At 52.6% G+C, this 117,655-nt stretch overlaps 1 protein-coding gene and 1 pseudogene across 1 annotated transcript; one reads left to right on the plus strand and one right to left on the minus strand.

Moving 5' to 3' along the window:
- The first annotated feature begins 21,801 nt into the window (after positions 1–21,801).
- Positions 21,802–23,908, plus strand: LOC125965572 (guanine nucleotide exchange factor subunit RIC1-like; annotated as a pseudogene).
- An 897-nt stretch (positions 23,909–24,805) lies between these two features.
- On the minus strand, positions 24,806–92,577 carry WNT7A (Wnt family member 7A). Its single transcript, XM_004284322.2, has 4 exons — positions 92,206–92,577; positions 87,289–87,515; positions 69,734–70,005; positions 24,806–27,201 (listed from the first exon to the last, which is right to left on the minus strand). Exons 1-4 carry the CDS (start codon positions 92,274–92,276, stop codon positions 26,722–26,724), a joined length of 1,050 nt encoding a protein of 349 aa, XP_004284370.1. The 5' UTR covers positions 92,277–92,577; the 3' UTR covers positions 24,806–26,721.
- Between the last annotated feature and the right edge of the window lie 25,078 nt (positions 92,578–117,655).

The following is a 117,655-nucleotide window of genomic DNA, read 5'->3' on the forward strand; positions in this document are numbered from 1 at the left end:
TCAGCTGACCACCTGTGTCCCGTTTTCCTTCACACGAGGGCAGCTAACAATGGCTGACAGTCCTCACGGGGGGCCCGGCCCCCCCAGGGAGAGGCCCCTGCGAGCTATCGGGCCACACGATCTCGCCCCTTAGAAGGCCAGCCCTCCCTGCTGACACGGTGCACAAACGGGGCCTTCACCGGCTGCCAGCGCCCGGGGAGCAGCCGGAACCCGGGCCCCCGTGCCAGCCGGGCCCGCACGGCGGCCTCTTCCCCTCCATGTGAACCTGCCTCTCCACACACCTGACCATTCTTCTCCCCTCAGCATGGATTACACCCCGTGAAAGCCCTTTGTTCCCGGCCCTGGACGAAACAGGGCCCGGCCCGGCGAGGGCCCGCCCTGCCTCTGCCCATGGAGCCTCCTGCCCCCCGCGGCCCTCGGGCTGTGACCGGCTTGGTGGGACACCAGTCCCAGTCCCAGGAGGCAGGTCGGGGGGTGGGGGTGGTGAGGCAGGGTGCTGCGGTCGCCTCAGGTGGCCCTGACTTTGTCTCTTTCCTGCCCCCAAGATGCTGGGCTCCTTTGCCCGAGGAATTTCTCCGCAGCAGCACCTGGGAGACTGGGATTTGTGGTCCAGCGGGGCCAAGCTCTCCTGGATGAATGGGGGAATCCTCCGGCCCTCGTTGAACCTTCTCTTCTTCACCTGCAGGTCGGTGATGATAACGGCTGCCTGCCTCATTGCTGCAGGCCTGCCTGTTCACGCCAGCGCACAGTAGGCCCTCAGCTCACACTGGCAGCGGTGGCGACAGGCCTGGCAGCCGCACAGTCAGGTGTGAGGGTGTTCACACGGGGCAGTGAGAAGGCCAAGCAGCTCCAAGCACTGGGCTTGAGACCTTCAAAGCCGCACCTTTCAGGGCAGTGGGGAGGGCGGCCTGAAGAGGCCCAGTTTCAGGCCAGGACTGGCGTTTCTTGAGAGAATTCAGCCTAAGCGGTGGCCTGTCCCCGAAACAGGCTCTGAGTCTGTGGGAGCGCCAGGTCCTGGGAGAGCCAGACCATCCAATGCAGGAGCTGCTTGTCACGTGCGGCTACTCACATTTAAGAAAGATAAAATAAAAACTAGTTGCTCACTCGCACTGGCCGCATTGCAAGAGCTCAGTAGCCAGGCATGGTTGTCGCCGGCACCCTGGGCACTACGGAACATTCTCTGCGGTGGCGCTGCTTTAGAGCCTGCGGAGAGTGAACCAGCACACAGTGGCTGGGCACCTGCCGTGTGCCAGGCCCCAGCCAGGCTGTCCGTGAGCTGGCCGGTTACAGGCGCCCTCCAGCCTCACTGCTGCTCTTCCCACGCGCGTGTGTGGGGCACGCACTGTGCTAGCACCGGAGGGAGGGGATGCCAGCTGGGCCCTGGGCAGGCTCGCAGCAGGCAGCGGATGCATGTGGGGTAACATGGCCCTGGGGTGTGATGATCCCTGAGGGAGGTGCCGGCCGAGGGCTGGGGACCTGGTGAGGAGGAGTCACCCCCACTGGGGCAAGGGATGCTTCAGTTTCTCTATCCCAAAATGTGCAGGATGGGCTGAGAGTGAGTTCCGAGGTTTCAGGTCTGAGCTAAGCACCCATGACTCCCACCACCAGGGTTCTGAGTGGGCTTAAGATGTGCTTCCATACCTCCGGGGACGGGGAGATCACTACCTTTACTTTGCCAAGACACAGCCCAACCTGGCTGTGGGAGACAGGTTAACAGTCCCCCAAAGATGCCTGGGTCCCAATACCTGGAACCTGAATATGTTACTTTGTATGGCAAAAGGACTTTGAATATGTGAACAGATTAAGGGTCTTGAGGTGGTGGGGGGGGGTTGATCCTCAATTGCACAGGTGGGCCTGATGTCATCTTAATGGCTTTCTGAGGAAGGCAGGGAGTGATGTGCTCTGAAGACAGAGGAAGGAGCCAGGAGCCACGAAATGCAAGCGGCCACTAGAAGCTGAAAGAGCAAGGGAACGGATTCTCTTCTCAGAACCTCCAGAAGGAAGCAGCCCAGCTGACACCTTGCCTTCAGCCCAGTAAAAGTGATTCCAGACTTCTGACCTCCAGAGCTGTAAGGGGGTAAGTCTGTGTTGCTTTAAACCGCTACGTTTGTGGTCATTTGTTAACAGCGAGAGGAAACTAATACACTAGCATAGTGCTCAGCATCATGGGTTTTGGCACTGGAAACAGGTTTGAAATACAGCTACTACCTCTCCTTTTTGCTTTTTTTAAAATATTTGTTTATTTATTTGGCTGCACCGGGTCTTCGTTGCGGCACGCGGGATCTTCGTTGCGGCATGTGAGATCTTTAGTTGCAGTACGTGGGATCTAGTTCCCTGACCAGGGATCGAACCCCAGCCCCCTGCATTGGGAGCATGGAATCTTAACGGCTGGACCTCCAGGGAAGTCCCCCACCTACTACTTTTTCTAAGTGGATACTCTTGGGCAAGTGGCTCCATTTCTCTGTGCCTCAGTTTACTGTAGCTGGAAAATGGGTCTCATAATGATACCCACCTAATAGGGTACCGTGCAAGCAGACTATTCAGAAAATGTCCCCTGTTGGCATCATTCTTATTATCTCTTGAAAGGCAATATGTGGTTTCCTGAGCGTGTAGTGCCCAGAACTGGACCATCTGGGCTGTAAAATTACTCATAAGGATTTCTTTATCTGTAAAATTACAGTGGTGATGGGATGTTATTAAGATTAAATGAGGGACTTCCCTGGTGGCACAGTGGTTAGGAATCCACCTGCCAACGTGGGGGACACGGGTCCGATCCATGGTCTGGGAAGATCCCAGATGCCGCGGAGCAACTAAGCCCGTGTGCCACAACTACTGAGCCCACGTGCCACAACTACTGAAGCCCATGCGCCTAGAGCCCATGCTCCGCAACAAGAGAAGCCACCGCAATGAGAAGCCCGCACACCGCAATGAAGAGGAGCGCCCACTCGCCGCAACTAGAGAAAGCCCGCGCGCAGCAACGAAGACCCAATGCAGCCAAAAGTAAATAAATAAAAATAAATAAACTAAAAAAAAAGATTAAATGAAATATACTGCATGCCTCACTAAGAATAGTGCCTGGCCCCTGGTAAGCATTAAATCAATGCTAATTATTATTATTGATGTTATTGTATTCCCAGCCCCAGCACCCCATCCTGGGGGCCCCGTGGGCGTAGCTGAGCGTGTGGCCAGGAAGGCTGCTGGGCAGTGCCCTGCCCGGGGGACGGGCAGGATGAGGGTCTGGCCGGGCCTGGCTGTCTGCATTCTCTTGCTTGCTCTGCCCCGCGCCCCTCAAGCTGTCCAAACACGGGCCGGGCGCCCGAGGAGGACTCCCAAGGAGCAGCCCTGGGAAAGGCTGGCTGTCCACAGTGCACGGCTGGAGGAAGTGGCCCTTGTTTGCTTTCCTGCAGCCCCGGGAGCTTCCTTCCCTCTGCGTGTTTGCTTTACTTCCCAGCAGCTGTCTGCTGTGGAGGGCTGGCCACCCAGTGGACCCGGGCCCTGGAGCCCCTGATGCTTCCAGAGCGGCAGAGGCCGCTCAGAACAGCTCAGCCCCGGTCTCAGCTCCCAGACTCGGCTGGATTCCTGGCCATTGAGCTGAGTTGTAAAGCAGCTGAAGCCAGCATTGCTGAGCGCCCACTGTGTGCCAGGCCCCCTTTGCAGCAGTCCACGTGGGTGAGCTCCTTGAACCCTCCCTGGGACACTTTGAGCTGGTACCTTCTGTCCCCATCGACAAGCCAGGAAGCCGAGGCGCAGAGCCACCAGGCAGAGCACCCAAGTTCTCAGCACTCTTGGGAGCTGGATGTGATCTCCAAAGCCGCCTGCTCTGTGCGGCCCGCCCTGGAGCTTTAACATACAATCAGAGGCTCAGAATGACGTTATCGGAGCATTTTAAAGCAGAGTCGTAAGATACAGGAATCCGATGATGGGAATTCTCAATGGTATTACAAGACCTTGTAGTAAAATCGGAGATCCTTATTCACAGCCTCCTTACATCTCACTACCGGGAGCCCCTGAATGTCCTGCGGTCCCCCTCCTGCTCAGTCCCTCCTAGGACGCATTTTCTCGCACTGCCCCACTGTGAGGCTCTCCCACCTCCCCAGCCCGCATGTCCTCCTAGCAGCCTCCCTCCCATCTCCCCTTCCTACTTGCCTGCATAAATTAGCACTCCTGCCTCTGAACATCTGGTGACAAACAGTGGCACTGATTCTACAAGTGCCACTGCATTTCTTGTGTGTATTTCACAGGGCATTCCCGGGGGGAGGATGGGGGGGTGTCATCCCGAGGCTGAGGCTGCTCTAGTTCCCTCAGCAGACCCCACCCCCCCTTCAGATCATGGCTGTGAAGGAACCTCATGCAGGTCTCAGCCAGGATCAGCCTGCAGTAGGTTTGTACCAAAATAAAAGCTGCGAGTGGGGACAAATGCAAGGTCGTCCAGGGCAGCTCAGACATTGAGGGAGGAGCCCCTGTCTGCGGCACCCTGTCGAGTGGTGCTTTAAAAATCCCTTGAATTCCTCCAGCAAAGGAAAGCTCACTACCTCAGGGCTGATCCAGGGTCATCCTAGGGGACGATCAACCCCCTTCCTGGGAGGTCCATCAAAATGTAAAAGCCACCATTTGACCCAGAAACCCCACTTCTAGGAGGCAGCCTCACGGCAAGGCTCACACCAGCGTAGAAAGGTAAACGTTCAGGGGTCTTTGTTACCGTGTTGTCTGTGATGGTGGAAAAGTGCACAGAGCCCTTTCCTGTGTCCGTCATCAGGAGGCTGATGAAATCATTTGGGTCCCTCCGTGCCATGAGATACTCTACGGCTGGTAAAAAGAAGGAGGTAAGTCTACGTACATGGATGGTGAAGTTAGCGGAACAGCCTGGGAAACAGGCCCGGGGCGGGGTGGAGATGAGAATGTGCATGTCCCTGTTCACAGAGACACAGTGCGGTCCTGGGGCTTCCCTCCCGGGAGTAGCATTTTGGAGGAGACATGCGTATTTCTACCTTTTACTTTAGACACTTCTGTGTGTTTTTAAACCAGGGAACAAGTATTAACTTTTGTTATTGAAGATATAAAGAAAGAGGGCGTCCCTCCTGTGCCCGGAGCGAGCACAGGAGAAGGAAGGGCTGCTCGATTCATCCCGTCTGTCAGCGCTGTCACCAGACTTAGGGCCGGGCCAAGCTGATGAGATGGACACGGCCCCAGGCCCGCTGTTCCAGCTGGTCGTTCCTGCTGCTCTAATAGCGAAACCTCGGCATCTCGGTGGCTTCATGCAGTCCAGGCCAGCCCCTTGCTTTTCCTAAGTCTGCAGAGGGCACATGTTGGGGTGGGTGGGGGTCGCCTCTGGGAACAGGGGCCTGCCTGGAGGGGAGGACGGGCAGAGTCCCCAGAGTGGGGATGAGCGTGGCAGGTCAAACCCAGCCCGGAATCGCCGGCTCAGGCCGCCAGCAGGCCGTTCAGGAGAGGTGGGCTGCCGCAGGAGCCAGGTCCCGGGGCCCCTTCGGCCACGGTAAGGAGTTTGAATTTATTCCAGTTGTGACGGGAAACCAGTGGATGAATGAACGAGGCAAAAGAGCAGACAGGGGTGAGAATGCAGCGTGGTCTGTCCCCGGCAGGGAGAGGCCAAGCGCAGGGCACCCCCCGAGTCCAGAAGCCCCCCAGACATAAGGAGACGACGCCGGGGAGCAGGGAGCTCGGCCAGCCAGGGAGCTCGGGAAGGTTTTCTCAGGTAGTGGCCCTGGTGGGAAACGAGGCCCAGGGTTGTAAGCAAAGCCATTCACAGCAGAGGAGACAGAAAAGGCCCCAAAGCACGTGCAGAGATGGGCAAACTCGCCAGTCTCACTTTCATCCACTAGACTGGGAAGGACAGGGCTGGGTGCTGCCAGGTGCGGGCATGGGTGTGGGCGTGGAGGACCCCTGGTGCCCTGCGCGGGAACAGCAGCTGCTGGAGCCAATCACGAGAGCCACCTCTGGGGCTCATGCAAATGAAGTGCCCCCGTCCTGGGACTCAGCAATTCTGCTCCTGGACACTTGTCCCAAGACTCCCTCACAGGTCCCTATGGCGCCCTGGGGTGCTGTCTGGGGCAGCGGGCATTGCAGGCACCTGGGTGCCCATCACTTGTGACTTGCAGGCACTGTGCCATGCACTTGACCTCATGATTCCACTGCAGAAAGAATCTCTCTTGTGCCCATTGTACTGCCGAGGAGACTGAGGCTCAGCAGGTGGGACCCCTGGCCCAAGGCTGAGTGTCCAGAGCTAAGGTCTGACTCAGAGTCAGCTGTCCTGGTGGCTTCAGCTCCTGACCCCACTCCCCGTCACAGGGGCAGCTTCTGCAGGGATGGTGGCTGTGAGGCTGCACAGGAGGTGGTCTTGCGCCCTGGCCATCGTCAGGAACCTGGTGTGAGTCGTGGCCCTGCTACTCAGCAGCCCCACAACTTCAGAAAAGTTGTCCCTTTGCTGGGCATCCTCAGGCTTCCCACCTGTGAGGTGGGCACAGGGGGACCCACCTCAGAGGCCTTAGTGGGTTTCTTTTTTTTTTTTTTAAACTTATTTATTTTGACTTATTTTGTTTTGGCTGTGTTGGGTCTTCGTTGCTGCGCACGGGCTTTCTGTAGTTGTGGGGAGCGGGGGCTACTCTTCGTTGTGGTGTGCGGGCTTCTCACTGTGGTGGCTTCTCTTGTTGCGGAGCACAGGCTCTAGGCGCGCGGGCTCAGTAGTTGTGGTGCATGGGTTCTAGAGCACAGGCTCAGTAGTTGTGGCCCGTGGGCTTAGTGCTCCACCACATGTGGGATCTTCCCGGACCAGGAGTTGAACCGAACCCGTGTTCCCTGCATTGGCAGATGGATTCTTAACCACTGTGCCACCAGGGAAGTCCCCTTAGTGGGTTTCTTATATCCAGCCCCTGACACAACTGATGTGTCTTCCCCTTCTCCCCAACTCCCCATGCACACGGGGGAACTCTCCCATCACCACCCCAAATTTCAATAAGAAAGGCTTCTCAGCCGGGGAATCATAGAAACTGGTTTTGCAGAAGTTGAATCCAGGCTGACTCAGTTGTGAGGCCTTCGCTCTCGGGCCTCCGTCCGCACCAGCGTTAGGCCAGATGGTCCAGGGGAGCTGACACTCTGACCCAAGCAATGCTTTCTGTTGGGGGCCAGGAGCTCTGGGTGCTCTTGATGAAAGAGCCCGGGGTTGGGGGGGAAAGGGAGACTCCCCAAGGGAGTGTGGACTAACCTGCACACCAACGTGGGGGCACGTGGAGGGGTTCACAGCAGCCAGAGGCCCCAGCCCTTTTCTCACCAGCAGAGCCTCACCCACATAACTGCCTTAGCAAAGACCCTTGGACCTGACACCCATTGCACTCCGCCCGGGCCCGAACAGAACAGAGAGGCCAGACACTGAGCTGCCGGCCTTCCTCGGGGGACAAGCTGGCCACCGGGCTGGGGTGGCTGGAACCTTCAGACCGTCAGGGAAGAAACAGGAACCAGCGGAGGGTGGCTTACGGTGAAGAGTCCAGGCACTGGGGCCAGACGGCCTGGTTCGCGGCCCGCCCACCTCCCACGGCTCCCTGGGCACGTGTGTCGCCTGCCTGTGCCACCACAGGGACAGCAGCGGGGCCTAGTCACGGGGTTGCTGTGCCCACGCAGCAGGGCGGTTGTTACGTTAGGCACACGACACAGGTGAGCCACTGTCGTTGTGATTCTTGCACGTCCCCCAAGGCCTCTGGGGGACACGTGGGCCACGGCATCCCATTCATCAGGACTGTCAGTCAGGAGAGGCGAAGTTATGCTACGGTAACAAAAGCCCAAATCCCGGGGGCTTAACACAACAAAAGTTTATTTTTCACTCTTTCAGCACGCCCCAAATGGCTCAGCTGTGGCTTTGCGCTGTCATCGAGTCAGGCTGATGGGGCAGCCAGTGTCAGGAACACTGCCAATTGCTGCGGCAGAGAGGAGGGAGCAGGGCTTGCTACTGGCTCTTAGAGTGTCTGCCTGGACGTGAGACACATCACTTCTCCTTGGAACTGACCAGTGCAGGTCACGTGGCCAGTCCCAAGGGAGGAGCACGGCCCTGGATGCACCTGGAGGATGGAGAGGCACCTTATGTATGAGCCGCGCCAGTGACTGCCTGCCCAGCCAGCCTCCTTCATCACCATCATCACTATTCATTATTCTAAACGCTGGGCTCAGAGGGACCGAGGAGGCGGCCCCAGGCCACAGGGCAGTCACCGGCAGAACAAGAGCCATTCCCTTGGTTGACGATTGTTTATTGAACAGCTACTATGTGCTAGACCCTGTCTTAGGCATTGGAGAAATCACACAGAACGGAGCCAAAAAGCTCTGTGTTTAAAACAAACTTTATTTTTTTCTGGTGGTCACGGGAACAGAGACATAAGCAGTCAACATAATAAATGAGTGAGGGATAGCCTCAGTGAGAAGGTGGAAACAAGAGTCAGGGAGGGGAGGTTGCCATCCCGGATGGAAGGAGGCCCTTCAGTTTTAAGTAGGGTGGTCAGGCCTCATTGAGAAGGTGACATTTGAGCAAAGACTGAAGAAGGTGCGGGGGTGATCCATGGGGATGTCTGGGAAGAGCATTCCAGACGCTGGGAGCAGTACGTGCAAAGGCCCGTTCTGTCACTCAGTCGACAAGCACTCATTAGGCCCTACTCGGGCTGGGCAAGTGCTGAGAGCACGGCACACAGAGCCAGATGAAATAATCCCTAACTCTGAAGACTTCAGAGCCCAGTGGGGAAGAAAGGAAAGGCCTGGTCATTAATGAATTAATCATCCATCCATCCACTAAGCATTTATTTCGTGCCCACAGAGTACCCTGCTCTGCGTGGGGTACGGGGGCTTTGGCACAGGTGTCTGTGCCAGCCTGGTGGGGAAGGCAGTTGCCATCCAGTGTGAGAGAGAAGCACAGAGGTCAGAGCTGCCCAGAGAGGGGCCCGGGGCTTGGAGAGCTCTGAGACCTGGGCCACAGTCCCAGGGAAAGATGACGAAGGCTGACTGTAACAGTGGGGCTGGAGGGGAGGGATTTAGGAGGTGGGATCAGCAGGACCTGGTGACTGATTGGATTTGGAGGCTGGGAGAAGGGATAACCCAGGGTGACTTTGGGGGTCCCACCTGGGGTAACTGGGAAGCTTGAGAAGGGAAGATTAAGAACGTGGGAGGCAAGATGAACAACACAGTCCTGCCGGACAGCGCAGGGAACTGTGTTCAATATCCTGTGATAGACCACAATGGAAAAGAAAAAAAAAGAAGTTGGGATGCAGAAACATCTTGGCACAAAATGATGAGTATAGGCTTGACCACATGGTGTCTGGTGGGACGTCGTGCTGTTTCATTGGAGGCCTGTGGGGTTCGAACCTGGGTCTGCCCTTGCCTGGCTGCACGGTCTGGGACAAGTCAGAGGCCAGTCCTTCTCTGAGCCTTATTTTGTCACTTGTAACCTGGGAATGAATATTATGTACTTTGCAAAGTTCTGGCATGGTTGGGGGCGGTTAACTGATGTCACCTATGTGCCGCATCGGTGGCCCTCAGCCTCAGCTGCTCACAAGAATACCAGGGAGCTCTGAGAGAACCCCACGCCCCAGCGGCTCCCCAGCCCCACTCAATCGCAGGGCGGGGGCGAGGCATTGTCCTTCCAGAGCTTGGCGGATGAGGCCAAGTGCAGCCAAAGTTGGGGACCACTGCGCCACCTGCTCTGCCTGGCGCACTGGGGAGCTTTTCGTTTTCAGGTTCGATGCTGTTATTTTCTGTACCACTATCTAAGTGGCAATATCGAGAAGGCAGCTGGAGAGCTAACTCTGGACGGAGGTCCAACCTGGTGCTGCAGACCCTGGTCTCCGGCCACGTGGGTCAGAACACTTCCCAGTGGGAGTCGCTGCCTTGGGCCTTCCTGAAAAGGGAACCCTGTGGGGATCGACTTCAAAAAATGGATAAGAAAGGAAGCAGATTGTGAAAACAGTTCCCACCCGTCAGTGTAACCGGGAGCTTTATTCCTCTCAAAGTAATTGAAAGTTTTTACACCAAATCGGAATAAAGGACAATTACAAAACACAGATAAGGAAAAAGAACACAAAATGCCTAAGTCCACCACCCGGGGGAAAATCACTGTGAATAACCTTACAGGCAAATCTCAGGTAAATATATTAATTATACACTTATAGATTCATATATATGTATGTATATACAAGTATTCGTAACTATAATACTTTTATTTCCACCAAAAATAAAACCAAACCCTTAAGCTTCAAGCAGACCTGGATTCACACCTGCCTTCACCTGTTAGGCAGGTAACTTAACCTTTCTCTGCCACGTGCTCCTCGTCTAAATGATAACTCCCACAATAGATGCGTCGCTGCTTGTGTTTAGACAGTCAGTTATTTTGAAAGACATTTAAATACTGCAGAATATCATCTTTTACATTTCCCCATGGAGTCGCCATTTCCAGTGCAATCTGTTCCTTTGTGTAAATCCAAGTTTCCATCTGGTGTCATTTTCCTTCCTCCGAAAAGACTAAATGCTAATTCCTTAGCATTTCTTGTAGTGTTTGTTTGCTGGTGATGAAATAGTTTAGTTTTTGTGTGTTTGAAAAAGTAACATTTTTTTCCCTCTGGCTTCTTTTAAGATTTTCTCTTTATCGCTGCTTTGAGCAATTTGATACGATGTGCCTTTACTGTGATTGTCCTCGTGTTTCCTAAGCTTGGGGTTGGTTGGGTTCTTAGACCTATTGGTTTATAAATTTTCATGACATTTGGAAAGTTTTCAACCATTACTTCTTCAAGTATTTTTTCTGCCTCCCTCCCCGCCTTCTCCTTCCCAGACTCCAATGACTTGTATGTTAGGGGGCTGAAAGTCGTCTCACAGCTCACAGATGCACTTTTCAGTTTTTTTAATTTTTTCTCTGTGTCTCTCGTATCAGATAGTTTCTGTTGCTGTGTCTTCAAGTTGCTACTATTTTCTTCTGCAGCGTCTCATCTGCCTTTATCCCTGTCTAGTATATTTCTTCATCTCATAGTTCTTATCTTGAGAAGGTGTTTTTAATCTTCCACATTTAAAATTCTTGAGCTCGTGGCAGCCAGTCACAGGAACTATTTTAACATCCTTCTCTGCTAATTCTGGTGGCTACGTCCGCTCTGGTTTGGTTTCGATCTGGTGGATTTTTTTTCTCTTCATCGTGGTTGTGTTTTCCTGCTTCTTTGCCCCCTGGTGATCTTTGGATGCCAGACATTGGGAATTTGACCTGGTTGGGTGCTAGTATTTTTGTGTCCTATGAATCTTCTTGAACTTTATTCAGAGACGCAGTCAAGTCACTTGGAAATGGTTTGGTTCTTTCAGGTGTTGCTTTTATGACCTGGTCGGTGGGTCTGGAGCAAGGCTCAGTCTATGGCTAGTCATCCCCGGCTCCTGAGGCCAGGCCTTCCTGAGTGCACTGCTCACCGCCCTGTGAAATGGGAGGCTTTTGGTCTGGCTGGAGGACACAGGCACCATTCCCTGTCCTGTGTGATACCAGGCCACCGTCTCTCTGATCCTTTCAGCTGGCTCTTCCCCGGCCTCAGATAGCATCCTCGCACACCTGCACAGGTTACCTGCTGGTGCTCAAGAGGGCCCCTCCTTGGATCAGCAGGTTCTCCCTCTGGGCACTCTCTCCTCCTGTGCTCTGCCCTTGAACCATGGCTGCTGTAGTCTCCGTGTACCCCAGGAGTTCTCTGAGCCCTGTGAGCTCCCCTTCCCCACAACCCAGCCTGAAAGCTCTCAAGGCAACAAGGTGGGTAATCATACGAGCTCACTGTGGGGGCTTCCCTGGTGGTGCAGTGGTTGAGAGTCCGCCTGCCGACGCAGGGGACACGGGTTCGTGCCCCGGTCCGGGAAGATGCCACATGCCGCGGAGCGGCTGGGCCCGTGAGCCATGGCCGCTGAGCCTGCGCGTCCGGAGCCTGTGCTCCGCGACGGGAGAGGCCACAGCAGTGGGAGGCCCGCGTACGGCAAAAAAGGTCCTTTGTGGCCTGAAGCCAGTGTCTTGATAATCGCTGAGTCATGTACTTTATCTGTTTGGTTGGTTTGTTTCAGGTACTAAATCGGTCCCTGTGACGCCATCTTGGCCAGAGCAGACAACCCCCAGTGATTCTGGGCCTCTGCACCTGACTTAAACTTGTTTCTCCTCTCTCCTCCCTCTGCCAGCCAAGGCTGATGTGCACCCTGGGTCAGGCCTCCTGCCACGCCTGAGGGAGGCCACATGGAGGCCCAGAGAGCCTTGGGTCTGGAGAGGTCCCAGCGCCTGGGGAGAAGGAGGGGTCACAGTCAGCACGGTCCAGGCACCTGGCAACACGTGTCACCCACCCCGCCGTTCACAGGTGAGAAAGCTGAGGCCCAGAGAGGTGGAGCCCCCCCAAGGTCACACAGCACGAGAAGTCAGGGCAGGATCTGAACCCAGGCCTGGCAGACCGTAGTATTAATAGCTAACGTGTTCAGTACTTACTCTGTGCCAGGCACCGATCGAAATGCTTTCTGCAGCACAGCCCTGTCAGGCAGGAGTGGTTGGCTCAGTATTGAACCAGCACTGCTGCTGAGGGTTCGAGAGAGCGAGCGCCTCTGGGACCTGAGTGTGAATCCTGCTTCTAGCTCTTAAAGCATGTGTGCTCTTGGACCAGTCACTTAAACTCAGCCTCAGTTGTCTCACCTATAACTAAGTGTTAGAGGTTGAATTTTCCCCCCACATTCATATGTTGGAGTCCTAGCCCCCAGAACTTCAGAATGTGACCTTATTTGGAATGAGGATCAATGAAGATGTAATTAAACTGGGATGAAGCCATTAGGGCGGGCCCTTATAAAAAGAGGACATTTGGGCGCAGAGGCACGCATTGAAGGCAGACAGTGTGCAGATACTCGGGTTGAAGAGTGTCACGTACCAGCCAAGGAGAGAGGCCTGGAACAGATGCTCCCTCACAGCCCTCACAGGGAACCAGCCTGCTGATGCCTTCATTTTGGATTTCCAGCCTCCAGAACTGTGAGGAAAGAAGTTTCTGTTGTTTAAGCCACCCAGTCTCTGGTACTATGTTACAGCAGCCTTGGTAAACCCATATGTCAAGGCTGATAACAGTACCTGTCTCACATGGAGAGGATTACACGAGAGCAGATGTGTGAAAGTGCTTAGAAAAGGGCCTGGCCCACACCAACACACAATAATTGATGAGGCAGCTTAGGCCCAGAGAGGTTAAGCAATTTGCCCAGGATCACACAGCTCCTGTGCTCCTGATCTCTTGATCACCCTACTGAACTCCAATCTAAGTTCTCTCCAAGTGCGCTTTGTGGGGTTCCTGCCACCCTGGGCCTTCTTCGCCTGTAGTTGGTGCTTAACCACATCAATCGATCATGCTTTCAGAGGTCAAAGGAAAAAACTGAAACAGCAGAGAAGGGGGCCAGGCTGGCAGAAGAAGGATCTTACTCAAGGAAGTAATTATATATTAAGTGGAAAAGTCCACCAGTGTGTTCAGTGATTCAGCACTGCCACATCCTTGTCAGATGTGCAGCCCTGGCTGCCTTCCAGTGGCTAGAGCTGTGTCAGAGTGTCTGCTGTAAGTCACCTCTCTGCCACCATCCAGGTCTGCCGGCTTGTGGGGGCTGGAAGGTGGGCTGGAGGCTGCTCTGGGCAGAAGACGTTCCCGTGGAGAGGAGGGCGTGGCGTTTCAGGATGCAGCGGCCTGGCCCCTAATTAAGTGCTAAATCACAGGCCCTGGGAGCCGAGCCTCAGTTTCCTTGTCTGTAAAATGGGTGTCACTGTGATGGGGAAGCCCCAGGACCTGTGGACGTTCAAGAGCCTGTTGCCGGGTGGCACCTCCCCAGCCGTGCCCTGCTGGAGGCCAGAGAGAGTCAAAGCAAGGCTGCAGAGGACACAGTCCTTCCCAGTCATCCAGGGCTGGGGAGAGGGTGGGAGAGCAGATTGCAGCAGCTGTGGGACAACCTCTCCAAGTAGACCTGAGTGGCTATAGCGTGTGGGGTACAGGGGCGGGTGTGTAGGGTGGGTGAGTGGATGTTGTGGACACTGAATTTTAGGGAAAATGTTACTAGAATGAAATGTGCCCACAATCACCACAACTCTGCTCCTGCCACCCCCTCATCTCTGCTCTGGGGAGAGGGACTATAATGCAGATCAGAGAGGTGGAGGGACTGCCCCTGGGGTGCACAGCCAGAAAGTGGTCAGGTCATGCTGCTGAGGACAGATGTCCAGAAGGCAAGGGCCCTGAGCACCCAGAGCAGGCCTGGCACAGCTGGGGTCACCAGATTTAGCAAATAAAAATAGAGGACACCAGTTAAATTTGAATTTCAGATAAACAGTGCATTAGTATAAGTATGTCCCATGTAATGCTTAATATATAGAAGAAGGTGGGGTTTCGGGCGGGAGACTCTCAAGCCAGACCGCCTGAGTTTCAGTCCTGACTCTGCCACTTACTGGGCCCATGGTCAGTCCCCTCAGGTTACTGGAAGCTCACCCTGGGTTTCCTCCTCGTCTTCAGATCACCTTCTTCATAGGACTGGAGTGAGGATTCCCTGAGATGACCCTTCTAAAGCCCTCAGATGGGGCCTGGGCACAGTAAGGACTCAATACATGCTCCCTATCATTCACTAAATTGGGGTGCACAGAGGAACTATAATCAACCGTTAGCCATGTGTCTAAGGCAGCAGGTCTCAAACACTGGGGGTCTCAGGACCCCTTAGCTTTTAAAAAAATTATTGCAGACCCAGAGCTGTTGTGTATGTGTATATCTATCAGTATTTACAGTGATAGAAATTAAAGCTGAGAAAAATATAAATACTTATGCATTCATTTTAAATGACAATGAACCCACTGTGTTTACAGAAATAATACATTTTTAATGAAAAATAGCTCTTTTAAAACCAATGAAATACAATGAAACTTAGCGAAAAGCGTGGCACTGTTTTTCACTTTTGCAAATCTCTTGAACGTGTGGTTAATAGAAGTCAGCTGGATTCTCACACCAGCCACCACTTTCCACCTCTCGCGATATCACACCTCACGTAGCCTCTAGAAAACGCCACAGAACGCCCGTGAGCGTGTGTGAAAAATGCAAGTATCCCAGTTATTACCATGAAAATACTTTGACCTTTCGATCTCCTGATCCTCTGAGAGAGGCGCCAGGACCTCGCTTTGAGAATCATTGTCTGAGGCTCGTTTGGGGCAAAGCCACCCCCCCGCCCCCCCGCCGCCGGCCCGCACGGCCCGTGAACCCACCCGGCCACAATGGCAGTGGGGCTGACCCGGACCTGCGGTGTCGAGGTGGTCCGGGCGCTGCTGCTGACTGCGCTGCTAGCAACAGGGAGCCCCGCCTGGCATCATCCGTGTACCCCATCTCTCCAGGTAAGAGGGAGCGAGCTGTGGTTGGAACCCTGCGTCTGGGGCTGAGGGCGGGGGCTTGGTGGGGGGCACACTGCTCTGTGGGGCAGGGCTCAGCCTCAGGGCTTGTCTGTCTTTACACACACGTTCACACGCTCGCTGCGGGCCTGCCGCAGAGCAGGTCCCAGGGACCACAGGTGAATGGCGAGGTCAGGCCGTGGCCTCGCAGGTGATTCAGGTTGCTTAGTCCGTGTCTCGCCTCTGGGTGGGCGTGCATCTTGTGAGTGACTCTGTGCGCCTTGGGGAGGCCTGTGCGCGTCTCAGGGCCTCTTGCGGGGGTCTGTCTGGGGCTCTGGTCAGGGCGGATGTGTGTCTGCCCTTCTCGTGGGTGTCTGGCCTCTCCGTGGGCGTGAGGCCCTCCGGGTGTGTGCAGGCCCTCCGGGTGTCTTGTTCAGTCCGCCTGTGACCGTGGGTCCGTGTGTGCTTGCACATGAGCATGTGGTGTGACACTTACTCTGGGTCAGAGGTGGCTTGCCGTCTTGGAGGCTAAGCTGGGGGTGGCTGCAGAGTTCTCCCGTTGTCTTCAACACATTCTTCTGGGGCCAGGAGCGTCGTCATGGCAACCAGTGGCCACCTTGTCAATGGAACAGATGTGCCTGTGACCACATCCAGGGGGCTTGAGCTGTCTCTACAGTCCTAGCCACTCCCTGAGCAGGCAGACAACCCTCAGGACAGGCCACCTCTTGTCCCCCAGCTCCTGGGCTCCAGAAGCCTGCCTAAGCCCACTGTCCCCCAGCCTGGATCGGGGCAGGGGCCGGGCTAGTCTGGGAACAGATCCAGGTCTTCATTCTTTCTTTTTTTTCCCTGTTTTTATTTTTATTAAAAATTTCTTTTTTATTGAGATAAAGCTAATGTACAATATTATATAAGTTACAGATGTACAACGTGGTGATTCACAATTTTTAAAGGTTGTAGTCCACTTACAGTTATTATAAAATACTGGCCATATTCCTTGTGTTTATAGTATCGCCTTGTAGCTCATTTATTTTCTACACAATAGTCTGTACCTCTTAATCTGCAACTGCTGTCTTGCCCCTCCCCACTTCCCTCTCCCCACTAGTAACCACTAGTTTGTTCTCTGTATCTGTGAGTCTGTTTCCTTTTTGTTATATTCACTAGTTTGTTTTATTTTTTAGATTCCACATGTTAAGTGATATCATACAGTATTTGTTTTTCTCTGACTTACTTCACTTAGCATAATGCCCTCCAATTCCATCCATGTTGTTGCAAATGGCAAAATTTCATTCCTTTTTATGGCTGAGTAGTATTCCAGTTTGTGTGTGTGTGTGTGTGTGTGTGTGTGTGTGTGTGTGTACACCGTACCTTCTTTATCCATTCATCTATTGATGGACACTTAGGTTGCTTCCATATCTTGGCAATTGTAAATAGTGCTGCTATGAACATGGGAGTGCATGTATCTTTTCAAATTAGTGTTTTCATTTTTTTAGATATACACCCAGGAGTGATTGCTAGGTCATATGGTAGTTCTGTATTTAGTGTTTTGAGAAAACACCATACTGTTTTCCACGGTGGCTGCACAAGCTTACATTCCCACCAATAGTGTACAAGGGTTCCATTCTCTCTGAGGTAAATAGCTCATTGTGATTTTTGCATTTCTCTGATGATTAATGATGTTGAGCATCTTTTTATGTGCCTGTTGGCTATCTGTACGTCTTCATTGGAAAAATGTCTCTTCAGGTCTTCTGCCTATTTTTTTAATTGGGTTGTTTGGTTTTTTTGATGTTGAGTTGTATGAGCTGTTTATATATTTTGGATATTAACCCCTTATTGGTCATATCATTTGCAAATGTTTTCTCCTATTCAGTAGGTTGTTTTTTCATTTTGTTTCCTTTGCTGTACAAAAGCTTTTTTTTTGTTTGTTTGTTTGGTTGGTTTTTGAGGTACACGGGCCTCTCACTGCCACGGCCTCTCCCATTGTGGAGCACAGGCTCCAGACGCGCAGGCCCAGTGGCCATGGCCCACGGGCCCAGCCGCTCCGTGGCATGCGGGACCCTCCCGGACCGGGCCACGAACCCGCGTCCCCTGCATCGGCAGGTGGACTCCCAACCACTGCGCCACCGGGGAAGCCCAGCTTTACTTCTTAATGGAGCCTTTTAATTAATTTATTTATTTTCTTCTCTGATTACTGTGTCTAGGACTTCCAAAACTATGTTAAATAAAAGTGGCAAGAGTGGGCATCCTTGTCTTGTCCCTGGTCTTAGAGGAAATGCTTTTAGCTTTTCACCATTGAGTATGATGTTGGCTGTGGATTTGTCATATATGGCCTTTATTATGTTGAGGTATGCTCCCTCTGAAGAGTGTTTATCGTAAATGGATGTTGAATTTTGTCAAAAGCTTTTTCCGCATCTATTCAGATGATCATATGATTTTTATTCTTCAATTTGTTAATGTGATGAACGCATTGATTGGTTTACAGCTATTGAAAAAGCCTTGCATTCCTAGGATAAATCCTACTTAATAATGGTGTATGATCCTTTTAATGTATTGTTGGATTTGGTCAATATTTTGTTGAGGATTTTTGCGTCTATGTTCATCAGTGATTTTGGCCTGTAATTTTCTTTTTTGCAATATCTTTGTCTGGTTTTGGTATCAGGGTGATGCTGGCCTCCTAGAATGAGTTTGGAAGTGTTCCTTCCTCTGCAATTTTTGGGAATAGTTTGAGATGGATAGGTGTTACTCTTCTCTGAATGTTTGGTAGAATTCACCTTGAAGCTGTCTGGTCCTGTAATTTTGTTTGTCGGGAGTGTTAAAATTACTGATTCAGTTTCATTACTGGTAATTTGTCTGCTCATAGTTTCTATTGCTTCCTGGTTCAGTCTTGGGAGATTGTACATTTCTAGAAATTTATCCATTTCTTCTAGGTTGTCTCTTTTATTGTCATTCATTCTTAGTCAACCAATATTAAACCCCAGCTGTGTGCTGGGCACTGGAGACCCAGTGGCTGCAAAGAGAAACAAAGTCCTGCCCCCAGGAAATTTAGTAAACATGTTAATTAAACCTCACACTTCCTCAGTTCTTGTAGTGTACTAGGCACTGTGTTTTGCCATTTACATGTGTTAGTTCATTTAATCACTGTGATAATTCTATTACTGCTCCCATTTTACAAATAGGGACATGCTGACACAGAGAGGTTATGTTACTTGCCCTAAAACCACACAGCAATAAATAGCAGAGGCAGACTTGAACATAAGAGTATCTGGCTCCAGAGTGCATGCTCTTAACCACCTATACTGCACAACCTTTAGTAAATGAGAGATAACATTTCAGATAGTGGTAAATGCCACAGAGAGACAAAAATAGTGGATGAGGGGTGCTGGAAGCCAGGGTGCTAGAGGTATATACTTGAAGTGTTGGCATTTGAGCTGAGTCTCATCAACCAGAAAGAGCCAGCCATGCAGAGGTCAGAGGGGATAGCACATGCAAAGGCCCAGGGGCAGGGTGGAACTTGGCATGTTGGAAGAACAGGAGGAAGGCCTCTGAGGCTGGAGCCTAGTGAGGGAGGGGCTCTGTGCTGTCACAGATGAACTCCAGAATCTCAGTGGCTCCCCACAACAGACGTGTTTTTCTTGCCCTTGGGTGTTCCTGATCAGCAGGTGGCTCTCCTCCAGGTGGCCATTCAGGGACGCAGGGCTCTTCCTTCTGGGGCTCCACTGCCCACACCTCATGGCCCGTTGTGTCAAGCTAGTGGAAGGGAAAGAGTGTGGGGGGTGCTGATGGGCTCAGAAGTGGAGCACACCACCCCTACTTCACGGTCCAGAACCTAGTCCCATGACCACTTCCAAGTGCAAGGGAGATGGGAAGCGTGGTCCAGCAGTGTCACCTGGAGGAAGAGGACCTGTGTGGCGGGAATTCAGCCAGATCCAACCACACCAGTGGATGGTGGGTTTGCAGACAGAGAGTGGTCCCGTGGGATTTGCTGATGGCTGGGGGAGCGGAGGAAGACAAAACCCAAGACTGACTCTAGGACCAAGCAGCTGGTGGAGGTGGCTGAGGCTCTGGGGTGGGAGTGGGGGTCCATCAAACAGAGTGGCTGTGTCCCTGCCACATGGTCAGTGCTAACACTGTCTTCTGCTCAGGACAGCATGTGCCAGTGTCTTCACAGGGGTCCTGTCTCAAGTCCCCTCCTGGTGCCACACCCATTGTTGTGTGGCTGGGCAGCAGCTCCCATTAAGAGACAGTCTCCTTCCCAATTCCTGGAACCTGGGCTGGCCCTGTGGCTTGCTTTGGCGCTTAGCATGTAGCGGAATTAACGTAGTGCCGGTGCTGGGCCTGGCCTCAAGGAGCCTGGCCCCTTCTGCTCCTATTTCTGGAATCCTTCTTCTCTGGTGTGAATGAGGCCTGCTGGAGGATGAGATCATGTGGGAAAAGACCCAGCCATCCTAGCTAAAGTTGTTCTAGATCAGCCTATAGCCGCCAAGTCTGAAATACAGATTCTCACCTGTATGTGGGAGTGATCAGCCTCCTAGGGGCTCAGGAAACATGTCACGGACTGGCTTGAAGCTGGCAGGGGACGGCTGTACCTCAGGTGGAGAAAACTTTGTCCCAGGACTCTTCTGACCCGGGTCTTGCTGAGGGAGTCCCTTGAGTGGAGGGGCATGGGGCAGGGAGCGTGGGAAGATTGGGGGGTGGTCCCAGGCCTTCTGCCGGGGCACAGCCCATCCCTGCGGGGCCGTGGGAAGGCTCAGCTCCCTCCCTGGGGAGCCTTGAGCTGATTTTAAACTTTAGTCCAGGGGGCACGTGAGAGTGTGCACACGCACGCGTACTCACATATGTATGTCTGAACAACACATTAGCCTTGGTCATCCCTCTACTGTGCTTGCTGTGTGGTCTGGGGTAGAATCCTGCCTCTCTCTGGGCCTCAGTTTCTCTGTCTCTGAAACAAGAGATTTGGTCCGAGTTCGAGGCTGCACGCCGCCGACACAAATGCCAAGTTCAGCTTGCAGTCATGTTTTGCGCCATCCTCGTGGTGTTTGTCAACATACAGAAAAAGTAGATTTTACTTTAGAAACCTAAATGTTCAGCCCTTCTTGAAAAACCAGAAGATCTGGCCACCGGGTGGCCCACGTTCCTATGTGGCCGCAACGGGCCTGTGCTGAGCGGCTCACTTCCCACAGTTTTGTTACACCTGGGCCCCGGCATCTGAGTGTTCAGCACACAGTCCTGGGGCTTTCTAATTTTTGATTCAGCCTCTTATGATTTGGGCCTTTTTAAAGTCAGTTTTCTGGAAAAGCCACTTTAGGAATAAACCAAAGAGGGGGAAAACACCTTTGCCCACCACAGAGCCAAATATTTATTACCATAAGCCATGTTTGAAGAATCTCATCATTATGGGAAGAATATAGTAATAGTAGTAGTGATAATTAATAATACTAATATTTAGCATTGATCCATTGCTCTGCCACTCAAAGGGCCGTGCAGTCATTACCGGGAGGGAGGACGTTCACAACAGCCCTGTGAGGGAGGGATTATTCTCCCCCTTTACAGATGGAGAAGCTGAGTCTCAGAGCACAGCTGAGCTGGGCACCTCGAGAGAAAAGGCAGGCCCCAGGCTTGGGAACTAACAGTATTCTAAGGGGCCACGGGAAGCCTGGCAGCCGACCTGGTCATTCTTCTCAAAGGCCTGGTTGCCCTCATGCCACGCCCGCTCCTCACCTGGATTGAAGGGGAATCATGGGGTGATTTCTGATATCATGTTATGTGATTAGCATTAAATGGTCATCTGGGGAGTCTGGTCAGAAACGCCCCCATTCTCAGGGGCCATGAGACCAGGAGCAGAGGGACCACAGGATTGGGAAGTCTCTGCTCATGGTAGACACTGTAGGTTTTCCAAGGCAGAGATAAACTGAGACATGGGGTGGGGGGCTTCAAGAAACTTCTGTATATTTTCTCCTCCCTTATCAGTCCACCCATCCATCTACCCATCTACTGACCCACCCACCTACACACCCATCCTTTATCCATCCATCTATCCATCAACTTGTCCATCCACCCATCAACTCATCCATCCATCCACCTACCCATTCATCCATCCACCCATCCATCCACTTATCCACCAACCCACCCACCTACCCACCCATCCATTATCCATCCATCCACTTATCTATCCATCCATCCATCCACCCACCCATCCATCCATCCACCCACACACTCATCCATCCATCCATCTACCCATCCACCAACCCACCCACTTACCCACCCATCCATTATCCATCCATCCATCCACTCACCCATCCATCCACCCACCCATCCATCCATCCATCCATCTACCCATCCACCAACCCACCCACTTACCCACCCATCCATTATCCATCCATCCATCCATCCATCCATCCATCCATCCATCCATCCATCCATCCATTCATCCCTCTACCCACCCATTCATCCATCCGTCCATCCATCCACCCACCCACCCACCCACCCATTCATCCATCCATCCATCTACCCATCCACCAACCCACCCACTTACCCATCCATCCATTATTCATCCATCCATCCATCCATCCATCCATCCATCCATCCATTCATCCCTCTACCCACCCATTCATCCATCCGTCCATCCATCCACCCACCCATTCATCCATCCATCCATCCATCCATCCATCCATCTACCCACCCACCTACCCACCCACTTACCCACCCATCCATGATCCCTCCATCTATCCATCCACTTAGCTGTCCACCCATCCACTCACTTATCCATCCATCCATCCATCCATCCATCCATCCATCCATCCATCCATCTACCCATCCACTGACCCACCCACTTACCCACCCATCCATTATCCATCCATCTACCCACCCATTCATCCATCCATCTACCCATCCACTGACCCACCCACCTACCCACCCATCCATTATCCATCCATCTACTCATCCACTGACCCACCCACCGATTATCCATCCATCCACCCATCCACTGACCCATCCACTTACCCACCCATTCATTATCCATCCATCCACCCATTCTTCCATCCATCCATCTACCCAACCACTGACCCACCCACCTATTATCCATCCATCCACTCATCCACTGACACACCCACCTACCCACCCATCCTTTATCCATCAAATTATCCATCCACCCATCAACTCATCCATCCATCCACCTACCCTTTCATCCATCCACACATCCATCTACCCATCTACCAACCCACCCACTTACCCATCCATCCATTATCCAACCATCTATCCACTTATCCATCCATGCTCTCATCCATGTATCTGTCCATCCATCCACCCACCCACCTACCCATTCATCCACCCACCCATCCACTCACTCACCCATACACCTACCCATCTACTGACCCACCCACCTACCCACCCACCCATTATCCATCCACTTATCCATCCACCCATCCACTCACTCATGCATCCATCTACCCACCGATTCATCCATCCATCCATCTATCTACCATCCACTGACCCACCCACTTACCCACTCATGCATTATCCCTCCGTCTATCCAACCATCCATCCACTAACTCATCCATCCATCTACCTATCCATTCATCCATCAACCCATCCACTTTCCCACCCATTCATTATCCATCCATTCATCCATCCACTGTCCATCCACCATCCACTCACTCATCCATCCATCCATCTACCCACCCACCCACCCATCCATGCATCCACCATCCACTGACCCACCCACTTACCCACTATCCATCCATCCATCCATCCACTTATCTATCCACCCATCCACTTATCTATCCACCCATCCACTTATCTATCCACCCATCCACTCACTCATCCATCCATCCATCTATCCATCTATCCATCTATCCATCCATCTACCCACCCATTCATCCATCCATCCATCCATCTACCCATCCACCAACCCACCCACCTACCCACCCATCCATTATCCATCCACCCATCCATCTACCCATCCAGCAACCCATCCACTTACCCACCCATTCATTATCTATCCATCCATTCACCCACCCATTCATCCATCCATCCATCCATCTACCCAACCACCAACCTACCCACCTACCCACCCATCCTTTATCCATCAACTCATCCATCCACCCATCAACTCATCCATCCACCCATCAACTCATCCATCCATCCACCTACCCATTCATCCATCCACACATCCATCTACCCATCTGCCAACCCACCCACTTACCCATCCATCCATTATCCAACCATCTATCTATCCACTTATCCATCCATCCATCTACCATCCACTGACCCACGCATTAACCCCCTCATGCATTATCCATCCATCTATCCAACCACCCATCCACTAACTCATCCATCCACCTATCCATTCATCCATCAACCCATCCACTTGCGCACCCATTCATTATCCATCCATCCATCCACCCACCCATTCATCCATCCACCCATCCACCCATCCATCCACTGACCCACACACCTACCTACCCATCCATTATCCATCCACCATCTACTCACTCATCCATCCATCCATCTACCCACGTACCCATCCATCCATCCATCTACCCATCCACTTACCCACCCATTCATTATCCATCCATCCATCCACTGACCCACCCACCTACCCACCCATCCATTATCCATCCATCCACCCATCCATCTACCCATCCACTTACCCACCCATTCATTATCTATCCATCCATTCACCCACCCATTCATCTATCCATCCATCTACCCAACCACCAACCCACCCACCTACCCACCCATCCTTTATCCATCAAATTATCCATCCACCCATCAACTCACCCATCTATCCACCTACCCATTCATCCATCCACACATCCATCTACCCATCTACCAACCCACCCACTTACCCATCCATCCATTATCCAACCATCTATCTATCCACTTATCCATCCACACTCTCATCCATGTATCCATCCATCCATCCATCCATCTACCATCCACTGACCCACGCATTTACCCCCTCATGCATTATCCATCCATCTATCCAACCACCCATCCACTAACTCATCCATCCATCTACCTATCCATTCATCCATCAACCCATTCACTTGCCCACCCATTCATTATCCATCCATCCATCCACCCACCCATTCATCCATCCACCCATCCATCCACTGACCCACACACCTACCTACCCATCCATTATCCATCCACCATCTACTCACTCATCCATCCATCCATCTACCCACGCACCCATCCATCTACCCATCCATTTACCCACCCATTCATTATCCATCCATCCATCCACTGACCCACACACCTACCCACCCATCCATTATCCATCCACTCATCTGTCCACTCATCCATTCATCCATCCACCGACCCACCCATCATTATCCATCCATCCATCCACTCACTCATTCATCCATCCACTCATCCCTTTACATGCCTACCCATCCTGACACCCACGTAAAGAAGAAAAAAATGGTCCAAGGGAAGAAGTCAACCAACTGTCCAGCCATTTTATTTGTCCATGCTGTGATCCAGGCCCAGTGCTAACATTGGGGAGTCCAACACAGCTTAGACACTGAGGGGCTCCCAGGGTGTGGGGCCATGGGGCTGTGGTCTCAGAGGTATCTGAGTTTCATCAGTGTCTATGGGCACGTAGTTCAGAGGTGCCATCTCTTGGTGGCTCAACACAATCACCAAAGGTCCTCGCTGTCTGCTTCACACCACGAGCTGTCAACCGCAAGCAGAGACAACCCGGGACCAGCAGATGCACGGGCACACAGCAACCTGAATCTCCCAGGCACATGGAGAGAGATACACAGATAGCTGTGTACATGCAGAAGCACACAAGACGTACACACATCAGCACCTGGGAGGTGCTCGAGGGTGCCGTCACATGGCAACCCCGAGCATCCGTAAAGTCTCTCTCTCTCTCTCTCTCTCTCTCTCTCTCTCTCTCTCTCTCACACACACACATACACACACACACACACACACACTCACAGGGAAATGCAAATGGACACACATTAGGACACCACACACTTCTGGAGGAGAGCTTTCCAGATTGAGAGGCACTCGATGTAGTTGGACCCAGTGTAGAGAGACCTCATCCACACCTCTCTCTGCCCTGGGTCTGTGACACCAACCAGCCATCCACTAACTCACTGCTGCTCGTGGGACCCCTCACCCCAGCTCTGCTGCCCCATAACTGAGGATACACGGCAACGGCAGGGCATCCTGGTGAGGAGCGGGCTCCCTTAGCTGGCTTCTGCTGAATGACGATGACCTGTCCCTGTGATGGTCATGTGATGCCGAGGGCAGGAGCCTGCCCACTACATGGCTCAACTCGAGGTCACTGCTCAGGGACCCTGCTCAAAAGGCCTGAGCTCAACAGGCTGTGGCCAGAGACCTGCTTCCTTCCTAGGGATACCGATGACACTGCAGCCCAGGCATCTGGGGCCACTTCTGCCCACAGAACTTGAGAACCCAGCCATGTGAAGGTCCCCGTGGGGCTGACCCCATACCCAGGCCTCGCCCCTCCTCACCCCAAAGGGAGTACTGGAATTAAGAAGAAGCACAAGCCATGGAATGATACAGGCAGACTCAATATAAATAAAATATTCATATAAAAATAGTCTCTTACAAAATATTCTCTCTTATCCAGTGGCTCACTTTCCAAAAGATGGAAACTGCTGGGAGTTTTAGTATTACCTTTCCTCTCTCTATATATTCCAAACTGGACTTTTCTAATGGTGACGTTTGAGCTGGGGAGGACTACAGGATGGGAAACGTATCCTGGAAAACGTCTCCATTTCTGGACCAGCTTAAATCTCTGGAGAATTAGCAGCAAACAGCAAAAAAATATAAGTGTGTGTGTGTATATGTCTACATAGGTATACAGGATGTCTGCCCTTGCACTTAAACATCTAGTGCGGCAAGGGGGTACTTGCGAAATCAACTAGTAGAAGTATCTGCAGAAAGAATCATTATGTACAGTGCTACTCAGCTCCTTGTCCTAGCGACAGAATTATCCCACAGGAAAGCAAGCGGTCCACTTTGATTGCAGAAAACGGATCCCGACGAGGTGGAAGGGTTCTTTTTAATTAAATAAATTAATATTATTTTTTATCAGAATAAATTGTTAAATATTGCTCTCTTGAGGCCCCGGAGTCCAGAGTTTCTGGTGCGAAGGCTCTGCTCCGGCCAAGGAGGCCCCAGGCAGCGTCTGGGGCCGAGGGAGCGGCGCTGGGTGTGGCGTGGACAACTCGGGGCCCTGGAGGGGTCCCCCGCAGGGGACCCCACAGCAGACAAGACAAGCTCAGCGCGGCTGCAGAGGTCTGGGCCGTGCCCGCGGCGTGGAGAGCGTCCGGTCCTCACCACCCCGCATGCGGCCAGTGGGGCCGCCGCCCCACCGCTCACTTGCACGTGTAGACCTCGGTGCGCTCGCTGCACGTGTTGCACTTGACGTAGCAGCACCAGTGGAACTTGCAGTTGCACTGCCACACGCGGGCGTACTGGTGGGTGTTGTAGCCGCGGCCGCAGCACATGAGGTCACAGCCGCTGGCCTGGGGGGCCGTCTTGTTGCAGGCACGGCCCTGCGTGCCCACGCTGCCCGTCACCGGGTCCTCCTCGCAGTAGTTGGGCGACTTCTCAATGTACACCAGGTCGGTGTCCATGGGCTTGCGGTAGGAGAGTGGCTTCTTGATCTTCAGGAAGGTGGGCCGCTTGTTGCGGCTGGCGCGCACGGGCTCCACGTGAACAGCCTCGTTGTACTTGTCCTTGAGCACGTAGCCCAGCTCGCGGAACTGCGGCAGCGTGGTCCAGCAGGTCTTGGTGGTGCATGAGCCCGACACGCCGTGGCACTTACACTCCAGCTTCATGTTCTCCTCCAGGATCTGCGGGGGTGGCAGGGAGAGCACAGCGCGTCACTGCGTGGCCGGCCGAGTGGGGCCCCTGCCCCGCCCGCCCCCTGCCCCGCCTGGCTGGGCTTGGCGTGTGTTTTTCTTTCTGGCGCAGGAAGCTGAGACCTGGATTCGAACCACTCTCACCTGCAGCCTTTGTGCTGTGCCTTCCCCAGGACTCGCCTCCCCTCCCTGCCAGCCCACCCTGAGTGGTCCTCATGCCGGCGCTTAGATCAGTTCAGGCCAGTCCAGACCACACATAGGTTCTCTCGGGGCTGCACAGGCTCAAAATCATTTTTGAACCAACATTTAAAAACCAGGAGACTTTCAAAGACAGACTGCCAGGTTTGTTGGCAAACAGAAAGCGCATCTGGCAACTCTGGAGTGATACTCAAATTATTTCATAACCAGTGCAGCTGGGCACTGACCTGCTGGCCACAGAGGCCAGCACGGCAGTCCTGCTGCATCTGGCTCCCCTCAGCCAGCATCATCGCATGGCATGATACCTGGAGTTCTATCAGCACCTGCCTCCCTCACGGGTCGGCATCCCTCAACTCGCCACAGTCCTTCCCACTCCCTATTGCTTCCCTGACCACAAGCTATGCTTTTTCAGAGGTCATCTGCTTTGATCACTTGTGGCAGCTTCTTTGATCACTTGTGGCAGCAACCTGAATCTCCCAGGCACACGGAGAGAGATACACAGATAGCTGTGTACATGCAGGAGCACACAAGACGTACACACATCAGCACCCGGGAGGTGCTCGAGGGTGCCGTCACATGGCAACCCCGAGCATCCTTAAAGTCTCTCTCTCTCTCTCTCTCTCTCTCTCTCTCTCTCTCTCTGTCTCTCTCACACACACACACACACACACACACACCCCACACACAGGGAAATGCAAATGGACACACATTAGGACACCATACCCTTCTGGAGGAGAACTTTCCAGATTGAGAGGCACTGGATGTAGTTGGACCCAGTGTAGAGAGATGTCCACACTGTTATGGACATCTGAGTCTGGGAACCCTGACTCTGATTTCACCTTCCCTGACTCCCAGCCTGGATGATGTTTTCCTTCTTCTGAGTTCCCAGCACCTCTCAGGCATCATCACAGCATGAGGGGCAGCATTGTACAGGGAGTGAAAAGCAGAGATTTGGACCCTGGGTTTAAATCCCAGATCTAACATGAACCTGCTGTGTGCCCTCAGGCAACTTGCTTCAGCGCAGCTGCAGTTTCCCCACGTGCAGAATGGGGAGGATGATAGTACTTCATTATAATCGTACAATGAGATGCTGGACAGAAATGAGGATGAACTTCTAACACACACAAGAAGCTCAGGTCTCTAAGATGTAATGTTGCATGAAAGAAGTTGGATGCAAAAGAGAATATACTGTGTGATTCCGCTGATAGGAAGTTCAAGGGCAGGCAAAGCTAACGACTGGTTTTCACTTAATCTTTATTTACATGTATAGGCAGTGGGCCAGAGATGGTCCACGTGCTGGATTTTGCTGAGCCCTGCTTTGGAATATCCCAGCAATAAAAGAAGACACCATTTACCAAACCCCCCATCGTATAAGATATTTATATTGCTTTCAGGGTTGGTTTGTTTGTTTTCCAATTTTTCTCCTCCCTCCTTTCTTTCTGTTTTTTTACAAACTGTATGTAATGTGTAAGGAGGTGTTTTTGGAACTAAAGCTTCTCCTACTTCCCCTCATCTTCAGCCTGATTTCATCCTAACGGACACTTGCTGTTGTGTGCCAGGCAGTGGGATGGGGATGTATTAGTGAACGTGGTTTCTGGGTCACTTTCCTGCTTCTTCATCCAGACTGCCAAATTGCCTTTGCCTGTTATATAGTGAAAGAGTAAGTGAATGAATGAGTAAGTGACTAGACATCTATTTGTCACCTGTGCACACCACACACTGGGCCCGTGCTTTTCTACGTGGCGTCTTATTTAACTCCATGGAGTTAGCGTGACTCCATTGAACAAGGCAAAAACCGAGGCTCGGCTGACTCCCGGAGCGGGTCTGTGAGGTGTTCAGGAACGAGGGTCTTACTGCCAAGGGGTGCGAATCGAGTGCTTGGTGGCTGCACGCTTGCTCTGTGACCTTGGGATTGTCACATCCCCTTCTGCGGGCCTCAGTTGCCTTCAGTGAACATGGAGTGAAGGCAATTCCATCTTTTCTGACAAAAGTTAGAGGGCTGGAACGAAATCAGATATCCCAAAATAGCCATTAGTTCTGCCTCTGGGTCTGGGCCTGTGCTGGTGCTGGGGACACAGAGGTGACAAGATAAGATTCCCGTCTCCAAGGATGGGCCCATGTCCAGGGTCCTCCCAACCCTAGATGCTCAGCTTCCAGGAGGAGGTGACCAGTGCTGGTCAGTATACTCAACAGAAGGGGAGGCCACGGTGTCTGCACTCAAGCCAGCGAGGCCGGGGCATCCGGAGTGTTTGGGGACAGGGATGGATTGCGGTCAGCTGAATGCCTGGTTCCAGGACACCTAGAGTGACAGAGCACATACTGTCCTGCAGCCTCCACACACGTGCAGCTGGTGGTGGGTGAGCAGCCCCCCCAGATCACACAGATGTCCCTTTTGGTCATCAGTGAGGAGATAGTTCCCAAATGTGACCATTCCGTGTTGGCCTAAAAAGCGTGGGGAAGAGCGAGGGGCAGAGGTGTGATGTGTGCCGGGGGCAGAGCTGGGCAGGCATTTCTGAGGCCGCACGGCCTGGCTGGTGGATCTTAGTGTGTCAGAGACTCCAACACGGGTGCCTGGGGGCAGGGGGCATTGAGAACAGATTCTGACGCTGAGTGTGGGTGAGGCCACACAGCACCTGGAAAGCTGAGATGCACAGAGCTGTGACTCAGAAGTGTCCCTTCCAGGATGTGTGCCCTAGAGAATCATATGCTTGTGCGCACAGGAAACAGGTTCAAGAATGTTCAGAGCATCAGCGTTCATTGTGGCTCCAAACTGGGCGGGACCTGATGTCCATCCACGGTTAAATGGATAAGCGGAGGCGTGTGGGCTCAGCGGGACACTCGAGGGCAGTGACCATGACCCGCTACGGCAGCAGAGGTCAACCTCAGAAATACAGTGGGGAGGGAAAGAGGCAATCGTGGATGATTTCCACAGAATGATTTCATGTGTATCAAGTTCAAAGGCGGCATAACTGGACTGTGTTGTTTAGGGGCACATACAGAGGCGGTGAGTGCAATGGAGAGGAAAGAAATGAGGGTCATAAATATCAAGGCAGTGGTTGTCCGTCGGGTAGGAGGTGAGGGGCTGTGGCGGGTGAGGATCACCCAGGGGGCGCCTGGGGTCCTGGCAATATTCTGTTCCTTGATATGAGTGCTTTAAAATTATTCTTTTAAATCCACGTGGATGATCTGAGTGCTTTTCTGCGTGTAAGCTGTACTTGCAATTTATAAAAATGCAGTGGGCACAGTAGCCCACAAGCACAAGAAAATACGCTCAGCATCATTCGCTCCAGGGAAATGCACATCAGCAGCACAGTGAGACACCAGTTCGCACCCACTGGGATGGCTACAAGAGGAAACACAGGTAGAACAGTTGTTGGCGAGGATGCGGAGAAAAGGGAACGAACCCTCAAACACTGCTGGTGGGAATGTGAAATGGTGCAGCCCCTGTGGCAGTGGCCCGGCAGTTCCTCAAAGTGTTGAACATACAGTTACCAAGTGACCCAGGGTTATGGTCGCAATGTCTGGGTCTCGCCCTCCCCACCCCTCAACTCATACGTTGAAATCCTAACCCCCAAAGTGATGGTATTTGGTGGGGCCTTAGGGAGGTTCTTAAATCATCAGGGTGAAGCCCTCGTGAATGGGATTAGCACCTCATAAAAGAGGCTCCAGAGAGACCCCAGCCCCTTCCAACTCGTGAGGACCCAGTGAGAAGGCCCCAGTTATGAGCCGGCAAGTGTGTCCTCATCAGGACTCAACCCTCATCTCGGGCTCCCAGCCTCCAGGACTGGGAGAAATCAATTTCTGTTGTTTCTCTGCCGCCCAGTCTGGGGCATTTTGTTGTAGCCACTCAGGCACACTAAGACACCCAGCAGTTCCACTCCTGGGCATATACCCAGGGGAAATGAAAACACACATCCACATAAAAAACTGATAAAACAAAGTTTATAGCAGCATTCTTTAAAATAGCCCCAAAGTGGAAACAACCCATATGACCACTGATGAACAGATAAATGAACCCAACTGATGAATAGATAAATGAAGTCCATCCGTTCAGCAGAATATTATTCAGCCCTAAAAAGGGGTGAAGTGCCGACACCTGCTACACCATGGATGGACCTTGAAAACGTGATGCTCAGTGAAAGAACCAGACGCACAAGACCACGTACTGCATAGCTGCGTTTATAGGCAATGCCCAGAAGAGGCAACTCTGTGGAGACAGACGGTAGACTAGTGGGCTGGGAGGAGGTTGGGGAAATGGGGAGAGACGGCTGAAGAGGGTGTAGGTCTCTTTTTGAGGTAAATTGATTGTGGTGATGGTTGCGCGTATCTGTGAATATATTAGTGTTGACCTGTACGCTTTGAGTGAGGGCATGGTACAGTATATGAATTAGACTAATTAAGTTGGCTTTTTAAGAAAAAGTCCCTGGTAGGATGTCGTGAAGAAGCATTGGGTTGTATTTGTGCGTCTGTGACACTGAATGTGTCCTCGGTGGTGGCCCCTGAGCAACGAGCCCCAGAGCCAGGGCCAGGCGCCCAGGCTGGGCAGGCAGCTGCCTTCCTCTTCTTCTGTGGCCGCCATGACCTGAGGCCGTGGCGGCATTTGTGTGGGCCCCTAATCAGATGACACGCGGCCCCTTCATGCCGCAAACTCTGCATCTTGAGAGCCTCAGTGATCACATTATGTCCGCATTAAGCTGGGCATAATCACAGCCGCCCTGGCCAGGGCTGGTCACCCAGGTGGGCACCGAGCCCTTTGCCCAAAGCAGGGGACAACAGCAGAGGAAGTGGGTGGGACAGAGCCACGCTGTGCTCCCACCGTGAGGCCAGCTGGCTCCCAGCTTCCAAGCTGCCCAGGGGGACTTCCGGGGCACCCCCCCTTACACCTGAAGACCTTGGGACACGCCGAGCACCTGCTGTGTGCCGGCACCATGCAAGGACTGCGGTCTCGGTAAAGTTAAGGCCATGAAGCTGCCGCCCTTGTAAAGAAGACATGCTGTGGGGAGAGGGGAGCAGGCACCCACTTCAGATAATAGAATAAGTGAGACGGAGAAGGTGGGAGAGGATCGGGGCTGGAGAGCGCGGGAGGAGGCAGGGGCGGCTACGTGACACTGACGGTAGGGGGACACCCGAGCAGAGGGCAGCACAGACCTGTCCCCTCGTTTCATCTCCACTTGAAAGACCGACTGAGGCAGGGCAAAGGGCCCGAGGCTTCTGCACAGTAGGGCCAAGGCCTTGCGGTGACCGGGCTACAGTGCAGGTGCCCAGGTGGCACAGGTAGGGGGGCCCATCCCAGAGGCTCTACCAACCATGTTAAGGAGGTGCGACTTTTTTTTATTATTCAGTGTTTTTTTGTTGAACTTTTAAGTTTTATATTTACGGAAAAATTGTGAAAATAGTACAGAGGATTCCCATACGTCCTGTATCCGGTTTTGCCTATGACTAACATCTGACATTAGTGTGGTAAACGTAAACTTATTAGTGTGGTAAATTAATTAATTAGCTAATATTAATTTACTATTATGAACTGAAGTCCATACTTTATTCAGATTCCCTTGGTTGATATGGTATGTCCCTTTCTGTTCCAGGATCCCATCCAGGCCACCGCACGGCATTTAGTCATCCTGTCTCCTTGGGCCGGGAGGTGGGGTTTTATTGTGTGTGGACAGGGCAGCCAGTGCTGCCAGGAGCAGGATTTACGATTTTATAAAGACCTCACGTTGTCTGTAACAAACCCACCACTCACGCTGGTGCTGGGGGACTGTGTGTGTGTGTGTGTGTTTGGGGGTGGAGGGTAATATGGGAAAGCTCTGTACCTTCTCCTCCGTTTTGCTGTGAACCTAAAACTTTTCTGAAAAAAGTCTATTTAAAAAAAAAAAAATCCCAGGAGAGAAGGAGGGAGTTTTTCTGGAGTCAAGATTTGGTTGTTTCTGCAGCTGACCGGCTGGATGTCCTCACTGGGCCTGGGTTTCCCCATTTTGAACTCAAGGGTTTGAAGTAAATGATTTACGAGGCTGCTTCTGACTCTGAGAATCCTGACCTCATATCCACACTGCTTTTTAACCCAGACCAAGCGTTTTCAGAGCTCTGACGGCATCTGGTAGTCTGACACCTGCTGAGAGATGGGCATATCCATCCCATTTCACAGGTGAGGAAACTGAGTCTCAGAGAAAGGAGGGGACTTAAGACCGCAGAGCAGGCTGGATCTCCTCCATACGTCTCTCCAGAGCACTCCCCACCCTTCCCCAGGAGGCTGGACCAGAGGGTGGCACCCCTGAGCTTGATCTAGTTCCCTGATGGCTATCGGTGAGTGGCCTGGCCCAGGGCACACCGGCCGAATGCAGCCGCGCCCCTTCCAGGTGGGTCTGGCCAGTGGAAGGCACTGGAGGGAGCCCTGAGGGCAGAGCAAAGTCCTGGTTAGTAGTCCTCCCGCTCCCCCCTGCTGGCCCACAGGGTGGCTGTGTTCCTCTAGCAGAGGTCATGGCTCCCACATCCTCTCTGTGAGTCCCCCTGGGTTCTAGCAGCCCGACCACCCTAAGGAGTAATGGGACCCCTGGCGCCAGCCCCAGGGTGCTGCACCATCCCCCTTGGTTCCTTTAACTTTGTCCTTTGTTTTATTAGCAACCTCTCCTTTACAAAACAGCTCTGTTGCAATATAATTCACATACCATACGATTCACTGTATTAAAGTACACGATTCAGTGGTTTTTAGTATATGCAGAGCTGTGCAACCATCACCACTAAGTTTAGAACATTTTCATCACCCCAGAAGAAACCCCATGGCCATCAGTAGTCGCTCCTGTTTCTCCCTTCCTCTCAGTCCCTGGCAACCACTGATCTACTTTCTGTCTTTATAGCTTTGCCTGTTCCGGACATATAAATGGACTCATACACTATGTGGCCTGTTGTGTGTCCAGTTTCCTTCACTCAGCATAATGCTTTCAAAGTTCATCCATGGTGTAGCAGGTGTCAGCACTTCATTCCTTTTTATGGCTGAATAATATTCCATTGTAGGGGTATGCCGCACTCTATCCACCCATTCATCAGTTGTTGGCCTGCAGTCTCTGTTTAAAACTCTCCCGAATTTCCTAGTCTGAATGTGCCTGTTGCATGGGCCCTGACCCCGGCGCTGCACACCATTCCTCATGGCAGAGCCAGGCACGAGCCCACCCTGGGACTCCCAGCCTGTCCTCTTTCCCCTTCGTCCACCTCTGGGCTCTGCACCTGCCGGCCCTTATCTGGAAGGCCAATCTTTACTGCCATTATAGAGGCTCAAACCAACAATTCCACCACAGAATATGTACCCTCCGGGGAGGCTCATGCATGTGTAAAATGACAGCCTCAGAGAGGCATTATCTGAAATATCAGAAGGCCGAAAGGATCTAAAGATCACCAATGGGGACTGGTTCTACAAATCGTGGTGCACGGAGAGACTGGAATGTCCTGCAGCTGCCGGAGAGAATGAGGCAGCCCTGCACTTTCTAGTGAGGTACACAGTGGAGAGAACGGAGGTGCAGGAAAGTATGCAGAGCAGGAGCTGTTTGTACGAGACAGAAAAGACCTGTGCGTGCGTGTTCCTAAGAACACAGAATAACATCCCTGGAGGAATACGTGAGACACTGGTAGGAGTAGCTGCCTCCGGGGAGGATACCAGGTATCAGGGGCCTTACTTTTCATAGGATTGTTCTTTGTACCATTTGAATATTCTACACTGTCAGAAAAAAAGTCACCTCCTCCACAAAGCCTTCCCTGATTGCCAGGGCAGTCGTTCACTCCCTCATGGTTTCCATAACTGTCCTGGGCTGTTGGGTAATTTTCACTTTGTCCCTGTGGTGACTGTCTACCTGTTAGCTTCCCCCATCAGGCCAGCAGCCCTCTGTGGTGGACATGGAGATATACCACCCAAACCCCCTTCGAGGGAGGTCTTGCTTCACAGCTACATGTAGAGATGTGCTGGTGAACAGACCCTCAAAAAAAAAAAAAAAAATGCCCTGTTTTGTAGTGTTTGCCAATTCCTGTGGGATACATCCTCCCACCATGGCCAATTTTAAGCTACTGGTGGTTTCCCAATCAGCTTGCAAATCTCTAATATTTATTTAATACTGCATCTTACGAGTGATAAGCCCTGGCACCAGCACACCATGGGACAGGGAAGGCTCCAGCTGTCAGATCCTGCAGGGTCTGTCCCAGCTCCAGATCCCTTCAGCCCTCTCTGGGGACAGAGAGAGGCAGGGGTCCCAAGGTCCGGCCACTCCCACCGCAGCTCCAGAGCACCCACCGTGGCTTTGCAGGCCAGCATCACGACTGCACTTCTGCCCTGTCCTGCTCCTCCCACCCTCTTCACTGACCCCTAATAAACAGCTTAGACCGAACTTCATCTCAGCCTCTCCTCCTGGAGAACCCTACCTGTGACACTCCTGGGGGGCTGGGGACATTCCCCTCCACCTCCTAGCCCCGGGCAGAGAGCCTGGCGTAGAACAGGTGCCGGCCAACTGCGAGGGGAAAGAAGGACCTACTGTGTGTCTGCTCTGATGTGCATTCATTCACTTGCTCACTCATTTTGCACTGAGCACCTACTGTGTGCTGCTGGCATCACTCCTGCTGTGGAGGCCCTGGGAGGACCATGATACAAACAGATGCTGCCCCTGCCTTCTCTGAGCCTGCAGACCCACACCAGAAGCAGCCATGGAATTAATACTCCCCCCAAATCTAATTACAAGTTGGTGAGTGCTGTGAAGGAGTGACACAGAGAGCGAAGAAAACCTGACCCAGGAGGAGCTGCTCTGTTTGCAGCAAGGGCCAGATACCAGGAAGGACATATTAGAATGAGCTAAACTCAAGACCATACAATGGAGAAAAGACGGGCTCTTCAATAAACGGTGCTGGGGAAACTGGACAGCTCCATGTAAAAGAATGAATTAGAACACTCCCTAACACCATACACAGACGCAAACTCACAATGGATTAAAGATGCAAATGTAAGACTGGATACTATAAAACTCTTAGAGGAAAACATAGGCAGAACATTCTAGGACATAAATCACAGCAAGATCCTTTTTGACCCACCTCCTAGAGAAATGGAAATAAAAACAAAAATAAACAAATGGGACCTAATGAAACTCAAAAGCTCTTGCACAGCAAAGGAAACCAGAAACAAAACGAAAAGACAACCCACAGAATGGAAGAAAATATTTGCAAACGATGCGGCCGACAATGGATTAATCTCCAAAATTTACAAACAGCTTATGTGGCTCAATATCAAAAAAACAAACAACCTAATCAAAAAATGGGCAGAAGACCTAAACAGACATTTCACCAAAGAAGACATACAGATGGCCAAGAGGCACATGAAAAGATGCTCAATGTCACTAATTATTAGAGAAATGCAAATCAGAACTCCAGTGAGGTATCACCTCACACCAGTCAGAATGGGCATCATTAAAAAGTCTACAAACAAATGCTGGAGAGGGTGTGGAGAAAAGGGAACCCTCCTACACTGTTGGTGGGAATGTAAACTGGCGTAGCCACTATGGAGAACAGTATGGAGGTTCCTTAAAAAACTAAAAATAGACCTACCACATGATCCAGCAGTTCCACTCCTGGGCATATATCCGTAGAAAAACATGGTTCAAAAGGATACATGCACCCCAAAGTTCACAGCAGCACTATTTACAATAGCCACGACCTGGAAGCAACCTAAATGTCCATCGACAGAGGAACAGATAAAGAAGACGTGGTACGTATATACGATGGAATATTAGCCATAAAAATGAATGAAATAATGCCATGTGCAGCAACATGGATGGACCTGGAGATTATCATACTAAGTGAAGTAAGTCAGACAAAGACAAATACCATAAGATATCACTCATATGTGGAATCTAAGATGATACACATGAACTTACAAAACAGAAACAGATTCACAGATTAGAGAATGAATTTATGGTTACCGGGGGGAAGGACAGATTGGGAGTTTGGGACTGACATGTACACACTGCTATATTTAAAACAGATAATCAACAAGGACCTACTATACAGCACAGGGAACTCTGCTCAATATTCTGTAATAACGTAAATGGGAGAAGAATTTGAAAAAGAACAGATACATGCATATGTATAACTGAATCACTTTGCTGTACACCTGAAACTAACACAACATTGTTAATCAACTATACTCCAATATAAAATAAAAATTTTTTTTATTCAAACTTGGAATAATATTTTTTTAAAAATTTCTATGGAACCTGAGAAAAGTGAAGAAACGTAAAAATGTAAAGGAAAAGAAACTAAAATCTTTCTAAATAAATACCTGACATTAAAAAAATAAAATCAAATCGATAACCAACAAGGACCTACTGTATAGCACAGGGAACTCTGCTCAATATTCTGTAATAACCTAAGTGGGAAAAGAATTTGAAAAAGGATACATGTACATGTATACGTATAACTGAACCACTTTGCTGAAACTAATGCAACATTATTAATCAACTATACTCCAGTATAAAATAAAAATTAAAAAAAAAAAATCAGCCAGACTTAGGGGGATGGGGCAATGGCAGTTCAAACCAGGGAAGAGCACACGCCAAGGCCCAGAGGTGGGAGGGATGCAGCCCAACCCCGAGAGGAACGAAGGAGACACGGCTGGGGCCGTGTGAGAAGAGATGGAGCGGGGAGGCGGCAGGGCTGGACGCTCAGGGCAGGGATGCACCTGGAGTACCTGTGAGCCAAGGGGCTTTCGTGCAGGGAGTGATGAGGTCTGACTGACACTCTGAAAGATCGTGCCAAAGAGAGTGGAAATTAGGTCAGAGAGTCAGAGTGGCAGGATGGAGATCCAGAGGGAATGTTCCCATCACCCAGGCCAGAGATGACGGCAGCTCCGATGAAGAGGGTGCAGTGGAGGGAAGAGAAGGCAATACTCGGTGGGGGAGGATTGCGGGGCCCAGGGGTGACTCATGGGCCTCTGATGGATACGGAGGCCGTACACTGAGACGAGGGACCGGAGGAGGGGCCAGGCTTGGGGAAGGGCTTGTGTTGAGGGTGTGATGAGAAAATTTGGGGCACAGTGAGTGGCCAGGAAAAGGGGCCTCTCGGGGAGCAGAAGGGTCTTTTGGTGCCACTGAAATCTGGCCCCAGCCAGCTTGGGTGTCCACAGTGGATAATCCCAGTCAGGATTCAGTCACCTCCAAAGACTAAATGAAACGTGTGGTTGAAAACAGCCAGAAGTAGGACAAACACCTATAATTTTTGGTATTAAAAAAAAATAAAGATTGCGGAAGCACAAGATAGGAGAGACTGAGAAAGACGGAAAGCTTTAGCTGACCACCAGAGCACTATGAACTCAGAGGCTGCGAAAAAGCCAACCATCCGAAGCCGTATTAACAGAGGTCTAGCGCTCACAACACCAGAGGAGATGGTCTTGCTCTATCGTTTCCAGAACTTGGCTACGCCCCAGCAGATAGACAGAACCAGAGCACACGTGGAGGGGAAGGGACTGGAGAGCCCAGGCTAAAGGAGCTGGAGCTGTCCCGCCTCGCGAAGGCAGTGTCTGGGGTCCTGGTCACCGCCCCATACATTCTGCAGGCCTGTCCTGGGGCAGGGTGAATAGGAGGGACTGTGTCTGTTCCGAGGACAGGACTGGGACCCCAGCTGGAGGGGAGTCATAGGCAACAGATCCCAGCTCAGTGAGATGCCAGCCGTCCCCACTAGGCTGACCAGCACTGGAGGGGCCGCCAGGGGGCGGGGGGGTGCTGGTGAGCACCTGTCCTGGGAGGGTGTGGGGTCTGCAGTGGGGATTCCTGAACCAGGTGGGGCAGGGCTGCTCTCACCCTGCTTCTCTGTCCCCCAGCCCAGCCCCAAACCTGTCTGGAGCAGTAGGAAGGATTTTCTGCATCGCTGGAGGGAAGAAAATCAATCTCCTTCTGACAGGTCCCCCAGGAAGTGCCAACAATGTACCAGGTGCTGCCCAGAGCCCAGAATTACCAGGGCGGGGCTCCCACGCCTGGGAGAGGCCTCCGGAGAAACTTGGCTCCAGAAAGATTCCTGATTCATTACACCCAACAGATACCATCAAGGTTGGCCTCCTGGGCTGTCCAAACTCTCGGGGCTGCCCAGATGATCTAGGGGTGAACTTACTGGAGGAGGAGGGGTTCTCTTACAGGGGAGGGAGGTCAGACAGCGACCTCTGGCTCCCACACGTCCCCGCCACATGGTGCTCCTGGGACCAGGAGCCTCTGTCACCTGCCACAGCATTCTGAGAGGCATCTGAGTATTAAAGCCAAAAGCTGTTTGCCAGTGTTGCATTCCACCGCCTCCCTTCACCTCTCCGCCAAACTGCAGTCCCCAGGAAAAAAACAGCCCAGGAGGATTTCCACCTCAGGGCAACCGGTCCTCCTACCTGCCCTCCTCCAGGAATGCACCTCCATTCATCCCGGCATGGCCCAGTCCATCCCAGCCTTTCCAGGGCCTCGGCAAATGCCACCTCTTCCTCAGAGTGCCCTGCCCGCGCCCCGCCTAGCCCCAGGAGGACTCCTCCAGCACGGACCTCTCCCGACCTCTCCCACTCCTGACGCCCTTCTCTTTGTGCCTTGTTTTACAGCGAGCGCAGCTGGGCCTCCGAGTTCTGCAAACTCTGATTCCTCGGTGAGCCTTTCCCCAGCCGCAGATGCTAAAGCAGTCCCACAGGTCATCACCCCCAGATCCTACGGGTCATCACTCCCAGTTCCCACGGGTCACCACTCCCAGCTCCCACCGGTCATCACACCTAGATCTCCCTGGTCATCACCCCCAGATCCCACGGGTCACCACCCCCAGTTCCCATCGGTCATCACCCCCAGTTGCCACAGGTCATCACCCCCAGTTCCCACGGGTCACCACCCCCAGTTCCCACAGGTCACCACTCACAATTCCCACCGGTCATCACTCCCAGTTCCCACGGGTCACCACCCCCAGTTCCCACGGGTCACCACCCCCAGTTCCCACGGGTCACCACTCCCAGTTCCCACCGGTCATCACCCCCAGTTCCCACCAGTCATCACCCTCAGTTCCCACGGGTCATCACCCCCAGTTCATACGGCTCATCACTCAGATCCCACGGGTCATCACCCCCAGTTTCCACGGGTCACAACTCCCAGTTCCCACCGGTCATCACTCCTAGATCTCCCCGGTCATCACCCCCAGATCCCACGGGTCATCACCCCAGTTCCCACGGGTCACCACCCCCAGTTCCCACGGGTCATCACCCCAGTTCCTACGGGTCATCACTGCCAGTTCCTACGAGTCATCACTCCCAGTGCCCACCGGACATCACTCCCAGATCCCATGGGTCATCACCCCCAGTTCCTACGGGTCATCACTCCCAGATCCCACGGGTCATCACCCCCAGTTCCCACAGGTCACCACCCCCTGTTCCCACGGGTCATCACCCCCAGTTCCCACGGGTCACCACCCCCAGTTCCCACGGGTCACCACTCCCAGATCCCTCCGGTCATCACTCCCAGTTCCCATGGGTCATCACCCCCAGTTCCCACGGGTCATCACTCCCAGATCTCACTCGTCATCACCACCAGTTCCCCCCAGTCATCACCCACAGTTCCCACCGGTCATCACCCCCAGTTCCCATGGGTCATCACCCCCAGTTCCCACGGGTCATCACTCCCAGATCCCACGGGTCATCACCCCCAGTTCCTACGGGTCATCACTCCCAGATCCCACAGGTCATCACCCCTAGTCCCACTGGTCATCACCCCCAGTTCCCACCGGTCATCACTGCCAGTTCCCTCTGGTCATTGCTAGGTATGAGCTGGTGACTCAGGCAAGTCAGGACCAATCAGAGTGAGTCCTGGGGATTTGGTGTGAAGAGAAGTCAAGAACTATTGGTAATTTCCTGCCAGAAGAACAGGATGGGATACCGAGGGCAGAGCTGTGGACAGCTACGGACAGGCATCTCGCAACGATGTGGGTCTAACTAAGAAAGCAGAGCTGAGAAACAGAGAATGAGGGGTGTGTGGACTTGGTTCCTGGGAGTATCATTTGTACCCTGGATCAAGCTGGCCCTGAATCCGTTAACCCAGGACCATTTGGTTCCATGAACTAACGTATTTCCTTTGTTTTTAAGCTGGCTTGAGTTGGGTTTCTGTCCTTTATGGATTAAAATGTCCTAACTGTCCCAGAGGTCCTTTCGTCTGTGCAGTAAGATGTTTTACATAGACCCAATAGCCAGTCCTTACTTCATGGGTTTGAAGTCACAGCAGGAAGCAGATCTGAGGGCCTTGGGGAGACCAGGCCCTGAAGGTGGAGGCTGCGGGTTAGCTGGGCATCTGCTGCTCTGTCCGTCTGACCCCCCCACTGTTGGCCAGCCTGACTCTTCTGCAGGGAGAGGTCAGTTCTGGGCCGTGTGCACCCCAGCTGGTGAGCAGTGACCCAGGCAGTCAGAATCAGTCTCAACATGGCAGCACACTGTGACAAAAGGCAGCCTGAAGCAGCGGAGAAGGCACCAGTGTCAGAGCCAGGCAGCCCAAGAACCTGCTTCGAATCCCACCTCTGGCCACCACACGCTGGTGATAGCAGAACTAGCCAGAGGGAACAGGGCACACCTCCTGTCTGGCCCTCCACGGCCTAACCACAGCTTGCCTGCTGCTGACCACAGAGGCTGAAAACACAGGGAACTACCTGATAAAAAGAGACCTGAGAGAGCAACTTCTTGTTTTCCGTCTTTGTATGCTGTGGTGTGAAAGCGTGATTCTGGGAGCTTAGGCAGCCATATTGTGATGCCGAGGCAAGAGAACCAGAGGCCAACAAGGTGACAGTCTGCAGACGGGAGGATGGGAACCAGCTTGGGCCTCGAAGAGATTGTTGAACGTCTGAAAGAAACTACATCCAGATTTTCATTTTGTAAGAAAAAGCCAGCTCCTGTCAATGAAGCCACATCTGGTTAAGCATTCTGTTACTTGGCACGCAAGCCTCTTCAGTGATCTGCTCCTTGTTGTAAAGTAGGAGCAATTCTTTCCTCAGAAGAAATGGTGGGGATTAAGGAGAGAAGGGCTATCAGGGCCTGGTGTGGCGCATCTCACACTATAGGCCCCTAACCCGTGAGTTCTTCCCGTTTCCACACAACGAATGCTGGGGGTGCCGGGGTGAGCGTGGCGTGGTGCTGGAGGGGCCGGGGGCAGGGTTATGGGGTGGAAGGAGCTGGCAGGCGCTGGTTCTGCTTCTGCCTCCACATTGCTGTGTGGCTGCGGGCAAGGCCCTTTCCTTCTCTGGGCCCCAGTTTCCCCTGCCTGCACAATGAAGGCGCCGGAGGGGGATTTCCAAGAGAGAAGACAGTGACACAGAAGGACAAGGAGGGCACATTCTCCCAGACGTTGCCAGGTAGGAGTCGACCTCTGGGTAGTGCGGTAGTGCAGAGACACGAGGAAGTGACCATCCCCCCGGGGCCACCGTGAGTGGCCAGTGGGCCCCCTGAAGCAGCTCGGCCCGTCGCCCTGCCTCCTGCCTCCTCCCACACGCAGATGCCTGTCCTGTTGTGACCCGCACCCGCAGCTCCTGCGGCGCGTCTGTGCTGCTGCCACCTGCACGGGAGAGCCTCCACGGTCACCTCCTCCTCCCTCACCCCATCTGCCCCACTCCCGGCAGCATCCTTGCCCGTCCGTGTTGCCGCTGTGCCTTCTCCCGCTCTCAGCTCCCAGCCACCCTCCCCCAGCAGGAGACCTGGCTCCCGAACCTTCTCCAAACCCACTCTCCACCTGACCCAAGGCAGCCAGGCCACCTGGGAGAGGCGGCACCAGCAGGGAGAACACAGAGAGCAGGAGGCATATCTGCTGGGTGCCGAGGCCTCCTCCTCCGGGGCTGTGTGGTTTCCACAGAAGGCCCTGCCTGGGCTAGACTCAGGGGACGCGGGCAGGAGGATGGTCCCCGCGTCCCGCTACTTCCCTCTTCCAGGGCTCCAGGCCCCAGCTGCCCGTGACCCAAACCACCTGCAACAACAGAGGCCAGCACTGGTCCTTCGTCCTCTGTGTGTGACACAAGGTGTCCCTCGCTGTGCACGTGCTACGGCCATGCCCTGTGCTGGGCCCCTCATGCCATCTGCCTAAGGAGCCCCACAAGGTGGGGGCCATGCTGGAGTCAAGGCTGAGGGCCTGGATGTGCTGGGCACCTCTGTGCCCCCTTCTCCGGCCCTGGAGGCTCACCTGTGTACCCTGCGCCCACAGGCTTCCTGTGCTCCAGCGTCTGGTCAGGCCCAGCCGGCAGTGGGGAGCAGGGAGTCCTGCAAGAGACTGGACGGCAGGAGGAGAGAAGGGCAGGGACATCTCTTCCCTGGATCCCCTCTCTGTAGGGCCACGTGGTGGCCGTTACCCCGTTCCTCTACCTGGGGCCACGGCTCCCGCCAGGTGGCCCCTCTCCTCCAGCTGCTCGCCCTCCAGTCCACAGCTCCCCTCTCTGCCCCACAGGCCCCAGGCAGTACGAGCTCCCCACGGCTGCCAGCCCCAGGTGGTGCAGCACCCCTCGGAGGACAGCCTGGATGCTACGTATGCCCTGTAAGTAACCCCTTCGTTCAAGTTCCTTCCGTGATCCCAACTGTGCCACTGACCAGACCCCGGCTGGGACACTGGGTGAGTGCCACCCCTCCACTGGCCTCGGTTGTGTCTCCTTGTTCAACAGAACACATCCAGTGGTGGCAGCATCAGGACCCAGTGACAAAGGCGTGGTGCCCGGCCGGAGGAGCCCTCAGGAAGGGCAGCTGTGTCATTATGGTGGTTAGATTACTGACGGCACTGCATGAACTCCCTGTGTTCTTGGATAAGAGTAGAGACAGCTGCTCACACAGAGGCCCATGCCTGCTCCACGCCAAACTGCCCTGTGTCATAACTTCCTGTCTGCACACCCATCCCTCCCGCCAGGCTGTGAGCCCCACGAGGGCAGGAACCGTGCCCAACTCCAATAAAAGCCACTGACAGCATCAGCTGGCATTCCAAGCTCTTAACAGACAGCAACTCGCTGAATCCGCACAGTAACCCTATGAGGCAGATTTCTCCCCATCATCCCCATTTTACAGGTGAGGAAGCTGAGGCACCAGGGGCCACAGATGGGAAGTGCTGGGCTGGTATGTGAACCCAGGCAGTCTGGCTGTAGCACTACGGAATGCAGCTGAACAGAAGGAAGGCAGGTGTGCCGGGATGGCGTTGCTCCCCCAGGCCACGGTCACAGGACTGGAGAGTGCTGTGGACGCCATGGTGCCCCCCCAGGTCCTCCTCCAGGACCACGCACTCGCTGCCTGGCTGCCCGGAGTGTCAGCCGCTGACACCCTCAGCCGCATCCCTCCTGGAACCGTCCTCCCATCACGGGAGGAGCCTCACCCGCGGTCATGGCCCCTCATCAGGGCAGCCCCGGGAGTGAGTGGCCTGGCCCAGGCCACTTTGCTCTGCCCTCAGGGCTCCCTCCAGTGCCTTCCACTGGCCAGACCCACCTGGAAGGGGCACGGCTGCATTCAGCCGGTGTGCCCTGGGCCAGGTCAATCCACTGGCTGATGCTGGGGACAACTCTAAAGGGCCATTCCAGCCCAGAGCCACTCATCGGACCAGCTGAAGCCTCTGTAGCTGCTGCATCACAGCCCAGCTTTGCTCCCACTTCCTGGGAAATGCCCTGCATGCAGCGGGCCTTTCCAAGGACGTTGACCTAAGACAACGTGGAAGCCAGCGGGCAGGCAGCCGTGGACACTGCCCTCACAGAACATACACAGGAGACGCGAGGTGTGAGCGCCGCCCTGGGGGGGGGGCTGCAGGCTGGGGGCCCAGAGCTGACAGCACCGCCCCTGCTCTCCCGCTGCCCCCGCCCCTCTTCCTCCTCCACCTGCCCTCCTCCTGCACGTCCATCCATCGTGAGCAGAAAGCTACCTTTCTTTCAGCTGCAGCTGTATTCCTCTGGGCAACTCAGATGAAAGAGGGGAAAAGACAGCTTTTTTTTTTTTTTAGTAAACATTTGGAGTATTTTCTTCTTGGTCACATTCTTTGAGTCACACTGGATGCACCGACTTCAAGCAAGTATTCCTGTCTGCCTCGGGTGGGGATGGCAGGGGAAGCTGCGTTCCACAGAACAAGGCCGCTGGAATGCAGCTGGGTTAGCCCGACGGCACGGGAGGCGTGGACTCCGGCCAGGGCCTCAGGAAAAAAAGGGGTGTCAACCCCATCCCGAGGGACAAGCTTCCTGGTTTAGACTGGGACCTCCTGTAAGGAGTGTTCGCCAGATCACGGCTGCTCGAACACTGTCTCTGGCTCCCAGTCTTCCGGGGGTTGAAGCCCAGAGTCCGTGGCCTGGCTCTCGAGGCCTCCACGAACTGGCCTCTGCCACCCCCGGGGTCTAGGGGGAACCGTTTCTTGGGGACCGACACCCCTCACCCCCAGACTTGTGTCTTTCTTGACGTGACTCTCACAGTCACCACCCCCGACACAAGCTCACACACAGATTCTTGGATGGTGGAAGCCAGCAGGGGGGGTCCCCATGAGGCCCCCCAGGGCCTGGGCAGCCTCTGCTGTGCTCGCCTGTACCCGGGGCCAGCGCGGCCCACTGTCAACGTGGAACAGACAAGCCCCACGGGCAACCCTGCCCCAGCCCAGCCCTGCCACCGCGCTGGCTGCGGCTCTCTCACCTGGGGGTGGCCTCTGACGGGGTCTGCCGCCCTGGAGTGTGGACTGCGGACTGAGTGAGGCAGTCAGGGACCCCAACTATCGCCTGAGGGGCAGGGAGGCCAGCGGGAGTAGGTGGAGCTATCAAACACACGCCCCTCCCGACCTCTGACGCATCAGCGGGTTGGCCTTGGCATTCATTCATTCATTCATTGACTCACTAATTCATTTTTCTACCACATGTTAATTTAATCCCTGGCCTGGGTGGGCCTGAGGTTGGTGGCCAGGTGGCAGAAAGAGGCCAGGCCCCTGCTCTCTGGAAGCTTACGCTCTTGGGGGATAAGGCAACCATGCATCCAAATGTCACATGGGCACGAGGCCAACGCCAGCCTCCACCATCAGCGGCTCTGAAGGAAAGCGCGTACCTGCCCCTCCTGTGGTCACAGTCCCCCAGCGGTCCCCCGCTCCACAGCCCAACTGGAAAATGTTTCCAAGACAATGGAAGAATCTGAGTCAGGTGGGGTGTTACAAAGCCCTGAGGGACTGTTCACGTTGCTCCGAGTACTAACGCTGCCACTGTTATGTTCTTAAAATCCTTATTGATTAGAAATACACAGTAGGTGAAATAACATCTTGTTGGATTCGCCCCATACCGTTCCAGTTTGTGGGAGCTTGGGGGCGGAGACTAGAACAATGCTGATGGCTGCTGGCCAATGCTGGGGTTCTGTGCTGGGTCCGAGGGGTCCCGTATCCCTCTCCACCTACACCCCGTGGTCCCGTACACCGTCCTCTCTCCACCTACACCCCGTGGTCCCGTACACCGTCCTCTCTCCACCTACACCCCATGTTCCCGTACACCGTCCTCTCCACCTACACCCCATGTTCCCGTACACCGTCCTCTCTCCACCTACACCCCATGGTCCCTTACGCCGTTCTCTCTCCACCTCCACCCCGTGGTCCCTCACACCTTTCTCTCTCCACCTACACCCCGTGGTCCCATACACCGTTCTCTCTCCGCCTACACCCCATGTTCCCGTACACCGTCCTCTCCACCTACACCCCATTGTCCCATACACCGTTCTCTCTCCACCTACACCCCATGGTCCCTTACGCCGTTCTCTCTCCACCTACACCCCGTGGTCCCTCACACCATCCTCTCTCCACCTACACCCCATGGTCCCTTACACCGTTCTCTCTCCGCCTACACCCCGTTACACCATTCTCTCTCCACCTACACCCCGTGGTCCTGTACAGTGTTCTCTCTGCACCTACACCCCGTGGTCCCGTACAATGTCCTCTCTCCCACTACATGCCGTGGTCCCGTAAACCGTTCTCTCTCCACCTACACCCCGTGGTCCCGTACAGTGTTCTCTCTGCACCTACACCCCGTGGTCCCGTACAGTGTTCTCTCTCCACCTACACCCCATGGTCCCTCACACCGTCCTCTCTCCACCTACACCCCGTGGTCCCGTACACCGTCCTCTCTCCACCTACACCCGGTGGTCCCGTACACCGTCCTCTCTCCACCTACACCCCGTGGTCCCTCACACCGTTCTCTCTCCACCTACACCCCATGGTCCCTCACACTGTTCTCTCTCCACCTACACTCCACGGTCCCTTACACTGTTCTCTCTCCACCTGCACCCCCTGGTCCCTGCTACCTCTTTGGCCTCATCCCCTACACCTTTGTTCACTTCACCCTAATCGCCATGGGCTCCTTGCTGCTCCTCCAACACACCAGGCATGCTCCTGCCTCAGGGCCTTTGCACAGCTCTCCCTCTGCCTGGAACTCTTCCCCACCCTCTCCATGGCTCCCGCCCTCCTTTCCTAGGGGCCTTTGCTCAAATCTCACCTTTGCAGGGACTCTCCCTGACCCCCGCCCTGGTTCGTTTTGCTCCCCACGGGCATCGGTATCTGACATAGCACACATTTCTGTCTTCGGTTTCTCTTGTCTCCTACCAGAATGCCAACTGCCCAAGGGCAGGGCCTCGGTTTGTCTGCTCCTGCCGTGGCCCCAGCACTCTGACTGGTGTCCAGAGCACAGCCAGTGCTCAGCGAATACTTGCTGGGTGAATGGCTGAGAGCAGGAACAAAGGAGCCCGACTGGAATGAGGAGGTGAGGAAATAATCCCTGAGCTGAGACAGGACCTGAGGAGGGCCAGGCTGGACAGAAAGCAGGAAAGGGCAAGCCGGGCAGAGGGAATGGCACGGGAGAAGGGCAGTGCGGAAGGGAGCAGGGGGAGGCCAGAAACGGGAAGGAAGCCAGCCGTCGGGGGGAGGGCCGACCCGCTGCCAGACAGGACGGGGTACTTGGCACTGCAGAGGCTCCCTCAGGCAGCCACGTGGGGGACAGACCAGAGGCCCGAGCAGCTGCGGGAAGAAGTAGGACAGTGGCTCAGCCAGGCAGGACCACAGATGGGGAGCAAGGAAGCACAGAAGCCGGAGGCCCGCTCGCCGCTTTCCAGGGGCAGCCCCCGCGAACCAGCTGACGGAGGCCGAGCCAGTGTCCACGGCACCCGCTGGGCTGCAGGCTCTGGCCAGCCCCACGGGGATGCAGAGCCAGAGTGCTCAGGGCGCAGGTCCCGCCTGCGTCTGTCCAGACCCTCCTCCTCTCTTGACCCACAGACATGGCTTTTTCAGGGACAGCCCTGAAGAGGATGGACTTCAAGGATGTGTGGCACTGACCACAGCGCGGCACAACAATCAGACCAGAAACACGCGTCCAGAAACACACAAAACTTGTCCATGCGTGTTCACAGCAGCACTATTCAAACAGCCGAAAGGCGAAACAACCCAAATGTCCATCAACGGATGAACAGAGAAACTAAATGTGGTCTATCCATACAGGGGAGCGTTATTCAGCCCTAAAAAGGGGTGAAGTGCCAACACCTGCTACACCATGGATGGACCTTGAAAACGTGATGCTCAGTGAAAGAACCAGACGCCTGAAGTCATATACTGTACAATTCCGTTTACACACAATGTCCAGAATGGGTAAACCCACAGACACAGCAGATTACTGGCTGCCCAGCGCTGGGGGAAAGGGGGATGGGGAGTCACTGCTAACAGGTACGGGGGTTCCTTTTGGGGCGATGAAAAGTTCTAGAATTGCTTGTGTTGATGGCTGTGCAGCTCTGTGAATCCCTCCGTGCACACTTAATGCCAGGCCCTTCTGAACCACTCCAAGCCCCCAGGGCTTCTGCACCTGCTGTCCCTTCTGCCTGTGACACCCTTCTTCCGGTTCCTCATCTTTCTCGTTCAGGAGGCACCAAGACGAGGCTGAGATGTTCAGCAAGCATTTGCTGAATGAACGAATGAGCGAATGAATGAATCCACCCTGGCTCGGGAGCCTGGACGGCCATTTCCTTCACGGTGGGGTCTGGTACAAGAGGCCCTGGCTCAGTCCATAGAAGATCAAGCTGGAGCCCCCAGGGAGGGGCTGTGGGACAGAGGACATAGGAGCGGACGCCCCAGAGCACAGAGGCATCCGCCCTCCGGCTGACCACCCTCTGTGCCCCTGGCCACGCCCAGATGAATTGCCCTGACCTCAGCAAGGCCCTGCCCAGTGACCAGGTACCACTGAAGCCCTCTGAAGCCCCCATCCCAGAGCAGGAGCTCCTTTTGTGTGGGTGTCCAGGAGGGTGGCTGGTCTGGGCCGCAGTTCCTGCTGCCCTGCAGCCAGGCCTGAGGACACGGGCGCAGGGACACCTCCCCTGAGATAGCCTCTTTCCTGCCCCCAGTGGAGTCAGGTTTTTTTCCAGGCCAGCGACTGGGAAAAACACCCTGGGTTATCTCTATCCCAGGGCAGTTTCCAGCCGAGATGGCGGGGGCTCTCCCCCGGGCAGGGGGTGGGCATGGTGGGGGGACGAGCTGCTGCTTACTGCTCCGTGGCAACAAGGAGCTGACACAGGATCTGAGCCCCGGGGCCGCGTGGCTTCTGATGCCCACCCTCCCGGCCAGCTCCGCGGCTCCGTCAGTCCAGGTGGGCCGGCCCTGTGTGCCTGGAGGAGCTCGAGTGGGCCAGGAAGGACCTGGAGCCTCTTACAGCAGAGGGAGGAGAGGTCTCAATGTCCTTACTTGGAGCCCTAGCTCTGCCACCTCCTGGCTGGGCGATCAGGGGAACAGCATTGAAACTCCCTGACCCCGGTTCTTCAACAAGAAAGAACAACAACAACAGAGACCATCGCTGAGGCAGAGCGCGTGAGGGGCCTGCTCACAGGAGGGAGCCGGAGGGGAGGGCTTCGAGGGGCCCTCCGCATTTTTGCAAGACGGTTCTCTGCAGAGGATGCCAACCAGCTCGGGGACCCAGGGAGTGAAGCTGGCTCTTCCCAGTTGGCCTGGGGGCAAATCGCAACTAAGAGCCGGTGGGGATGGAGTGAACGTCCCAGGAGGGAGGGAGCTCCCTGTCACCAGAGGTATTCAAGCCACATTGAGATCTGTGCCATCCAAGAGGGGAGCCACCAGCCACACGAGCGCCTGAACTGTGGCTAGTCTGAACGGAGATGTGCTCTAAGTGTAAAGCAACTACCAGATTTCAAAGACTTATGGAAAAAAAAAAGAACGCAAACCATCTCAGTATTTTCATATCGATTACATAGGGAAGTGACAATATTTTGGACATATTAGATTAAATAAAAGATATTATTAAGTTTACTGTCATCCTTTTTACCTTTTTGATGTGGCTACTAGAAAATTTAAGTTACCTGTGTGGCTCGTATTAATTTCTATTGGACAGCACTGATGAAAATCCTTGAGCTCAAAGACTGGTCCCAGGGCATCACCCGGGAGCTTGTTGGAAATGCAGACTCTCAGGCCTCATCCCAGACCTGCAGAATCAGTAGCTGCGTCTTCACACTCCTCAGGTGATTCGTGTGCAAATTAAAATCTGAGATGCCCTGCAGATGCCTTGGCTGGGGGTCTGAGGGACCCCGCTTTAGGGGTCAGTGAGAGCAAACGGCCTGAAGTCCAGCCGTATTCTGTGAAATATTAAGTAATGGATACCTTCGCCCCCTGAGTCACACACTCGGTCCAGCTCGCGCTCACCAGAAAGCAGACACAAACTTTCAAGAGAAAAGGGCAGCTTAGCGGAGACTAGGCTCTCTTAGAAACGAACGATGTCCCAGAATACACCATTAGTTGGCATCCTGCAACTTTTTTAAAGTCTGGGCAATAATCTCAGAAAACAACTGAAAAATGGATCTACGTGTTAAAAAAAAAAAAAGTAACCAACTCCCCCTAAATTCCTCCTCCTTTTTCTTTCTGAAAACTTGGCCTAGAGGCATTAAACAGCACTAAATATAGAAATGGTGAGCAAGTAAATCTCTCCGAGGTGCCACCCGTGGCCCAGGGCCTGTTTCACCGCTGAGCTGTAAACCATTGAGAGCTGGGAGCTGTAATCAAAATGCTGACAGCCTCCCAGCTGTGAACAGGCCAGGAGGATGCAGGGCTGGGACCCCCACCAAGGGGAGCAGGGAAGCGGGGTTGGGGGGGGCTTTCCAAACACAAATCGGCCCAGGTTCAAAGTCTGCCATTGGTTTTCCGGGACATAACCAAACCCACACACCCTCCTTATAGGGCCCAGAAGGTGATCTGCCCATATCTCCAACCGGACCCCAGACTCCAAACACACCATGTGGGACCTCATCTCCTCTCTCCCTCACTCAGTGACACTGGCCTCCTTGCCTTGGGCTCTTACATTTGCTGTTCCCTCTGTCTCAAATGCTATTCCCCAGACGGCACACTTCCTCACTTCCTGTTCAGAACTCGCCTTCTCAAAGAGGTCTCTCCTGACTCCCTAAGATAAAATGCCCCCTCCATCACCTTTGCCCTCTCGACCTGCTTTACTTTGTCATCCTAGTATTTATTAGTCTCTGACAGCAGATTCTATATATATTTGATTATTTGTTTGTCCTCTGCTTTCTCTCTGGAATGTCAGTTCCATAAAGGCAAGTACCATCTAATACCAGAGCCTAAAATGGTACCAGACACATAAATAGGTGCTTAATAAACATTTGCTGAAAGAATGAATGGATTTCCATCCCTTTCTTTCAGCTGTTCTGGTGATCTCACTGGGATAATGTCCAACTTGCCAGCAATGAGCTCAGCTTTTTACCCATCCATTCACCCAAGCATGCTTCCAAATAACTATCCATTCATCCATCTATCTGTCCATCCATATAACCATTCATCCAACCATCCTTCCAAACACTTTCTATCTATCCACCTACCCTTCCAAATACCTATCTATACATCCATCCATCCATCCGTATATCCATTCATCCAACCATTTTCTAATATCTATCCACCTAATCATAAATTTGTTCATCCATCCATATAACCATTCATCTAACCATCCTTCAAAATACTGTCTATCATCTATTTATCCATCCAACGATCCACATATCCATCTGCCCAACCACTCAGCCATCGACCCATCCAAACCAACCCCCAGATGGTTAGACCTCCTATCCCGGGGTCCCAGAGTTCCCTACCTTCTCCTTTACCCTACTCAGCTCATGCTGCCATGATTACACGCAGTAATTCACACTTTCCCTCTGTTATTAGAATGTAAGCACCTTGAAGCAGAAACTGTGTCTTATCTCTGATTTCCAGTGCCTAACAGAGGGCTGACATTTAGTAGATGTCAGTGAATGTTGGCTGAATGAATATATTTTTCCCTTCCCCTTATTTATTTGTTTTGCATTTCCTACTAGACTGTGAGCTCCCTGATAGCAGAGACCTTTTTTTTTGAATTTTATTTTTTTTATACAGCAGGTTCTTATTAGTTATCCATTTTATACATATTAGTGTATATATGTCAATCCCAATCTCCCAATTCATCCCACCACCACCTTCCGCCACTTTCCCCTCTTGTTGTCCATGCATTTGTTCTCTACATCTGTGTCTCTATTTCCGCCCTGCAAACCGGTTCATCTGTACCATTTTTCTAGGTTCCACATATATGCGTTAATATACGATATTTGTTTTTCTCTTTCTGACTTCACTCTGTATGACAGTCTCTAGATCCATCCACGTCTCTACAAATAACCCAATTTCAGTCCTTTTTATGGCTGAGTAATATTCCATTGTATATCTGTACCACATCTTCTTTATCCATTCGTCTGTCGATGGGCATTTTGGTTGCTTCCATGACCTGGCTATTGTAAACAGTGCTGCAATGAACACTGGGGTGCATGTGTCTTTTTGAATTATGGTTTTCTCTGGGTATATGCCCAGTAGTGGGGTTGCTGGGTCATATGGTAATTCTATTTTTAGTTTTTTAAGGAACCTCCATACTGTTCTCCATAGTGGCTGTATCAATTTACATTCCTACCAACAGTGCAGGAGGATTCCCTTTTCTCCACACCCTCTCCAGCATTTGTTGTTTGTAGATTTTCTGATGATGCCCATTCTAACTGGTGTGAGATGGCAGAGACCATTTTTTAGTCATCTGCTGGTCTCTAAAATCTTGTGCCTGACACAAAGTAGATATGTTATAAATATTTAGTGAATGATTGAGTGAATGAATGCACACAAGAGAAGAACTATAGCAAGAGTAGAGACTCTGGAGCCAGACTGCCTGGATTCAGATCCTGGCTATTTTTTTAGCTGTGTGACCTTGGGTGAGTTAGTGAACCTCTCTGTGCCTCAGTGTCCTCGTTTGTAAAAGTGAGATAATACTACTTACATCATAAGTCAGAAGGAGAAAGACAAAGACCGTATGATATCACTTATATGTGGAATCTAAAATACAACACAAATGAACCTATCTACGAAACAGAAACAGACTCACAAACATAGAAAACAGACTTGTGGTTGCCAAGAGAAGGGGGGGTGGGGGAGGGAAGGATTGGGAGTTTGGGATTAGCAGATGCAAGCTATTATATATAGGATGGATAAACAACAAGGTCCTACTGTATAGCACAGGGAACTATATTCAATGTCCTGTGATAAACCATGATGGAAAAGAACATGAAATAGAATATATATATATATTTATAACTGAGTCACTTTGCTGTATGGCAGAAATTAACACAACATTGTAAATCAACCATACTTCAAAAAAATTTTTTTTGAAATAGTACTTACTTCACTAGGTTCTTATCAGAATTTTATGAGTTAATATATATGAAGTACTTAGAATAGTGCCTGGAGTAAGATAAGGGGACACAGGAATTTAAAAATAAAATCTCTATTTACTACCGACCCTCTGGAACAAATACTGAAGACATAGGTGAGAGGAAAGCTTCTGTCTGAGCCTGTACAGTTCCCACAGAAGCCTCCTACAGCACTTTTTCCCCAGCCACGCGGGGATCATTTGGCGACTTACCAATATTATGTCAGGTGGTCATAAGTGCCATGTAGAAAAAGAAAACATGACAGCGGACAGGAAGTGGTGAGGCAGATGGGGGGCAATTTCAAATAGGGTGGTCAGGAAAGGCCTCCTTAAGAAGGTGATATTTGAGCAAAGACTTGAGGAGGGGAGGGGGTGGATGTCCAGATAGCAAACGCTCCAGGCAGGGGGAACAGCAAGTGCAAAGGCCCTGAGGTAGGGACACACCCGGTGTGTTTAAGGAACAATGTAGGTGGAACAGAGTGAGTGAAGGGGAAGTAGGAGATGAGGTCAAAGGGGCCCAGGGGTCCAGGTCATGAAGAGCCTTGCTGGCCTTTGTGAAGACTTCGGCTTCTCCTCTGATTGAGTTGGGAGCCGCTGTGAGGTTATGAGCGGAGAGGAGACGATTTAACTTACATTTGAAGAGGCTGCCGGGGCCAAGGTGGAAGCAGGGAGACGGGTTAGGAGGCTGTTGTGCTACTCCAGGTGGGAGATGATGGGGGCAGGGGTGTGGGCTGTGAGACGGGGAAGGTCCTGGACAGATGTTTTAGGCAGAGCCAACATGCTGGATGTGGGGTGTGAAAGGAGTCAGGATGAAGCCAAGGTTTTGGGCCCAGACAACCGGGAGGATGGGGCTGCTGTTTCCTGAGCTGGCAGGGGATGGAAGGCAGGAGCATGGCTGTGGGAGAAGGACCTGCAGCGAGGTTTGGAACAGGTGGGTTCCGGGCCAGCAGACGTCCAGGAGCGGGGGGCGGGGGGCAGCTGGATGCACGAGGTTTGAGTTTGGAAGGAGGTCTGGGCTGGAGACTGGACTTTGCGGACAACTGTGCAGGTCCCAGAGTGTGGCACGGGCTTCGGTGGGCTCTCTCCACAGGGAGCAGCTCAGATACCCCCGAGAGACCCAGATGGACCTCACCTGTCACAAAGTGAGGAGGGCCAATGTGGTATTGCAACAGCGTTCTCCCCAGCGACCCCCTCTTTTCAGTGAAGTGACAAATCCCCATGGATTCCCAGACCTCTCCTCCCCAAGTCCTCCTAGCAGGCTACACGAATGGTACGTGGGAAACATGGAGCTTCAGAGCTAGAAAGATCCTACAGAATGGAATATGGGAATTAAAACCCAACTGTGGCTTTAAAATGACTACGGCTGCTACCACCACTAATAACAGTAATAACAATATTCATACCAATAGCTACCGTCTTCTGAGCACTCACCACCCGAGAGTGTGGGCCTCGGTACTCCCCGGGCATCATCTCATTCACTCAGCATGATGGCTCTGAGAAGTGCAGGTTATCACGGCCTTTCTGCCACTGAGGGAACCAAGGCTGGGGGAGACTACCCAAGGGCACGCAGCAAACAAATGGCAGAGTCAGGGTTTTTCTGGCCACTTTTCTCAGCCGTGTCATTCCTGCTAGGAGCCCCCGGCCTCCCCCCAACCCAGGACTCTATGCCCCGCAGAGCCCCCCACCCTGCAGGCTGAGCGGTGCCCGGCCTGAGCCTCAGGTATGTCGCCTGAAAAATGGGCACATTTACACCGCTTGCTTGGAGGAAAGCTGTGAGGCTCGGCCAAAGAAAAATGTTAGAAAAGGTTTCGCAAATTATAAAGTGTTTTTACAAACGTTGTGAGAATCGTTATTTCAAAATACGACCAATCCTTCCAGGTCTAAACTAGACACACACACACAACTGAGGGCTAAGAAGAGACCCAGAGAGGACGGGCAGCGCGTGGGCTACAGAAGCAGGATGGCTGGGAGGGAATCCTGGCTCGATGTTTTCTACTTGGGGCACCTCAGTAAACCCACTCTACCTCCACTCTCCTCATCTGTAAAATGGGACTAACCACACCTTCCCTGGGGGATCATTTATGGAGAGCACTAGGTGTGGGGCAGCACATGGTGCATCAGGCCTTGGGAGAGGCGCGCAGAGCAGCTGAGGGCTGGCCTGACCCTGCCCACCCCCAGCCGGCCCTGGGCCTGCCCCCTCCACACGACATTCTGGGGAGATCCTGAGATCAGGTGAGCCCTTCATCTGCTGCAGCGGGGGCTGCCCTGGGACGCTGCTCAAGTCACTGGCTGGACCTCAGCTGCCCATCTGTGACATGGAGTTCAGAAGGACCCCCAAGGTGGTCGGGCCAGTGAAACGGATTCACTCGTGTAGACAGAGCACGGGATTAGTGTCTGGAAGGCACACCGCAGGGTGAAGACTTGAAGAAGGCCCTGTGTCAGGTAAGGGGTCCTTTTTCGGGACATAATAGTACCTGGATTTCTCCTCAAAGGACACACAAGTGTGCAAGATTAGGGCAAGTGACGCTGCCGCCTGGGTGCCAATTCCTCCTCACCCCCCGCCCCGCCCCTGCCCACCCTCCACCACTTGGCTCCCCGTCCCCTGTCTGGGCAGATTTGATAACACCAGAGAGTCCCACTCCCCCTGCAGAGGACAAAGGCGGTAATTGTCCCTGGTGGGCGCCTTTTGACTTGGTCTCACCGTGGTGTAACCGAGCCCCCTCGGCTGCACCTCACCTGGGAGGCCTCCCGGGGCCTCGCCATGCCGCCCCCTCCCACCTCAGCCGGTTTCAAATGTGCCCCCTCTGAAGGGCCAACAGCCATGGTGGGGATTCCTTCCAAGAGAAGTGACACGGCCGCTACCGGAGACCCCGCCTTGGGCTGGCAGGGGCCCAGGGAGGTGAAAGGATTGCTCCCCCGCGCTGCTGAGACTTTTCCGGGTCCCTTTAGTAGTGACACCAAAGCCCGAGCCCAGCACCTGCCGCTCCAAGCTGGTCTGTCCACCGGACCTTCCTGCAGCAAGTCACGAGCCACGTGGCTACCCAGCACTGGACGTGAGGACTGAGGGGGTGAATGCTCAATCTTATTCATCTGTGATTAATTTAATCTAAATAGCCCCACGTGGCCTGTGGCCACCACACAGGACAGCAGAGCTGCAAGCACTTTAAATGCATTTAATCTTTGAACCCTCACAACACTCTACAAAGCGATCACTGTCCCTGCTTTACAGATGGAGAAACTGTGGCACAGAGAGGCAAGTGAACATGCCCAAGGCCACACAGCTGAGAAGCAGGGAAGCCGGGAATGGTCTCCGGAGGCCGCCTCCCACACCGGGACAAGCCATCCTCAGTCCATCCCCATCCACTGCACAGCCGTGCCCAGGAAGGCAGAGGACACGCACTCCCAACCCCCAGGCCTGCCAATCCTCTAAGTCCCCTTCTGGATGCCAGCCTCGCACTCACGTCACGCCACGTCGCTGAGAGCACCCACTGGGTGCCAGGCTCCAGGCTGGGCTCTGGGAGATGGCGAGGTGTCTCTCACGCCTGCCCGGAAGGATGAGAGGATCCAGCAGGGGGACAGGATGTGGGTCCCCCACTGCCTTCCCTAGGCTGAGCCAGCCCAGAAAACCCGTGACAGCAGGAGGTGTGCCAGGTCTCTGCACAGTGTGGGCACTCCTGGGGACCTCCTTGCCCAGCCCCTGCGCCCCCCATGGCGGTCCAGGCCCCCTCTCCTGCTGGGGAGGGGCAATGCGCAGAATCTTCTTCTCCACATGGCCAAGCTCCCTCCTGGCCTGCAAGAGGCCTCTCTCAGGCAGACGACAGTGGCCCAAGGGCTGTCCCAGGGCCGCAGCGACCAGGAGCGGGGAGCACGAACCGTGCCGGAATAATCTACAGTCCCCAAACCACCAGACACTGGGGCCTTCTGGGGGCTGGGGACCCCAGAGTCTCCAAGTTGCCCCAAACAGGGGATTGGAGAATCTTAGGACAACATTTTGGAATGGCAGGATGTGAGAACTGGGTCTGAGGATAAACATATCTGAGTCCAAGAAGCCCCAGGGCTGGTGAAACAGTTCAGAGGTTAAGAACTGGGTCTGGAGCCAGACTACTTGGATTCAGACCGTAGGGCAGCACCTGCCAGCTGTGTGGCCTTGGGCAAATTTCTTTACCTCTCTGGGCCTCCGTTTTCCCATTTGTAAAATGGAGAGAACAACGGAGAACGTCAGCCTCACAGGACTCGTGGAGGTTAAGTCAGTATGTACCCCATCGTCTACATTCTCCCATCAAACAGGCACCTGCCCTCCGGCTTATCCCATTTTTCTCATCACAGCTGCAACCTGCATCTTCCCACATTCCTCTACTCCATGGTCCTGGTCCTGCCTGCCGCCCTCCCACCGCCCCCGCCCCCAGCCCTTCACTGACTGCAGGACAGTGACAGCCCCCCGAGGTGGCCCTCTCCGGGCTGAGTTCCCGAGCCCCTCCCAGGCTGGTGTGTCCAGCCGCCCGCTCTGGGCCTGCCCCAGGCCGCCCACGCCCACCCAGACTGGGGTGGGGAGGGGGTCTCAGTAGCCCAGAGCAAAGTGGGGTGCAGAGGACCAGGCCTCACGAGGCTGGGGACCCACAGACGTTTCCCTTCTCTGTGAGAAGGGCTGTTCCTACCCCGCCCCGGCTCCCCCCACCCCGTCCCCCCCCATCTCATCCCCTCCCTTCCCCGGCACCATCCACTGCTATCATGGCAGCATCACCCACCGGACCTGGCTGGGCCCTGCCCTCGCTGTGTCATCGGAGAAAACTGGAAAAAAACCCTCATGCCTCGTGGGCGTCCTCCACCCGGGCCCGAGTTGGTTCCCCTCCAGCCCCTCCTCAGTGGCTTCCGCTCCGGACCTGTCTGACTTTTTCCTCCAGGCCTGCACATCCCGGCCTGGCCATCCCAGTGGGCATTCCCCAGTGGACACGTCAGCCCCGCCCAGCCCCACCTGCCCCGGCCAGTCATGTGGGGAGGAGGGGGCAGGAGGACCTGGGAGCCAGGCCCTGGGTGTGAATCCTGCCCCGCCCCCTTGCTGTGTGTGAATCCTGCCCCGCCCCCCTTGCTGTGTGTGGCCTTGGCAGGGCCCTCCGTGGTGGTGTCAGTCTCTCATCTATTAAATGGGCCCAAGGAAGGGAGTCTGGTTCTGAAACGATTTTTCTCAGTACTGTCTGGAGACCAGCCTCCTCCACGGGGCAGCAGGGGCTGGGCAGGGGTTGCCAGGCTGAGAACATAAACAGACAAAACGATAACCCTGACCTAATATATGCACCTTATATAAAAGTTAATTCAAAATGGATCATGGAACCTTGAAGACATTCTGCTCAGTGAAATAAACCAGCCACAAAAGGACAGACACTGTCTGATCCTACTCACATGAGGCCCTTAGAGCAGTCAGATTCATAGACACAGAAAGTGGACGGTGGCTGCCAGGGCCTGAGGAGGGCGGAGGAGAGTTAGTGGTTAATGGCGACAGTTTCAGTTTGGGAAGATGAGAAAGTTCTGGGGATGGATGGTGGTGACGGCTGCACAACAGTGTGAATGTACTTAATGCCACTGAACCAGACACTTAAAAATGGTTGGCATGGTAAGTTTTATGTTATGGGTATTTTACTATAATAAAAAATAAATACATTTTAAAAATCAATTTCAAGGGGCTTCCCTGGTGGTCCAGTGGTTATGACTCTGCACTTCCACTGCAGGGAGCATGGGTTCGATCCCTGGTGAGGAAAGTTCTGCATGCTATGAGGTGCGGCCAAAGAAAATAAGAAAAAAAAAAAAAATCAAATTTGCGAACTAAAAATTTCAATTTAAAAAAGAAACAAACCTTAGTTGGTTGATTTAAAATTAATTAATTTTAAAAAACAAAAGACTTAAATGTAAAGCTACAAAGCTTTTAGAAAAAAAACACAGGGCAAAATCTTCAGGACCCAGGGCTCAGCAAACAGTTCTTAGCACAAAAGCACTATCCGTAAAAGGAAGAACTGATAAATTGGACCTTATCAAAGTTAAAAATTTTTGCTCTGCAAAAGAGCCTATGAAGAGGAGGAAAAGACAAGTTATAAATTGGGAGGAAAAAACTGCAAACCACGTGTCTGACAGAAGACTAGGATCCAGAACATACAAAGAAATCTCAAAACTCAACAGTAAAAACCTAATCTAATTAGAAAATGGGCAAAAGACACGAACAGACATTCCACTGAAGAGGACGTACAGACGGCAAATACGCACGTGGAAAGACGGTCCACATCACTAGCTGTTAGGGAAAGTCATTAAAACCACAGTGAGATGTTGCACACACCTCTCAGAACGGCAAAACCAAAAAACAGTGGTGACCGTCAACGCTGGAGGGGATGCAGCAAAACAGGACCCCTTGCACATTTCTGGTGGTAATGTAAGACGGCACAACCACTCTGGAAAAGTTTAGCCCTTTCTTACAAGGCTAAACGTACAACTACCGTACGATCCAGCAGTTACACTCTTGGGCATCTAGCCCAGAGAAATGGAACCCTGCGTTCACACCAAAACTGTTCACAGCAGCCTATCTGTCATAGCCCCAAACTGGAAACAACCCAGGCGGCCTTTTAACAGATGAACGGTTCCATGCTGTGAAACACCACTCGGCAATAAAAAGGAACAAACTATTCATAAATGCAACAAGTTGAATGAATCTTGAGGGGCTTATGCTGAGTGAAAAAAGCCAATCCCAACAGATTACACACCGTACCATTCCATCTATATAACAATCTTGAAATGATAAAACTGCAGAAATAGAGAACAGATTAGTGGCTGCCAGGGATTAGGAGGGGATAAAGGAGGGAGGGAAGGAGATCTGGCTCCAAAAGGGTAGCACAGGAATCCTCACAGTGCAATGTTCTGTGTCGTGACTATACTGCTATCAATACCCGGTTGGGATACTATATAATTTTACGAGCTGTTGGGGAAAACCGGGCCAAGGGCACATAGGATCTTTCTGAATTCTTGCAACTGCACATGAGTTGACAATATCTCAACATAAAAATTTGAATTTAAAAGTGCAAGAAACCGGGGCTTCCCTGGTGGCGCAGTGGTTGAGAGTCCGCCTGCTGATATAGGGGACACGGGTTCGTGCCCCAGTCCAGGAAGATCCCACATGCCGCAGAGCGGCTGGGCCCGTGAGCCATGGCCGCTGAGCCTGTGCGTCCGGAGCCTGTGCTCCACCACGGGAGAGGCCACAACAGTGAGAGGCCCGCATATCACCAAAAAAAAAAAAAAAAAAAAAAGTGCAAGAAACCCATTTAAGTTTTAATTTGAGATAAATAATGAATAAAGTTTTGCTGTAAGTATGTTCCACACAATATTTGGGACATACTTGTACTAAAAAATATTTGTTATCTTAAGTTTAACTGGGAGTCCTGTTTTTTTATCTGGCAACCCTACTCCTGGGAAATTGCCCCAGGTAAGAGGAGACACCTGTCACGTCATTCATTCACTCAACAAATATTTCTTGAATACTTACTATGTGCCAGGCACTGTTCTAGGCACAGGGGATACAGCTGTAAACTCAGGCCACCCCTACCCTCGTGGTACTGACATTGTAGTGGGAGGACAGAGGGAATAAAGACGTAAAGAACTGTGCAAATAAAATCGTTTCATATGGTGTTAAGTGTTATAGAGAAAATAAAGCAAGACAGTGTACAGACAGAGCCGAGGTGGAGAAAGGGGAGGAAAGTCAGAAAGTGAGAGAGGGCTTCCCCGGGAGGGCGACATCTGAGCAGAGACCTGAAGGAACAGCAGGAACTAGTTATGCAAACATCTGAGGGAAGGGCCTTCCAGACAGGGGAAACAGCATGTGCAAAGGCCCTGAGGCAGCAACAAGCTTGGCGGACTCCAGGAGCGTGTGGCTGGAGACATAGTTGGTGTCCAGTGGTCCTAAGAACCCTGTATTCCCTACCCCCACATGTCAGAACTAGAAGACCCTTCTGAGACACGAGGTCCCACCATGGGAGAAACTGAGGCCCTGGAGGGCCGGGATCTGCCCAAGGCCACCCCTGGTCCAAGTCCCTCAAGTTCCAGCTGGAAGCCTTTGCATCTGGGAAGGGAAGAACCCACACCTGCACCAGAGCTGGAGCAGGAAGGGAGGGCACGGCGGCCTGCGGAGGCCTCCTCACAGCCCGGCCTGGTCAGCTGGCTTCAGGCCAGGCAGGGCCTGGCTCCTCGGGCCCTCAACGTGCCACCACTGACCATTCTATCCGGTCAAATATGCAAGTGGCCCTCGGGACAGCAGAGGAGAGCATAGCTGAGCAAGCCTTATCGGGGCCCCGCCCCAGCTGCCAGAGGCCAGGTCCCTGGTGTCCCCTGACTCACAGGCCTGCCTGCAGCCAGGGCAGGGTGGAAATCCAGCTCCCAGGAGCACCCAGACCAGACAGGGCAGGGCAGGAAGGGACAAGACCAGCACCCTCCGCGCGCAGAGGCTGGGCAGGGACTGGGAGGTGACTCTCGTTTGGGTGGAATTCCATCCCCCTGAGCTCACCTCCCTTGGAGCACATTCCAGCAGGGGCCAGCCCCGTCCCAGCTGGGCCCCCATCCCCAGGGCTGCCTCTCTTGGGCTCAGTCACCACGCTCCCAGGAAGGGGTTGTGGAGGCCCCCTCCCTCCCTGGGGCCCCCAGAGCTCCCAGCACACTTTGCCCTCAGTGGCCGGCAAGGCCTCGACGGCACCCCCGGCCCGGTGCAGTAGCATCACCGAGGCGCGGAGAGCCCGGACCCCCGGCCCCGCAGCCCAGCTTCCAGAGCCAGGATGCAGCAGAAGCTGGCTCTGAGCTCAGTGCTCGGGGATGCATCTACAAGGACCCACCTCCCTGTCTGCTCTTCTGTGTCCCATAGCCCTCCTGCCCCAGTGCCCATTTCCTCAGGGCTGTGGCCGGCTCTGGGCTTTCCCACTAGACTCTTCCTGCTGGCCAATCCTGCCAGATGCCAGGGCTTTGGCAACTGCCTCGCGTTGGTGGCTGCCAGGAAGTGGCTCCAACCAAGACCTCTCTCCAGGCACCAGTGGCCCCTGGGCATCTCCATGTGATGCCCACAGGCTCTCCCACTCACATGCCCAAAAGCACCCTAATAATCATCTCCCCTCAAGTCCAAACTCCACACGCCCCAGTGCCTGACCCCAGTGAGGTAGAGTGCCCACCTATCCACCCCAAGTGCAACCCAAGGCGGGTCCTGCCTCTTCTGCTCCAAAACAGCTATCCCTCCTGCCTACCCGTGGTCCCTGCTGGGTTGGGGCACCAGCTGCCACCCTGGCAGGCAAGGCCCTGCACTTGACCCCAGCCACCTCTGCAGTCTCATCACCCATCATCCCCTCTCCCCAGATGCACGCAGTCCGCCCCCACCTGATCATGCCTTTTCAGGACTTCATGCTTTTATAGATGCCGTTACTTCTCCCTGAACTGCCCTCCCCCCCCACCTGCCTTGTCCACCTGGTGGACTCCTACTTATCCTTCAAAGCCCTACTAAAGGGTCCCTTCTTCTTGCCCCAAAAGTGTCCAGACTCCTCCGAGAAGAAACCGTACCCTCCTCTGAGCTCTTACGCACCTTCTGTGTTGCATTTCTCCTGCGGTGTTTAGCCCTGAATCATCATTTTTGCTCCTCTTAAATGCCTCTGTCACCAGACAGAGCACCTTGAGGGCAAGAAGCACGGTGAGTTCATATCCTCACTGCCCCAAAGGTGGGAAAGAAACGATTCAAAGCCACAAAGATTCCACCATCCAAAGATTTCAACCTGGGGCTTCCCTGGTGGCGCAGTGGTTAAGAATCCTCCCACCAATGCAGGGGACACAGGTTCAAGCCCTGGTCCAGGAAGATCCCACATGCCACGGAGCAACTAAGCCCGTGCACCACAACTACTGAGCCTGCACTCTAGAGCCCACGAGCCACAACTACTGAGCCCGCGTGCTGCAACTACTGAAGCCCACGCATCTAGAGCCTGTGCTCCACAACAAGAGAAGCCACCGCAATGAGAAGCCCACGCACCGCAACAAAGAGTAGCCCCCGCTTGCCGCAACTAGAGAAAGCCCGCATGCAGCAACAAAGACCCAATGCAGCCAAAAATAAATACAATTTTTTAAAAAAACAAAGATTTCAAACAGCAATTTAAAGTTTTCTTATTGGCTCCTTCGCACTACCACCAACTATGAGCTATACCTTCAACCATTAATAAGAAATACAATTCAAAGTTACTCCAGTGCAAATTTCTTGTGAATCATTTTTTGTTTGTTTTTTAAATTGCAAATTTAAAATTTAGATTAACTCAAGTTAATCTAAAAAAAAATGACTTCATTAAAATGTATCTATACTTAAAAAAAAACAAAAAGATTTCAACCCACCGCTTCTGACGCCTCTCTCCCTCCCAACCAAAGATCCTGATTCCAAGCCCCCCGTGTGAGGGTGTAAACCTAACATTCTACAGTCCCAACCTGAACCGTCTGTGATTTCAACGCCAAAATACTATGGCCCTAAAATTCCAATAGAGATAGACTCTGATTCAAAAATCACGTCCCCAAAGGACCTGTTGGCTTCCCCCATTCCTGTCTTCTACCGTGACCCCTCTGATTCAACCCTGCAGACCACACAATTGCACAAGACAGTGCGGGGGGGAGGCAGGGCACAGACACCCCAGCCCTGCGGCCACATCTGCAGGTGAAACCCTGGCTCTGCCTGGGCCGGACCCAAACCGGAGACCTGTGAGGGCAGCTGCCCCCCGCGGCGTTACTCCTCTTGATCTGCCAGCTGAGTCGGGGGCACCCTGCCACCCCAAGGGCCGCCGGGAGGACAAGCCCTGAATCTCCGCTCACTCAGCGGGCCACCACCTCGGCTCTGGGACACACACCCCTTCCCCACCTCCCCCTCCCCCTTTTCTCTCGCACCAGCTGCCAACAAGCCCCAGAGCCTGTGGTCAGGTTGAGTCTTGTCTTCTCACAGCAGGAGGAGGGAGCCGGTGATAAACACATCTGTGATCCTTCCCGAGACGCTCAGCCAGGGGCGGCTGCGGGCTGGCTCCTCTCCTGCTGGTTCCAGCTCCACTGTGCATGGGGCCCACGGAAGCCTGTTGTGGGCAGAGTTTCTGGAATGGGGTCCCGTGACTTTGAATAAATGGCAGGCTGCAGGATCCTGGGGGTCTCCAGCGTGTGCCCTCGCCTGGCCCTGACTAGCACCTGGGATCCAGAACAGACCAAGGATCATAGTGCCATTTGACAGATGAGGAAACTGAGGCCCCCAGAAGGGACGGAACCCAGAGATGATACACACTGAGCCTTACCTTCCCCAGGCTAGGCGGCTGCCCTGCTCCTGGCCGCTCGGATCTGTGTCTGGGCCCTTGGGGTGCCCCACGTCTGGGAGCGAGGGGTTAGGCTGGGAGACCACCTTCCTGCCGTGCCCTGGCCAAGGGGTGTGGCCACTGCCCTGCATAGCTGAGGGCCAGTCGGGATCCTTTCTGGGCCTCTGTTTGCACCCCCAAACCACAAAGGGGCTGGACTGGTGGTTAATCAGGCCTTTCCTGTGTCCACTGGGGAGTCCCAAATTCTACCTCTTGGCTCTGGAAAACATATAGTGCCTGGCTGAACTGCCCTTCCAGGAGGTGACCCTCAAGCGTCCTCCTGAACCAGAGTGGAGCTAGGCAGCAGGGGATGGTGGGAGTGCAGGGGGCACCCTGAGCTGGGAAAACCATTCCTGCTCAGAAGTGTCAAGTGAGGCCCAACCTGCGCACCCCACCAAGGACGCCCACACCCCGTTTCTGACACCGCCCAAGGCCTCGCTCTGCTGCCCTGGAGTCAGTCTCTGAGACTTCTGACCCGCTGCTCCAGAACCATCAGTGGCTCCCCAGTGACCGTAGGGGACTCAACCATTCACTCCGTACGTACATAGAGCGCCTCTATACACCAGGCCCTGGGGTGCAGCTGTGAATGTGATGCATGAGGTCTCTGTCCTTAACAAGCTTATGATCTGGGGAGGGGAGAAGGCCTCGGAACAAGGCACTGCCCGGGGAAAGGCTAGGAAGGGGTTGAGAAGGAAGCCTCTCTGAAGAGGGGATATCGGAGCTGGAACTCAAGCCGTAAGGACAGGGCAGCCCTGAGGGGAAAACTCACGGCTCTCACTCCCTGGCCTGGAAGGTGACCTTGCAGCCCTCTGGCTGCAGCCACCCCTTCAGGGACTCACAGACCAGCCAGTCTGGGCCCCTGGACTGGCCCCAAGCCCCTCCTCTGGGCCTTTGGCCACTACCTGGGTTGCCTCTACCTCTCTTCTCTGCCAAGCCAAACCTCACTCGTTTTCTGGGGTCCACCTACTCCAAAAAGGCCCCTGAGGTTGACCTTACAACATATGATGGTCCCATCATCTGCATCACCCCAGAGCTGCCCTGAACAGCAAGCACAGCCTCAAGCCTGCTGGCGCTGGTGGCTCAGGAAACCCTCTCCCATGTGGAGAGAAGGGAACCCTCCTACTGTTGGTGGGAATGTAAATCGGTACAGCCACTATGGAGAACAGTATGGAAGGTCCTTAAAAAAAAAAAAAAAAAAAAAAAAAGAACTACCAGGGCTTCCTTGGTGGTGCAGCTGTTGAGGATCCGCCTGCCAATGCAGGGGACACGGGTTCAAGCCCTGGTCCAGGAAGAGCCCACATGCCGCGGAGCAACGAAGCCCATGCACCACAACTACTGTGCCTGTGCTCTAGAGCCCATGAGACACAACTACTGAGCCTGCGCTCTAGAGCCCACCAGCCACAGCTACTGAGCCTGAGGGCCACAGCTACTGAAGCCCAGATAGCTAGAGCCCATGTTCCACAACAAGAGAAGCCACCACAGTGAGAAGCCCGTGCACTGCAACAAAGAGTAGCCCCTGGTCACCGCAACTAGAGGAAGCCCGCGCGCAGCAACGAAGACCCAACACAGCCAAAAATAAAATAAAATAAAATAAATAAATAGAACTACCATATGACCCAGCAAGGCCACTCTTGGGCATATACCCGGAGAAAACCATAATTCAAAAAGACACATGCACCCCAATGTTCACTGCAGCACTATTTACAATAGCCAGGACATGGAAGCAACCTAAATGTCCATCAAGAGATGAATGGATAAAGAAGATGCGGTACATATATACAATGGAATATTACTCAGCCATAAAAAGGAATGAAATTGGGTCATCTGCAGAGACGTGGATGGACCTAGAGACTGTCATACAGAGTGAAGTAAGTCAGAAAGAGAAAAACAAATATCATATAATATCGCTTATACGCGGAATCTAGAAAAATGGTACAGATGAACTTATTCACAAAGCGGAAATAGACACACAGATGTAGAGAACAAATGCATGGACACCAAGGGGGGAAGGGGGGTGGGATGAACTGGGAGATTAGGATTCACATATATACACTACTATGTATAAAACAGATAACTAATGAGAACCTGCTGTACAGCACAGGGAACTCTACTCAGTGCTCTGAGGTGACCTAAATGGGAAGGAAATCCGAAAAAGAAACCCTCTTCCGCCTGATGTGCATGGAACCTTCCTTCCCCCAGCTGAGCGCTCTCTCCCTTCATTCTCACTGTGGCTGGACCAGGTAGCCACACAGGAGGAAACAGGGGGAGAGGGAAGCCACTTGTCCCTCTCCTGTCCACTCCCAGGGATGAGAGCTTCAAGGCCAGGAGGGACCCCATGACCTATGACCTCAGCCCTAGGAAGTGATCTGACTGTAGAAATCGGGAGGGATGAAGAGCTGAGAACCCTGGAGGAATGTGCCACCCTGAGCAGGAGCTTCCAGCACAGGGCAGGGCCGGCAGGGCCTTGCAATCTACCCCGGCCATCATCCTAGGACAGACCAGGTGAGCAGCCTGCTGCGTGACTCACCGTGGCCGCCTGGGAGGCTATGACACACCAGATGTGGCCGGAGACTGCAGAGGAGGGCGGGAGGGAGGGAATCCCAAGGCAGGAGGAAGGGCTGCTGGTGCCTCCCATTCGTCTGTACACGGGTGGGCAAGCCACCCCCCAACACCACTTACCAGACAGCTCCCTCCCTCGGTCTGGGGTCACACCCACCCCGTGCTGAGGACCAGCTGTGTGCTAGCCCTGGGGAAGGGCTCTCCTGCCTTCTCCCCGTGAGGACACTCCTGCCATCTCTGCTTCCTTCCCGGGAAGAAGCGAACGACAGAGCTCGGATCTGAACCCAGGCAGCCCACCGCCAGCCCGCACTGTGCAAAGGACACCAACCCGAGAACCAGACGCCAGGCTTCACACCCTGCCTTTGCTCCCGATTAGCACGTGACAATCCCCCTGTGCCTCCATCTCTTCACCTGCAAAATGGGACAATGAGGCCACCGTTCACAGGGACGCTGTGAGAAGCACAGGGAACTCAGCTTGTCCTGTTTCATGCACAGGACTGAGCGAGAGGACTGCTGGCCCACGGACATGTTCTAGCCAAACCAGGTCAGCTGGCACCCAAATGGGCAGCTCGAGGCCCACCCTTAGCCAGCATGTGTGTGTTTGAGCTCCTATAGCAATCCTCTTTCTTTTTTCCTTTTTCTACATTTTTTAAGAGTCACTGGTGAGGACCAATTTTAAATGCCAACGCGTAAAAAAAGAAGTGCTTGTGCATGAAAATCTGGGTCTAAAACCAGAGGATGAGACCACCCTGGGCCGGCATTCCCGCACAGCCTCCACGGGCTGGAGCCAAGCTGGGGGCCCCACGGACGGGGCCTGTGTTCCTTGGTCTCTACAGCCCTGGGCACGGTTTCCCCCATTCTCTTCACCGCTGCTCCTGCCTGGCCCCCCCAGTGGTGCCCACACACACCCTGTCACTGCAGTGGTCCGTCCTCCACCCCGGCGGCATGGAGCCCTCCCTCCCTGTCTGGCCTGGCCCATCAGAGCCCCTCCTTGCCCAGTACCTCCGGGGCCTGCGGGTCCTCACACAGGCAGGACCCACCCTCCTATGACAGCCCCACCCCATAGGCCCTCACTGCACTCTGCCGGCAAACCTGTCTGCTCCCTTGCCTCACGGGATAGGGTGTCCATCCCCTTTGTAAGCCAGCCACCTCCATTAGAAACATCCTGGGACAGCCTGGACTCTCTTCTAAGCTGAGCCCAGAATCTAGGAGGATCTGAGGAGGCGGTGAAGAGGGAATGGTCACCTCCATTATTTTGAGCTCCAGATCTTGGTTAAGGTGACCAAGGATACGTCACCAACCCTGGCATCCGCCCTACAGCAATGACTCCTACTGCACTCACCTCAACTCCTCCCCACAATCAGAGTTTTGTACAGCTGATTTTGTGGGCCTGAGGATGACAGTTCACATCCATCCCTCTTTCCATCTTGCTGAGTTACATCCAATGTTTAAACAGAGATTCGATTATTCAACCTTGTCGGTAACTGACAAGTGTCATGCCACACAGAAATCCTGACCAGCAGCAAATCGACAACAGATGCAAGCAGAATGAGGCTACGGGCAGAGCCCTGTGGCCCATCGCCAGACACCCAACACCAGTTGTTATGAATAAGACATTTTGCAGCATCTCTGCAAGAGCCGCCCGGCTCCCCTCCCTAGCTGCCTACCTTTCGGCCTGCCTCGTTATTGTGTAAGTTCATGAGAGTCCGGGCATTCTGCTTGATCTCCCGGGCATCCACAAAGACCTTGGCGAAGCCGATGCCGTAGCGGATGTCGGCAGAGCAGCCACCCCACTTCCAGCCCTCGTCCCGGTGGTACTGGCCTTGCTTCTCCTTGTCGCAGCCGCAGTCGCTCAGGTTGCCCTGGGTGCAGGCAGCAGTGATGGCGTGGGCCACGCCGGCTGCGATGATGGCATAGGTGAAGGCGGCCTCCCGGCTCCCTGCGGGGACAAGAGTGGAAAGGCTGGGCTCAGGTCCAGGGCGTCCTGGGATGGGAAGGGAGGCTGAGCTCACTGTCGGGGCACCACAGAGACTGACTGAGCGCCCGTTCCTCACTCCGAGAAAGCTCCGTCCCAGGCACCCCCATCACGCACATCCCCGTTGAAGCCCCAGTCACTGAACGCCCTTGGGGAGTCGACGGGGCAGCGGAGGAGAGAGGCTGGAGACCAGAAGAGGGACTCCTCTGTGGATGACCACCCACTCCCCCCAGGCTGATGTGGCCATGCCCGCTGCACACACGCACAGCACTCGTGGCACCTGGTGACAAACTGTAACGCAGCACTCTGACCACCACAGTGCACCCAGGCTCTGGAGCCAGAGGCCTAGGCTGAAACCCCAGAACATCGGTCTGTAGCTCTGTCACCCTCAGCCGCCACCACCCCCTCCCTGTGTCTCAGTCTCGTCGCTGGAAAGTGGGGACACAGCAATAGTCCCTTTCTCACGGGGATGATAAGAGAGTAGAGTTTGTCCATGTGAAGCTCTCAGCGCCCTGCCTGGCTCGTGGCACCTGCCTGACACAGCAGCTCCTGTGCTCGTGGCCTTGCTATCGCTGCTGTGTCACCTGCTGTTTCGAGGTCTGGACCCCCGTGGCCCCCTCACTCGACTGTGAGCATCTCCAGAGAAGGCTGGGACCTGCATCCTCGGGACTCCGACTGACACAGGGGACAAGGGCTGCGGGAGGGGAGAGGGACTGCTCGCGGGCAGGCAGGAGGGACAGGACAGCAAAGGGTCAGTGGGGGCCTGGGGAGCTGCTGAGGTGTCACTTCCCTGCAGGGCTTCCCAGCTACGTGGAGGTGGAGATGGCCCTGCTGGGGGGCTGGGAGCCACATGTTAAGAATTTACAAGGGCCCTGCAGGGCGGTGCTGAGCTGTTGAGTGGGGTGGAAGGGTCCTGAGTAGCTGGGGTGCAAGAGTGGGGGGCGGTCACTTAGGCCTGGTGCAGATACGCCCTGCCACCCAACCTCCCGGCCTCCCTGGGTCCCAGAGCGGCACCTCCTGCCGGGATGGAGATGAACCCAGACCCCGTGCCTAGTGTGGGCGCTCAGTGCGTTCGCTCTCGGAGCCAGGGTGGGTGGGGGTCAGGGAAGCACCCTAGAGGAAGAGGCCCCAGGGATGGAGAAGTCTCTCAGGACACCGTCACCCCGACTCAGGTGGACCTTCTCACCCGTCCCTCCTTCACTTCGCAGCCCCTCACCCAGGCTGCTAGGATGCCAGCAACCTGCACGCCGACCCCCGGCCACCGCATCCGCACCCTGCAGACACGTAGGCCTGTCCACCTGCTGGACCGACGGCTTCACTGTGCCGACGCCTGGCCCTGACATTCCACGGCGGCCCTGTTAATACAGGGGTGCTGGAGCCCATACGCCCAGATTCAATCCCAGCTCTGCCACTGACTGACCGTGACTTGGACCAGTTCCTCCTCCGCCTGAGCCTCCGTCTCCAGGCACCAGCTCACGCTACTGAGAATCAAACCCACGAGAAAAGGATACACTGGAGGAACCAGGCGACAGCGAGATTAGACCCTCACAGACATCAGAGAAAGAATCATCAGGTGCAGAGTATACAGAGAATAAGATGGGGGAGGAAATCTCTGTTCCACCACTTTCTAGCTGTGTGACCTTGGGTGAGTCACCTAACTGCTCTGTGCTCCAGTTCCTCCTCTACAAAATAGGATGACGACCGCTCACTTTAATTAGGGAGGTCGAGAGAACTAGAAAGAATTAACAAAGGTAAAGCATTTAGCAAAGGGCCTGGCATGAGACAGTGGCCCCAAATATTAGATTTATTACGATTTCTATTGACGATGGTAGTAATGGTCCCTTGTAAGAAGGCTGTGAGGTATGGAGTAGGAGTTTTCATTTGTTGAAGAAACTGAGGCCAAGAGAAAAGTCTGGTTCACCCAGGCCACCCAACTGGTGGGCAGCAGCGCTGAGCTGCAGTCGTGGCCTCTGGACACCCTGTTCAGACCAAGAACTTTCTCCAGGGAGCAAATGACTGCAAAGCACAGCGGCCCCACTGGCAGCCTCCGGCAGCTAAAGGGAAACTGTATCCCCTTTATCAGACTCAGAACAGAGCAGCAAATTGAGGAAGGGTCGGAGCCTGGCCCACCACCTGAGACTTGCCCTTCCCCCAGGCTCTTCCCTGGGGGTGGGGGTGGGGACAAGTGTGTGAGGTTCTACCACGCAGCAGGCGGAGGTCCCAGGTATCTCTGAGCCCTCTGAGCAGCGCATGCAATGCAGATGGCTTCTGCTCCTACCCAGGATCCCCCAGCACATCCCAAGGTGAGTGGGAGAAGGGCGGCTGCACCCGGCACACACACAACTCCCTTGAGTTCAAGGTGCACTCCTAGACCAGAGTGAAGTCCATCCTGGGCCATGGCCTTCCCTTCCCACCAAGCTGGCCCTCACCTCCGCAGCACCCACGGCCCCCGAGAAACAGAGGGACCGTTATTCTTAGCTTCTGAGCTCCCCGGGACCCAGGTACTGGCTGTTGCAGTCCAACGCTTCCAGATGCTAAAGGGTCACTGCTGACCCCTGCCATTGACCTTGACCTGGGCCTTGCCCACCAGTGTTAGACTAGGACTGCCCAGTCCCCATACTTCCCCCTCCTCACTGACCACCAGGAAAGCTGCCCTGGGCAGTGGGCTGGCCGTGTAACTAATGTCAGGCCTGTCAACCTGTCTAAGCCTCTGTTGCTTCCTCCATGAAATGGGCTTAGCAGCATCACGGGCTGGTGAGTGGACAGCGCCCGGCATGGGGTACGTGTTCCGTAAACACTGGCCGCTGCTGCTGTGATCACGATTACCACCAAGTCCGTTTTGCCTCGTTGAGCTCCATGATGCACTGAAGGACACGATAGCCTCACACAGAGGCCAGTGTGTGGGGCTGACCTAGACTCCGGCTGCCCAGCCAGACTTGGGGGGCCCCAAGGGAGCAGGGCCCGTGTCTGTCTGTCTCCCGTTGTTTACAGTCCCCACGACAGTGTGTGACAGATAAAGGAATGAGCAGACCTCACTGCCAACCCCACCCCGCCAGAAGCTGGGTGACCCTGGGCAAGTCACTGGGCCTCTCTGATCCTCCATTTCCGTATCTGTGAATCTCACCCAGCTGGCACCCAGCGGGTGGGGGTCCCAGGTATCTGTGAGCCCTGGGACCAGTGCATGAATAAACGATAGTGAGTATTATAATAATTACAATGGATGGAATTACAGGCCCCCTGAGAGGTACAGAGAGAAACTCCCCCGCTTCAGTTTTCTCCACGGCCCTCCTGCCATTTTAGACTTATTTGTTTGTCGTCTGTTTCTCACACCACAGCCACCACTCCTGCTGCCCCTACAGCATAATGCCCTTGAAGGCAGCGCTTTGTCATGTGCCCTTCGTGTCCCCAGGGCCTGACATGTAGGAGGTGCTCAGTACATATCTGTTAGATGAATAGATGGATAGATAAATGAATGAATGAATGAACGCTCCAAGCAGTGGCCAAAAACCAGGTGAGCTTCATTTAATGCTTATTACTGGCCAGGCTCCGCGCTAGGCGCTTTGGGAAAGTGTTCTGGTCACCTGTTTATAGGGAAACCAGCTGACTGAGGTTCAGAGAGGCTCTGACCAGGCAGGTGCAGAGCAGCGATGGGCTCCACCCGTTCAGCATGACCTCCCCCAGGGCGTCAGGACAGAGTCTGCCCAAGGCCTGGGGTTTCGGGGCTTTTCAGTGCGGGCAGAGGGTAGAAGGAAAGTAAGCTTTGTTAAGCACCTGCCAGACCCACCCTTGGGGGTGTTGCCCAACAGCCCCGTTCAGTGGCCACCATTCTCCACAGTGTTACCGATGAGGAAACCGGGGCTCTGAGGAGTAAACTGATTCACTGAGGCCGCCAACCCAGAAACCAGCCAGAACTGGGATTCCAGGCCCAAGCTGGCAGTGTCCTCCCTCAGCCCCTGCTCCAACCACCCTTCCAGCTCCTCGCTGCGTGGCAAAGCCCACGGTTGAGAGAGATTCCTTTGCCTTAAGGCAGCAACCCTGATCAAAATGCCTTTATTTCTGCCATTCAACTGTTACCAGTTAAAACATCAATAAATTTATAGGACGCATTCAAATAGGATGGCCTCCTGAGAACAGGGTTTGATGGCAGAAAGAAGGTAGACGAGCATCCCAGAATCTCACCATCGCAGATTCCTCGCGCGAGAGGCCATCTTAACCTCCATCCGTCCATGCCTCCTTCGCCCATCTCAGGTAAGCAGCAGTTCCTTACTGTATCTGTGGGCAACTGAGGCTCGAGGAGGTGACTTACAGAGGCAGAGCCAGGATGCAAACCTAGGGGTCACAGGCCTCCAACCACTGCGGAGGACACCCCCGACCCTGACCACGCTCGGAGCTCCCGGGACAACCCCACCCTCAGCCTGGGGAAGCCCCTCCAGTTGGGCAATTTCCCGAAGCTGTCTATTTGTCTCTTACTGGCTGTCTGCACGGGCAGTTCTAAGGTGTGTCTTATTGCTGCAGAAACAGAATGAGGTGATGGTCCCAATGGCACACGGTTCATAAGAAGAACAGCAAAGTCATAAAATGCTTACTATTTGCCAGTCTGTTTCCTAAGCACTCAATACAGATCAATTCGCTTCACTCTGGCGACACTATGAGGTGCGGAGCATTTTTATCTCCATTTTACAGATGTGGAAACTGAGGCCCACAGAGGCGTGTACTCTGACCAGGATTCAACCCTGGTCAGCCTGGTTCCAGAGTCTGACCCTGTCTCCTGCCTTAAGGTTACGACACCCACCCCAGTCCTACTGACTCCTGGCCCAGGCTCTTGCCCGACTCTTCCACATGGGGCCAGTAAGCAGAGGACACTGGGCTTGGCTTACTGCCCATCACTGACCATTGCCCCTCCAAGAACAGACCTAGCCCCCTCCTGCCTTGACCACCTATCTCTCCCTCCTGTGCACGAGCAGAGGAAGAACCTCCATCACACCTTGCCTCTCCTCGGCCCCCCTGACCGAGCCACGTGCCCTGTTCCTTCACTCAACAGATATTGCTTGAGCACCTACTATGTGCCAGGCACTGTGCTGGGGGCTGGGGAAACTGAGAGGAGGGATTCAAACATGGCCTTGGCTTCTGAGGGGGCAGAAAGCAAGACACATCACTCACTCAGCGGCAGCTGAGGACTCTGCAGACGCAGGACAGGGAGGTGACGGGAGCAGGGACCACCTGGGGTGGGGACTTTTGAGCCGGGAGGAGCCAGCCATGAGGCTGTCTGAGGGGAGAGGGGGCTCCCGACTGATGGGCAGACCCTGCGGTGGCCCTGACCCGGCCTGGGCAGTGGCGGGAGCAGGTAAGCCCACGGGGGTGGGAGGAAGTGAGGCTGTTGGGGCAGAGGCAGGTCCTGCAAGCCCTACCATCCTGCCCCAGCACAGGGCCCTCTGTGCCCAGAACCAGAGAAAAGTCTCCCAGAGCCACAGACATAAGGCCCATGGGTTCATCCTGGAACAAGAGAGGTTCACAGAGGCCGGGAAACGTGCCCAGGCTCATCAATGACTCAGCAGCGAGACCTGGGGGATTAGGACCAGGGTCTCCTGGCTCCCAGCGTGGAGTCCTGCCCTCACCTCCACCACAGCTTCCTTCACTCTCAATCCACCTGCATCTCCAGGTAACTTTCTACGCAGAAGCTCAGGCAGCCTCAGCTCAGAACTTGGGTAAGATGGAGCCTATTAGTCCCTCCGCCCTGCTCCTTACTCAGGGCGGGGTGACCCTGAGCAAGGATGCTGGCTCCCTGGCCTCAGCTTCCCCACCTGTGAAATGGGATCCACCAGGAGGACACGGCCAAGCTGCCCTGAAGACGAAACGAAACCTCTGTGTACAGAGAGGCCCCGTTCCCCAGAAGGTGCTTAGTAAAGACCGTTGTTATCACTGAGATGAACCCGGGGAGCCCGGCTGACGCCCTCCCCACATTCCAGCTCCATAACGACCCCGGCGGGTACAGAGGAAATAAACTGATGTCCAAGCCTGCCTGAAAGATTCCATTCCACCGCCCTGTGCAGCCACTGCAAATGGTTTGCACCGGAATATTATCTGGGTGTATTTACAGTATCTTACTGGAAACCACAAAGTGCATTGTATTTTTTTCTATTTTGCTATTTAAAGCCAATGGGTCAGAGGGTGAGCAATCTGCAGTGACACCAGCTGAAATATATGATGATTTGGAAAATACACAGACGGAAAAAGGTTGCCTTTGCCAGCCCCATGGCATGACACTCACAGCCCTTCTGGGCTCAGAACGCCACATCTGGCTGTCTTCGAGCAGAGGAACTAGGGGGCCTCTGGATGAAGAGACAGAAGAACGGGGGCTGCAGGGGGCACGTGTCTGGGCGGGGCCTGGCTGATGTAACAGGCCCACAGCGACGGACTCTGGTCTCCCAGCCCCCGCCCTTCTCTCCCACCTCCGTTCTATCCAAGCGTCTCTTCCCAGCAAGGAAGGCCAGACCGCACTGCTGCCACCCGCCAAGGGTCAACAACCAACTTACAGAAGATTATTCAAATACCTGAGTTTTTTTTAATACTTGTACAGAAGAGTAAATAGGACCATGAGTGTATTAAAATGTAAGTCAAAGTAGCCATGATTGACTGATACCATGTAAACTGTATCTTTCTTTTTCTGATTTAATAAAAAAATGTTTACAAAAAAAATGCTCAGGGCATTCCTTCCTTCCTCCAAGCCGTCCTGCCTCCAAGCCTTTCCAGACGCTGCTCCCTCAGTCGGTAAATGCCCTTCCTCTCCCACGGGCTTGGTGAAAGGCCATGTAGCTCAGTGGTTTCCGAGCAGGGCCCTGGGGGGCCAATCAAGCCAGGTTGGCAGCCTGGCTCCACTTCCCCGGGGGGAAGGATCAGGGGTGAGTTGACCGACCTCTCAAGGCCTCGGTTTCCTCCTTTGTAAAATGGGAATAATAAAGCACCTGCCTCCTAAAGTCATTAGGAAGATGAAACAAGCCAAGACCACACCTGGAAGGGATCAGTACGCAGCAGCTCTTACTAGGCGTGGCACTGGTTAACTGTCTCCATCAAGACACTGCTCGGGGCCCCCTGTCCGAGGGCCTTCCTGACATCCCCTCCTCGGCTTTCGGCTCAGCACCTTTGCCATCCTTACTCTGTGTTAAATTGAAAGATCAGTCTCTCCCCACAAGGTTGTGAGGACCCGGATTATTCATCTGCGAAGCCTCGACAGTTGAATGAATGAATGACTGTGCATGTAAAGGCGTGGGAGTGTGGGAGTGTGTGTCAACCATCAGAAAGCTGGCAAGAGAATGTTCTAACAAAAGACTCATCTCAAAGAATGGTGTCAGGAGAGCTAAAACCCAGGATGAACTGAGGCTTGCAAAAAAAAAAAAAAATGCACGCGAGACAAAAAGTCCTTTGTTAGCTGCGTTCTAAGCAAGAATAGGGAAAGAATAGGTCTTTTGCTCCGGCAAGATGGCGTATTGTTAAGAAATGGCAGAGAGAAAGTGGAGCTGGCCTGCCCCTCACTTCTGTGTCTCTCACCGGAAAGGTCTTCAAATCATCCCTCCAAGCAGTCATCAGCTCACCAGACATGTGCTCCATCCACCCACCCTGCCTGAGACAGACGAAAAGACGGAACCACTGTGCGAGGCATACGTATTCTCAGACCTGGGATCCTGGGCCCAGCCGGTCACCCGAGGGAGAGGGGCGAGCTGCTGAAGTGACCACTCGGGAAGAGAAGCGGTGAAACGGGACAGGAGCAGAAGCCCAGAAATGCATCCAAGTTCCCCGGTTGGTAGACAGAAGAGGGTGGCCCCTAGGGCCTGAATCCTAGGTCATCTGTCCCCTTCCCTGGAAAAATTCCACAGAGGAGTACCAAACAGGAGGTCGTGAGTATGTGAAAAAGAATGCAGCCGTCCCCAGGAGCACACATCAGGAAATCACCATTTCTTTGTTGATAATAATGCTAGACTCATAGCAAATTTCTATATGTGCTAAGAATTTGATCATCTTCCCACATCCTGTCTCTCCCCAGAGACAAGGGAGAGAGATTCTTCGGACAGCTCCCCTCCCAGGCAAACCCTGTGGGATGGATTTGTCTCCACTACTCTCTCCAGCCTCTTTCTGCCCTCCCTGCCCCCCAGCCTGGAGCCAGTGCCCAGATCACTCTGGATCCCCGGCTCTGGCTGGGTCACACCTGCAAGCCTGCTGCGGCTGCCCATCCCCACCACACCCTTCCTCTCCTGGGCTGTGGCGGCCCATTTTAGGTGACCCTGTAGGCAGCCTTCCACGCTCCAGTCCAGTGCCACCCGTGCCCTCTGCTCTTCTACCAGACCCCTCATTCAGCCCCGACTCTGCTGTCTGTCCCCAACAGACAGTGAGCGCCCCGAGAGCAGACCCTGTGGCCGATTCATCAGCCACTTACCACGCTGAAGATTCTAGTAAACATCTGTGGGACCAACGAATGAATGAATGAATGAATGGGTGGACATACTGTGGGTGGCAGGGGGGTGTCCCATGAGCACTTAACTTACATGAATTCAACCAAATGCACCCGGGGAAAAGTAAATTTAACATACGGTACGTGTGGGAATGTAAGTCAGTGCAGCCTTTATGGAAAAAGAATATGGAGAGTCCTCAAAAAATTAAAAATAGAATTAGCATACAGCAAGTCTACTTCTGGGTATTTAGCCAAAGAAAATGAAAATGCTAACTCAAAAATATATTTGCATCCTCGTGTTCACCACAGCACTATTCACAATAGCCAGGACATGGAAACAACCTGAGCCCATCGACAGATGAATGGAGAAAGAAGATGTGATACATACACACACACACACACACACACACACACACACACACACACACACACACACGCATATGTGTATAGATATGTATATACACACAATGGAATATTATTCACCCATAGAAAAGAAGGAAATCCTGTCATTTGTGACAACATGGATGGACCTTGAGGGCATTATGCTAAGTGAGATAAGCCAGACACAGAAAGACAAATACTGTATGATCTCATGTATACGTGGAATCTTAAAAAAAAAAAAATTGAACTAAAAAAAATAGCGTATGAGTACCTTGGATGGGGTGCGTTACCGTATATACGTTATATGCACACGTGAATGTCTTCCTACTTGTATAGAAAACTACGTATTCTGAATTTTGTGGCTGATTTCAGGGACTCTGCAGAGTGACGCTGACTCGTATAGATCTCATCGTCCACGTCCATATCAGATACTGGAACATGCCTCCGCTGTGCCCTTGCGGAAGGATGTCGGACTTGGTGGTGGATGAATATACTTTGGGTGGATTCCTGGTTAGTCCAAAAGCCACAGTACGAGCATGGCCAATCTGTGAGGGTCTCCAGAGCAGTGTTTCCTGGTGTGGGTGCCTTGGAAGAGCAGCTCCACCAGATGGCCAGTGAGTCTGAGGTCAGAGGAGTGTGGACCTCTAGGGAAGCCTCCTCTAGCTGCTCTCTCGTCTGCAGGACTTTTCAGAGCCTTTAATACACTGGCTCTCTCTCAAGCAGGGAGTATAGCATGCTGAGTTCCCAAATTTATCACCCAGGGAGCCCTCCTTTTTACCCCAGAGCAGCGGGTGGGGGTGGGGAGGGATAGAAACCAGTCCGCTGAACAGACTGGGGAACAGGTCCTCTTGAGTCACGCCATGGAGGGGGGATCTCCCCTAGGCCTTGACCTACTCAACATTTGATCCCATTTGAAGCCAACGCAAATGTGGGAGGAGAGCTAACAGGACGCTGGCCTAACATGGATCAAAATGCTCACATGCAGGAATGAACGATCAGTCTTATATTTTGGGTCAGAAATGGAAAGCATTCACTCAACAAAGAGAACAGAGCCCTTCCCATGTGTGCGGTGCACCCAGACCTGGGGCCACAAGACTAACAAGACCCTGGAGGGCTCAGAGCAGCTGGGCGTGTAGGGTAGAGAGGAGCTGGCCTGCCAGGGGGGCGAGCATCTCTCCATGTGTTTCCTGAGCATCTACTGTGTGCCAGGCCATGGGCCAGGTGCTGGGGGTCACAGAGAGAAGACGACTGACAGGTCCAGGCTCCATGGACTTCCCCACAGCCAGGGACCGATGGCAGACACACATAGTCTTGCAAAAGTATGCAAAGTCACTTCTGGAAGTGGTAAGTGCTATAAAGACAACAGCACAGCATGACCTACAGGGGAGGCTGTCTCGGCCAGATGGTCAAAGGAGGCCTCCTGGAGAAGGTGGCGTCTGGGTGGAGGCCTGCATAATGCTGGGGTATGCAGGTTACCCACCATCGCTCAGCAGTTTCTCCCCGTGGCCCTTCTGCTCTGACCTCTGCTCCAGAAGGAGCTGGGGCGGGGGTCTGCACCAGTACCTGGGGGTGCACCACATCCACTGAGCCCTTCCGGCTGGAGAGACTCAAGAATAACAGAGCTGTGATTTATGGAGCACGTCCTGGGTGCCTCGTGGGGTGTAAGTAATCTCAGCTGCCCACACCTGCAAGATGGGTATATTATCATTGCCGTTTGGTCCTGGTCCACAGCCAGGCAATGGGGAAGCTGGGAAGAGAAGCGGCAGGTAACTGCAGGGCTGAACTATAATTCTGGGCGGCACAAATGAGCAAATAAATAGAGGATGTGCCCTGGAGTAGTAAGTGATGAGGAGAAAAACATGGAAGGTGAGGGGTAGCTGGAGAATGGATGGTCTGCACTACACAGGCGGTCCTGGTGAGGGGCTGCCGTGTGAGCTGAGGGTGGAAGGATGGGAGAGCACCCAGGCAGAGAGACCAGCTGGGCCAAAGGCCCTGAGGTGGGAAGGACGTAGTCACGTGAGAGGGTGGGAGAGGGTGGCAGAGCTGGGGTGGAGAGGGGGTCGGGATGCAGGTCACGGAGGTCAGCAAAGCACCAGGGGACCTGCTGGCATTTTATTCTCAGAGCGAGAGGAAGGGTTTCACACAGGGAGACACCGTGGTCACAGCGACCGTGGGGAGACTCTTCGCTGGGTGCCAGGTGGTTGGGGGGGTACATTAGGGGGCTGATGGAGTTGGGTGACAGCTCTCTGAAGATGGAGATTTGAACAAGGAGATGATGGGGGAGGTGGTGAGAAGTGGACAGACTGGCGGACACACTTTGTAGAATCAAAATGATGAGCTCAGGTTAGAAGTGGGACCAAGAGCTTCTCCCCTTTCTACTCCACATCTCCCTGTCCTGCTGCACCAGGAATAAATCCGGAGCATCCCCAGCTCCTTGAGTTCCTCTTCAGAGGAGACAGGCACGTGGGCCTCCGGGAAGGGTGAAGGGACATCCTCTTGGGGCCCTAACCCACCAGGCGCTAGGGTCTTACGTCCTGTGAACGCTGCTGCCACCTGACAAGGTGGGCTGCGTGACTCGGATATCAGTGCTCGTGTGGCTGCCTCAGGGCCCACCAACAAAACGAGCTTGTCCAACACACGGCGGCCTCAAGAATCTCACGTGTGGCAGAACCACACAAACAAGAACCCCTCCAGCAGCAGGGAACTCACCGGCCATCTCAGTCTTGCCACAGAACACCCACGTGACTTGGTCAGCCTCCACGTGGCTCTGAGCTGAGATGTAGGTGGACATGCCTCCTTTCAGGGATGGAGAGGACCCATGAGGTGATGGACCCAGAGGAAGGGCTGCCTCTGCTCCTGGCCCTCACCCACCGATCCTCCACGAAAAGATGAAAGACAGCGGTGTGAAGCCCCATGGGACCCACCCTCCCTGGGGTCCTGCCTGATGCAGCCCTCACTCTTCTACCTGTGACACGAGCACACACAACCGGATGGAAAAACAGGCAACGAGCACGAATAGGCAACTCACAGAAGAGTCAACCTGCACGGCCAGTAAACATAGGAAGGGATTTCAACCACACGACTTCTCAGGGAAATGTAAATCAAGAGGACAGTGACGAAGCATTTTACACCCATCCCCCAGGCAAAAATGAAGACGTCTGGGCAATCCCGTGTGTGAGCGAGGCCGAAGGTCAACACTGCCGGCTGGGGGAGTGGCACGTGGCACGGTCACTGCAGAAGTCAGGCCCATCCTCATACCCTGTGACCAGCAATTCCATTCCTCAGCATACACCCCAGAGAAGCGCACACGTGGGCCCCGGGAGACGCGCACAGGAAGGCCCGCAGTGGCACTGTGACAGCAGGTGCTCAGAGACAACCCAGACGCCCCTCAACCAAGGCATGGGTGCACAGATGGGGTCTATTCACCACAGCTGAAATGAATCAACAACAGCTAAGAAGAACAACACAGATGAGCTTTGTTAATACTGAGGGGAAAGACGTAAATTCCAAAAGACTGCCTATAGTGTGATGCCTTTTCTCTGTAAAATTAAACACAACTCAAACTAAATAATGTACTTCCAGGGAATATATCAGTAGCATAACTTAGACATCAAGATTCAGGATAGAGAAAGTGTGACTTGGGAGGCGGGAGCAGGAGTTGCCTGAGGGACGTTCACAGGGGTGCAAGCTACCGGTCCTTATCCTAATTGTCATGCTGGTGGTGGATTCAAGGGGGAGTTCATTGTTTTATTTATGAAAATGAAAAACCTGGAGTGGGGTGAACACCTTTTTGGGTCCCCAAGGGCCACACTGAGCCTGGTTAGCAGTTGATAAACTTGTCGTGGGGTCACATAAGCCCTGGCATTTAAGACCCTTGAGAGCTGGCCTGTCACCTCACCTGAGGCTGCAGACCCCTGCTCGCCATGCCCTTAGCAATCACACGTCGTCTTTGTCCTGATGTTCCCTCTGCCTGGGATCCCATTCACTGACCCGTGAAATTCTTCCCACCCTTCAAGACCCAGACCAAGGCCATCTCCATTGGTCCAATCTGCTCTTTCCACCTGGGAATCTCACCTCCGAGCACCCACCACACCCCATATGCTTTTCCCCAAAGCGCAGACCAGGCTGCTCTCAGGCTGCTTGTTATGGGCTGAATTGTGTCCCCCCCCGCAGAATTCATATGCCCAGCCCTAACCCTCAGTAGCTCAGAATGTGTCTGTATCTGGAGATATGACCTTTAAAGAGGTGATTAAGTTAAAATGAGGCCATTCAGGTGAGCCCTCTTCCAACCTGACTGGTGTCGTTAGAAGAGGAGATTAGGACACACAGAGACATGAGGGCACATGCACAAAGGAAAGACCAAATGAAGACACAGGAAGAAGGCGACCCTCTACACACCAAGCGTAGGGGCCTCAGAAGAAGCCAACCTTGCCAGCACCTTGATCTTGGACTTCAGCCCCCAGGACTGTGTGTGGAAGTCGCCCCGCCTGCGGTCGGTCCTCATTCCGGCCGCCCGAGCTGCCTGAAAGCCCCACAAACAGTCCCCCTCCCTGGGAGATGGTGCAGGTGTGGCTCCCAGGCCTGGACAACAACAGCCCTATTGTCAGTGGTCCCTGTGATGGTTTGGGATGGACACACGCCCAGAAGTCAGGCCCCAGATCCAATCAGAGTGAGCTCCAGGGCTCTTGCAGGTGCTGCCACAGAAAGGTCAGGCTCTTTCCTGCAGGACCTGAGCCTGGAGGTTGACCCTCTGACAGACACCCTTCTGCCCCAGAGGAAGCTGATGCCAGTTCACATCCCAGGGCTCCCCAAGTCGGCACCCCGACCTTCAGTTCCCGAGGATGCACAATTCCCCTTCCCGCCTGAGGCAGCCTGAATTGGGTTTCGGTTTCCAGCATCCCCGAGGGCCTTGCCTGGTCCTGCCCTGGGGCCCTCTCCTCAGATCTAAGCAGTAAAATCCAGAACACTCAGGAGGGGAGACAGAAACATAGGCAGAGTGGGGACCGGACTGGGCGTGAGGAGGTGGAGAACGGTGAGCCTTTGGGTCTCAGCACGGGATGCAGAACCCGTGAAGGGCTCCTGCCCCCCAGCAATGTCAATCTCCTCCTTCCTGCTCCGTCACAGACCCTTAGCTTATCTCACAGCCGCTCAGAATTAAAAGAAAAAAAAAGACTACATTTCCCAGCTTCCCTTGCAGCTAGGTGTGTCATGTGACTAGGTCCTGGCCAATGGGAAGTAGGCAGAAGTGTGGGGTGGAGCTTCTGGGAAGTCTCTGCAAAGGCCAGTGATGTGTTCTGCGTCCAGAGTGTGGACTTGATGGCCAGAGTGCCCAAAGACTACAATCCTGATCCCTCACCCCTACAAGGCAGCCCCAGCTGGCTGGTCATTCCCAGAAAGAGGCAATCCCATGAGGGCAGAGCAGTGTTGAAGAGCCTGGAAAGCGTAAATCTGAGGCTTCTTCTTGCTGTCCTGGAGCAGGTTGCCTGTTTACACACGCGGAAGCCAAGGCTCAGAGGGGAAGTGACTCCTCAGACTCGCAGGGGTCTCATCTTGACCTCCCCTTCCTCTGCTCCCACTGCCACCACCTGAGAAACCCAGGCCAGGGGAACTCCTTCCTAACCAGCCTCCAGATTGTCAGTCTCGCTCTATCCTGGCAGCTCACGGCCAAAACGGGTCTCCACTGCTACCACTTTGCCACCTCCTGCCTGGAAGACTGGACCAGACTCCTCACTCCCACACTTGCCCCTCCACTCACCAGAGGAAAATCCAAACCCCGGACTTGGCCTGACAGGTGCCACAATGTCTGCCTCCTGGCTCCTTCTCTGACCTCTGAGTCTCTGTACTCCAGCCACGCCAGCCTCCGTGCTGTTTGTCAAACCACCAAGCACATTCCTGCCTCAGGGCCTTTGCACCTGCCGTCCCCTTTGCCTTCCCCCAGACACCTCCCTCACAAATCCAGAGGCCTTCCCTGACCACAGAGGCTGAAAGGGCAGCCTCCAGCCACAGAGAGCACTCAAGAAATTTTTGGTGAACGCATGAGTGAGTGAATGAATGAATTCTGTACCCACTCTTTAATGACTCTTCCAGAATTCCCATTGGACTGAATCACATAATGTTGTTATTTTTGTGGGCCTGAAACCACTGACTTGTGGCCATTTCATATAGTGCAACCTTACTTTGGCAGTCATGCCCCTGCTCAAAGTTCCCCGTTATCTCCTACCACCTAGAAATAGAAACTGCGAGCCGTGACCCCACACACCTCCAGGCTCTGGCTCCCATTCCCCTCCAGGTCCCGCAGGCCTGCTGTCCAGCATCGCAATCCCAGGGGTTTTCTTGGCGCCTCTGTTTGCTTAAATCCCCTGAGGCCATCCTACCCAAGTCCTCCTCTCAAAGAATGCTCCTTGCCCCAGGCCTCTGCTCCTGCTCAGTGTATACTGGTATTATAAACTGGTGGGGGCTTCCCTGTGGGCGCAGTGGTTAAGAATCTGCCTGCCAATGCAGGGGACATGGGTTCGAGCCCTGGTCTGGGAAGATCCCACGTGCCGTGGAGCAGCTAAGCCCGAGTGCCACAACTACTGAGCCTGCACTCTAGAGCCTGCGAGCCACAACTACTGAGCCCATGAGCCACAACTACTGAAGCCCACGTGCCTAGAGCCCATGCTCTGCAACAAGAGAAGCCACGACGAGAAGTCCACGCACTGAAACGACAAGTAGCCCCCACTCGCCGCAACTAGAAAAAGACCACGCACAGCAACAAAGACCCAACGCAGCCAAAAATAAATTAAAATTTAAAAAAAATTTTAATAAATAAATAAATAAACTGGTGGTGCATACTGGCGGTATTCCCCCGCCTCAGCCTGCAACGGATCCCTCAATCCTACAACTCTGGGCAGCTGGGGGCTTCTGGACAGCAGGGACTCCTTCATCCCAGGACTCCCTGCACTGGAGCCCTCCTGTTGCACCCTGGCAGGCATTATCACAATGCCACCAACAAGCTAGCTACTCCAGGACTGCGAGTGACACTGGCATCAGCCCAGTCCTAGGAGACCCTGCCACTCACTTTTTGCTGACCTTGGGCAAGTCCCCCTGAGCCTCAGTTTCCCCATATGTAACATCTCATATGTCAACAAAGACACAGCTCAAAATAACGCCAGAGCCCAGGTCTGGGTCCCAGAAACAGGGGGCATGGGTGTGAGCAGGAGAAGGCAGGAAAACCATAGCAACCACAAGGGAAGGTGCACAGGATGGTGGGAGATGATACCAGGCAGAAGGAATGCGTGGAGCCGAGGCCCCCAAGCAGGACCCAAACAGTGCCGTGTGCTTGGGAAACAGCATGAGGCTGGGTGGGCAAGGGGGACAGGAAGATGGGAGCGGATGAGGACAGAGGGCAGCGGTGGACCAGTGAGAAGTTGGGATTTCATTCTGAGGCCAGGGGGAGCCTCCCAAGGAGGTTAAGCAGGGAAATGACAGGATCTGATTTCCACTTACAAAGGACAACCCTGCCCGCAGGAGGGTCTGCAGGATGGCCGGAGGCTGGGAGGTGCCACCTGCGTGACCCGAGGGGGAGCGAGGGAGGGCACGGAGCAGTGGCCAGACTTGGGGTGGATCTTTTCAACATGAACTGGATTTGCTGATGTTGGGGCTGAAGGAGACAGAGAACCCAGGGGTGCCCTGTGAGCAGTCGAGCAGGCTGGGTGAACCACTGCAGCCGAGGGACCTGAGGCTGACCCAACTTTCAGGGAAGTTCACTGCTCGATTCAGCAGTGAGGCTGCAGGCTTTCCGGCCCCCCAGTCCAGACGCATACAAGCGAGAAGACATACAACATGGCCTTCCCCACATCGACTGGGGCCTCCTGGTAACCAACATTGTTCCCGCGCCCTTTCCACCAGGCTTTTACACCATTCCCATAAAACAGGGGTTGGAAATTCAAATGCCCACAGTGGCCAGGCAAGGCAATGCAGAAGGGTGGGGACTGTGGCAGTGAATGGGCTGCCCAGGTTCCACCTAAAGGGCGCTGTGTTCTCAGCTGCAGCCCATTAGTAACTAAGTGGACACAGGTGTAAGCTATCCGTATATCTGCCAATTTTTCAAAAGAAGCCAGAAGTCCGTATTTTTAGGCGAAACAGATAGTTTCTAAATTTGGGCTTCAATTTAAAAAACAGTATCAGTGCTGTATCAGCCAGTTAGCATTTAGGCCACTGGCTGCTGGTGTGCAACTCTACTGGGAACGGCTGGTGGTGGATTCCAATCGGAGAGCTGACCCTCGTCAGCAGACCTAAATTCAAGTTGTGGCACCTGCAGGATTCCTTAGCTAGGGCGTTCCAGGCTGCAGCAGAGAAGGGGGTCCCAGAGCACTCCCGAGGCAATTTGGTCTCCCCACTGTTTATAAGACCCCGCTTGGGGTGTCTGGGTGAGCACATACCCACTTTGAGCTCCTTTCCGAAGACGGTGCGCTCCCCCAGCGCCGAGCAGTTCCAGCGGCCATTGCGGAACTGAAACTGACACTCGTCCAGGCCCATTTGCGAGCCTTCTCCTATGACGATGATGGCGTCGGGCCGGCTCTGGCAGATCGCCCGCTGTCTGGGAGCCAGGCCTGGGATCTTGTTACAGATGATGCTCGCGCCCAGAGCTACCACCGAGGAGAAGCCACTGGAGCAGGGGACACAGAGAGATGGAGCGTTAGGCCAGCAAGGTGGGGGGCACACCTACAGGCCCTCCCTAGGCGTCCAGCCCTGCCCTCCCCCTGCTAGTGCTCCCAGCACGGGTCTCTCAACTTTTTTGATACTGCACCCCCAACCCATGCTCACTCATTTATAATTCCCATCGGTACTTGTACCACGTGTATATTCAATATTAGTGAGGCTTAATTTCTTTCTTAGACACAAAGAAAGATGATGCGTGTCACAAACATACTGTCAAATGAACTAAGCCAGTTGCCTTTGCATCTATGGGAGAATTCAATAGAGATGAAGTTTAAAATCATGCAAAATGGAACTGCACTGTTTAGGGGTCATCTCTGTGCGGTAAAACTGCAAAGGTAACCACCAAGTTTCACGTAGCGTTTGCCTCTGAAAGGGGGATGGGTGCACAGATGTTGATTAAAGAACAAAAACTGTTCAGACATGTTATATATGGACAACATAATGTATGTATGTATATGTTTTATTTTTTAAAAATCTTTAAAAAGCAACTGTGAATAAAAGTTGTAGTATTTCCTTCCTGCATGCCAATGGAATATGTGTATCCCACTCCAGGTATAACTGGCCTAGAGGACGCTTATGACTATCGCAGCAAGGTTCCTGTCTTCCCAACTCATTCACAGGTACGTACTAGGCACCTATCAGGGCACCAGGCTCCCAGGCACCATGCTGGGAGGCAGGCAAGGCCCTAACTTCGAGGGGCTATGGAGGGAGACCATGCAAATGTCTCAAATGAACACAACACAACATTCAGTGACATGCACTACAAAGAAAATAAATGAAGATGCTGTGATAACAAGTAGTGGTGGGTCTGAGAGGGAAGGGAGAGGGGCTGCTTTAGCATGGGTGGTCAAGGAGGGCCTCCCTGAGGAGGTAACAGTGCAGCAGAGACCTGAATGGTCAGGAACCAGCCATGGGAAGGTCTGGGGAAGAGTATTCAGGGCAGAGGGAACAGAAGATACAAAGTCCTGGGAAGGGAACAAGCTTGGGATCGCCAAGGAGCAGAAAGAACCCACAGAACCCAATGCAGAACCAGGGCTCGGTCGGGGGGGGGGGGTCTGGGGAGAGGAGACGGCTCAGGGCTGATCTATCTCGGTACATCAAGAAGCACTGAAGGGCTGGAAGCAGGTTACTGACAGGATCCCATGCCTCCAGCCCCAGCGGGGAGAGAACTGCAGAGCTCCAGAACAACAGCAGGGAGAGCGGGCAGGCCAGAGGTGGCTTGGCCTGGGTGGCCGCAGATGGAGGCAACCCAGCTCGCTGATGGATGAGGTGGAGCCGATGGGAGGGCTGGGGAAGGGTACAAGGCAAAGAGAGGCGTCAGTGTGGCTCGTGGGTATCTGGCCTGAGGGTGGGCCCATTTCCTAATATCAAGATAACCCCAAAGAGGCTCCAGTGGTAGCCCTGACAATGCAGCTAGCCCTCCCTTTACACAAAGATGGCCCACTTGTCTGGAGCTTCCTTTTGTATAATCCTTCAAAGGTCATCAAGCACCCTTTGAAAGAGAAAACCTCACTCTGGTTATAATAACGAGCTCCCATTTACATGGGCCATGGTCAGCCGCTGGGCTAAGTGCCTCGTCTTTCCAGTCCAGGCTCAGCTGTGGGAAGTTGTTCTGGAATTGGGATTTCTCAAGGCGAGGGTCCCCTGACCAGCACCACAAGAGCTGAGGTGACCCCACTCCTCTCGAAGCACATAACTGCCGCTCCTGCCACACTCCAGCCCTCTTCCTGCCTCGGGCAGGTCCCTCTCCCTGGAAGCTCTCTCACCCCCTGACCTTCACACGGTTGGCTTCTTGCCATCATCCAAGTGACCTCAAGGGTCCCCTCCCTGACCATCCCACCTAAGGGAACCTGCCTCTGCACCCCATCCCTCCTAACTTTCCATCACAATCTGTTTTGTTTACTTAATACTCTTGATTACTCCTGGTCTTCTGAAATGTTTTAATGTGTGTGTTTGTTTTTAACCTGTGTGCTTGCTTTTTTATCACCTGTCTTTCTCATTAGACCAGCAGCTCCTCGAGGACAGGGAGGCTGTCTGCTGGGCTTGCTAAATGGATTGTGGAGCTTCAAAAATGTCACTGCCTATTACACAGCAGGTGCCCCTAGTTATGCCTTGAATGCATCCGGGACCTTCTGCAGCATCCCTATTATATGCAAATGCAGTATGGCAGGTGCTACCACTAACTCTAGACCAGTCGGCCTTTCTAAACAGCCCTATAGGGCAGGAATCACCTTCTCCATTTCACATATCCACTTTGCGTAGCTGAGAACCGAGGCAGGCCTGGAGGCTAGCAGGTGATGGATCTAAAACAGGACCCTAGCAAGAGCTCTCCGTCATTCGTCTCAGCCACTCAAAGAGAGTCTAACACAGAGCTAGGATATTTTAAATGTTTCAGGAAGACGCAGCACAGAAAGAGGAGGTCAAGTGGAGATGTTCTGGCCACAAGTCAGGAGGCACCTGTCGACACCTAGTTGACCACCAGGAAATCCCTACACCGGCAGAGAGTGAAACTATATATTGGGGTAAAAATGCACAGGCACCATAGTCTCGCAGCTAAGAGCTCAGGTCTAGGGCGCCATCTAAGCTTCCTTCACCTAGTAGCTGTGTGACCTTGGGCAAGTTACATCCCCTCTCTGTACTTCAGTTTTCCCATTGCTAAAATGAGGATATTAACTGGACCTCACCTCATAGGGCTGCTGAAAAATTAAATGTGTCAAAACATGGGAAGTGCTCTGAACGTGTCAGGCACACAGTGAGTACTCAATAAATGAGCTGCTGTGGTAGTTATTATTATTGCATCTGATTGTTACAAAAAGGCTAGTGCTTGAGTCACTTGAACTATCCAAATAAAATAAGAATACCACAGGTGCCCCGCCATCCATCCGAGGAACCGAAAGGCCTCCCATGCCCATTTTACAGATGGATAAGCCGAGGTACAGAGAGCAGCAGCAGGGCCTGGCCCCAAACCACCCTGCAACTCCTCCCGACCTGGCCCTCTCCCCACCCCAAAGGGCGGCAGCGGGGCGGAAGGCCGGCGCCCTCCCTCCGGGCAGCTGGGCCCCTGCGGGGACTATGAGGTCTCGGCGCCGCCGGCGGGAGGTCGGGCGGGCGGGGCGGCCAGGGGAGTTATTTTCTGTTGTTTTCCCTTTCTCTCTCCCCTCCCGAGTCCCTCCGCCCCGTTTCTAATTAAAAAGGAGATAAAGCCGCACGCGGCCAGCGCCAATCAGCCCCACCGGCTTCCTGGATGCTGGATGCGCGCGGGACGGCGGGGCGCGGGCCAAGATGAAGATTAAAGCAGGGGAAAAAAAAGAAAGCCACCCAGATGCGGGCGAATCAATAACACTTAAAACACACCAGCAGGCAGGCAGCGCGCGAGCCTCGCAGCCGCCTCTCCGCCCGCGGTCGCGTCTCGGCCCGCGGTCAGGGCTGGCAGCCGCTTGGTCCGCTCTGTGCGCACCTGCTGGCCGCCACGGCCGGTCAACTTGAGAAATCCCCACGCCAGAGCCGCGGGGTGGTGAAACGGGGGAGTGGTAGTGACAAAACACAAAGGATCCACCACACACACACCATCGCCGCAGCCCCTGCAGTCCGACCTCTCCCCGAACGGAGCTGGGGGAGCAGGTTGCGTGAAACCTGCCAAGGTGGCCCTCGAGCGTCAGAACCTCTACCCATCCCTAAAGCCCCCGCCCCCACCTCCTGTGCTTCACGCGCATTATCCCCGAAGTACAAAGGGTGACTGGCCGCGCAAATGCAGCTCCAAGACGCGTCCCGAGCCGCCCCCTCCCACCTTCCAGCCAGCGCGCCGCCCCGGCCCCACCTCCTAGAAAGGCTGGCGTGAGGCAGGGAGGGCTGCTCCGCGAGCGAGCCGGCTGCCTTGGGTGCCCAGTTTTAGGGGGCGGGGTGTCCCGCCTCTCTCTGGCGCTGGCTCTGCGAGCTTGTCTCCCTGGGTGTCTCGGGCCATCTCTAGTTCTACCTTTGTGTGCGTCTGTTAGGGTGGTTGGCGCTGTCCCCTTCGCCTGGGATGGGGCTCCGGGAGTCCGAGGGTCCTTGGAAACCGGGTGGTGCCAAGGCTCTGAGGAGCGGTTTGTGTTTTTGCCAGCGAACGTCCCTCCCTCCGGGTACCTGTTCCCTATTCACGGACCGGCCCCGCCTGCCGCCCGGGGACTGCCCTGTACTAGGAGCGGCTGTGCCCTCGCCTCTGTGTACAGAGCTCCTTTCGGGCTCTGGGGGCTGAGCTCCCTGCGAGCGGCTGTGGTCCTGGCTGGGTGTTCCCGCTGGACCTGCTGTTCCCATGCCCTGGTCTGAAGGGTCCTTGGGAGACGCTGACCTTTGCAGCGGCTAACCCTCTTCAGAGTCCCCCAAGCTGGAGCGTCCCTACTGGCTGTCCTTGGTTTGGGGGTCTTCCAGCCTCAGGCGTTCTCAGGACGGCTGGTCCCCCTGCCCGTGTCTCTGGAGCTATGCGCGCCCCTGGGGCTCCCGCCCGAGGGGGGCCTTTGTGCGCCCACCGCTCCCGCACCGCGCCCACCCGGCGTCTCTGAGGAGCCAAGGAAGTTGGCGGCTTGCGGGCGGCGCAACCTCTCCCCAAGCCACGCCAACTTTGCCGGGACGCGCGTGCAGGAGGTGCGAGCGGCCCTTACCCGATCCGGAGGTAGACCATGCCCAGGCTGAGAAAGAGGTGGCCCAGGCAGCGCCGCGCTTTCCGGTTCATAGTCCCCGCTGGCCGCCGGGGCCGCGGGCCGGGCTGTGCTGATCCCGCGGGCCGGCCCTGGCGGGGCAATCAACATAGCCCGCCCGGGAGGCGCGGGCCGAGGCTTCCCGGGGCCGTCTGTCGTGCGCCCGTCCGCGCGCTCGGCGCCTGAGCCTCGCCGGGAGCGCGGGAGCCACGGAGCGGGAGGAGCGAGGGAGGAGCGAGCGCGGCACGGGGCGACGCCGGGCTGCGCGCGAGCGGCCGGTGCAAGTGTGCGAGGCGCGGAGAGTGCGGGGGCGCTGCAGCCGCCCGCCCCCGCCCCCGCCCCCGCCCCTCCCTCCCTCCCTCCTTTCTCCCGTCCCTCCCCCGCCCCTCCCCCACCCGCCTCCCCGGAGCGCCCGCCCCGCGCCCCCGCGCCCGCGGGACAGGGCCGCCTGCTCCAAGCGCGCTCGCGCTTGCCCCACGCGCTCCCGCGGCGCCCCCTCCCGGCTCCGGGGCGCCGAGCTGGGTCCGGGGCAGTGGAAGTCCGGAGGGGCTCCACCCGACGCTAACTCGTAAATTGCGGGGCGAGCGGACGCGCAGGGACTGCCCTCGGGTTGGCGGGAATCGGGGCTCAGCCGAGAACCCTCTCGCCCTGGCCTGCCTCCCCGTCCCCGCGGCCCGGCCGAGCGCTCGGAGCTGTGGGGTGTTAGGGCGCACCCAGGTTCCTCCCTCCCCTTGGCTTCCAGCCCAGCTTCAGGGGAGGGCGCCCCCTTACGCAGGGCTACTGGCGGAGCGGGGAAGACTGGCTCAGAGTATTCCTCCCCGCCCCCGTCTATTCGAGGCGGGGAGGCAGGTGGGTGCCCAGGTGAGACAGCCTCCTCTGGAGTCCCGCTCCTAGAGGAAAGTCGGAGTCGGGCTGAGGCCTGGATGCCCCGCACGCAACCCAGACGTGGGGCGCCCGAGTAGCCGTAAGGCTCCGGTCGCAGCCGGCTGCTCAGCGCGCTCTCGCGGCGACACCTGGCGGGCGCGACGGGCGGTGCAGCTCCGCCTCGCTCCCGGGGACAGCGTCCAGGCTGACCAGAGGTCTTGATCCTTTCCTGTGACAGACACCCCAGTCCAGTGAGCTAGGGGGCGGTTGGACTCAAGTTTCAGCTGAAGAAATCGAGGCTCAGGGGCGCAAAGGTGTTTTCCCACAGTCACCAGCTGGTGAATGGCAGCGCCAGATTGGAAACAAGGCGTGCCTGACTCTAGTTAACAGCCCCCCTCCCCAGGGCTATTACTTCTGAATTGCTTTTCTAAATTACACACACGTGGGGACTTCCCTGGCGGTCCAGTGGTTAAGACTCCGCGCTTCCACTGCTGGAGGCTCGGGTTCGACCCCTGGTTGGGGGAACTAAAATCCCACAGTCTGGGGAACTAAGATCCTACAACCGCATGGCACAGCCGGAAAAAAAAAAAAATCATACACGTTCCCTGAAAACCACTATTCTTGCCTTCATTCCCATTCCGCAGATCTCTGTGCCAGGCACCAGGGTGGGCACCGTGGATACTGTGAGGAACAAGGACAACGTCCTGCTCTCGGAGCTGGTGGAAGAGGCAGACCAGAAGTAAACAAATGTATCATTTGAGACATCACAGGGGCAACCGCAGACAATAAAGCAGAGTGATGGGAGAGGCACTACTGGGGCTGGAGGGTTGATTTTAGATGTAAGGAGGTGGCCTAAAGGACACGGGAGCCAAGGGCCCAGCAGCGCACGAAGGAGGAGGCAGTGCAAAGGCTCAGAGGTGGGCGGGGCCCCAGGAGGGCCAGGGGCTGCTCCAGAAAGAGAAGGAAGGGCAGCGGGCCCCAGGGAGGAGATGGGGGCATGCGGATCCCACAGAGTTGTGTGGGCACGTGCGGAGCTCAGCTTTCAGCACAGAGTTTGGCAGGAAGACGTTGGAGGGATCAAAGAAAGGGGGACTCATGTGACTTGTGTGTTCAAAGGCTGCCCTGTGGAGAGTCCACGGGGGCATGGAGAGGGCTGGGCAAAGTGGGACAGAGCAGAGAGGAGGCCACCCTGTGGTGCAGGTTCCAGACATGGGTGGCTTCACTTTGTGTGGCCTCTCAGTGAGAGGCGGGTCCTCCGTGTCTCCCTGCTTGAGTCTGGGCGGGCCGGTGAGGGCTTGGTAAGGTGACCGGTAAGGTGACAGAGTGACACCACAACGCGCCTTCTGTCTTGTTGCCTGGAACACTGCTCTGCAGCCCTGAGCCACCAGGGGAAGAATCTGCAGGCTGCCATGTTGTGAGGAAGCCCAGGCACATGCAGAGGCCCTGGGGGGCGTTCCAGTCCACCGTCCCCGTTGAGGTTCGCCTTGGAATTACCCCAGCCCAGGCGCCAGACGTGTGGGTGAAGGAGCCTCTAGAAGAACCCAGCCACCAGCCATCGTGTCTTCCCATCTTCTCGGCCGAGGCACTGTGGACAGTGGCTTCTGTGGTCATCCCAGTGTGCCCTGACCAAGCTCCGAGCCCCATAACCTGCGAGTATAATGCAATGGTTATTTTATGCCACTGTGTCTTGGGGTCCCTTGTTGCATAGCAATTGTAACTGGAACAACTAGGGTGGACATGGGGTGCAGACAGGAGGGAGGAGGCTGGCACATGAGCAGCTCTGATGGGACTTGGAAGGAGTCAGTGGGGAGGGGCAGAGGGAGAGAGAGAGAAGCGAGGAAGCCGCAATGTCCCCCATGCTGGCTGGGGTGCCTGCGTGGAGAGAGGTGGCAGTGAGTGACTGGGGCAGGGACGGAGCCACCCAGGATTTGGAGCAAAGTCACAGGTCTTTCCTGGCCATCTTCTTCCTCCTGTCTTTCTCCCAGCCCTGAGCAGTCTGCCTCCAGAACATCGCTGACATGTTCTCTTTCTTTTCTACATGCGCTGTCATTCTTAGACCAAAGATGCGCTCATGGCACAAATGTTAGGGGATGTTCAGAACCAGGACGTTGGAGCAGGTGCTGGAGACATAACAGTGGATCAAATAAATTCAGAGTCCGCCCTCCAGAAGCAACTAGTTTGAGGACCAATTTAATGATCAGTCACATAGGTAGCACGTGCTACGTGCCAGCTGCTGTCATTAAGAGCGTCAGTGTATGAACTCATTTAGTCCTCTAACAATACTATGAGATAGGTGTTAGTCTTCTAGCTAATACAATGATTGTCAGAATTATCATCATTTTACAGTATGGGAAAAATGAATCGTGGAGGGATTGGATATGCTCCCAAACTCCCATAGCCAGTACCTGGCACACCTGGCATTTGAACCTAGAGAGTTTCCAGCTTTAGCGTCTGCTCTTAGCCCCTCAATTACGCCGCCCACCTCCTGGAGAAGAGAGACTTAGGCCATTGCAATAGAAACGGTATCGGGCCTCAAGATGGGGGACACACAGAACTGTGGGAACGCAGAGAAGGGGGCTCCAAATCCAGCATGGGGCATCAGGGAAGGCTTCCTGGAGGAGGTATACCTAAACTGGGATCCGGAAGAAATGTGTTGGTGTGAACCAGGTAGAGTTTTTGGAGCCAGGGGAAGCAGGCCTGGAGAATGGAGGAACGGAGTGGGGGCGGGTTGCAGAGAGGAGGCCCAAGAGAGGGTCTGGGGATACATTCAGAGCGTATTCATAAGTTTGGGCCTTCTCAGAAAGGGTCGCAGGCGGGTGATGGCATCTGATTTGTGTTTCGGAAGGCTCATGGTAACTGTTATGGGACCAGTAGAAGGGGGCAGAAGAGAGGCAGAAGGTCTTAGTTACCCAGGGAGAAAAGGCCCAGCCCGGACAAGAGTCAAGGAGAGAAGTGGGTGGACCGGAGGTGGTGTGAAGGCAGGGTAGACAGGGTGAGGAAGCCCCAGGACAGGACCAGTGTGGCTGATGAGGACAACCCAGGAGAAGCTGGTCTGAGGCCCATGAACTTGGTTTTGGAGGTGCCGAGCTGGGTGTGTCTGTGGGTCACAGAAGGGACAGGGGGACGTGTGTGCCGGGCACGCAGGACGGAGGGTGCCCGAGGTCTCCACAGCTAGAAGTGGGCAGTCGTCAAGCCGAGGCGGGGATGGGGTGCTGTGCGGGAGCCACAGGGGCTGAGCGTGGTGTAAAGAGCCAGCTGGGAGCCAGAGCTTCAGGAACCGGTTGGGAGCCCCTGAGAGAAGCAGGGGAGGAGCAAGGAGCTTGCAGGGTCAGACCCTGCAGGGGAGGCAAGGACTGAGAAGGGGCCACACTCAGCTGCCTGGCGTTCAAAGATCCCCTCTTCAGCGGCTTTCCCTTTCAGCCACCCCTAGCGGGCCTGGGGCGGGGCTTGGGGCTGGGGGCTTTGGTGCCCCCTGCTGGATGCACAGAGTGGCTGCTTGGATCCCAAGACTGGCATTAGCAGGTATTAACACACTGGGTCGGCTGCTTGCCAGACACTGCTCTAAGTGTGGGCTGTAAGCTGGGTCCACGTTTATCTCTGTGACCTTGGGAGAGCTCCTTACATGTCTCCTTGCCTCGTCTGTAAACTGTGGGTAACAGATTCTACCTCCCGAGGGTGGTTGTGAGGTTTGAGAAGCTAAGGTAAAGTGCTTAGAAGGCTGCCTGGAGCACGGTGAGGGCCGTGGATGCATTTGGGACATTCAATTAATGGGGAGGCCACAGCCACCTCTTGGTGACACCACCGATCAGGAAAGGACATCATGTTTAAGGCAGTCTCTGCCTTCATTTGGGCTTATAGGAAAAGGTCAGCAACCCAAATCAGAGGGGAGGCTTGCATGGCTGCAGTATTTGGAGCAGCTGGGAGCAGGGGGAAGTGCATGGAGATTCCTGAGAGCCAGGCCCCCAGCGACCTGCTGCCTGGGGCAGCCTGTCGTGAAAGTGCGGGCCTTTCCAGCGTGAAGGAGCACAGGGCTGTGGGGTGTGGGGCAGAGCTCTCGTGTGGGAGCCAAGAGAGTGACATTCTCCTTTGTCACTATTCTGCATGGCTTCAAGGGAGTCGCTACATGTCACCTCCTCAGAGCCACCTGCCCAGGCCACTCAACCTCAAGTGGCCTCCTCACCAGCCTCCTTCTATCCCTTTGCCCGTCCGGCTCCTTCACAACGCTCGCTGCTGCAGGGGCCCTGCCTTCCATTCTGGGCCTCTTTTGTTTCTTCCTCATCCATGTCACCTGTACGTGAGCAGGGAGGGCAGTGACAGTCCCATGTGGGTTTTCCAAGCAAGCGAGCCTCCATTAGTTTGTGGCTGCCCGGCACCTGGCCCCCTTGGGACTGACACAGCAGTCTCCACTGGGGGAGCCCCCGCTGTGGGTCAGACCGGTGGGTGTGGTGCAGCCCCTCCCATGGAAGCTCTTCCTCCCTCTTCTCCTGTCTCAGGGCTGTGGATTCCCCCCCAGGTCCTCTCTCCCAGGACGGGAGCACATGGGACGAGAAGGGGGCCTGCAGGCCACACTCCCAGGGCTGGGAGCGGCAGCAACAGAGATGGGCCATCTGGTACAAAAAGGAGCCGCCGCTCCCTCAGAGCTAGGCCAGCACGGTTTACTGAGCCTCCGCTATGTGCCAGGCCCTCCCAGTGGACCCTTTCTGTGTCTTTGCCCCCTGGAAGCACTCTTCTCCCAGATAGTTTATCAGTGGTCACTCCATCCAGCTAGTCCCCAAGCATCCATCCTGCCCCTCACGGCACTTTCTAGACACCTCTTATCCTGGCTTTGTTTCTCTTCCTAGCATTCATTGTCACCACCCCCAACTTTACATGGTATGTTTATCTGTTGACTTATTTGTGTCTGTTTTCCCCTGCACTACTGGCCCTGTGAGGTAGGCATATTTGTCACTTCACTACTGCATTTCCCAGAACGATGGCTGGCACGTGGTCAGACCTCAGTGGAGGATCACTGGAAAATTAGTAATTGAGAGGGTCTCATTTACTCCTTATAACACCCTCATTTTCCAGAAGAGAAAACTGAGCTGCTGAGTGGCTAAGTCCCTTGCCCAGCACCTAGCTGGGTGCCCGGAACACAGTCAGTGCTTAATAGCTAACTGTCAATTCCCTTTCTGTCTCCCCCTCCCCATCTCCCCACCCCTACCAGGAATGGGGGCCTCCACGCTGTTTTCATCCACATCCCAGCCCTCCCACTCTCCGGTGAGTGATTCAGTGCTGAACACAGGGGGCCAGGACGGTAGGGCAGAAGCATCCTGACCAGGAGGAGTTGGAACGTGGGCATCAGGCCTGGAAAAGCAGCGCCTCACTCCTGCTGCCAAAGTCCTGTTGACTGCCCACCTAGGCAGAAAACCCAAAAGGCCTGTTTGCAGATTTGGGACAGAGATCGTGGAGCACAAAGGATGCAAGAGACTGTCCATTCCATACTTGAGGAGATTGAATACTGCAGCCGCTACAGGAGGCTCCGAAGACACACGGCCAGCTTGAGGCAGGGTCAGATGTGAAACGCTGCTGAGGGCGTTGGGGCAGCAGGTCCAGCCTTGAGTCCTGGCTCAGCCACTTGCTGTGTGACCTTAGCAAAGTGATTAACCTCCCTCAGCCTCGGCTTCCTCCTCCGTAAACTGGGATGATTATAATAAGGCTACCTCATGAATTCCACGCAGTCGTATGTGTGAAGCATTTAGCAGAGTGTCTGTTATATACCATGCATGAGACATACGATAGCTACTTGATGATGATGATGGTGATAACAGTGCAGGTGAAGAAGGTGATGATGATTTTGTGAAGGTGATGATGATTCCAACATGTATATTGGAATCCAGCCCTTAAGGACCTTCAGGAATCTTAAAGGTCATCTAAGTCAGTATTTCTCAAGCTTCCGTGGCATCAGGATAAATTAGTTACAAAAATAAAAAGATGCCCAGGTCCCCCTCCTGGACTTCCTGAAGGAGGTTGTCACCTCTCTGGTTATAACCAGCTCCCCAGGTACCGGCCACGTCGGGGGAGCTAGGCCTTCGGGGAACCCTGCTGCGCCCAGTCCTAACGCAGCGCCCATCCTCCCTCAGTGCCATCCCTGCTGAGTGGTGGCCACTGTGCGCAGACCTCTCGCAGGGAGCGCAGCTTACTTTACTTCAGGTGAGGCCCTGGCATTCGAGGACAGCAGCGGCAGGTTCACAGTTCTTCGTCAAACCAATGGGAAAGCAGCTGATGGGGGTCAGAGGGATCAGAGAAGGGAAGAGTGGGTCCCCACCTTCTCTGGGCCTTGATTTCTCCAGCTCAGACATGGGGCCAGGCGTGGCTGCCCTAAGTCTGCATCTCCCCAAAAGGGACTTCTGCAGACCCTTAGTTTTCCAGAGACAGGCTCAAGGCTCCAAGAGTGAGAATTTTTAAATTGTCGTTTCAATTCAATGGGAATCTAACATCCACGTACCTTGGACTATCGGGATGACAGCTTTCTGACTGAGGGCCACCCTCCGCTGAGTTCCCTGCTTGAGTTTGTCTCTGTGTTGATTGTAGTTGTCTATATTTAATCTGGAACTTGCTGATTTTAGAAGAGCCTGTACTTAGTTTTATGATAGTGTATATTAAACAATGGAATACAGGTAGACTTCTGAGTTACTGTGGGTTCGGTTCCAGACCACTGAAAATCCAGACAGTAACGCAAATATCACAGTAAAGCGAGTCACAAGAATTTTTTTGTTTCCCAGCGCATATAAAAGCTACGTTTACACTATACTATAGTCTGTTAAGTGTGCAATAGCATTAGGTCTAAAAAAAGTACACACCTTAATTTAAAAATACTTTACTGCTGAAAAATGCTAACCATTAACCGACACTTCAGTGAGTCATGATCTTTTTGCAACCATAACACCGATGATCACGCACCGCAGATTACCTTAACAAATATAATAATAAAGTTGAAATATTTCGAGAATTACCAAAATGTAGCACAGAGACACAAAGTGAGCAAATGTTGTTGGAAAATTGGCACTGACAGATTTGCTCAACGCATGGTTGCAACAGACCTTCAATTTGTAAAATCAAAACAAAAACAATATCTGCAAAGCATAATAAAACGAGGTATGCCTGTAATAAAAATTGGTCAAACCACCATTTGGTGCAGGGGAGGAGCACACAGACAGCTTTCTCAAATTCGAGAAACACTGTCCCTGTTGGTTTCCAAGGACCGTCATGGTTTATGAGCTCGTAGATGAGCCACCACATGGGATTTTCCACTGAACTTTGGGCTTAGAGTCATTACGAGCCATTTTACACTAACTATAGTGTGGGTGGGGGAATGGGGAGCTTGGAGTTCAGTGGCATCAAAATCCCCTTTGCTCCCTCTGGACTCCACCCTTCCCATTTGGACATCAAGGGGTTTGGACAAGTCTAGTGCCTCTTCTAGAAGCAAGCATAAGACTCGAGGCCTGGTTTGCCATGAGGAGTCGAGAGCCTGTGGTTTTATTTGTGAGACTTCACATCCAGGCCGGGAGCTGCGGGAACAGGAGGGCAGGAGCTCCCTGCTTTGGGAGGAGCTGGCGGCAACAGATAGGCAGACTCCCACTTCAGATCCCACCTCTGCCCGTGTGACCTTGAACGAGTGACTTATCCCCAAGTCTCTGTTTTTTTTTTTTCCCTCATCTCGAACGTGGAGGTGTTCATCCTCATGACGTAAGGTCACCAAAAAGCCTCTTCTGGAAAGCACCTGGAACTATTCTTAGACACAGCTGAGTGCTCGAGCCACACGCGGCCTCACTGATCACTGACGTGGGCTCTGGTCACCTTGGGAGGAGGGTGCTTATCACAATTCCACCCCCAAGGTCTTCCTCAGGATAATCTGTCCCTGGTGATTCATCTCGTGGGCTGGGCCCTTCCTCTCAGGCCTGAAATATCTCCCTCCCTCCACCGTTCCTGGGTCAGGCCTGTGACCCCCACCACGTGACTTCCTCCGGGGACTGGCCCTGGGCCCCTGCCCGCCTGCCAGCCCTCCAGTCCCTCGCTAGGGACCCATTCTGGGCCTGACATATCAGGCAGGGCTCAGCTGGGGAGGAGGAAACCCACAGCTTGTTGTGCTGGGGAAAAAGTGCATCCCCACGTCCTGCCCCGACCTGGGCCCAGCCACACCTCTGCCTTCAGCGGGCTGGGCTTCCGCTGCACATCCTGGCCTGGCCCGGCCCTTTATCACCCGGCTGCCACGTGGTGCCCTGCCCCTCGGGCACACACATTCCCAGGGAGGTTTCTGGGCTGGCTGGGGCAGAGGGGTTGGCCAGTGTACCCCCCAACTTTATGGAAACGATCTTCTTCTGGAGCCAAGGACAGCTCTTTGGAGAAGGTAAAGAGATGTGGACACACATCCCAGTTCCACCGTAAACTTGCTGTGTGACTTTGGGCAAGTGAGTCTACCTCTCTGGATCTTAGTTTCCCCAATTTTAAACAGAGAGAAAAATACCATCTCCAGTTGCTGTGAGGGCTAAATAAGGTAATACAAGTACACAGATGCCCAGGCTCTACCCCTCCAACCAATTAAGTCAGCATTTCTGAGGGGCAGGTCCCAGGCACTGGGCACAGCAAGGAGTGGAAAAATTGTAAAGAGCCGAAGTTTTAAAGTAAACCAACATGGGTTTGAATTCTGACTCTCTTATATAAGCCTTGAATAGATCGTTAGCTTCTCAGAGACTCCGTTTACTTGTCCATAAGATGGGGAAAATAGTGCTTACTTCCCAGGGCTGTTGGGAGAATTAAAGGGAGGAATCACTATCAGGTGCTTGGCACATAGCCCCCAAGTGACCCGTGTGAGGACAGACCCTTGTCTAGTCACCACTATATACCCAACAGCTGGCTCTGTGCCTGACCCACGGCTGGCACTTCAAACAAACATCTGTGAGTGAATAAATGCAGCTGTTGTCGTCACTGTATATTAAAAAGTGATGATGAAATATCAGTTATCATGAAGATAAAGCTTCTGTCTTTTGACCTAAAAACCTACATTTCCCAGCATCCTCTGCAGGCCTCTGCTCTGGCCAATGAGACTCAGGTGCAAGTCTCGGGGCTCCTAGTCCCTGGGGTTCCCCCTTCCTCCCCGACCTCTGGCCACCAACTTGAGAAGGAGGCCAGAATGGGAAACAAGGAGGATCTGGGGACATGGCCGAGCTGCCACAGCAGCCCAGAATGCCCACCTCTGGGCTTTATTTTTTTTCCCCCCCAAGTGAAAGAAACTTGTCATTGTTTAGACCCCTGGTTGGGAATTCTTGTTTCTAGTAGAAGGAAAACAGATGCTTTGAACTTCCTCATTGTCCTACTTTCTGTCCACAGTCCTCAGCCTCCAGACAAATATAGGACAAGAAGATCAGCAGCCGGTGTCACTAATTCCCTCCTCAGACCCCTGGGGCTGGGTTAGGAAACCTGCCCTGCCTCAAATCTGACCTCTTGGGCAGAGTTAGCCCTGTGTCCTGTCCAGACTCCTCTGGCCTCCCAGAAGGTTCAGGAAGAGAGAGTGACTGTCTCATTCCCCAGAGGCCAACCTCATACCAAAAGCTCCCATCTCCTGAGCAGTCTCTGGAGTCAGGAAAATCTAGCTCAGACTCTTGAAGCCTGCACTGGATTGACTCCTGCACTGATCTGCCATGGGCAAAGTGTCTTTGAACAAATCGCGATGTTCACATTTGTCAACTGAGGCTACGGCCACCAAGAGATAAATCTAAACACGGAACTCAGAGAGGGAAAAGCAAGGTAACAGGGATAGAGGTGAGTAATGCTTCCAAATAAACCCAGAACTAGGACTAAACATCCCAGGGAAGGGAGGTGGCAGAGTAAATGTAGATATTGAAGACCTTGGCATTATGAAAACAATAGCCCAACGGCAGAATGTTGGGCGTGGGCACGGAAGAGAGTGTGAGGGACTTACTTTTCTCATCCTCCACAGTAGGGAGAAATCGAGCCAAGAGTGAAACATGTAATTTAAGAAAATAAATGACCCCCAACCTCTTAATGTTCTTCATAATCTTGGGGGAGTCTTGTAGGAAATAACATGTCATGGTAACAATAAGTAAAATTAGCAACTGCTTTTAGTTCATTTAAATTTTTTTATTTTGTTAAATTCAAGTATAAATAAGCTCCATGTATTTTAAAATTTAGCAAATAGAGTGTGATCCCACTTTATAGAATTCTTTCTTTTCCTTGCTTCCTTTTACCCTCCCTCCCTTCCTTCCACACAACCTTCCTCCTTTCTTCTCTCCTCCTTGCCTCCTGTCATATACATGCCTAGAAAGATATCTGGAATGATGCTGCTAATATTAATACTGGATATTTGGGGTACTAATATTCACAGTGATCCTCCACCCCCCATTTTTGCAGTATTTTCCTGTAAAGCTTGAAAGCATTTAGCAATTTTATAGAGAAAATAAAATCATTTTCCCCAAAATTAATAGCACCTATTTTTGTGGGGTTTTGTAAGCACTGAACAAGAGGGCCAGGAAAGCATCTGGCGTAGTGTGGCAAGCAGAATTCTGCGATGGCCCCAAGATCCCTGCCCTCTCATGGACATGCCCTGGACCTGCTTCTCCTACCTGGAAGGCCTTCCCTCTCCCTTTGGCAAATTTCTATTATCCTTCAAAAGCTACTCCAGTGTGAAGAATTTCCTGACACCACATTAATCAGATCCTCTCTCTGGACACATAGTCTGAGCAGTGGCAGCCCAGTGTCCAGGGGTGACTGTTCAGAGGTTTTGGGTACTGAGACCACCTGGGGCAGCCCAGCTGCTGCCTTGTTGACTCTTGTCTTCAGGCCTCCCTTAATTCCTTAGCTCTTGACTATCCGTTCAACAATTGTTTTCATGTAAATTCCTAAGGTCAGTTTCTGCAGCTTGCAATTCAAGTACCCAACTGTGGCCCTGTCTCCCCAATATTGAGTTCCAGGCTATTAAAGGTTTGTGGGTGAACCTCAGTCACAGTGAAGTCATTGTAAGAGGCTGTCCTTCCCTCAACCCAACCTTCTGAAAGACGACGAATGGGATTGACACCTGTGCAGCCTCATTCTGCGATGTCTGGGGCTGGAAGCAGGGCGCGCACAGATAGTTTTTACTTGCCCAGGAGTTAGGCCTTTACTGAGAGGAAACTGGGCTCGGTGCGTCTGAGCAACGTGCTCGAAGCCACACAGCTATGGACAGGCAGAGAGGGCCAGGTGTCCGTGCGCCTCTCCGCATTCAGAGCCAGGGCTCTCGCTCTCTTGTCCCAGGCTCTCCCCTGCGTCCACCCTCGGCCTGGCGCACCGACAGCGCGCAACACACACTCACTGCTCACGAGCCCCCGAGCCCCGCCACGAGCCCCGCCACGAGCCCCAGGAGACCGGGGTTATCAGCAGCTTCATTTTGCATAAGGAGAGACGGAGATTCAGAGGCCCCAGGGTCATCCAGTTGCCATGTGGGTCGAGTCAGCGATGGTCCAGAACCCAGGGCCACCCCTCAGCCCGCGCGGCCTCAGCGACGATGGAAACCCGGGGGAACCTTGCGGGTCGTGTGCGACAGGCTCCCCCAGAGCGGCCGGGTCGGTGACTGGTGGGAAGGTGCCGGGGGTCTTCTCAGGTGACTGGAGAAGGGGGCGAGGCTGCGGGTGGAAGCGGCTGTGCAGGACACAACCCGAGGGGGGCCGAAGAGAGCCGAGCCGGACCCAGCCACGACCGTAAGGCCCAACGCGGCAAGCGTGCCATTCGAATTTGTTCTACTGTTGGAGAGCAGCAGAGCACGTGGGCCGAGCACGTGGGCCGAGCACGGCCGAGCACGTGGACGGAGCCTGTCGGGCGGAGCCGAGCAGGGCCGAGTGGAGCCGAGCGGAGGCGAGCGGGGCCGAGCGGGGCCGAGTCCCGCGGAGCAGCGCTGGTGACCTCCAGGAGGCTGAGAGAGTCTCGCCTAGCGGAGGCGGTGGGAGTTGGTAGAGGTGAGGCAGCTCTGGAAGTCCTGTGATCCTTCGCATTTAGACCCCGTCTTTTCAGGCTAAACAGGGAAAGCAGGGCACTTCGTTCACCAAGCCCGCGAGGTAACGTCAGAGGAGTCTTTTCCTGTGGAGGCCCTTGTTTCCCCGTTTGCACACCTGAGGCCGTGGAGGGGGGCGGAAGCCGCTGGGGGCTCAGCCTGTCTCCGACTCAGGGGATGTCGTAGACCTTTCGCATTTTCTGGTGGGACTGGCTGTCACCTCTCTCGGTGGGGTCCCTCGGGTCCAGTTAACCTGGGAAGGGTTCTGGGGGATGTCGCTTAAAAGACTCTGCTTCTCTGGAGCAGAAATTCTCCGTCACGTTGTTCGGAGAGCGTGTCCTCGCCTCGTCGTGCGGTGGGTACTGTCCCCGGTCCGGAGCGGGGAGTGGGACACAGCCGACACCAGCTGAGCCTGGGCTGCGCCCAAAGGCCGGCGTTTTGACGTGAAGCAGGAGGCGCTCCCTGGGGTCTGGGCGGTGAAAGAGTCCCAGGTGTGGGCAACCGCCCCGAGCCTCAGTTTTCGCCTGCAAGGTGGGGAGACACCCCTGCCTCTCAGGCTGGTGTGCAGCCCGGAGCTAACTTCGGAATTTTCAGAAAGCAGATTTGGGGATGGTTGGGGTAGGGGATCAGGATTTTGACAGTATTATCCTGTGGTCTTTTATATAGTAAAATACCACCCCTTTTGATTTTTAATAAAAACTCATATGTACCAGGCACTGTTCTAAGCAGTGAGGACACAGACGCGAACAAACAAGTCAGTAATCCCTGCTTGTATCCTGGTAGGAGACAACTATTCCTGTGGTCTGGCCCCCAAATTCAGGCGGAAGCATAGTCTTGGATACGCTGTCCCCGTAGGCATCTGATCCCTTCTCGCAGTCCCAGCCTGTATTCCTACAGCTGAATTGTTCTGAAACACACATCTGATCATGTCACTTAGGTACTAAGAGCCCTTCAGTGCTATGAGATAAAGGCCTCCCTCAGGGCTCCCCCAGCCTATCTCTCCGGTGGCACCTCCTTTCTCTCCCCGAAATTTAAGGAACGCTTCGCTACATCCCTTTGCTCTGGGTTGGTTGTTTGTTTTTTCTTGTTTAGAAGTGCTGAGCTCAATACTGACACGAGATGGCGCCAGAACTGTACTCAAGGCTTTCTCTAGTGGCCGTTGAGCATGGGCTTCCTGGAAACTGGCTTGGTTGTTGGACCTTTTAGGAAGCCACTTAAAACTTGTTTTATTAGCAGCTTATATATTTTTAGCACAGCTGTCAATGAATTTTATGTATCTAATTAATTTTCCAGAGGTAAACAGAGATGGGAGTATTATACAGCTTACCTGCCCGCACTGTTTCAGTACCATCACAAAGCCCTCGGAGAGCGAGCCATGTAATTGTACTCAGAACCTGGCCCAAAGTCCGAACTCACAGCCTCTTCCCGTAACTTCCGTCGCCAGGATGATTTAGGGAACTTGGGCCAAGGTTGGGGACGTTCCCTTCTCTTTGTCCGGCTCTGTTTTTCATAAGCCAGGAAACAGTTCAATCAGAAGGATTCCCCTCCATCCCCCGATCGCATTTACCTTCCACCCACGCTAGGATTAGGTCAAAAGCAGATATTACTTGCGCTGCTTTCTCACCAAAATTTCTTTCATTTCAAATGTGTGAACATGCAGGCCCCTCCCTATCTTAGGAGGGACCACAAAATGGAATTTCATCCGAAATTCAGAAGTGGTCCTGACCTAGCCTCTGCTGCCAGCTCATGAGGAAACATGCCATCCTTTTTTAGGTGGTTTTTCTCCAAAGAGAAATTGTCCTGTGGAAGGAAGATTGAGGGGGACATTTTAGGGGCCAGGCTGGAGGCAGTTGACGCTACTTCCTTCCCCAGATTCCAGCAGCCTGAACTCAGTCCTATGGTCTAAAGTAATAGCAAGAGAGACTGGGAATGAAATCTGGACGGAGGAGGGGATTTGTGAGCATCCAGCAGATCTCGCCAGAAGAGTCCCGGGTATCAATAGAACACATATTGTATTCTGTGACAGCATGACTAGCTGAGAGAAGAATGAGAGTGGTTGGATCTGGGATACAGATTATTTTGGCTCTAGATTAGGCAGGGTTTGCTGAGAGATGGATGTGACCAATAAGGGATAAGAGAAACTAAAGTTGATTCCTGAGTTTTTGGTTTGGGCAACACAGGTGGTTCATGCCACCTGATACTGGACAGAGAGGGGAGGAGACTTGGGGCAGGAAAAATATTATTGGTTTTTCCTGGGGTTGGAGAGTTCTGTGTTTGCACTGTTAAGTTTGAGATACTATTAGATATCCATGCGGCGAGGACTGCAGGTCAGCGGGGCGGCAGGAAGTCACGGGCATCGGATAGTATTTACAGTTGACCCTTGAACAACACAGGTTTGAACTGTATGGGTCCACTTCTACTTGGATTGTTTTCATAGTAAATTCTGCAGTACTGCATGATCCCTGGTTGGTTGAATCCCCAGAGGCTGAATGTCGAATAGGGAGGAACCACTTATAGGGAGGGCCGACTATTAAATTACATGTGGATTTTCGACTATGTGGATGGTCGGTACCCCTAACTCCCTGCATTGTTCAAGGGTCAAGACAGGGTGACCAATTAGAGAAGCTTGGGGAGCCTCGCCCTGAGTCCTGGGGCACAGGACACTTAGAGACAGAGAAGTCTCTGAAAGAGACAGAGAACGGACGTTCGGTCAGTAGATGGCACACCAGGTAAGCGTAATGACATGGATTTCAGAGGAGATGATTTCAGGGGCCGCCTCAAGCCAAGCACCACTGGGAACGAGCAGAAGGAGATCGAGAGGAGACCATTAGATTTGGCACCAACGAGGTTACGGATGCTCTCGATGGAACCAGTGTCCTTCAGGTGTTGGGAGCAGAAGCCAGTTGGGTGAGTTGATGGCAGAATGTGGGTAGAGGACATGAAGGCAACACGTGATATTTTTCTGATTAAGGAGAATGAGATAAAAGGGTACCTGCCCAGGCTGTTAACATTGTTGATCTTGGAGCTGTGGAATTCATGTAATTTTGTAAAATCTGCGGGTTTTTTTCTCTTTTGTGGCCACTGAAATCTCTGCTGTGTTAGCATATTGGTCAGTTCATAACTGGAGAGAGATTTGCTTAAAAACATGGAGCTAATACGTCTTGTAGTTTAGACGCACTCTGTGTGTTGGGACATGCCTTCAACGTGGTGAGGCAGTTTATAACTTGTAGTCTTTGCTTCCTGCTTGTGCAAAATGCCTTTTCTAGCATGCCTACAGCCCTGAGTACGCTCACTACTGTATGTGTGCTTGTGGGCTTTTATATCCCCCAGGAATTCAAAGCCCCCTAGGGACACCTCATTCTCCAGATTTTACTTTTTAAAGGTTTTTGGTTAGCTTGTTTTTTACCCTGTTATCATCATCTCAGCTAGCTCAATTGCTGCTGATTTTTTTTTGACAGATGCACCTGGAGAAAATGCTTTTCACAGTGGGTGATTCTGAGTAAGGTAAAATAAGAGAAGGCCCTTGAGTGGGGTTATCTCTGGAACTTCCAGACAGGTGAAATAATAACAGTTCTCTTGGAACGGGGCTTTGAATGTGTTCCAGCCCAGTCCTTCCCCTTCAGCGGCTGCTGGACTGTAGATTTTCACCCTGATTGCTGGCTCTTGATTTTCAAAGATACCCACAGGTGGAGTAAAGGGAGTATAAATAGAGCTATTTATTTATTTGTTTGTTTTTATTTTTGGCTGCGTTGGGTCTTCGTTGCTGTGCGCGGGCTTTCTCTAGTTGCGGCGAGTGGGGGCTACTCTGTTGCGGTGCACGGGCTTCTCATTGCGGTGGCTTCTCTTGTTGCAAAGCACAGGCTCTAGGCGTGTGGGCTTCAGTAGTTGTGGCACACAAGCTCAGTAGTTGTGGCTCACGGGCTTAGTTGCTCCGTGACGTGTGGGATCTTCCCAGACCAGGGCTCGAACCCATGTCTCCTGCATTGGCAGGTGTATTCTTAACCACTGCGCCACCAGGGAAGCCCTAGAGCAATTTAAATGCCACAGAGCTGGCTGTTCTTACCTTCCTTGAATAAATGCTCTCCTGATTGTTACAAGCCTTGAAATGTCAAGAGTTCTGAAAGAGTTGATTTTGACTATTTTTGCTGGTGTTGTCATCACTTTTATGAAGCAGGGTATGTTGGGGGCACTTACTATGTCATCCCCCTGATGTCTTCCTAGCTCCTTAGTTTATAGTAACTCTCCAATCTGTGCATTTTCTCTTTTGCTCTTTTCTGCTTACTTCTTGTGTGTACTTTATGGGTTTTCTGCATAATATAAGTTCATATGTGAAGTAATTCATATGTTCTCCTCCCCAAATTGTCCAAAAATTTTTTGTACCGATTGTCTTTTGTCAGGTATTTTTTCAGATAGGGAAGGGAGTATTTGCACTTGAGCTTTCTTTGGTTCTGGAAAAGTAGACATGAAACCAGACTGTCATACACACAACAGGACACTTCTGACCAAGGATACACCTAGGTAGATTATAGGAATATTCACAAAGAATAGTTATTTGTGTTATTTATTTAAAAAGGAGATGTCAACCAGTTACATTCATTTTCAGTAAAGCATTGACTGTGGTGGAGGAAGGAAACGAATGTAGTAAAATTGGAAGCCAATTTCATGTAAGCTCAGAGTTTATTCCTCTAAGAAAAATATCCCATAGTTGTTTGAGGGCATTTCTAATGTAGTTTAGGCAAAGTTGAGAGAAACTGTGCTAGCGTGAACTCCCATGGACATAATGAGTGAGGGAAAGTATTCTACAATAGCTGAACCTGTGCAGCAGGAAAACTTTTGGGATGTAATCAGTGTGGGAAAACCTGCAGTCATAACAAACCTCGTAAGACCTCAAGAGATTAATAGTGGAAAGAATCCTATAAGTGTAATAAATGTAGGGAGGCCTTCACCCATTTTTGCCCCCCCCCCCGCTTCAGGTAATCACCAATCTGTTCTCTGTTTCTGTAAGCTGAGGTCTTGGTTTCTGTTTGTTTGTTTTGTTGTTCTTTTTTTTTTAGATTCCACATACAAGTGAGATCATATAGAAATTTTTAAAATTAATTAATTTTTTATTTTTGGCTGCGTTGGGTCTTCATTGCTGCGCACGGGCTTTCTCTAGTTGCAGCGAGCGGGGGCTACTCTTCGTTGCGGTGTGCAGGCTTCTCATTGCCGTGGCTTCTCTTGTTGCAGAGCATGGGCTCTAGGCGCACAAGCTTCAGTAGTTGTGGGACGCGGGCTCAGTAGTTGTGGCTCGCGAGCTCTAGAGCGCAGGCTCAGTAGTTGTAGTGCGTGGGCTTAGTTGCTCCACGGCATGTGGGATCTTCCTGGACCAGGGCTCGAACCCGTGTCCCCTGCATTGGCAGGAGGATTCTCAACCACTGCGCCACCAGGGAAGTCCAAGATCATATAGTATTTTTATAGTCCTTCTCTGTCTTATTTCACTTAGCGTAATGCTGTTAAGGTCCATCCATGTCACAAATTACAAGACTTCGTTCCTTTTTATGGCTGAATAATATTTCATTATATATATATTTCATATATATATCACATTTTAAAAATCCATTCATCCATCGATGGATACAGGTTTTTTCCATATCTTGGCTATTATAAATAATGCTGCAGTTGACATAGGGGTACAGATGTCTTTTCAAATTAGTGTTTTTGTTTTCTTTGGATGAATACCCAGAAGTGGAATTGCTGGATCATCTGGTAGTTCTATTTTTAATTTTTTGAGGAACCTCCATACTGTTTTCCATAGTGGCTGCACCAATTTACACTGCTCTTACTAATGTAATAAATTCATCAGAATGTGTGAAAGTTCCTGAGTTCCTTACCATGCAAGAACTCATACATGTGAATAAAAAATACGTGAGACATATGTAGGTGGAAAACCAATCTGGGAAAATCATCTGGAAATGAAACCTCTTTGTACATCACTAAATTTTTCTTGAAAGCAAACCCAATTTTTTTATTAATTTGGAAAATGTGAAACTCATATAAACATATTCAAAAATTGATATTATTTGATACCAAACTAAAGATAAAAACTTATAAGACCATAAGTCTTCAGTATAAGTTTGTAATTTTTTCCGTGTTAAATAATTCAGGTAGCAGAGTAAAAATTCCATACATTCGAATGGAATAGGAATATAATAGGATATAACTAACAGTTACTATTTTCTTAATATCTTACTTTTCTTTTAAACAACAAATTAAGAAAGACATTTTTATGAGGGTCATGCACCACATATTATCAAATCAGAATTGCTACAAATTATAAAATGTAACACTATTTTATGTACCATTAAGACTTTTAAAAAAAATTCCCAATTAAACTATGTCATTTCAATGATTATAAAATGTATCATGATACAAAGATGTTGAGATATGTGTCATAAGTGCATTGTAGAGTCTCCCACCTACATGGTAATTCAGTAATATTTCATTAGGTATAGAGAGAAAGAGCATTGAATTTGAGCCTTAATTCACAAAATGAAGTCTTTCTCCCTCTACCAAAAATCTTGTGCTAAGATCGTGAATTGGACTTCTTTCTGTGATTTTGTGCTTTTCATTAAATCCATTTTTGAAGTCTGACCTGATAACAAATGTCTAATATTTTCAACGTCTGTATGGTATAGGTTTGGTATCTGTTGATGATGTTTATCCCTTAAAATTGGTCACATTTTCCTGATTCTTTATATATTGAGTTATTCTTAATTATATTTAAACTTTTTGAATGTTATGTTCTCAGTCCTGTTCCCTACCTCTTGAGGTTTTGTTTTGCTGTAGAAGGCAATCAGCCTGGTTTGGTTCAGCCTGTGTGTCTAGTTCAGCTTCTGTGTGTTGGATCAAACAGCTCTGTTGCTTCGGGTGTGAGCCATATGTGTTCAGAGATTAGGCTGAGACACCTGCAGGGACATAGACGGATTAGGACCCCTTTGCAGGTTTTCCCCTCTGGAATTCCCTCCCACACTCTCTGACCCTCAAAGGCACCTCTTCTGTATCCTCCGGCCAGGCGGATGTGGTTTCTGTTACTACTGCCAGGCCAATTCATGGGTGAAAAAAATCCATGAGAGAAAAGAAATGGAAACCTTGTCCTCATACATATGTATCTGGTTTATTATTACAGTCTTTAGATCTTTGCTTATGTTTTAATTCCCATATTTATTTCTTTAATGGTTTCACGCTTCTCTTACGTATGTGGTAATTACAGGATCTGGACTTCTGGAGTCCTTTCCTCTTTAATTTCAACGGAGATTTGATTTTTCAGTGTATTGAAAGTTTAGATTTTTCACTCATATATAGCTGGCTTTACTCCGGAGAATATTTTACGAATGGATTGTTATTTGCTTCTTTCTTGCTCTTGAGGACTAACAACTAGAGAACATATATTCTTTATCACACACATTTGTTAATTTGAAGTCCCAACTATCAAGAAGGAAAACTTTCCTCACTATCAGATCCATATGAAAATTCTAGAAGTAAAATGAAAAATTAAAAAATTGAAATGAAAATACAATGGAAAAGTTTCGATTCTGCTATGGTAAAACCCATTGCTCTTGCCAATTACACATAAAATCTTTGGGCAAAATATAAAAGACAGCTATCTGAGGGCTCTGAAAAGTAAACAAAAGCAGGCCAGCTGTGGAGGGAGCCCATTGGAGATGCATCCTGCATGAGGGTGGGTTTCCCGTTTCTCTTCTCTCGTGAAGTAATAACAGAAACCATGTTGTTCTGGCAAAGAGGGAAAAAGAGAAGGGGCCTCTGAGAGTCAGAAGGGAATTCTGAATCATGAGGATAAGCCTTGAGGACAGTGTGCTCAGTGAAATCAGCCAGTCACAAAATGACAAATACTGAATGATTCCTCTTATATGAGGTCCTAATGTAGTGAGATTCATAGAGACAGAAGGTAGGTGGTGGTTGCCAGGGGCTGGAGGAGAGGATTGGGGAGTTGTGTTTAACGGGGACAGAGCTTCAATTATTTAAAGTGCAAAGAGTTCTGGAGCTGCATGGTGCTTATGGTTGCACAACAGTGTGAATGTACTTAATGCCTCTATACTGTACATTTTAAAATGGTGAAGATGTTAAATTTTTTTTTATGTATTGTATCCCAGTCTTTAAAAAGTAAATGCTTTGACTCTATGTCTATATTACCTGACATTAAAAAGAGACTTCTTGTGCTCATTCTTTTCATGGCATCTCTCTCACTTTGTATGTAAAGTGTTCTGGGACTTCCCTAGCAGTCCAGTGGTTGGGACGTCCCCTTCCAGTGTAGGGGGTGCAGGTTCGATCTCTGGTCGGGAAGCTGAGATCCCACATGCCTCACGGGAAAAAAAACAAGACATAAAACATAAGCAATATTGTAACAAATTCAATAAAGACTTTAAAATTTGTCCACATAAAAAAAAACCCTTTAAATAAAATAATAAAATAAACTGTTCCTATTTCAGCATACATATAATATGGACTTTCAAAAATCATTCTCCATCTTTGCATGAATTTGGATTCTTTAGATTATTAACATTTTATATACTTATGGATACAGTTGGATTGAGATCTATCATTTTCTTATGTGTTTTCTATTTGTCTCCTCTGTTTTTTGTTTGTTTGTTTTTGTTTTGTTTTGTTTGCGGTACGCAGGCCCCTCACTGTTGTGGCCTCTCCCGTTGCGGAGCACAGGCTTCGGACGCGCAGGCCCAGCGGCCATGGCTCACGGGCCCAGCCGCCCCGCGGCATGTGGGATCCTACCAGACCGGGGCATGAACCCGCGTCCCCTGCATCGGCAGGCGGACTCTCAACCACCGCGCCACCAGGGAAGCCCCATGCATTCACTTCTTAAAGGACATTTGTGTTGTTTCAATTGTTGTCTACCCATGAATGCACAAGTCTTTTTTGTGGTTGTGTTTCCATTTTTCTGGGGTAGATACATATGTGGAATTGCTGAGCAAAAGGGTAGCTGTATGTTTGACTCAATAAGAAACTGCCACAACCTTCCAAAGTCATTGCATCATTTTACACTCCCACCAGCGATATGTAAGACTTCTAGCTGATTAACATCCTTGCCACATTTTTGTTGTTTGGTCTGTAATTTCATATATTCTACTGGATGTATAATAGGGTATTATTATCTTACCTTGTTTCTGATCTTAGGAGGAAGACATCTACTTTCTCACCTTTAAGTATGATGTTAGAGGTGCATGTTTTGTAGCTCTTCTTTACCACGGTGAGGAAGTCCCCCTGTAGTGTTAGTTTGTTTTTTGTTTTTATGATGAATGGGTGTTGAGTTTTGTCAAATGATTTTTCTGCATCTATTGATATAATTATATGATGTTTTCTTTTTCCCTGTTGATATGACGGGTTATGTTCATTGATTTTCAAATGTTGAGCCACCTTTACACACCTGGAACGAATCCCACTTGGTCCTGCTGTTTATATCTTTTCATGCATTGTTGGATTTGATTTGCTAATATTTTGTTGAGGATTTTTGCATCTATATTCATAAGAGATATTGTCCTGTAGTTTTCCTTTCTTGTAATGTCTTCATCTGGTTTTGATATTAGGGTAATTCTGCCTCTTAGAATGAGTTAGAAAGTTTTCCCTCTGCTTTTATTTTCTGGAAGATATTGTAAAGAATTGGTATAATTTCTTTCTTAAATGTTTAGTAGAATTCACCAGTGCAACCATCTGGGCCTGTTGCTTCTTTTTTGTGAAACATTTTAATTATTGATTTAATGTCTTTAATAGATGTAGGCCCATTCAGATTATCTGTTCCTCTTTGTGTGAGTATTGATAGTTTGTGTCTTTTAAGGAATTAGTCCATTTTATGTACGTTATCAAATTTATGGGTTTAGGGTTATTCATAATGTTCTTTTATTATGCTTTGCATGTCCGTAGGATCAGTAGTGTTTACTTCTCTTTCATTTCTGGTAAGAGTTTTATCAATTCGAAGAACCAGACTTTGGTTTTATTAATTTTCTCTATTGATTTTGTGTTTTGGGTTTCATTGATTTAAGTTTTTATTTTTATTATTTTTTTATTTCTGCTTACTTTAGATTTAATTTGATCTTTGTTTTCTATTTCCTAAAGTGGAAGCTTAGATTATCTATTTTAGATATTTCTTCTTTTCCAATATATGGACTGAATGTTGTAAATTTCCCTGTAGGCCCTGATTTCAGTACATACCACAATTTTTGACAAGTTGTATTTTCATTTTTAGTTAGTTCTAAATAGTTATAATTTTCCTGAGATTTATGTTTGACCCATGTGTTATTTAGGGGTATATTGTTAATCTCCAAGTATTTGGGAATTTTCTAACTTTTTGCTGTTGGAAAAAGTTTAATTCCATTGGCACTCTGGAGCATATATTGTATGATTTCTCTTGTTGAAAATTCGTTGAGATGTGTTACTTGGCCCAGGATGTGGTCTATTTTGGTAAATGTTCCATGAGAACTTGAGAAGAATATAATTCTGCCCTTGTTGGATAAAGTAGTCTATAGATATCAATTAGATCTAGATGAATGGCTGGTGAGTTCAGCTATGTTCTGACTCATTTTCTACCTGCTGGATCTGCACATTAGTGATTGAGGGGGATTGAAGTCTCCAATTATAATGGTGGATGGATCAGTTTCTCCTTGCAGTTCTGTCAGTTTTGGATCATGTATATTGATGCTCCGTTACTAGGCACATATATATTAAAGATCTTTATGTCTTCTTGGAGTGTTTTATAACTCTCAGTCAACCAAGGTGATTAATGTGTCTTTCAAAACTTTGCTCTCTTTACTGTTTTTTGCTTGCTTGTTCACTCATTCTATCATTTGGGGACTTTTAAAATCTATGATTGTGGATTTGTCAATTTCTTCCCTTTATATTGTCATTTTCTTCCCTTTGAATTGTCATTTTTTCTATATGTGTTCTAAAGTTCTGTAAGTAGTTGTACACACAGTTAGTATTACTATGTCCTCTTGAATAATTTTAACCCTTTTGTTATTATGAAATACGCCCATTTTATCTGTTATCAGAATAGACATCCCAGATGTATTATGCTTACTATTTGTAAAGTGTTTCTTTTCTATCTTGCAACTAATTTTTAAAGGACTACCACTCATTGCGTTTTGATGCAGTTTCAAAAGCAATGTACACTATAATGAAAAGGCTGTGAAAATACTCCTCCATTTCCCAATTACATATCCATGTGAGATCAGATTTTCTCCATATGCTTTAGCCATGATACTATTTCACAAATATTGCATAGAGTAATATATATAGGAATCCAGCTCTTTTCTCTTAAGTCAGACATTAAAGAGCATTTTTAAAATGTGAAGCATTAAAATAAAGACTATTAGAAGAGACAAAGAAGGACACTACATAATGATCAAGGGATCGATCCAAGAAGAAGATATAACAATTGTAAATATTTATGCACCCAACATAGGAGCACCTCAATACATAAGGCAAATACTAACAGCCATAAAAGGGGAAATCGACAGTAACACATTCATAGTAGGGGACTTTAACACCGCACTTTCACCAATGGACAGATCATCCAAAATGAAAATAAATAAGGAAACACAAGCTTTAAATGATACATTAAACAAGAAGGACTTAATTGATATTTATAGGACATTCCATCCAATAACAACAGAATACACATTTTTCTCAAGTGCTCATGGAACATTCTCCAGGATAGATCATATCTTGGGTCACAAATCAAGCCTGGGTAAATTTAAGAAAATTGAAATTGTATCAAGTATCTTTTCCAACCACAGCGCTATGAGACTAGATATCAGTTACAGGAAAAGATTTGTAAAAAATACAAACACATGGAGGCTAAACAATACACTACTTAATAATGAAGTGATCACTGAAGAAATCAAAGAGGAAATCAAAAAATACCTAGAAACAAATGACAGTGGAGACATGACGACCCAAAACCTATGGGATGCAGCAAAAGCAGTTCTAAGAGGGAAGTTTATAGCAATAAAATCCTACCTTAAGAACAGGAAACATCTCGAATAAACAACCTAACCTTGCACCTAAAGCAATTAGAGAAAGAAGAACAAAAAACCCCTAAAGTTAGCAGAAGGAAAGAAATCATAAAGATCAGATCAGAAATAAATGAAAAAGAAATGAAAGAAACGATAGCAAAGATCAATAAAACTAAAAGCTGGTTCTTTGAGAAGGTAAACAAAATTGATAAACCATTAGCCAGACTCATCAAGAAAAAAAGGGAGAAGACTCAAATCAATAGAATTAGAAATGAAAAAGGAGAAGTAACAACTGACACTGCAGAAATACAAAAGATCATGAGAGATTACTATAAGCAACTCTATGCCAATAAAATGGACAACCTGGAAGAAATGGACAAATTCTTAGAAATGCACAACCTGCCAAGACTGAATCAGGAAGAAAGAGAAAATATGAACAGACCAATCACAAGTAATGAAATTGAAACTGTGATTAAAAATCTTCCAACAAACAAAAGCTCAGGACCAGATG

The sequence above is a fragment of the Orcinus orca genome, chromosome 10 (assembly GCF_937001465.1).
Source record: "Orcinus orca chromosome 10, mOrcOrc1.1, whole genome shotgun sequence".
Taxonomy (NCBI): Eukaryota; Metazoa; Chordata; class Mammalia; order Artiodactyla; family Delphinidae; genus Orcinus; species Orcinus orca.

Excerpts from the sequence above, each read along its gene's own strand:
- WNT7A (XM_004284322.2), bottom strand. The coding sequence starts at position 92,276 with ATGAACCGGAAAGCGCGGCGCTGCCTGGGCCACCTCTTTCTCAGCCTG. Across the intron at positions 87,516-92,205 it reads ATGGTCTACCTCCGGATCGG|TGGCTTCTCCTCGGTGGTAG; the intron begins GTAAGGGCCGCT and ends CCCCTGCTCCAG. Across the intron at positions 27,202-69,733 it reads ATAACGAGGCAGGCCGAAAG|ATCCTGGAGGAGAACATGAA; the intron begins GTAGGCAGCTAG and ends CCACCCCCGCAG.